We start from the raw sequence: 121896 nt of genomic DNA, 5'->3' as shown, positions 1-121896 counted from the left end.
AGGCTGCTCAGGGGAACAGGAAGGGCTGTGGGGGACCTCCTGAGGACGTCCTAGGCGCTGACGGCTGTCCTCAGGCCACCAGTCTGTCCCACTGTGCCAGGGCTGAGGACCGTGCACTGTGCCCCCGAGTGGTGCCAGAGCGGGCGGGCAGGCGGGCGGGTGGCAGGGGACCGAACCGCTGTCCACACGACATGGTGTTAGCCCAATGACAGATGACGAGCAGTAAAAACTCAGAAGCCACACAAGGAGGAAACTGGTCACAGTGGCTAGCTAGAAAAGGTGTTTTCCTCTCATTTTATTTGATAATACATTTCACAGAAACATGATATTATTTACAAATATACAGGTAAGAGACTGCTGGTCAAAAATCTTAAGCTGAAAATGTCATCTAAAATTAATTTACAAAAACCACCAATTGTCCAAGGACGTCCCAGGGGAGACTCTGGACGGCGCCCTGTGGGGGTCCCTGCAGAGCCAAGCTCCTCGGCCTGCCGGGGCCCGGGCCGCACGCCCGCAGACGCTGGCTGCCGCGTCTCAGGAGGCACTGGTCTGCATGTTTTTGGAAGCTGCGAGCATCGCTCTGACTTTGGCCATGAGGTCCTGTGCAAGGACAGATACAGGTTTCCATGAGCTCCCGCTGAGATGTGGGGCAGCACGTGTGTGGCACAGGGTTCCGTTCCAGACCTCCCCATGCTGGGCCCGCGATACGCTCCCTGGTTCCAGGACCAGCTGACCCAGGGCGGCGCCGACACCCCTGGCCCTCTGGGTGACCAGCCCAGGACACCCGTCAGTACTCATGAGGTGACACAGGATGTGGAAACTGGCCCTTTATAAAAAGAGGGAGAGACCCCATCTTACCTGGGTTATCTTGCTCTGGACAGAAGAGACGATTGCTGAGGAGATCTGACCGTCTTTTTCCTGAGAAACTCCCCTAAGACACAGAGAGAGTTCAGGGGCCTAAAAATACTTCAAAACATTACAACCAAGAGTGACCCCACACGACACTCCTGACCCCAGCCAGGCCTGGGTGGTCCATGAGGGGGGAACGGTCTGGCATGTGCGTCCTGACAACCACTGGCGGCCAGTCGATGCAGAGCCACCCTCGTAAAAGTGGGGACACCTGCGTCTATCGGCTGAACAGGCCGACCGTGTGACAATCAGGGTGGCCACGGACACCGCCGCCGCTTGTTCAGTCAGAAAGTTTGACAGTCCAGCCACTGCTTTTTGAGGCTTGGATTGAGTGATGGGTCACAGTGGACCCTGTGTTTGCCCCCCAGCTGGGGGCCCCTCCCCCCCCGGGGCATCGTCGGGGGCTGAGAACTGCTGTCACACTGGTGAACATGAACAGAGGGGGCACGCCCCCACTACTCAGCCTCTGTGGGTCCCAGGCCATCCTGCCTGCCTTTGCTGGGGGTACGGAGGAGGCCTGTTTCCAGTCGGGGCTCCCAGGCCTGGCTGCGCCCCAGGCACCCCACCGTCTGCCCTCTGCCTCCTGACGCCCGAGTCACTGAGGAGGAGGATGTGGGGAGCAGGCCCCGCGGGCAGGAGGGTTACCTGGAGCGCTCCTGGCTGGAGCCCCGACTCTCCATGGGCGAGATGCTGGCCGAGTGCCGGTGTGTGGCCTGCTTGCTCGGGGACACAGACCGCGACGCGGCCTTGGGCTTGGTTCGCGACCGGGAGCGTCTCTTCTTCTTCTTCTCATGTGGGCTCCTGGGAGAAAAGCGGGTTCAGGCAGAGGCGCGGCGCCAGCCGGGGGCCTGGGCCCTCCCCACAGCCCGCACGGCCGCCGCAGGCTCCGCGTGCTTCCCTCCTCACCAAAGCTGCACACACTTTATTTAACTCGCAACTGATGAACGTGGCAAGCGAGAGTCACGCATCGTCAGTGGACACGGGCTTCTCTGCAGGACGGCTCTAAGCCAAGGCTTCCAACACAACCAGCACTTTGTACTTAAAATGCCCAAGAAAAGCACCACGTGCTGCCCACTCCTGTGGACTCCGAGTGCCGGCACGTCACCCTGGCTGGGGCCTGCTCTCCCACCCGCCTCCACGGCCACCTCACGGAGCCACCCACTCTGCCTGCTGCCTGCGCCTCCCCCGGACACGTCACCAAGGCCTGACAAGTCCCCACCAGAAGTGTCTCCAGCCCCTCCTGCCCTGACAGTCCCTCTCCTGCCTGGGCCACCCAAGCCTCAGCTTCTCCATCCCACACACTGAACTCCGTCTCACCCCTGCCCTCGGCCCTCCCTCCACTCCCCTGGCAAACACCAAACAGGAAGGAGACTGGTGGGCATAAACGCTGCCTGTGGCCCAGGCGGCACCGAGCTCTCCGGCTCTCGGCCCCTCCAAGCTCCGCTGACAGTGGACAACTTCCTCCTTGCCTTTCAGGGATGCCGCCCAGAGCCCTCCGCCCGCCACGGGCCGCGGCTGCCGGTGTCGGAGGCTACGTCCTCGTTAACTAGTCCTGGCTTCTCAGCTTTGCTGCTCTCTCCCTCAGGCTGCGTCATGCTGCAGGATGGCCCCCCTGGACGTGTCCCCTGAGCCAGGGGACAGGAAGTGCACTCTGGAAGACACCGTCAGACCCCTCCCTGGTTTGCCCACACCTCCGATGTGTTGATGTGAAGGCGTGTGACAGATCTCGCTAACTGCTCCTGCCTTGCTGTTCCTGCTCTACACACAGACATCCTGGGTCACCACCTGCATGGCTCAGAGTCCCCAGCCCTGTCCATGTGCCCACTGACCCCCAGGCCAGCGCAGCTGTCACCTGGGTGTGGCTCCTGCTCCGCACCCCTCTGGGCAGCTCCTGTGTCTTCCCTGCAGGGCACCGCACCCACTGCCCCTCTCCAGCACCCCGTCAGTGCCCGAGGCCCGGGGTGGACGCCTCTCACAAGGTCCACTAGCCACCCTCTGGCAGGGACGGTCCTGGGTAGCTGACGCGGCCCTGGCGTTTCAGTGCAGCTCCCTGGCAGTGCTCCCGGGCAGACTGCTGGCACCAGTACAGCACTCTGGCACTCCGGCACGCCAGGCACGGGGCTTTCCAGCTCTGCCCGACTAACAAGAGGATCTGGCCGAGGTGACGGCGGCTTGGCAACTGAAATACAGCTGCGGGAAGTGGAGCCCCTGGTGAGCTGAGGCTGCAAGCAGGTGGCCTGCCACGTAACCCATAAACCCCGGATCCGAGGGTGTGGGAGCTGCATGCAACAGGCTTGGGCCCTGAACCGCAAAAGCTCTGTGCAATTTCCATGTCTGGGAACATGCATTAGGATTTCAAAGAGAGCAGCAAATAAATTATTTAGTAGCATGTGACGTCCGAAATGACCCAAGCCCTAAACGTGTTTCTGTGGCTGCCTACGTGAATTAATCAAAGGCAGATTACATCCTTAACTGTAAATCAGGCTCAATTTTAGTACAAGTTGATCTCATGTGACAAAACTTTCTAAGCATGTGACTAAAATGCGTAGCAATGCTACTTAGAAATGCTGAGCACGCTAAGTGACTAACGGGCGGGAGCGTCTGCAGCCAGGAGACGAGGGACAATGGCACGATTCTCGTCTCAGGCGGGATGGCGCGCGATGCCATCACGGGACTGCAATGTCACTGAACTTCAAACCTCACACAGCAACGGCCCATCACCCCGGCATCGAGCCGCGTCCCCACCCTCACAGGTGGCTGAGCACTGCTCTGACTGCTACGACGGAGCTCCGTCAAAATGCAGCCGCGCACGATCACTCTCTGTGTCTGGCTTCTCTGCTCAGCGCAGCGTCTCTGAGACTCTTCCACGGCGCTGGCAGAATCATCATTTGTTTCTTTTTGCTGCTGGGCCATGTCCCCCTGTATGAATCTAGCCTGTCTGTTCACACTTTCTCCTGTCAGCAGACAGGTTGTGTCCAGCTCGTGGCAATTAGAGTAAGCGGCTTCTCTGGCTAAATGTTTCTGTGGTTAGTCCCCAGGACTGTCAGAGCTGGGTCACGGGCAGCACGAGTTTGCCTGGACGGTCCCCCATGGCCCAACCGTTTTGCATCCCGCCAGCCACGTTTCTGTGGTTCAGCCAACACTCAGCAACGTCCGCCATGTTTGTTTTCAGCCCTTCTCGTCAGAATAACGTGGCACCTCCTGTGGCTTTACCTGCATCTCCCTGGAAGTGACTGATGCTGCCAGCACCTTTTCATTCACTGGTTTCACTGGCCAATCAGATACATTCTTTCATAAAGTCTCTTTCCAGCCACCTGCCCCCTTTTAATCAGATTATTGCACAATGTTCCGCCCAAGCTGGGGCAGGTGTGTTCACTTTCTTAACTGCCTTTTGAGTGAAGTTTTGCATTTAAATGGAATCAAATTTGTTCTTTTTTCCTTCTATGGTGGGGTTTTCTACGTCCTCAAGAATCTCTGCCACCTGAGGTCAGAACACATTCTCCTTGTTTTCTGCGAAGCTGAAAGCTTCCCGTCCCCACACTGAGGTCTTTGATCCGTCTTGAGTTCACTCTGTGACGGGCGCAGGCCACTGCCTGCGTGCTGACATCCAGCTGCTCGGGGAGCCGTGCTCAACACAACACTTTCCTCACTGAGCTGCTCTGGCACCTTTGCCATTTGAAGGCACACGACGCAGCCTTCTTACTGCGGCTTTCCAGGAAGCCTGCACTCGGTAGTGAAAGCCCTTCCACGTCAATCTTTCTCAGGGCTGTTCAGCCCGTCTGGGTGCTTAGCATTTGCACACAGGTGACAGAGGCCAGCTTGCCAATTTCTATGAGGAGCCCGTGGGGATGGAGCCCGTGGGGACCGGTCTGCAGGCCAAAGCCTTCCTTCCAATCCACGAACAGGGACGTGCTCTCCATTTATTTCAGTTTCTGAAAACTTTCTCAGAAGCCTTGTGTGGTTTTCAGTGCACACAGGTCTTGCACATAGTTCTTTACATTTACCCCTGAATCATTTGTTTTCTTTGATACTGGTTATGGATGGTATTGCTTTTTAACTTCATTTTTTTTCAGTTGTTTTTAGTACAGAAAAATAAACGTAGAGATTCCTTAAGATTTTATATTACTATGTAAAAAGACAGTTTACTTTTTCCTTTCCAATTTTATGCTTTTTCTTTCTTTTTTGCCTTACTGTCTTAGCTGTGAATTCTGCCTTGTTTCTGATCTCAGGGGAAAGCATTCAGTCTTTCACCCAGGAGTGTGGTGTGAGCTGTAGGATTTTCAAACACGCCCTTCATTAGATGGAGGGAGTTTCCCTCTAGTCCCTTTGCCAAGCGAGTCCCCCCTTTCTCCTTTTAATGAACGAGCGATGAATTGTTTTCCTGTATCTATTGAGGTGTCACGTGATTTTCTCCACGTACTCTGTGAAGACAGTGAATTACAGTGACTGGTTTTTGATGACCAAAGAACCTTGCATTCTGAGGTAAATCCCACTTGGTCATGACGTACTGTCCTTTTAATAAATTGCTGGACTCAAACCAGCTTATGTTTCATTAAGGATTTTTGCATCTATGTTCTTGAGAGAATCAGTCTGTGGAAGTACACGTGTGTACATGCATGTAGATGCCACCACACCCACACACGTTGCCCATCTGCTTCAGGAGTCGGTTATGACGGTCTCACGGGCTGAGCTGGGAAGTGTTCTCTCCTGTTTTCTTCCAAGTGTCTATAAAAGACTGGTGTCCCGTCTTTCTTGAATGGTGTTAGAATTTACAGATGAAAGCCATCTGTGCCCGGAGTTCTGTGGGAAGCTTTTACATTATAAATAAATCCAATTTCTTTAGCAGGTATGAAGCTACGCAGAGTTCTTTTGCTCTCAGTTTGCTGCTTCTTTCAAGGAATTTGTCCATTTCACCTAAGTTGTCAAGTTAACGAATACGATTTATTTCCATCAGCCTTTTAATGTCTGTAGGGCGCTTCATTCTTGGTCAATCTAAATAAAGACTTATCAACTTTTTGATCATTTTCAAAGAACCATGTCTTGGTTTTACCATTTTCCTCTGTTAGTCTGTTTTCTCTTGATTTCTGATCTGATCTTTATTGTTTCCTCGCTTCTACTTACTTTGGGTTTAATTCGTTCTCTTTGTAGCTTCTTAAGATAGAAGAGTAGGTCATTGTTTCCAGACCTTTCTTCTTTTCTAGTATAAACATTTAAAGCCACTAAGTTCCTTCTAAGTACAGCCTCCCACAGATTTGAAGATGTTACATTTTCATTATCATTAATTTCAAAATATTTTCCATGTTATCGTGATTCCTTCTTTGACCCACGGGTGATTTGAGACGTGCTGACTTTCAAACACTTGGGGGTTTTCCAGGTATCTTTTCCTAGACTGCTACCCTCTGCCTCGTGGTGAGGGAACACGCCCTGTACCACCTGAGCCTTCTGGAACTCACCGAGACATTGACTGGCTCAGGGCTCGCTCTGGCTTGGGGACAGGTGCCCGCGCACCTGATGACCATGCATTCTTCAGCTGTAGGTGGTGGGTTCAGCTGGTTCGCAGCTGCTCACGTTTTCGGTATCCACGCTGTTCTGTTGTACCTGTTCCCTTAGTGCTTTGCCTCTGTGCTTCAAATACGTTCAAGCTCTTTCCCCCCACGTGCACATTTAGAAACCACGTCCTCATGAAGAAGGGACCTCTCTGTCAGCATGAGCTGGCCCTCCTTTTCTCTAGCTCACCGAGTCTGCATGGCTCGTTAGGGGAGCCCTGCCTTCTAACAAGGACTGCATGGCAGTCGCGCATTTACATTTACAGTGTCTCTCCTGAGCAGCAGTTCCAGGTTTTGCTGTTGGCCGCAGTCTAGAAGCGCTGCCTTCTAACGTGGCTACGTGTACGGGCAGCATGAGGTCCACTGTTCTCCAGCTGCCCGAGTGTTCTTTTCCTCCCCTCCCCCTTTTCTGCCCTCTTTTGAATTATAAAGCATTTTTACGGTTCTATTCTACATCCAACGTTGGCTTCTTAGCTATTTCTTTCGTGGTTACTCTGGGGAACCCTGACATGCATCCTTCCGCGATCAAAGTCGGCTGTGAACTAACAGTTCACGAGAAGGTAAGAGCTGTGAGACAATTGCGTGTTGCCATCTGTCACTCAGCAAACACCGCGTGATGAGCTGAGCGCAGGGCTGAGTGCAGGGCCTGGGTGGCCACCGCGACACATCACCTATTTTCACTGTGATGGAATAAGCAGTACACCTGCTGACATGTGCTGTCCTACGGTTTGGCCCCACAGTCTTACGAATTTCACTCTTCAAAAATACTCAATATGCCCAGATCTTGATTTGCAAACACTCACTGAGGGAGCCGGGTTTGCTGGAGAAAAGGCTGATCCAGGGGCGGGGGTGGGGAAGGACCAGCTGAGCCTGGAACGTCTTGTGCCCAAAGAACAACGGGACCCAATGTGACACCATGTCACCATCAGACACGATAATAACGGCGATGATTATTGCACAACAAATAAAAATACTCCCCACATCACAGTCCACAGTGAAGCTAAAACAAAGGGTGTCGTCCTCTTTAGACAAGGAAGGGCAGGATGACAAAGCCACAACCAGGCCAGCTGACACAGACATCAGGGATGCTAAGATGACAAGAGGAAGCTGCTGGCAGCAGGACGGTCACACTGGCTCAGGGCACCGACCCACGTCACATGTTAGTCGACGTGGAACAGGCAGTACTGCGCACGGATGCAGCCTGAACCAAACAGCCAGACTCAGCACCACTGGTGATGGACAAACGGACATCATGCGTCTCAAGCTCCCCTAACGTCCTTCCTGCCCCAAACAGTCACTATCAACCTGGCCACAGTGGAGGACACAGTGAGACGAATCCAGACTGCTGGACCCTCTATAAAACAGCCGGCCCGATTTGTCGAGGTCACGAAATACACACAGGGGCAGGGGGCAGGCGGGAGGAACACAGAGAAAAGCAAACAGTTAAACTGTTGAATCGCGCTGGAGGTCACATGCACACTGGCATTCACTGTATTGCTTTTCAATAGTTAAGTTAGAAAAATCTCAAAATAAGTCAGTGAAAGCAGCACTCAGTGATCCGCTCGCAGAAACGATCCTTCAGGCTTGGCAGGAGGTGCCTCCCCTTGGTCTGGGTGGTCGGAGGGGAATAAAGGGACGGGTGGAGGAACATGCCACCCGCCCCACCGTAAAGCAGAGACCCGCGGCTCGCTGACTGCTGCTGGACACAGGCCGGTTGTGACCAGAACATTCTGGCCTACACAGCTCCAGGTCTGTCATCTAGATCACAAACGAGGCAGCCGTGGCTGCACGTGTGTTCCCAGCACTGGGTCCCCAACCAACCAGCAGCTCCCAGCCCAGCACGTCTCCCAGCCGTGACCCACCCGTCAGAACAGGCAGCTTGGCTGTAAGAAACACACCTTCACTGCTTTTGCGTGACTTTTTAAAGTTCCAGGCAAGACAGGTCTTGACAATTCCTAACGTAATCACGTCTCCTCCCACGATGTCTCTTTTAACACAAAGGTGCATTTGAGGGCAAAGCAAGAACTCTTGTCAGAAGAGGTCTTTTGCTTCAAGGAATTAATTTTAGACCATGCCCTTTACATATACAAGGTGATGATGAATTTCAAATGTTATACATGACTTGTTTCAGGAATAAAATTTAAAAAGGACTTCACTTTTCCCATTATGCTGGAATGGTCACATATGCTTAGTGGAGAATCACTAAGGCCCAGAATATAATTCATATACAGACAGTGAGTTTGCACACGAAGCCTTTGCTGAGACCACTCAGCTTTACAGCTTCTTTGCTGATTTTTCTGTTTTAAGAAAAAGATATCACATTTTACCAATTATTGGAGCTACCACGCGACCAGCCAGACTGCGGGAACATTTTGCATCAGACACGCCTGTCAGAGCTGCTCCTGCTCAAATGACAGAGGGCAGCTCTGAGGCTGTTCCACTCGCGTCGCCGTGGATGTGCAGTGATGTTTACACCGGCAATTCAGGACCTGTCCTCCGGAAGGAGCTGGAACCAAGGGCCCTCACCCTCCGTGTTAGGAAACCGAGACTGCGGTGCATGGCTGCACCTGCCCGTCATGGCACCTCGGTTACCAGCGCCATGACGCTCCCTGTCCACCAGCAGAGCCGGCGGCTGCATCCACTCCCGTGTGGGGACACAAAAACAAGAACCCCTCATTTTGGGGATAATGACAACACGCAAGCCAAGTGATGGAAAGCATTCAGGTGTCACCACCCACACTGGACAGGACGGGTCCCAAACAGCACCCCTCGGCCTCGATGGCACCAACAGAAGCCACTGTCCAACGCCACGCTTCCTCCCCGATTCGGGGTCCTGACAGGCCCGAGAGAGGCACAGGTGGCCCGACATGTCTGCTCACGTTTGCGATGCTGCCCGGGTTCCAGGGAGTGGTCAGCCCCTGCCGTACCCTAGGGTCCAGCCCCTGGGATGGAGAGCTGGAGACCCTGCTCGCTGGGTGTCAGAGGCCCGGGCCAGACGCAACAGCTGTGGCTTCTACACATCAGACACATGGGCCTACCTCCCTCGCTCTCGTCACCTAAGACAGAGCTCTCCTCGTGGCCAGGGAGTCGGGGGACAGACACTCTCCCTGCTCTCAGGCTCCACAGGACTCTGTGGCCCAGCCTGGGAGCTGCAGCCACGGCCTGGTCAGCCACCCACTGCGATTTCCTCAGACTCGAATTTCTCATTTTCCTTGTCACTGTCCCCACACCTCCTTCCGTGTCCATGGGTAAAGGGTAAGTGTCTGGGTCCAGAGGGGCAGCTGGGACTTGGGGACAAGAGCCTAGTGGGACTGGCCCATGGCACCGACCTCGGGGCGGGAGAGTCCGAGTCGGGCCCTGCGGTGATGGAGAGGCACGAAGGGTGCCCAGCATCTGCCAGCACAGCAGTTTCCCTGACGACCTGCACGCGGCCTGTTTTAGAAGCGCAGGCCAAGCTCCAAGATGCCCACCTGGAGCGGGTCCGCTTCCTGCTGACGCCAGGGCTGCCGCTCATCCGGTAGGCGGTGGGGACACTTCTTTCCTCCCTCCGTCTCTCGGGAGAGTGAGCTCTTCTTCGAGGGGACCGTGACCTGGGCAGAGGAAGATATGCCTTTCAGTCCTGCTGGCTGGCTGGTGTGACAGCAGCTTTGCCACCGACACAGCGACCAGACCCAGGCTCGGTGTGCAGGTGACGGCCACCCTGTCTGTGCTTTGGGGGGCCCGCGCCCTGGCCTCACCACTCTGTCCACAGCACTGAGTCCGGCTCAGAGGCAGACACTTCTCGCTCCCATCCCAGAGCACCTGCCGCACGCACCAACGCTGAACTTGAACCCATGCACAGCTCGTTTTGAGCCCGAGCGGTGCTGCTGGTCCGAACGGTCAGAGCAGCCACATCTCCCCGCCCCCGGCTCTGCTCACGAGCTGACAGCTGACTCAGACCTGCTGCTTCTCCCTGCCTCTTGCCTTTGACCTTTTTATGACCCTGAAGAATCTTCAAGTCACAGATATTTCTATCAAAATCAGGTAAGGAAAGGCAATAAAACCCAAGTGAGTGGTTTCTACGTGTTCTGATACTGGCTCCGGAAGACACTGAAACGTGGTGAAGCCAGAGGCCCATCTCTCCTCCTCACATGAACCTCTGGCCTCGGAGCAGAAATCAGTGCAAACAGGCTGCAGACTCTCGACACGAAGCCCAAAGCTCCGTGCAGCTCAGTCGTGCCGCTCTCAGGATGGTCTGGGCTAAGTACCTGAAGCTGATGACACTTCTTGAATGCAAAGCATCCATTCACATTTCATTCTTTCTTCCCACGTGCCTGGGGAAAGACTCCTCCTGGTCCTGCAGTGACACAACCCACACGACGACCAAGCCCAGGGACTGCCAGTACCCAGTCGCCAAACCCGAGACCCACACCCACTGGGGGTGGAGGTGCTCAGCAGGGGGTCCCTTAACGATGGCTTTAGGACTCTTATTTCAGTTTTTTGTTCATTCAGTGAAATTACTGTTTTGGGAAGACCTGCAATAAGAAGAAATCTGGGGGAAAAACCCTTCTTTTTGTTATGTTTCTATGACAACCCATTCAAAAACAACATAAAGAGCAGTTTGATTTTGCCATTAAAAAAATTCTATACTGAATCATTTTAATTATAATAAAACACAAAAAACACACATACTGTTGTTCCAAAGATGGCTTATAATCACATTCCACCCTGTGTCACACAGAAAACCCGGAAAAATGTCACAGCAGTGGAACGCACCTGCCCCAGGGCAGACTGTCACCAGCCTTAGGTGACACAGAGGGTCTTCTCTGTTCTCCAGCACAAACGCGCTTCAGCTTGTCAAATGGTTTGCATCCCCCACCCCCACCCGTCCTAGGATTTACACAGCAGGTTACAAAGGTGAGGTCAGCCAGACACCTTGACATTTTACCAGGTTTTCCCTCAAACGCGCTCCAGGACTCGACTCTGTCCCTGGCTGAAGCTGCCAGTAGCGGTCTGGCTCTACTGCTGTGCCACTGACCAGCTGCTCTGACAGGGTTCCGGGCTCAGTGTCCCTGGGGAAGCTGTGGGGCTGTGATACAGACACACACACTTCACATTCAGAATAAAATGTGCCGGGCTGGGTGAGACTAGATAGAACCCTGAAAAAAGCTCTGCTTCCTCAGAGCTACAGCACCTATGGAATGCTTCAGCGCAGAATTCTACAATAAATCAATAATCAGGAAAAATAACTTAGTTTTTAATACCTGCAAATTCGTAACTCTGAAATATACCATTTGCAGCGGCTATTCCTGATTTCCTCTTATTTGGGGAGAAGCCCACCTCCGAACTGGGGGCAGTAAGCTCCGTCAGGTAATACTTAGGTTCTGTTTTATTAAAGAAGCTCTATGGCTTTCATTTTGTCAGCCAGGCTCGCACGACAGCCACCGTGACAGCGCAGGAAACGGGACCCCACGAGGTGTGGAAACGCCCTGCACAATGGGAACAGAGGCCTTCCCCAAAAGACGGCGAATCACCTGAATTACACCTTCTCGAGCATTAAGCAACTCAGATATTTTATTCTTGAATTATCACAACGGTTTACTTTCAAATAAAGGCAGACTCAGACTTTTATCTGAATGACTGTGCCACTTATAAAAGCCTCTTCACCCACACACAACCCCTTCACCTCCCGCACTGGCTCACGACTCAAAGGTCTTTTCATAACAAAACAAAGGGAAGAGGTGACCCGGGGAACCAACTAGTCTGAGCAGCCAAGAGCCCCCCGGTTTCAGTTCTGCTCAAGTTCAGGCTGTGGACCAAACCTGACCTACAAATCACCTGAACTTCCTAAGGGGCCAGCTGTCTCCTGCGTGCTGTCAGTGCAGACGGCCTGGGTTTTCACAGACCAGAGAACAGCCGGCCACACCAGCAGGCTGAACGTCACCCCATGGGACCAGCAAGTACCCCAATCCCTCTTGAAAGGAACAGGACCAGGAGATTAAATCACTCACCTTCAGTGGATTGCTATACAGTTTATCACAGGGAAAAACGTAAGGAGTCACAAGTTTCACACTAAAATATGGCTCCCAGTTTGCGTGCCTGTGTCCTTTGTGAATGCTAAATAACTGTTAGAAAAGTCACACTAACACCCCCGACCGCCCACTAGGGAGCTTCTGGGGGAGCTAACTCGTAGGAAGCAGCATTCGTGACCATGTCAACCCCCCAAACCTTAAACGGGGGGATGCAAATTCTCCCTAGAACCTCCCCCCACTCAGACACTTCCAACCAATGAAACAACCCCCCCCCGAGTGGGATTATCAAGTCTTAAAAACAGAGTTCATTTCAAGCTTTAGTCTTATAAGTTTAGTTAAAAATACCTAACCCATTAGAACTGAATTTCAATTTTAGGCAGTAAATAAACTGCATGAGTATTTCTTCAATCCATTGTGGTCAAGAGCCCGATGTGACATAAAAATAGAAAACGACAGCGGGAACAAGTCTTATGCTTTAGTCAGTGTTGGCTCATAAGACACGGAACCCTCCCCGCGTAATCCCTACGCTTTCTGAGGAGCAGCCGCTGACTTCGGAGTCAGGCTCTTTCTACGGCGATTACACCACGTTATAGGTGCACACCCAGTTGCCTCTAATTGACACACACGGGACCCCAACCGCAGCACATTCCACAGTAACACGACAGTTACGAAGTGCATGGGCTTTCTAATCCTGCCTACACTTTATATAGGATTTTAGTAATTTAATATATAAAAGAAATACATTTCAACAGTAGTACCCTACCACAAGCAGCAATCTTAACAAGTGTGCGTTTTACTTGGAGCTGGCAGGGATCTTTTTAAAACAGGGGTGTCCAAACTTTTTTCAACGTTTTTTACCAAGGGCCATATGCGGTAAAATACACAAACAGCTGGGCCACTCACTCAAGGTGAAGTATGTATTGCCTCACCTGGTTTATTTAAGTAAACTAAATATGTTTTTGGAATTTGCTGTGGGCCAATTAACAATGGATTGAGGGCCGCAGTTGGCCCGTAGGCCGCAGTTTTGACACCCCTGTTTTAAAACAATCTGTTAAAACAATCTATTAAGGCCGAGAATCAAGTCTGATCAGCCCTGTGTAGACACTACGTCTGTAATGGGTTATTCTATCAGAAACCATATAGTTGAAGAAAAAACTACGACAGTAGTGTCATCATCAATGTCATGGCTTTGGTTAACATGTAACCATCGTGACACTTCAACAATTCACACCACTGAGCGCACCGAGTTCTTGCATCCTGTGACCTGCATTCTAACCCCATGTGGACTCCTGGACACCACCAGTGCTGGCGGGGCTCAGATTGAAGGGGCAGGTGGGCGACCAGCTTAGAAAACACGCAGGAAAATTAGCAAGTAAAGCAGACTCGTGCTTTTCAGAAACAGAGCCCAGGCAGGAACCACTCTGTCACCTGACTGATGTCCCCAGGGCCCCAAGACCCCAGGACAGCTGGTCTCTCGTCCCCCTCGCCCTGACCTCCACCCGCCTCAGGCCCTGAGCCCAGACTGGTCTGCTTTCAAGGAGCACTGTCCTCACACTTTCAAGGCAAAACTTCCCAGACAACTAACGCTTTGAAGGTTTTGTTTCATAATATTATTTTTAAAATTTTATAAAGTTCTATTTTGCCTTGACATTTTATCTAAACTGTGAAATCAGACACCAAAGATACGACTTATTTAGCAAACTTAAAAGTCAGCCAATGTAACTAAATTCAACTGAAAGTATCACATAGGTGCGACCTCAGCTAGTGAGATAAAAAGATTGTTTTGAGAGTTAGAAAAATACTCAGCTCTGTTGAAGGTACAATATTTTAACTGTAGATCACACTGAGGTCAAATTGGTAGTCTGCCCGCAGAATTCATCTGTCTCAGAAAAGTTTTAATGTTTTCTTTTAACTAAAAGTTATAAAGTAGCATTAGGATTTTGCTTCTGCTACTTGGCAACACTGAATATATAAAGATAACAGAAAATAATACTGAGAACAAACTGATGGGTCACCAGATGGGAGGGGGATTGGGGGAATGGGTGAACAAGGTGAAGGGATTAAGTACAAATTGGCAGTTACAAAATAGTCATGGGGTGTAAAGTACAGCACAGGGAATATAGTTAGTAATATTGTAATAACCATGTATGGTGCCAGGTGGGTGCTCGACTTATTGGGGGAATCACTGTAAATTATATAATCGTCTGTCTAACCCCTACGCTGTCCTCCTGAAACTGATGTAAAACCATACCGAATGTCAACTGTTAACTGAAAACCTTAAAAAAGGGGAGAAGGCGAAGGGGAATGAGAGGTTCAAATTTCCAGTTATAAAATAAAAAAGTCATGGGGACGTAAAGTATAGCATAGGGAATATATTCCACAATATTGTAATAACGTATGGTGTCAGATGGTTACTAGGCTCATGGTGGTCACTTCTTTAGGTCTCCAGTTGAATAACTATGGCATACACCCGAAACTAACAATGTTGTATGTTAGCTATATCGTCATAAAATTTTTTTTAAGGGAAAAAAAAATGATCAAAATGGAAAAAAATACTGTGATTCTTTTGCATGGTGACAGATGATGACTAGAATTAGTGGAGTGATCACATTTTAAGGTATAAAAATGTTGAATCACTATATTGTACACCTGAGACTAATATAACTAACGTAACATTGTACACTATGTTTAAGCAGAAAATAAAATACAGTTGAAAAAATATAAAATACATCTGTATATAAAACATGTAATTCTAAACCTATTCTAAACTAAAAAGTAATTTAAAAGTATTACAATAATACATACGATGACTTGCTCTGTTCTAGACTGGCAGTAGAAAGCCCATAAAACCTGGAAACTTCAGACTCCAGTGTGACAGGAACAATCCCAGTTCCGGATGGAGCCACCTGGGAAGTGTGAGACCATGACATCACTGTTTCTCACAGCTGAACAGATGGGACACATTTCGGCATCCACTGTGTTTGCCAAACACTCCGCATTAAAGCGAAACCCATTTTTCACACTAAAGAGATGGTAGGAGTGGCCTTTCCAGTTACAGGCCCCCAGACCGGGTTTAGGAATGACTCACACTTTGTCTTGTCTGAGCCCCGTGATAAAGGAAGAATTACTAGTATGTTATTCCCAGAGGGCCTGTACAGTCCTCTATTACCTCTTTCCACCGTGTAATGCCATAAGAAAGTTTTCCAATGAGAAACTTTACTCACAGAGGCAGATGTGACCAAGTACAATCTAAACATAAAAAGGAGAGAACCACACCAGCTACAGAAGAAAAGCGAGGTTGGGAAGACACGGGTGCTGTGTGAGAAACCAAGACCCAATCCACACGCGTGAGGGAACCTCAAAAGCATAATGCAAGCCTTGGAACTAGAAATGTGCTTTTCTGACCCTCCTGCAAGCCAGTTACTTAAACAACAAAGACCTGCTTTACTAAGTAGTGAATTCTGCGGCCCTTGAAGACTTTCCTGTTTATGATTTCTATTGCTGGAAATGTTAAGCTGCTTTCTCAAAAACTGGCTCCTCGAAACATGGCTTTTGGCTACACGCTGACTCTGAGCGGGCCGTCTGGAGGCAAATCAGCTGAGAAAGCAGGTTTGCATTGCCATTTCCTTCCTTCCGTGCACTTGCATTAGGTTGGTGCAAAAGTAACTGGTTTCTGCAATTAATTTTCAACCTTTTAAACCGCAACTACTTGTGGACTAACCTAACAGGTGCGGAAGTGCCGAGTGGCAAAGGTGTCTGCTGTTCTGACATTTACACACACAGAAGGAACTGGGATGGGAACGTCCCCTCATTCCAACAACAGAGCAGCCCCCAGCGCGAGACTTTTCCACATTCAGTGAATGTGCCAGGCTTGCTCCCAAGACCTGCTAAAATTTAAACAAACCTGTCTTTAGAAAACCTGGTAGTGCTTCATAAGCTGTAAAGTGTAGGACGCACGCACGCACGCCCACCTGCCAGCCCCCACGCACGCACGCACGCCCACCCACCTGCCAGCCCCCACGCACGCACGCACGCACGCCCACCTGCCAGCCCCCACGCACGCACGCCCACCTGCCAGCCCCCACGCACGCACGCACGCCCACCTGCCAGCCCCCACGCACGCACGCACGCCCACCTGCCAGCCCCCACGCACGCACGCACGCCCACCTGCCAGCCCCCACGCACGCACGCACGCCCACCTGCCAGCCCCCACGCACGCACGCCCACCTGCCAGCCCCCACGCACGCACGCCCACCTGCCAGCCCCCCACGCACGCCCACCTGCCAGCCCCCACGCACGCACGCACGCCCACCTGCCAGCCCCCACGCACGCACGCCCACCTGCCAGCCCCCACGCACGCACGCCCACCTGCCAGCCCCCACGCACGCCCACCTGCCAGCCCCCACGCACGCCCGCCCACCTGCCAGCCCCCACGCACGCACGCACGCCCACCTGCCAGCCCCCACGCACGCACGCACGCCCACCTGCCAGCCCCCACGCACGCACGCACGCCCACCTGCCAGCCCCCACGCACGCACGCCCACCTGCCAGCCCCCACGCACGCACGCACGCCCACCTGCCAGCCCCCACGCACGCACGCCCACCTGCCAGCCCCCACGCACGCACGCCCGCGGCTACTGGCCGGCCCAGTGAGCCCCGCCTGCGGCCGCTGCCGGGAGGCGCCCTGCACACGCACCTGGAGCGCCGCGCGGTCCGATAGGCAGTGGGGAGACAGTGCTTTGCCTTCGAGTGGGATCGCGACCTCGACTTGGACGAAGAATGATACTTGGGAGAGCGCGACCTTGTCCGAGACCGTTTTTTGTGCTTCTTCTTCTTCTTCTCCTTCTCCTCTTCTCTGGGCGGGTCTCTGCTTCTGCTCGAGGGCCCTTCCGGGGGCTTCAGGTCCAAAGTCGGCAGAGGTCGGCCCCCACTCCGTAGGGGAGAGGCCACGGCACCGCTTTCCTGGGAACAGAGCCAAACGTGGCTGTTAACACGGAAAACAGGACATTGAAACGTGTACAGGTGTCAGACTTCAGCGCTGGGGCCTGCACACCAGCCGTGCACCCGCCTCTCTAGAGGGGACCGCGGCTCTATGTGGCTGACGACATCGCCCTGGCATCTCACGGGAACAACGCGCTCTCCCTGCGGGGCCTGGATTCCACGAAAGGCCACTGTGTTAGGAAAAGAGCCACGCTTGCTCTTTCATAAATAATTGTGCCTGTCCATCCCTCTTTCTCAGAGAGGGAAATATGTAAGAACTTCTTAACCACGCAACATTTTTAAATTTGACTTTCGGCATTTCAACATTTAGGTGAAATGGACAGGATGTAAGTCACGGTGCAGCTGTTCTGCATTTATAATGGACATGTAGATTATCTGGAAGGGCAGAATACAAGATTTAACCACATTTGACATCTTTTAACGAAGTCAGTGAAACAAAGTTCAGTTTATATTTCACTTACTGATTTTGAGAGAAATACAGCAAGCTAATTAGCAATATTAAATAATCAAATCATGAAAACTAGGCTTAAAACAACTTAGGTATGAACGAAGTTAACCAACTAATTTGAACGATCTGGCCTCGCTTGTAATAATTTTTAGTACTGACTGGACACCACTTCTTCAATAAAGCAAGCACGATGCTAGAAAAGTACATTGGCTTTGTTAAGATTGAAGTTCATTACCTATAACATAGTCATTCCTCCTGTTACTAATGTCAGATTAGAACTACTAGAGACCCAATCTGGTAATAGAAAGTGAAAATCTAAACATTATGTTCACTTGAAAACTCCTCCTTTAATATTATTTAAAAATGCCAAATAATGTTCTTTCTAGAAAAATATTTATTTTTGTTTCTGTTGTACAGCTTTTAATTGCATTTCAGACAAGTGTGACTTTGGGTAGATACTATATTTCTGAAATGTTTACTACACTGAAACAAAGATTTAAATGGTGATGATTGGCTTTACAGAAATTTCAGAGAAATTAACCATTAACCAGAAAACCATTAACCATTTAAAAGTTTTTTGTTTTGTTTTCTGACATACTCTGTTTGACTAAGAGCAGCAAACCACTGCTGTGTGGCATTCTTGGAGTGTGCTATGAACATGGTTTTTAATAAATTAAAAAGATAAAAAAAATAAAATTGTGCCTTTCTACTGAAAAAGAAATTCCTCAAACCTCCAGCATATGGTTTTTATGACTGTATCACTCTAAAAACAATTTTTAAAGAAGGCCTAAACTAAAAGGTTTCTTTTTGACCTTAAAAAAACTCTGTCACAAGGAAAAAAGCCTCCGTCCCTCCCTCCCTCCCTCCCTCTACATGAGATGACGGATGTTAACGAAACTTATTGTGGGGATCATCTTACAAGTAAGTCACGTCATTATGCTGTACGCCTTAGACATAAACGGTGCTCCATGTTGACTCAATAAAACCAAAGGAAAAAAGAAAGTCGATAACTAATCGTAAACAAGACAGTGCCATCAGCACAAGTCCCTCGTATTCTGCACATATTAATGCACGTAATACATTACCCTTCATCATAAAAAACCTCCTTATCAAGACAGCAGACACACACAGGAAATGCATCGCCTGTTGTTTTCACAGCAGGAACATGAGCACCTCGACAGAGGACATCTCCCAGAGCAATCCCATTTCTAGGAACTTACCCTAAGACATTCACCGAAGAGTGCAAGACGCACACCTAAGGACCCACATCACATCACCTTAAGGTGACCGGGAATTCAAACAACGCGCATGACCACAACGGGTACGGTACATCCAGACAGTGAAATAGTATTCAGCGTTTTAACGTGATGTTGTGATCCTACTTTCATCAACATTGCATCTGTCCACGTCACACTGTAAAATAAAGTCTCCAAAGCAAACCCCACAGAACACACCACCACCATTGCACAGCGGAGCCACCCAGCTTCGGCCCTTCCCCTCGTGATTCCTCAGCTCACTTTAAGTGAACTTTACTTACAGGTGGCAAACACCACACAGCTTGAGACCCACCAAGAAACCCACCATTTATCACTTTGTGCCGTAGAGGGTCCAGCTGTAGGGTCTGTGGGACCGAGTGAGCCTGGCCTCCCCGTGGGCTGTGGGCCGCGGGCTGGGTCAGTGTAATTTTGCAACTGTCCCGGGCTCCCTGCTGTCCTCTCCTGGGTGCACGTGGACCAGGCCGAGGGATGAAGGAAACGAGCACTTCGTGCCAACGCTTGTTCCTTCTGGAGCTGTGTTCTTGCTTTGGCTCTGAGAGGAGCAGCACCAGTGCTGGGGCGGGTGGGGGATCGCTGTGACCTGCGGTGACTTCTCCATCTTCTGTTCATCGGGGGCAGGGACGCAACCACACGCCCGTTCCAAAAGCAGTTTCTTCCCACCTCAAGTGACCAAGGGACCGGCGCCGCTGCGGAAGGAGGTGGCGGCTGCCTGGGTCCCTCATCCGGTCCCCACTGCCCCTCATCTTTGCCGCCCAGGTCACTTTCAAGGCTCTGCCTAAACTGTCTCGCAGGACAGTTCTTAGAACCAGTCTTTCTAACTCAAATTCTCTCAGTGTAATTACAATTTCCAGGTTAAATTTATAAATAATTTGTTGTTTGTTAAAACAATTCTAACATGTAAATGCTCCATTAAAAAACTGACCTCTGTATCTAAGAATACCTGTTTCCACTCGGGCTGTAGTCAGGGCTTGTCTAGAAGCATACACACTAGGTGATACTTTAAGAATAAAAGAAATAAGATGTAGCAAGTTTTCGAACAGCAGAGGCTGGAGGGAGAGAAATGCTGGCCGAGCGGTGGCTGCCCCGCCACCCAGCAGGCACAGACCAGGCAGCAGCACGCACCCTTTGGACGAGTCACATGAGCCCCGAGTGGCCCGGCGTGACCTCGTGGTCGGTGTATGGCACAGTCAGGTGTGCAGGCCGAGGAGAGCTCTGTGGCGGCTCGGCCAGAAAAACCAGCTCGCGATGCATTTAAAAATCCCATCACCACGGGCTCGAAGTGAGGGATACACATAGCATGCAAAACGAGATGGGAGTCGGGAATACCAGCCACCACCCAGAACTCCCACGAGGGCACGAGGCCTCCTGAATGCCCGTCAGTGGGCACGGCCTGCTCACTGCTGCATGTGCTTTCTGGGAGCAGGCTCGGGGGCGAGGGGGACCCCAGAGGAACTGAGCCCATCTCAAGGAGGACAGACAGGTACAGTCCCACAGGTGGGCTGCTCCGGGAGGAGGGACAGAAACCCAGTGCTGCCGTCACTGCCGCAGGACAGAACTCCACTTTTGCTATCGTGACAGTGCTGTCACACTGACGGAGAGGAGATGCGGCCCGGGGGACACACCACGACGGGGTGAACCCAAGTCCAAGGAGGACTGGCGGCTCCTCAGCTAAGCGTGGAGTCCTGCGTTACTGCCAGCCCGGGCGTGTGAGGGTCTGATCCCCGCCGCGCCCGCCTGCCCCTAGCGCCACAGCCTCACCACCCGGTGAAAATTTAGCCCTCCACCTTGAAGCGGCGGAGAACTGAATCAATATTTTCAAAACCTCACTTGTAATCAAGCCATGGACCTATTTATTCGAATAAAGTGATTACCTTCCCCACTGAAGTGAAACCGGCAACCTTGGTGCCCTTTGCCACGGTGAATTACGATGATTTACTGCGTGGGCCTCGCTGCTTTTTTTCAGCTTCAAAGTACTCAAAGAATATTAAAAACCCAGCAATTAGATCCGAGAACAAAAGCAGAAAGCTAACAGACAGCAGTGCGGAGCTGCGGGCTGTCTGCACCGCAGTCCCAGGACCTGACAAGCCTCGCTCCCCACATGCCCCATGTGACACTGAGCCGCGTGCACCTGGGGTCGGCCGTGCTTCTGTTTGTCAGCAATACAGCGGTCTCCCCACCCCCAGTGTGTCAACCACAGTCTGAAATCAGAGTAAATGGAAAGCGACTTAAGTAAACAATCTCTAAGTTTTAAACCACATGCGTTTAAACCACAGAGAACCTCTGCCACCTGGTCATGTGGGCATCGCATCGTCCCACAGGTCGCAGGGGTGAGTGCAGCGCCAGCAGCGGCCTTTAGGGAGACCCCATTCTCGTGCTTCTTGTTACAGCACACTGGTGGAACTGTCCTGTTTTACTGTTGCCGGTAACCTCTGCCTGCACCGACTTGCAAATCAAACTTTATCACTGGTCTGTATGTACAGGAGCAAACACAGTGCATGGTGGGTTCAGTGCATCCGCACCCGTGGTTTCAGGCACCCCTGGGGGCGCTTGGATAAAGCGGTAGGGCCTACTCAGGACACATCCCCACCCCCAGGGTACCAGGACAACCCACATTTGTAGGGGAGGACGCTGGCTCGGGTCACTGGCATGCTGCCCAGACGGGTGGTGGTGGAGCTGGGCTGCGGGAGCTCTGGGCTGGGGCTGGGAGCTCTCACCAAACCCAAGCGGAGGGAGGGCACTCACTCAGGCTCCCAGTGCCACTGGTCTCGGGCACCAAGGACAGCAGCGCACCACTAGCCTCCCAACAGCACTCCGTGCGCTGCGTGAACAGCCAGAGAACGCCGAGGAACAAGCTGAACCGTGGGAAGTGGCTGTCACACTCCTCGTGACGTGACGCGAGCCATGAGCTGTTCCATGAGAGACCAGCAGGGCTGTCTGCAGAGTATGCCGGCACCCACACCCCTACTGTGCAAACGCTGTCTGGTGGGCACAGCCCTTTGTGCATCCACGACTTCTGGCGGAACTCAGGTCACGAGGACCAGGAGACGGGCCAGAACCGTCCACCCCCTCGAGGCCCTCTCCTACGTGGACTGAGAATGGGCGCAGCAGGAGACCCGTTGGGGGCAGTGAGGCCGGTCTGTCACATGTGCAATCAAAACCCCGACAGATACAGCAGTCAGATGGGGCCAAGAAGGAAGAATGCACAGCCAGCAGCTGTGTGGGCCTGAGCTCGCCGCACTGACCTCATTCTGGGTCTGAGCGGCCCAGAGCCGTCAGCTCTGAGCCACGAGGCGACTGTGCACTTGAAATGTGGCCAGTGTGCTCAAGGGCCTGAGCTGTGGATTTTGTTTAATTTTAATTAAGTTAAATTTAAACTGCCACGCGTAGCTATGGCTACCATATTATTAGTGCAAAACTCGACAGAAAGTAACTTTCGACATAAATGCCACTTGCGGCTTAACCAGGAAGAGTGTCAACTGCCCATTAATTTAAAGGGACGTATGAATAACCCAGAAGACAAACAAGTCACTGCTGAGTCAAGCCAAGCCCTCCCTCCCGTGCAAATGGTTTCTGGAGGTGCCCGGCTGAGCCCTCTGCACAGACTGGGCAGGCAGGTCAGGAAGTGGCCTGCAGGAGGCATGGCGCCAGCTCCCGCATCGGGCAGGGCTGCCTTTCGGGATGGGAGGTTCATGTCCAGCAGAAGTGATGGAAGCACAAGTCGGCACAGTGGAGGGGAGGGCACAGGTTGGTTTTCACTGAGTTTGCAAGACATCAAGGGGGGACTTTTGAAAAATGAGTCATTTTATTGGAGTAAAAAGTCACTGCCCCCCATGTTAGTAACACTGGAAAACAATACTGATCAGTCCTTCAATCACAACAAAGCATCTGCAGGCAAATTATAATCGCTCCCAAACCTGCAACTAGTATTTCCTGCTGTGGGAAAAAGAGCTGCCTGAGAGCAAACTAACAAGTATTTCAAAATAAAATCTTATTTGTGAAGTAACGCAACAGTGAGTAGGAAATGGGATAATTATACACAACACCGAAGGCTTCAGACTAAAATGCGTCCTCTGAAATGGCATTTTCAAATCTCTGTCTGGTGCCCGCCATTCACAGGCCTCGACCTCCTGAGGGGATCCCACTGCCAAGACCGGCTGACGCTTTACAAGGCGCCTCCACGTGTCTGTTCTGCAGGCACCACTCCCTGACCTGACCAGCGTGTACCCGTCGGGAGTGCGCTCACTGCCTTGTCGCCTCTGCTCCCATCTGCCCGACACACAGCCATGGCCATATTCTTCTGGCAAATGCTGCTTTTATTTTGTCACTGTCCCACTCTTAGGCCCAAGGTCAGGCTCTCCCAAATCCACCTTGCTTCCCATTCCAGCTTTGTTTTCCGCTCTGCAGACCCTCTCACTGATCACGCTGCCTGACCAGGCTCCCCCACACCTACCACCTGGGGTTCTCTGGCCCAGCATCAGTCATGTCTCCAGGTCTAGGGGGCTCCGAGGCCCTGCCCGAGCCCCAGGCCCACTACAAACCCCTCTGTCTGGGGGTGGGGGGGCTGCAGGCCACATGCCTCCTCTGCCCCTAGAGACCCAGGCAGTCCCCCACACGCTATCTAGAGCTGCTGTGTGCCCGCAGCTGTCCTGGTGGAAATGCTCACATGACGTCAACTACACAAATGCGATTTTATGGTCACTGGGTGAGAACCAGGCTGCTAATCCACACGGCAGCGTGCCTTGGTGCCTTGAACGTACAGGCCCAACAAACACAGGCTGCTTTTTGTTCCCATTTCCTGCTCTAACTCGTGTTGGACCTGTAAACTTGGCAGGATCGTGAACCTGGAAAAATTATTGTTACCTACAAAACGTCCCAAAGCCTGTTGTTACGTAAACGATCGCAGGGTAACTCAAAAGGGTGTGAGCCAAGGTTTCTGGTTTCTCTTCATTTTCAACACACACACACACACACACTGCAAAATTGGAAAGTATGGTGTATGCACGGGTTACTTACACATACGCTTTTATATATTTTAAACACTGTTAATGCCTGCCCGTGTTGGTAAACACACTTTAAGACATCATTTAAAGCTACACCTGATGCCAACCCCCGAGTCCTAACAAATATCCATCAGTGGTGCCAGACAGTCATGCAGAAGCAGAGCCAGTGGGAGAGGGAACCTGGGGATTCATACAGGAGGCCCCTTATGTTAGTGGGAAAAGGTGGGCAATTCTGTGATTCGGGCCACGTATCTAGCTACACGCTCCTTAGACTGAAATAAATTCCAGGTGGGTAGATTAAAACGGACAGAGAGGAAAAAGGTTTGCAATGCTGGTGACAAAAAGTCAACACAAAGCAGCAGAGATGAAGACAGAGAGCCAGGAGGAAATGAGTGGAGGTTCAGGGACGGTTTGTGTGCGTGCGTGCGTGCGTGCGCAAGAATGCCATGACACCTCCGAAAGGTTACTCAGTATCACTCAGAATTAGAATAGGTAAGTTAGACCACAGATACCATTTCCCACCGACCAGACTGATGGGAATTAAAAGCTGATGGTGACCAATGCTGGCAGGGGCGTGAAGACACACTGATTTTCACACCCCGTGGAGATGAACAAAAAGCGACAGTCGTGTTTGGGCTAAATTAGCGGCACCTGAAATGAAGAGGCCCTCCCAGGCCAGCGGCCTGACGACACGCTCCCAGACGTGTGCACACAGGCCCAGGACGCAGCATTGTGGAGAGCGGCACGTTACCATAGCGACCCGGAACCTCACACTGCCACCTGCAGGGGACGGTGGCCATGCAGACCGGCTCCTTCAAAGGGACTGAGAGCCACTCACCCAATAAGTGTTTTTCAAGTGTCTGCACCACGCGGAGCGTGACTCTGACGCTGGCATGGGAAGAGCTCTGCTGTGACGGCATCAAGATGCCAGAGTAACGCACAGGTGCGCCCACTGAGGGAGGATTGTGAACCGACACATGGAGTGTTATTCGCCTTAAAAAGGAAGGACAGTCTGCAAAGTGCAATGAAGGACAAACGCTGCTGCATGGCCGCGTGTGCAGGAGGGCCTTACGGCGGTCATTCCTGGAGCAGAAGGGTGCCGGGGAGGGCTGGGCAGCGACGGTCCACGGGCAGGTGTCCACCCGGGAAGGTGGTGCCGACGGCTGCCCACGGTGTGAACGTGTCTAACGCCCCTGAGCCGTGCGCTTAAAAAGGGTTACATGGCAAAGTGTACGGATGTCCATTTTACACAATCAGAAAATAAATAATTGGTGTTTCCCTAGGAATGAAAAGAAAAGCATACAGAGAAGGACAAGACCTCTGCTCTCCACTTTATGCCTTTCTCCAGAGTCTGGCTTAAAACCACACACATACACGGGTCTCACACAAGGCAGGCAAGACAGCAAGCCCCTCCCCTCAGGCAGACACGCTTCAGGACCATGCCAGGTTTCCAGCCACGCCTTCTCAACGGTGTCCCCAGGCCACCTGCACATGTCTGCTCAGATGGGTCTGGGGTGCCACCCGCTCACCCTGGGTACCAGGGGGCCGACCCACCAAGTGTCCATCCCTCCGGACACTAAGATTCTGCAGCTGTGCGGCAGGGCTGACCTGCCCCGTTTGCAAGCTCGGTGCACGTGGAGCCGTCAGCAAGGTCAGGCTAAGCTGTCTCCAGAAGCCGCTATTGGCTGAAAATACTTGTGAGTGTGGGTCTCATTTATGACATTTGCCAACTTAACTCAACTATTTTTGTTTCAAAGCAATTAAAGACATTTATCACCATCTGCTGCTACCATTACGCTTTTGCTGAAATTGTTTAGTACCTACAATCTCTCCCACTAGACACCCAGGAAGAGTGACCCAGTGATTTAAACAAGAAGCATAAACACTCATTTCTACGTATTACAGATTCAAAACACATGCTTGAAACAAGGAAGGTGGAGACGCCGCGCACAAAGGTAACAGGAGAACAGCAGTCCAGTGTGTGCTCCCGAGGAAATAATTCTGTGGCTGTGACGAACCAACCCGGCAGACTGGGACACGGGATTAATGACGAGTGACTGCCGCTGTGACGGGGTTTTCATTAAAACACAATTACATTAGAAAATAGAGATGTGACTATATAATATAATCGGTTAAAATATCTCCATATGCAGATGTATTTTAATTAAGCCCTTTACTCACCGCACAAATGACATCAAAACAATAAAGGAAATTAAAACAGCCCAGCCGCCCCTCCCACCGCGGCAGCAGCCCCCAGCTTTCTTAGGTTCCCCATGCTGCTTCCTAAGGGCGTAATTTTTAAAGCTGCCACCATAAAGGTGGAAATATTTTACACTCTCCCTCTCCCGCTCTTATATCAAAAGCACTTTCTCTGCCGTAGTGTCAGTGACCAGTTTTAGCTGCTGCAGATTTAATTTCTGCAGTGGTGCAGGTCTCTCCTAAGCTAGCGAGTGACCGCAGGTGGCTTTTCCGGGACAGGCTGCCCTGGGGACGCTCGCTGCCGGGAGCGCAGAGGTGGAGCGTCCGGGTGGTGGGTGCTAAGCGGGGGCCCAGAGCAGCAGTTAGGGCACCAGGCCACAGCCCACAGCTGACACGAGCTCACGAGACGGACACTCACTGCTCCTCCCACCTAGTCCAGCTATTATTTTTGAGGCCTCCTGCCAGATTCGAGAGCGTTTCGGATTGATTCTTGAGGCGAGAAAGCTGATTTGACCTTCAGCAGAACGCTGAAAATCTGATCTCCACGGAAAACCAACCAACAGGCTCCGTGCAGCAAAAATCAGTTTTGAATAACGGCCCAGACTCTTAGAAATGTCAACGTAATTAAAGTCAAAATGTGCAGGGCCCGTTCACTGTGAGGGGAAGGCAGCCACACAGGCACATTGGGGACACTCAGAGACGTGGCGTGGGCTCTGCTGTGAGCAGCCCCGCAGGGCAGCCGGCTCTGACCCAGCTGAAGGAAGGAAACGGCCAGAGGGGCGAAGTTGGGTCACACAGCTTAGGACGAGCCATGGGCATCTGACCCTCTCAAGAAATGATGGCAGTAATACCTCTCACCTTTCTTTCTAGTTAAACCACCGACACTGACACATGCCCCCGCGGAAGAATCTCTGCCGTGGGTGTAAGCTGCCGTCAGGTGCAGACAGACCCCCGCAGGCCCTGAGACACAAAGCAGAGCCTGCCGCCTGGGTGGGCTCCCTGACCAGTGGACCAGTGACAGAGGGCACTCCCGGGCTCTCAGCCACCACGTGTGCCCACGGGGCTGCCACGGTCCTTTGTGAACCTACCTCTACGCTGAAGGGATTCTCCTCGACCTTCCCGACGTCTGCTTCGGGCAGAGGGTTCTTTAAGGTTTGTAAAAACAGAGCTGCTTTCCTCTTACGTTCTGCTTGAAGCTGCTTCTCCTTCGACTCCTTGGACGCCTGGGCCAGCTTTTCCCGGGCAGCAGCTGCCAGGCGGTCCTCCAGCTTTTGCTTTGCTTAAGGAATAAACAGAAGGAGTGACGTTCAGAGCAAGCAATATTATATAAGGCAGGAAAGGGAGCAGGAACTACAATGCAGTCATGTTAAAGCACGAACAAGACAAATTTCAGGACACATTAAAAAATCAGACAAATCGGATTTTGAGAGTTAGTTTATAATGCTTATTATTACTGGTATTTTCAAATTTCACTTTCAAAATCAAAGGCAGAGACTGATGGGCCCCCACCCCAGTGAGAACTGGGGTGGCTTTCAGAATGGTGTCCGGACACCCCCAGCAGGGGGTGGGCACCCTGAAAGGGTTTCTTCCGGATGAGCTGGCACACGGCCCGGTCCACACACAGCGAGTGCAGGTCCAGGCACAGGCGTGAGCACAAACCTGCTTTGGGAGACCAACTACAGCACAGGGCGTGTCCGTGACAGGGAGGCTTCCTGTGGGTAACAACTACCTTTTATAAACGCTGCTTCATCTGTCTGTGCATATGCAGAAAAAGCACGTTGTGGGAGCCAGTTAGAATAAAGAAAAGCTGGAAACGCAATCGTTAACACACTACTCTGGAGCAGAGCGGAATCTGTTTTGGAGTCGGGGTAGGAGGCTGTGAGATGGTCCACGTGGTACAGGCAGGCAGTGGCCGTGCCGTGACCCGTGAAGACGGCTGCAGCCTGGAAACCGGCCTGGGCATCGTCAAGGTGGGCGATGGCCACACAAAGGGCAGGGGTGGCTCCTAGTTGGACGCTGGGCCCACGGCCACCACCCAGGTGCCAAGCGCTCTCCATTAAAGTGCCAGGGCAATGCGGCTCCCTCCCACCCACCGTGGCACTGCCTCTCAGGCTGAGGGGAGCAGTGCTGCCTCTGACATGTCACAAGCCCCACACAGCTCCCACGGGGGCTGGTGCCTGCAGGCTGAGACTCTGGCTGGCAAGCTCGGCAGTTCTGGCTAAGTGGGTTAATCTTGTATTTAGGCACTTTTTTCTTTCAAAGGGTTTAACACACAGACAGGGCCGGCCCGATGGCTCAGGTGGTTGGAGCGCCGTGCTCTTAATGCCAAGGTCGCCAGTTCGATTCCAACACGGGCCAGTGAACTGCGCCCTAAGATTGTGAACAGCTCTCCCTGGGGCTGGGCTGCCATGATCAGCTGGAGGTTGGCATGAACTGCCACGTGCTGCCATGTGCTGTTAGGAGCGGCCAGTGGCCAGTATGAGTGGCTGGCAGCCGGCGAGAGCTGCTATGAGCTTCTGTGAGCGGCCGACCGACGACTGGCGACCGCAATCGGATGCCTCAGCCGGGGGGAGCGCAAGGCTCCTAACACCAGCATGGGCCAGGGAGCTGCGTCCCACACGACTAGACTGAGAGACAACGGCTTGAATGGGAGTAGGGGGGAGAGGGGAGGTGAAAAGGGGGGGGGAATAAATAAATAAATAAAACACGGACAAACCTTGCTTTGCTTCTAGCTCCTCCTGGGTCAGTGGGGGCCGCTTCTCCTCAACCACCACACAAGGTGGGGCCACTGCCGGGTGAGTGTTTGGGGCGCTGCTGGAACTTTCTTGGCCTTCTTTGCTTTCTTCATCATCATCACTGTCGTCATCTAGCTTAACACGGTTTTTTTCCAGGGGAAGCAGATCATTTTCTTTGGCCTTGATTGCAAAGCTTATTGGAGCAAATGAAGCTGTTGAGAAAAGGTGAGAATGGTTAACACATTTTCAGGTAACTGGAAACACAGCAGAAATCCTCGTGGCCCCGCCGTCCCCATGAGCACCAGCGGTGCAGGGGACATCTACGTGGAGCCACAGCTTATGCAGAGGACACGAGGGGCAGTGAGGCAGGGCAGCCCCACGTGAGGCCCCACGCAAGCCAAGCCTGTCAGGGGATACCGACAGGCTTGGTGCCGGCTCCATCTTGGGCCACGTCAGGGAGGCATGACCGAGTGCAGGTGGGGTCAGTGGTCAGTTTTCTGGGCTCAGCAACAGCTGAGTTTGCCCAAGTTGGCATGCGATGCGACCCCACTGAAAAAAGGTACAACAATCCCAACTCTATAAAATGGCCTTTCTTACAAAGAAACAGTTACAGAATCCCCTTCATGTGGCAAACTTTCTGCTGGGCATTGTTGGACTATTCTTACACCGTAAGATTTTAAACTGGGAAAAACAGAAGGTTAGGTGGTTCAACTGTCTCCCCTAGAATATCTGGAAATTTTAATGGACGGGAAGTGCAAAGGCTGCAGAGGAAGCATCTTCTTTTCCACCCCCATCCACATGACTCTCACGCACCGAGCCCCTTTCTCCTTCAGATACTCTGGCAACTGGCTATTAACCACACCTATTAATGAGATGCTTTATTTTTAAAAACCGCAAGTTATTATTTATGGAGGATATTCAAGTAAAGCACGATAAAGGGAGATTTTAGTACAAACCAGCCAACTCTGGGAGGGAAAAGGATTCTGGGTCCACAAAGGCAGGTTCTAGAAGGGGCTGTGATCTTCAGTGACCCCACTTGAGCCCCAGGTTCTCCCAAAGCCACGTGGGACCTGACGCGTGTAACTATCCCAGATCTGTGATATAATCCCCTCAAGCTCCACAGCGCACCCAGGGTGCTCGACGCTGGGAGAGTGACAAGCCAGAATGAACAGGAGCCACGGCCGAGGCTGGCACTGCAGGTGCACGCCCCCAAGCACCCCGAAAACCGGCAGCATGCCGGGCGTCAAAGTTGTGCCTTGTTGGGGAGCAAGTGCCACGCAGGTCACTGTGCTCATGTGATGACCGGTCCTAACACCTGGGGACACATGTGAAACATTTATGGATAAAAGGCTACGCATGTGCCGGGGACTTGCTCCAGAATGCTCTGGGGGCGGGGGCAGAGCTGGACCGAGCCTACAAAATGAGGCCGTCCCTGGGCTGCTGGAGGGGCTGGCGAGGCCACCACGCCACGCTCTGTTGTTGTGCACGCTTGAAATTTTCCTTAAGAAAAAAAAGTTTAACAATACCAACCCTTTATTGCCTATTGTAACATGGTCTCGTTAATAAACAGAGTCAGGAAACCTTAAAAGGAGAGAAAGCCTCACTTATATGTTAAACAAAATTACTAGACTTAACTGGGGACTAAAATCATGAAATAATTTGTAAACAATGACTCCCAAACTGTTTCCTCCTGCAAAGTGGAACAGTAGACCGGCTGCAAACATGGCTCTGCAGGGGAGCTGCACAGGGTGGGGGCGGGGGGAGGCTCCCGCCTGCCCATGCAGGGCCCAAGAGCGCAGGGACTCAGCACTGTTGGGTGACTTACCCAAAGCGCAGTCTGCGCCGTGCTTCCCGCAACACACACAGGCTCCCCGTCTGCACACGAGGACGAGGCCACCAGGACAGGTAACTTCCCCTAGGCTCAGCTCGAGAGCAGGGAGCAGGGTCGGGGCCTCCCACCGGGCCTCTGCCTGCGGCTGTCACACAGGTGCCCGAGTCTCAGCTCACACGACCCCTCCTCAGACAGGCCCCCCGACTCTCCTTCACTCCCCTCTGCAGTCTGTGCTGTGCGTTCGTGGTCTGCTCACCCCCGAGCCTGGAGAGGGCGGGCTGCAGGGCTGAGGTGGCGGGTCTGTGCGCCCACGTGCTGCGAGCCAGGCCCAGAGCCGCAGATGCTCAGGGGACACTCGTGCATGAGCCCACACAGCCCCTCGTCCTCCATCTCCCACATAAATACGCGTCCATTTGTAGGTAACGTGTTTTCCCCCCAGCTTCTAACTTCAAGTGATACACATTCTCCATGGGAAATGTTACAAACACAGGGAACAAACGAGAGACGGCCGCCACTCCGACGGAGCCACCTGAGCAGAACCGTGGGCGGGCCCAGGCAGGTGCGCATGACACTACGTGCGCACGAAGGTGGGGTCCCGCATGGGCGTCAGCCTGCTGCTTCCAGCAGTGTCTCCCCATATCAACAGTGCAGACACGCTTCCACTTGAAAGCGGCAAGCTTCTCAGTATGGACAAGCCACTTCATTTCACAGCCGCCCATCACTATTCCCAGTTTTTGGATTTTAAAAGCTAACAAGCCCTGCTGGACCGGACATCCTGGTGAACCAGATGTTTCCAGGAGCAGTCGGCACTTACGTTTAGAATCTGGTCCACGTCATGGGTTTTTCACACTGTCACTGTACTGGGTAATTTTTTGACAAGAAACGTTTTCACTGCCCTCACTTTCCGTGACTAATTACGTGGAACACTCACACGTCTGCTCCAGAATTCAGAACACTCTCCAGTCGGAGTGTCCGACGCCTTAATTACATGGCATTAGTACTACAGACCCTAGTCTCACAGGCCGGCCCACTCCCCCCAGGAGGACGACCTGCCTGCGTTCGCCTGGATGCCTTTCTTCCTTCCACCTGACCTTCACTCGCTGTGGAGATCTGGGGGGACGTGGGCCTGTGACCTCAGGCTCCCCGACTTCAGTGCTGTCACAGCTGCCTGCCTAAGCCGTCCTTTCCTGGCTGCAGTTTATCACACCTGCCACTTCGTGAGTACACAGGAGACTGGAAAGCTCCCCGCCACTCAGGAACTATTGAAGCTGCTGTATGCCCTGCACTCCCGCATCTTGGTGGCAGAGGCAGGCCTGTCCGGTACGGATTCTCAGGCTCAGAGGGCAGCAGGGAAGTGCCATTCACCTGCCATTAGAGGACATCACGGCATGTGGGCAGCAGCCCTGGGAGCGTAGGCCTGCTGCCCTGGCCTGTCGCCCGCCCCCTCCTTGGTCGGCAGTGGGCTGCCCTGGGGTCACTTCCACCCAGTCTCAAAGTGTCCCTGTCTTCCCTATGAGCTGAATTCCCAGTGGGATGGCTTGTGCTTCTGAGACATGGACGGGACCACCCGTTTCTTCCCTACTGACACTATTCCTTCGGTTACTCCAGTGAGAATCAGAGGGGGCGGGAGACGGGACACGTGTGTTCAGGGGGTGCTCAGGGGGCTCCCGGGATAAGAGGCTCAAAGGTATTTCTCTGCTCGTCTAAGTCACTGCGTGCTCTGCGTCCGTGAGGTCAGTGGTGACCCCCGATCACAGGCCTGTCAGGAAAGGCACCTCTGCAGAGAAAGGCCTTGTGCAACTGCAGGCCACCTCCTTCCAGCTGCATGGCTGTGCCTCTCCTGTGACTCAGCAGCTGTCACTGTCAGGTGTCCCCGCACCCCTGACACACGCCCTCTTCTACTTCAGTTACAGTTCTATTTCAGGCCATCGTGCCACCAAAACCCTCCAACCTGGCTTTTCTGCCTCACCGCTTCACAAAGTCACCCAAGTGAATAAAGTCAGTCCCCTGATCTAAACCCTGCACAGTGTGCCATGGTCCCACGGGAAGTCCCTGGACCTGCTGTGGAGTGCAGAGCCCCCCCGAGCTGGCAAAGGCGGCCTTTCCAGGTGGCACCCTCCTCACCACCCAGTCGGTGGCACGGCCCTCTCGTCACCTCTGAACACGCCCTGCGCTTGGCTGCGTGGCTGGGACACCAGCTTAAACACCCCTTCCTCGTTCCCGCCAGGTGGGACGCGCTGCTCCCACGCAATTCTTTTCTACCGTGCCTGCGTGAGCTTTCCTCTTTTCTTATTATACTGGCCGTAGCGGTGCCTGTGTGTCTAGGCCGACCCACACCCTTCCAAGAACACAAGGTAACCAGACGGGCGAGGGGAGTTCCGTCTGGTCCAGAGCCGCAAGGGACTCGCTAACAAATAAAGAAAACTGATGACAGTGGCACCACCGTCTGCACGGCGAGTTTCAGAAGTCTGAGGGTCCGGAATGTTCCTGAAGTATTCTACGCATCCCCACCAAGCTGCGTGAACAGGCTGCCCAACAAAGGCACAGCTAAGACGAGTGGACACCCGGTGACCAAGTCCGAGCCAGGACAGTACGAGCAAACGTGCAGGTCTACCGAGCAGCGTGCCAGACGCAGGGCTCCCTTGTCCCCGCGCCCGTGCCCACCCCTCAGGTGACCCAGCTCTTCCCACCGCGGAGCAGCATCTGGAAGGCGGGGGTCGCAACGTACCTTTCACGAGCTTCCCATCCAGGACGGCTTTACTGGACGACACCTCCTTCTTCGGCCCTGAGCCGCCTCTTCCCCCCGCGTCAGCCGTGTCCTCAGACACTGCACCCCCTACGTCACTCGGCTTCTCAGGAACAGCTTCTGCAGGGGCCTCTTCTGGTGCTGACACAGCCTACGGAGATTAAAGCTGGCTGTAAACTGCTCCGTAAGGAAACACGTAGGGTTTGTCAAACATGAAGCCTATACAGACATTTCCCTGGACAAAGGCATTTCTACGTTCCTGCCGAAGTAACGCCAAGCACCATCCTTCCAAATTCCAACCTGCTGTTTTCTGATGCAGAGGCGCCTGCCCTCTGGACGGCCATCAAGCTCCTTCCAGCCCGGCACTGTCTTGGGGACCCACGCTCACTCCCTTCTCTTTGGAGACCGATGACAGAATACTTTCAGGACACCACACTGTGACATCGCCTACAGACCAGTCAGTTTTCTTCAGTTTGAGCAATCAGAGATAAGAGTGTGAAGGAACCCGCTGACAAACAAGGCCTCTCTCTACCTGCTCTCTCTTTACCAAAACAGGTTTAAAATGGGTCAGGGTGTCCACACATCTGAGAAGAGGAGGGCGGAGGCAGGAGGAAGGATGCCAAAGACAAGAAGCAACGCTCCTGGGGCGCACAAGAGCCCCGGGAGGGGACATGTGCGGGAAGCAGGCAGCGAGCGCCCTCCGTGGACACTGCCCACGTCAGCCGTGAGCGAGCACGGTCACACTTCACACACACGTATGTGTTGTTAGTACAACAGTGCAGCACACAGCTTCCACGAGAAGCAGCTGAAAGAGCCGACCAAGACATCGACTGGTTCAAGAAACCGGATTTTTTCTAAAACACGCCGGACTGAGGGTCATCAACGAACTACGAACATGGGTGAAATTTCAACAGATCGACAGGTTTCATTCCACTCTGAGGTGGAAAAGTTGGACAGCACACCGTGTGCATTAGGCCTGCCATCAGGGCCAAACCCACAGCCCCCACAGCCGAGAACAGGCACTGCTGTGTGTGTCATGAGCCGGCCAGAGGAGCCGCGGCCGTACCTGTGCGCTGTCGCCCCCTTCCTTCTGGAGGAAGAACTGCTTCTTAAACTCGTAGTAGGCATTATACTGGTGCCAGGGCTGCAGGAACTCAAATCTGTGACAGAAAGGGGACGGGCCATCAGCAGACACACACGCTGCCAGGGTGCCACCACGCGACCACTGCTGCTTGTGCGCCCACCGCGCTGGTGCCGTTCTAAACGCTCTGCAGTGACTGAGTGAGCAACTCCACCAGCTGCAATGAACCCCACCCACTTTACAGACGAGGGAGACTGAGGCACAGAGGTCACAGCCCATGTCCCTGTCACACAGACCACACTGCAATGCAGCCCACGTTCTGTTTTACTGCCCGAGGCACAAAACAAACAACAAAATCCCCCCTAGATGCGTGTCTGAATTCCCACAGCACATTCCCGAAAAGGATGAATTGCAGCCTCTTATTTTAGGGAGTGTCAACATTTATTATTTAAAAAACAAAGCAAACTAAAAACAGCTAACACAATAAGAAAACACCCCCCACCTCTAGTAGTTTAACAGGGGAATCAGAAGATGTATTTATCTAAACACATAAGCAAAAGATTAAAAACATTAGAACCAGTGAGCGACAGGAACCCCCCCGCCCTCTGCCCGCACCACGCACAGCCGCCGGCTCACCTGGGATCGTTCTTGGCACGGACGCTGCTCTCAAACTTAAGGCCGTTCCTGGCCACATACTCGGCCAGCTTGTCGATCACGGGCTGAATGTCGGGGGGCGGGGGGATGATGGCAGCCACGGGAGCAAGGGCACTGCAGACAAGATGACAATCACGTCACAGGTAAACCACCTCGGGGACACTGGCGTCCGTCCCAAACACACAAAGGGAGGAGCTGCTCAAGAGGTGACTTGTCAAACAGCACAGTCAAGTGGATCCCTTCACAATGGGGATGGAAATGTCACTGCCAACGGTGGAAAGGAGGCTAAAGGAGACTAAAGTCACAAAAACAGGTGAATTTTTTTCTCCTAACACTTTCCTCCATTATAAGCCAATTTTCAGACACAGCCAGGAATATATCACACGTTGGCTTTTGTTACACTAAAACAAACTGGCTGCATTTCATGTCTGACTTTCTCAATTAGCAGGATCAGAAAGTGGGTCATTTCGTAGAAATATTCAAGTGTTTCGTCAAGTTTGCGGAGAGGCTCTTTTCAACCAGAGACATTCCAGTGCCCCCTAGAGAGCCCGGGACAGGTGGACGCGCTTGGCCCACGAACACGGAAAGCTCTGCGTGCCGCGGGTGACAGGTGCGGGGGTCCGGCAGCTGCCCGCAGTCATTACTCATTGGGCAGCGGTGTGCTGGCCGGACCCCCACCTGACAACAGCTACACTGGTCTCTTCCACTGACAGCACGGACCCGCAGCTTCCCTTCCTCCCCACTGGCGTCACCTCGTCCTGCCCAACCGGGCGAGGACAGGTGTGGGGCCACGGGCGCGTGGGGCGCACCTGGGATCCACCTTCTCCGAGCTCGGCCCGCACTGCCCCAGTGTCGGCCCTGACAATTTCCGCTGCCCTGTGGACTCTGGAACGTCGGGCTTTGGATAATAGATGCTCAGGTAACAGAGACCCTCTGGTAACCCAGATGAAAAGGACCCCCCACCCAAGAACACAAACGCGAGCTGCGGGGGTGGGTGTGGGACGCACCTTGTGGTGATGGTGGTGGAGGTCACCCCACTGCTCGTGTCCGCGGTGGTTGGGGGTGGGGGGGGCGTGGTCCCGGGAGGCGGAGGGGCGGTGGTGCTGGGCACGGCCACCCCGGCGGGCAGGCTGCTGTAGTACGCAGCTACGTCGGCCCCTGGCGGGGGCGGCGCCAGGCAGTAGGTGCCATCAGGCAGCACGTAGTAGCTGTAGTACACGGCGGCCACTGTCGCTGTGGAAACACACACATTTGGGGAGTGAAGGCGGGAAGGGTGGGCCCACGAGGTGGTAAGAAAGGGACAGCTGGTAAATACAGCGTGTCTTCTGCCCACTTTCCACATCGTTTTCTGTATTTCCTGATACAAGAAAGGCTGCCCGCGGAACGCGCGTCTGGAAGAACCAGGCAGGCAATCAAGACACACATGTAGGGACGAGGGAAAGGGGATGGCGGGGACGAAGCAGCCGGACGTGAGCCTTCCTAGACAAGTTGTGGGCTTCCTGACTTCAGAGTCTGTGGCCTGCCAAGACGGATACGCTGCCGAAGTGACGTGACCGAGCCCTTGCGGCTGCCGCACTGACACCGACCCCATCCTCTGGGCACCGCACTTCCTCACGCGGCCCCCGCCCAGGGCTGACACTGTGCGGCTCTGTGGTCGCAGCCCTCCAGGACGTGCTGTAACTTCTTCGGGAGGTCCTGATGGTCACCGAGGCCACTGCAGGCTCCGCTGCTATAAACAGGGACGGACAATAGCTTCCTATGCATTTTGGGCACGTGTGCAAGCAGCCCGTTGTCTTAACAATGGAAACTCCTGTAGGCTTAATCACCTTTTTTTCCGGGGGAGTAGGGTTCCGGGGCAGATACTAAAACTCCAGTAAAATCAAAGAAAATTCAGTGATCTGATTAAGAATTTTAACTTCTAATCCTGTTGTAGATACACGACTGGTTCTGATTACAGAAATTTAATTTCCTCTTCATTAGAGGATGCGGAAAAGATTTTTCTGATTAAGGAATTTTGATTTTCAGTTAATTCACTTTAGAACAAAAACACTTGCAAACAGTGAAAGCGTCACCAGCAATGTGTGCTCCCCAGGAAATGTCTCAGCGTCTGACAACCTGAAATTCTCAGAACAGTCGGATTGCAGCCCCCCACAGACCCCCCCCCAAGTCGGAGGCCTGCAGAGCCTGCGTGCTGCTGGCTCCACAGCTGCTGGCGACCTGGTGCTCACTGACCACCTGTGGACGGGCCCCCAAGCTGTTCTTTTCTAGCTGATGGTGCACACTGACCACTGTTACACACGGACAGTATTCCACACTTTCAGACTAAGAAACGTGGCCCCAATATCCTGTCCACATGACTTTCACCACAGAAACACTCAAATATGTTTGAAGGAAGCGGGGGAAGGGGAGATGAGCTGTCTGATGTGGGTGGGAGCAGGGCGCTCACACCGTCACCACAGATCTGCTGATGGACAGACTGACAGGACAGCTCAAATACCATCTTCTCCTAACCAAACGCGGCCTTCGGATGTAAACACATGCTATCCCTGAAAAAACGAAACTGTCACCCCCCCCCCCCTTCGGGTCACCAAGCTACTGAGGTCCTTCCTTTCACCTGCGGGGCAGAGCCACCACTGAGGAGGAAACGACAAGGCACCAGTGAGAGCAGGGTAATCCCACCGCCCACGGAGATCATCCCAGGGGACCCGTGTCTGGGCAGCAAGATGGCTGCTGCCCGGTCCAAAGCGTCACATTTCAACGAAGGCCAGGCACCGTGTCCTGTCCTGGACAGCCAACCTCTTGTCTAGGAAAAGCCAAAATACATTTTAAATAGCCACAACCAATAAGACGTGTGAATTCATAAAAACAAAACAGGTTACAATGAAGTTCCAACTATCGGGTATATCACACAATTGCAACTCAATGTAATCTTTACGTAACACAAGTGAACTGTTTCCAAAACTGAGTACCACTCCCTTCAAAGTCCTAACACGCACACTGACCACTGGCCTAAATGACTGTCCTCAGTGGCCCATCCCGTTAAGTTAAAACTGGTAAAAGTCATAGTGCTGGCAACACGGCAGATGAATGTACCTCAGCGGCTCGCCCACTGCAAACCTTAAAATGCGGCTACGAGACGATGAAAAACTTATACCCACAGCTGAACTCACAGAAAGAAAAGGCTGTGTCCAGGTGTAAAAAGAAACCCAAAGCCCAAACCTGAGAGCCCCGAGCCACAGCTCAGCCCACGCTGGAGCCCTGGGGACACCGGGACTCAGCCCAGGGAACCGTGCAGCAAAGCAGCGGTGGGAACACGACTCCTGGAGCCCGTCTCTCACTTCTCACCTGCACACTGACTGACTCCCTTCCAACACGATTGTAATTACACTTTACAGGGCAAACAGGAACTCGCCATGTACGTGTCAGAAGGAGCCGGCAGCAGTGAGACCCCGCACACAGGCTGGTGACGTGAGGATGGGCCTCAGGTGCTGGCACTCGAGACCCTGGAACCCACTGCTGCGGGGGCTTTAGAATCCTTTCGTTTCTCCCAGGTTCTCATTTCACGGATGCCAGGGATGAAAAGATTTCAGGGAGAATATCATTTCTGTGCTTTCCTCACACACTGAAGCTGGGGAGGCTGTGACAGAGACAAGGGAAGTGCAGCCTGAGACCTGTCCCCATCCTGCCACGGCGGGCGGCGCACCCCCACTTCTGACCACGGCACCTCCATGGACTGTTTTCTGCCTGCCGTGCAGCCCCTTTCAGGTTTTCCCTCCGGTGCTGCCCCACCCCCAGGCCAGCTCACGAGCCCCCACCCAACCTCAGGCCGGGGTGCCGACGCCCCGAGATCAAGGTCTCAGCACTGTCCGGGCACACAGCGGACACCTGACGTGCATTCCTGAGTGGGGCCGGATGACAGCAGGGCCCACGCTGAGCTGAGATGTCCGCATGCACAAGGGGCCTGCACGCCAACACCTCCCTGTCACAGAGGCTCTCTGACGACACGCACGCCCGCCACCACCGGGGCACAAGCTCTTGAAATCCTTGAACTGAAAACCCTTCAAAATGACCACCAACTAGAGCGCATGTGTTTTTTGTATTCAACCCCCAACTCAGAAATTCTCACGAATGCTAAGCCTGGACCAGACCACGGAAAGGACACGCAGGTCGGGGTGCTCTGAAGCCACAGCCCCCTGAGCTCCAAAGGGCTCGCTGGTCCCTTAGCACCGGCCGCCACCACTCAGCACACCTTGCTGGGTCTGTCGTTTAGGACTTGAAACTGCATTTGCTGGGGGTGGGGCGGGGGCGGTTTTACAGAAAGTTAAATGCTGATGTGATTTACGAATAAACAAACGTCAGGAGCACCACGAACACCTACTCCGAAGAAGCCCAGGTGAGGAATTTCAACAGGCACCACGTTTTCTAAGGGCAGGTGAGTCGCATGGAAAAATCCAGCTGCTTAAAAGCCTCGGGCACATTCTCCAGCACCCGATAGTGCGACACCGCGTGCGCTGAGAGATGCAGCGCTCCCCCACCCGGGCAGGTAAATCTGTCTCATTATCTTCCAGAGCTTCCTCTCCACTGGCGTCTCGCAAAAACCAGAGCCAATTTACTGATCTCAATCTCCTATAAATGTAGCTCCGAGAAGCGAATCTTCCCACTGAAAAGGTTCCTGGGGCTCAGGGCTGGTGCACAGCCTCTGCGTGAGGACTTCAGGGAAGAGACACACCACGTGTGTGTCTTCATGAAAACAGACTCACTGAGTCTATGGAGAAAAAGGAGTGCCTCCTGAAAAACCCCGACAGACTTCATTCTTGCAAGAATGTTCAGACCACACTGTCTGCCCAGCGCCACGATGTGGGTGCAGCTGAGAGGCTCTCAGGGCCCCAGCTGCCGCGCCCCACCTGTCTACCCCGGGCACTTCTCCGAGTCCGGGGCTTTGAACCCGCTCTGCGCTTGGCTGCTCTCCCACGGCCACCCTACTCCCTGCACTGAGCCAGGACTCCATTTGCTCACTGTGTCGGATGGATGGGATTTTGTTCACAGGAGCCCCCGGCATGGCACGGCCATGATGCCGATGAAAGTACGAATCACAGGTGAGGGAATGAGCACCGAAATGGCCTGAGGCTTCACGGCAGCAGCAAAGGCTACTGGGGTCAGCAGCTCAGAACCTTCCAACCCACCATGCTAGACCCTCCAAACTACCTACCAAACGGGACAGCATAATTAGGGCATTTTCAGACACCCAAGAATTAAAAAAAACTGTCTTCCTGGGTACCCTTTTCTCGGCAAGCTACTGGAGGACGTGCACCAGAAAAATACAGGAGCAAACAAACCAACCAGCCAACCAGCCAACCAGCCAGCCAGCCAACCAACCCACCCACCCACCCACCCACAGGGAGGCGATGAAAAGAAGTCACGGGGAAACACAGCCACTCCACGGGGGGGCAGGCAGCTCAAGACATACAGCTGCGGCCACCACACACAGCCTGAGCGTCACCAGTGACAAGCGGAGAAGCCGCCTGCCGTCCCCACAGGAGTAAACACGAGGCCGCCCAAACCCAGGCTGGCTTAGAGACGGCAGCGTTACAGGGGCCCACACGGGCCACGCTCTCCTGTGACTGCCTGGGGGCCTGACAGCTGGCACTGTCACACAGGCACTGTCACACAGGTTGTAGTTTGTCCACCTGTCCACGCGTCCAGACTACAAAGGACCGGCACAGCTTGATGAATTAGCTATTTGTGTTGTTTATTTCCTCTTGACTTTTGATTACAAAATAGAGGCTTAAGTGTATTAGGTAAGGTTACAAAGTAACCAAAACGAACTAAACATGTAACGTGGGTAAATAAGCTGAATTGTCATTTGTCGTAACAGGAAGACGTCAGAGTGAATGTGAAGTTGATAACTCCAGAAACAATGGTATTTAGAGGGATGAAGGTAATCATCAAAAACTCAAAGACAAGACAGTTAAAAATAAACACTTAAAGTAACATCTGTGTATTACTTTGATCAAAATAACATTTTAAAGTGTCCTCATTATAATGGAACGAGGATGACTACCCTATTTATCGTATTTGGCTCAGGGCAGAGTTGAGACAAACATTATTCATGCTCCTTTTCAACGTACTCCTTGATGGTTCGTCTGTCCACCCGGCCAGTGTTTACTGAACACGCACGTGTGTCAGGGGCCCTTGGGCTGGGGATCCAGCAGAGCCAGCGACAGACAAACCCGCCCCCTGCAGCTTCTGCCCAGCAGGTGTCCAGCAGAGCAGAGCAGGCCGGAAGCTCACACACTGAAAGCGTCCATAAAGCAAGAGGGTGCATCAGAGGAAAGATGGGGGGGGGGCAGGGCGGACCGGGGGGCAGGGCCCGGGCGGCTGATAATGCCCTAAGTACTTCCAAAAGGATGGAGTAGTTGTAAGAGGCCGTCATCCTTTGTCCCTGTGTCCCCGGATTTCTCAGGCCTAAGTGGATTCTACTGAGAGGCTGGGACGCACCAGCCCTAACACACGTGGGGTGCAGGCTCCCCCTCAGGTTCCTGGCAGCCCCCCGACATCCTCCTGTGCAGCGCCTGCCCAGAACTGCAGAAAGTTCCCCAAACCACAGCGTGTCCGTGGACTCGACTTCACAGTCAAGCCGGACTCTTGGAGAACTGAGAGCCGACAGCGTTGGGACCAGCCGGGCCCCTGCCAGGAGGTGTCCCCGGTGCCACACCACGACCCTGTACTGACTTGGCTGGGAGCCCAATGTCAGAGCAAATACCTTTCATGGTGACCCCCCCGTTGAATGTGAGGCTCTGCACCACCACCTCTGCAGCTGGACTAACCACACTAAGGGTGTTCACTCCTGGCCCCCACCTCGCGGTTACCCTTCCAGGGCCCCCAGGCAAAGTGGGCCGCCTAGTGATTAGAGACTTTTTTCTACCACAGTTGAAGCTGTGCTTTCTTCACACAGGAGAGGTCACAATGATATGTCTATTTAAACACCGACAGCGCAATTCTGTAACAAACACTGTTACTACTGAATCCCGCATTTCTGAGGGTGAACAAGTGCCCGAGGGACCCAGGGCCTTCGAGGGACCCCGAGGGACCCATTAAAGCCTTCAAGGTCCCTCAGAAGTAGCATCGGAGAAGACAGGCTGAAAACCCTCTCCCTTCACTGAGGTTCTCTTATCCATCCAACTGTCACCTCGTCTCCATTCTCAAGACTGGCTTCACCTCCTGGCCCCAGATAATTTTCAAGAATTCCTGCAAGATCCGTCTCGCTGTGTTGGCTGCAGGCTGCAGGCGGGCCAGTCATCTCTTAGCTCTAATCATATGCAGCCTTGAAGTGCAAGGAAAGAACCACAGTGAAACGAACCCAGAACTCCTTAAAATGCTAACCCGCAGTCTTTAAGTAAAAGAATACTATTGCTCTTTGCATCCCGCCCAAATCCTCAGATGCACTGACCGTCTGGCCCATCACATGTGGTCTCAATGTGCTCCAACAGAGAGAAGCTTTGAGACCACCCGCCGCCGTGGACAATGGGGACCCACTGCCCTGCTCATTTGATCGACTTCCTGTGCCCTCCCGACAACTCAGTGTCACAGGAAGTCCCCACACCAACAGAGGCTTGCTTGGCTGTCAGAGCCCTGGAATCCGATGAGCTGCCGGCCCTGCAGTGACACAGGACAGCAGTCTGTGCAGCCATCAGTGAGCAGTCTTGGACAGGAATGTACTGCTTGGCGGTTGCAGCCCAGTGTTTAAAAGGGATCTGTCTCTCTTTTTAGTGAATGAACTTCTAGAAAAGCCTGCCTGTAACCTCTACGTAAAGTCACCAGTGACCTCCAAGGACAGTTCTGTGTTTCTAATCCTGGACTGAGGTTCTGGAGGCCTGTTCCATAAGAAGTTTCTAGAGCGCTCTGGGTGAACAAGGAAGGGCCTAAGCCTGTGACCTGCAGCGCACATCCAGAGAAGCAGAGGCAAGCGCAGGTCACTGGAACCTGGGAGGGAAGACAAGGGCCTCAGAGCAGACGCACAGTGTGGGGACAACCAGGCAGCACAGAGCTGCCAGCATGGGCGGGGACATGGGGATGGCAGGGCAAATGCAGGCCCAGCCAGCAAGACAGACAGACTGACCAGAAAGGCACATCGCAACTTACGGCCCAGGCCTCGGTCAGGATGGAAACAGCCCAGGTGGCCACTGAGTGTCCTGAGCCACAGGCAGTCAGGTGGGACAGGAGTTCAATTGAGCTCAAAGAGGAGATAAACTAGCAGTGAGGTGGTGGGTCCTGCCCCCGCCAGGTGGTGACTGCGCTGGGTGGTGGGTCCTGCCCCCCCCCACCCCCCCCCCGTGGAGACTGGGCTGGGTGTTGACTGCGCTGGGTGGTGGGTCCTGCCCCCCCCCCCCCCCGTGGAGACTGGGCTGGGCGGTGACTGCACTGGGTGGTGGGTCCTGCCCCCCCAGGTGGTGACTGCGCTGGGTGGTGGGTCCTGCCCCCCATCCCCCCCATCCCCCGGGCACTGAGTGGTCTCGCAAGCGTCTGTGCAGCCTGGCAGAGCTCAGACAGTTCTCACATTTTTACACGCTTGGCAACGACACAGAACGACATCTCACGACGTAACATTCTATGAAATTCAATCTTTGGTCCCCATAAATTCAGCCGTTGGTGCTCCCCTCTGCCTTGTTGAGGACGGGCGTGCAGCTTTCTTCCCGCCCCAGCAGAGGTGTGTAGTCTGTCCCAGGAAAACGGGAGCATGCCAGCTGATTACATTACTAAATGTAAAGGTGCAGGAAGATGTCCTCAGGCGTCCAGTCAGGCAAGCAGCCGCCTCAGTGGGGGTTACACTGTCCTGCCTTTCACAGAACAGTCCGTCCAGAAGACACTCAGCAAGGCCCCTCAGTCCTGGGTGAGTGTGACTCAGTGTATTACTCTCCACCAAATTGTTTGTGTCAAAAGACAACAGACGGACATTTTCAAGCACGAGAGGTCACACAGGACAGCACCCAGGAGCAACGACTGAAAACCAGCCACCAACAGAGCCACACAACGTCAGTGGCTGATGTCAGCCAGCCCAGGCTGCTCTGTGATCACAGGGAACGAAAACGCTACCTAAGAACTTTACACCCAGACAGCTTTTACCGTTTACGCCTTTTCCAAGTGTGCAAGAATTCGTGAAACAGAACTCTTGTAAAAACTTGTTTATGACATTCAAACCCCAAGAGACGAAGCAGGTAAGAACTTGAATAGGGGGCTGTGGTGGGGAAACAGACCCACTGGACCACAGCACTGAGACTCGCAGCGACACGACACGATTGTCACTGCAGATGGGAAGCCGACATGACACCACACAAGACAGGAGGGAAGGGGGGCGAAGCAGGGGTCTGGAAGCCTGCCTTTCCTCCCGTGTCACGTCATTTCTAACATCTCAGACAAAAACACGGCTTAAAAAAACCCTACAATTCCAACCTCTTTAATCTTCTCCTAATCTTTAGACTGAATTCTTGTTACGGAAGAAACTGTTATCTGTGGCTCAGCAATTACTTCACTTTGATTTTTGAATATAGGTTCTTCTGTTAAATTCAAGTAAAATTAGAAAACTTATTTCCACTTTAAGACAAGTATTTCTATCTACACAGCCCTATCTTCGTGTAAAGATTATCTACATTCTAGAGATGCGAGCTTCTCACTTTTCCTCTTTATTTACCACCATGACCTCAGTTTTCTCCACTGTGTCAATGATGCTCGCCTCATGTTGAAAATGGCTCTTTCTGGAGGTGATGCAACAGCCACCTCTGCCAAGATCCCGATGGGGGTTTACGTGGACCCAAGCGGAGCAGCAGGCAGCACGTCAGGCAATGGTGACATCGTTACTGCGGACGGTGAGCGTGTCGCCGCTGGATGGACACAAAAGGGAGGTCGGCTTGCAGAGCAGCTTGTCATTTCACCCAGACCTTCGACCTGGTGAAGAAACTGAACGCAGTCCAGAAACCTCCATGCCCAGCGTCCTCAGCCGAAGGAAACAAATCTGTGAAGATCGGCGGCGGTGGCTTCGTTAAGAACAACCTTCCTCCAGGAGACAACAGAGGTGGGTTTCCACGAGCTCGGCCCAATCACCTTCCGGAACAGTCTTCCTCGGCACAAAAGAGTAGCTCCAGTTCAACCCAGATTCTGAAACGGTGTGTGTGACCAGCACCACTGACAACCGCAGTCTACCGCCGAGCACAGGATGCGTTTGTGTAGGAAAACAACACTCCATAAAAAGCAACTCCGACGAAAGAGCTTGATGTAACCACCCTTGTGAAGATGCTGATGGTCGGTGAACCAAAACAAAAGGCAGACTTCACAGGCACCACATTGACTCAGGCACCAGGCTGACGCTTGGTGACTCAGCGCCTAGTGAAATGCTTTGCAGGCCTCCAGCTGGACCACCAGTAGACACTATACTGGGAAGGGGGACGGCCGCTGCTCTACTTCCAGGGAGACTGAAGTGGACAAACTCATGCTGTGGGAGGTGGCTTTTCAGGAAGAACCAAGACTGTCTGAAAGGAATTTAGGCACTGAAGCTCGCAATGTCCCTTTAATGCTACAGAATCCAAACTGTAAGAAGTTCGAACTTCAAGTGTATGCAAGCTTTCTTGAGATTTACACTGGGAAGGGGTCTGCCTTGCTGAACAAGAGAGCAAAATGAAGACGCCGGAGAGGGGAAGCAGCAGGCTCACAGGGTGGGTGACAGGATGGGGGTCAGATGTGCTGACGTTGCGCTGGAGTCGCTGACACGGCCAAATGTGTGAGCGTGCACAGCCAGCTCAGAGCCACGCGGCCTGTCGGTCATTCTTGGGAGGACAGGGAGCCGTGTGGCCCGTTTCCTCCCAGTGGTTTGGCTGGGAATGAAGGAGGAGCCGACACTTCCAGTGCAGACAGGCAAACTGGGCCTGGAGGTGTGAAATTAATAAAAGCCTTCACACTTGGAGTGTGTCGGAGCTTCAGGGAGAAAAAAGGCCTCGTCCTCCCTCTGAGCAGGTAAACGCACTCAGGTGTCGAGATCCATTTGGAGGTGAAAACTCTCATCCCTGCACGGTGTCCACCGTCTCCCCAGCAACGGCGTCCTGTGAAAACACTCTCAACACTTTAAGATGAGCAAACAGGGTGAAGGCCGCCTGGATCCAGCTGTGCCAGTGACATCCAAGTGCCCATGCACCAGACCTGACGGGTGACATGGTGACAGGCGTGGTGGCATGTGGGGCTACCTCAGAGGTGACAAAATGAAGAGGCTCCTGCACACCTGTCTACTTAGCACGAAGCCGTGTCACAACGGTAGGAGTGGAAGAACAGGGAAGGTGCCATAGGCCTGTCCCGGGATCTGCTCCACAGGCGGAGAGGAGACTCTCGGGCAGACCCAGGCAGAGGCCCCGACACCGACTCACGTACACGCAGCTTGAAGCTGCTGGAGCAAGACACAGGCATTGGGACTGAGCTGCAGGATGGAGGGGGGGCTTCTCGTGCAGTCCCATGGAAACAACAGGCCAGCAAGCGCACCAACCCCCAGGAGCCCCGGGCCCCCGAGGTAGGCATTGCTGCTGAAGGACCCAGAGGCCTCGTGACGGCAACACACCGTGGTACAGCTGGAAGGGCCATTTCAAAGTTTCAGATTTTAAGTGTGTGTGGAAAAGGTCTTCTCCCTTCACCTGAATGACCTTTCAATTTTGTGAAACATAACTTTGTCTACAAAATGCTTCTAGTCCAGGAGGCACAACTAAGCTCTGCGAGTAGTGAAGCCTTTTGTTTCATTTACCCAAATGGCGGTTTACTTCTGGAGCTCCTTGCTGTTGCTGCGTCCCACACGAAGTACGACCCAACCCACAGGTGAGCAGCAGGAAGCCACGGCACTTCCTTTACACTTGGTTCAGCTCTTGTAGCACGACTGCGCAATTAGTCCTGGCATGCAGGCACACAGATCAGGTGAGCAGACACACCCATCAGGTGGGAAGACACACCCATTGAGCGGGCAGACACACCCATCGGGTGAGCAGACACACCCATTGGGCGAGCAGACACACCCATCATCAAGCAAACACACCCAGACACACCCATCAGTGAGCAGACACACCCATCGGGTGAGCAGACACACCCATCAGGCGGGAAGACACACCCATCAGTGAGCGTGCAAACCTGGCCAGGCTTGCCCTGCATGGCTGTGCCCGCCTCTCCCTGCTCTGTGCCCTGACTACAGCCATGGACCCTAATTTCTGCATTGCAGCCAAGGAAGTTACACTCCTTCCTTGTCACTCTAAGTCACCTCTATTGTGCGTACATTTTTACTGTATTTGAAACACATTTTGAGTGTGTCTGTGACTTTTGCAGGATGTGCCGTATCGCTGAATGGTACAAGTCTGTGACAATGGACAGCTGGCGGACCCTCCATCTTATATGTAAATAAATTGGAATTAGGATTTTAAAACCATGTAACATGCGGATGTAACTTTCTTAATTTTCTTTGTAAAGAACTAAAAGATCAACTAGTTGGTACATGATTAAAAGTAATGAAATTCTGGGGAAAGGCTATTTCGGGATGGTGGGGTCTTAGGTTATACTTTCTTTTACTTCTCTTGACTGACGATAAGGCCATTTTGAAAAACGGTTTAGAAGGTAAATAAAGCACTTCAAGGTCATGGTTTTGCAAAAAAATAGAAAATGCCATAAACAACAGCCAATCCACATTTAAAAAATGGATAGAAGCAAGAACATAGCTAGTCTAGCCACATGATGTGGCTTAATTTCATTTAAACTATTCTTAGAATGAAACAGTTTTTAAAAAGCGAGTTGTCATTCTGTTTTTCAAAAACAGCATGGTATAATATTGGGCAGTATTTCAGTATTATTACTTCTTGCATAATTAGTTTTATTAGGCTCTTCTGCAAGGATTTATAGCTAAACAGCAGAAGACAACTGAATAATAACAGAAAATAAAAAGCATGAAAATAGTTCACTGTCAGGCTAACAAACGAAAGAAATTGTTAGCTTTACGTATCTATATTTAAGCAGCTCCTAGAAAAATTCTTTCAAAATAAAAATAGATGCTTTTCTTCCCAGGCTGCCAAAATCTAGGAAAACCTCTGGTCAGTAGAAAGTAAGTAACAAGGAACAACTGTGTATATCCTAAGGTGACAGTAAATTCCTAGTAACATAAAAGGATGGAAAGCTTACTGATTCCAACCACCTGTGATGGCCCCAGCAGGAGGGGAGCCAGCCTTTGCGGGGAAATGCTGCTCAGGATGGCTCAAGCTGTCCCCGTGACAAAAGGGCCTGAGACTACGGACTAAAATCACAGAGCTGCAAAGGATTAACTCCAGATACTAGTTTAGTTTCAAAGCAAGCATCACACAAAAGCTGTTTTTCTGAGGGTGAATACGGTTCAACGGCACTCTCCTCACTTGCGAATTGAACACGGGAGTCTCCTGCTAGCCCTACTCTCCCGCATCCTGTGTCGACGCGCCGTGGGCAGCGTGTTCCTGGAGCACACGCCTTGCTCTCACTCTAGCTCCCATGGTCCTGTGAGCAAGTGCACCCTAACCTAACACTTATCCCACGGGTGCTCGTCTGAAGGACGCAGAGGGCATCTCCACCCAGCTGCCCCCGTTGTGTCCCTTAGAGGGCACACTGTGGCTATCCTGACAGGCCTGTGCACGCTACGCAGAACTCCGGGCCAAGGCCTGCCTTCTCTGCCAGCTCGCCCTTCTCCCGGGCGCACAAGCGAGCTCTCCTGCCTGCGGTTGTGAGCGCCCGTCCTTTCCTCCTTCGCTGCTGCGACAGCTAGAAGATGGCATGTCGCTGCAGTAGCATCTCGATTTCTTCTATTTAATCTCTATAATTGTTAAGAAATTAAAACTTGTACATGTGGAATAACATTCCCACAGCCCAGAAACCTCGACTTGACCCTAAGGACTATGATTCCAAACTGTCCTGTGTGCCTGCGAGTATGTGCCTTCCTGCTGAGTCTCGCGTCCCCACCACGTTCGCCGTGGTCCGGGTAACGGGACAGTGCATTTCAGTTCCGACGAACACTAGGTCCTAAATCAGCACACACGATGCCATTTGAGTGGGGAGCAAGGGCAGACCTTAAAAAAAACGGATGGCCATTTTACCTTCATGAGTTATTCACTCTGTGGTTCATTTTCCTACTGCACTATTAGTTTTCCCCTATTTGACTGTAAAAGCTGTTTTTCTACTGGACAATTTTTGTTTTGTTTTGTTTCTTCCGATCTGACTGCAAAAGCTATTTGTATGTTAAGATAGTTTTTTCTGCTTTCTTGAAGATTTTATTTTTTTCATTACTTGAACATAATCTCTGTTGACTTAAAATAACTGACTCTTTATCTGGTGAAGTACCCTCATTTCCTGAGGATTCTCACATCTGCACTTACACCTGGAAGTGATTCTGCTGTTGGATGAAAGGCGAGGCTCTAATGAGATGTTTCCCAAACAGCTTTCCGCCGACACCACTCTTTTCCCCAGATGTTGGCGCCTTTCCTCTTCTAGGCTCTCACGCTGACAGGACTGTCTGTGGGGTCTCACTCATTCTTGCCTCTGGGTCCCTGGTTTTGATGCTGGGCCCCCAGCGCCCTGACCGACCCACACACAGGGCAGAGCGTGGCCCTGAGGACAGCTGGGCCTGTTTGTTCTTACCAGCAGTTTTTTCTTAAAACATTTTTTCCAGTTAACCTTCCTGTAACTATGCATTTAGCTTAAATTTATGGCAACAGATGAAATTTGAGAAAAGAGAATTACTGTACTGTGAAAACGAAACTGGATGCTTTGGAAAGACTGGCCAACTGCTTAAAAAGTACGTGCAGAACTAGAGGAGGGAGACGTGACCATAAAAGCCTTGCAGCCATACAGCCGGCCTGGAGCTCCGCTCAGGGCGCCTGGTGCTCACCTCACCCCCGTGGCTGAGCCGAGGGCGCTGCTCCGTGGGAAGGCCGCAGCCCCAGAGCGCAGGACGTGCCGACAGCTCACTGCCATGTTTCAAGTTCAAAGATGTTTCATGCCAGTAGCAGCGTTCTGAGACCTGTTCTCATCGCACATTTCAGTTAGACAGCCAGCTATCTAGGCCCCGGGAGGTCTTCTACCGTAACGCCTCACCTTACAGTCGGCAGGGTACGCCTCTCCTTCACGTGCCTCTTTCCCACATTTCCATGCTCTCGCTGGCTATTTTCCAGATGACCATCCATCTACCCACAGATAAAAACCAACGCCTTTGCGCGCCTGAGAGCAGGTGCTTGCATTTACGCCCGGTGGGCGTTCCTCTAGCTCACGGCTGCTCCTGGAAACTGGACAGTCCAGCCAACTGTCCAGGCCACCTCCCACCCTGACCCCTGGGTCTTGGACAGGTGGTGTCGTGGCGACCCTCTGGGCCCCTGCTCAGAGGGGGCGCTCCCGGGGCTGCTCATTCTCCAAGCACTGCCCCTTCCCCTCCTCGCAGCCCAGTGTCACAAGGGCCATGCCCAGGTCCCCGTCCCCACACCACCCACTCGCTCCCCTCCGCCTAGGGTCCCGCTACGGAACTCCCCGCCCCCAGCCTGAGCAGTGCTGACCACTGCTGAGCCGGGACCACGCAGAAGCCCCGTCCCACTGCCTTACACCCGTGACCCCTCCCACCTCCACAGCGGAGGCTGGGCGCGGCGGGCACCTCTGAGCAGCACCTTCCTTGCCGTGTGTTGCTGGACTGCCTCGTAGTTTTACAAAATATGAATTTTGGCTGACAGTTCTAAACTGAGACATTCTTGCTTAGTCCCTGCCCTCTGGCACTGCTAATCGTGTCTGATCAACCACGGTTCTGTCCGCAGACTGTGTCCACTGGGCTAGACCGGTTAGACTGAGGCTGGCCTCAGTGCAGGGCATGTGTCTGAAACTAAACCATAACAGGAGGTGCGATCCCCAAACGCCCTGTCGTTCTCCCAAATGTGTTGGGGAGGAGACAGCTGTGAAAACGACCGCTTTACTGAGGGAAGAGGTGGTCACTAACTGGTGTCCCTGCTGGACCACTGCCCAGGGGGAGCAGAGGTCAGGCGGGAGCCAGACGTCACAGCTGTGGGAAGGCCTGCAGGGTGTGCAGATACCTAACACAGGACTCTCGCACAGCCCATCCCGGCCTTTGGGGCCCCTGGGGCACAGGAGGGACCGCAGTGAGCCCCGTGGAGCCCGCCCACACTTCTGATCACCACACCATTATTCAGCCCAGGCCACCGTCACCAATCAGACCACAGGATCTCGCAGAAACAGCGGGTGTCACGCAGCAGCCACTTCGGCCTGCCCCACCATCGGCTTCTGTCCCACTACCCAGCCCTGCGGGTCTGCAGACACGCCGCACCATTCCCGACCCCGGCGCTTAGCGGTGTGCACACCAGGGATAAGCAGAGCAGATGACCAGGTGAGGTCACCGCCCTGCATTGCGCTTCCTTCCCCGTGCAACTGAGTTTAACAGCCGAGGGAGCCAGCGGAAGGAAGTCAGGGAACGGCAGGGGAACTGCCTTTAACTTGTGGAACTTCAGACGGGTTTGCAACAGGAAAGTGAGGAAGCCGGAGAGATGTTCGAGCCTGTGAACTTCTGCCAGGACTGATGGGAGATAGGAGCAGAGTGGCCGGGTCACTGCTGAGCCTCACTCACGTGTACAGGCTGCTGGACAAAACCCCACCGGGCGCAGGCCGCAGGGAGGGGCCTGTGGACGCCTCAGGGAGCGCCCATCTCCGACAGGGACAGGAGCCGGCACCTGCGACATCAGCTCTGTGCCCGACACGGACAAAAAAATGCAAGCTGACTCAACTCAATCATCGAAAGAAACCATCTATGTTCTTTAAGAGGTTTTTAAAGGACACAAGCATCAAGGTCACTCAAGTAACTGATTTTTAAAGTCTAAAAATGTTAATTTCTCACATCAAAATGACACATTCCTGAGGCCGGTGCTCGAAGGGATGTGAGGAAGGACACGGCTACCCTTTGACACCAGCTTGGTCCCAACAACGAGCAGCTGGCAGCTACGTGAGCGAGAACTGCTCTCAGGCTGCTGTCAGTCTCTCACTGAAAGCGACCAGCTTTCCAGATGGGCTCATCGGACCCGCTTTCCACATGAAGTGGATTGCTGACGCTTTGCTAAAGGTTCTTCTCTCCTTCAGTATTTAACTCCTGAAGGAAATAATTTTAAAAAGACCTGACAGCGAGACCAAGGTCAAATATTTCCAAATGATTTCCTGAAAGAGCTTCAAGATCTGCCGCCATGAATAATCTGCAGTCACTGGAAAGGTCGGGGTCGTGAGCGGGACCTGGCACGAGGTGAGGCATGTGCACGGTCGCTGGGGCAGACAACACTGCACGCCCACTCGTGTCCGTCCTCCCTGCTCTTATCAGAACCTGCTTTTGTAGAGCGCAGCAATGCGTCTGACTGAAAGCCCACTTCCCAGCCTCTGCCGTGGGACGGGAAGACCAGGGGCACCGTCCTGGTCCATGAGAGTGAAAGGATGTCACCGGGCATGGCTTCTAGGGAGGTCCCTGCAGAGGCCTGAGTCCCCCAGGACCTGCTTTCTGCCCTTCCCTTCCTCCTCGTTCTTCCTGGAATGCAGAGCCGATGCTGGAGATGGTGACAAGCAGAAGGATGAGGCCGCGTGCTAAGGACGCTGAACAGAAAGACCTGGAGGACCTGAGCGCCTCATGCGCCGCTGCCCCCACTCCTCTCGGGAAACCCCGCTGGGGAAGCCCTGCAGCGGGGGCGGCCGGAGCGGCAGAGCCAGGTACTCACAGTCAGCGGTGTACTCCGCCTGGGCGGGCTGCACGGCGGCGCCGTCGGCCGCGGGTGGGGTGGGGGCGGGACTGTCAGCCTGGGCTTTGCGGACCAGCATGGCCAGGGGGTGGTCCGGGTCCACCACCTTCAAAGGCTGCAGACAGAGAGAGCACAGTCACACACCACTGTCTGTGGCAAGAAGGCTCAGCTCCAGCCCAGCACACAGTGCACACGCTGCAGGACCCGGAGCACACGTGCACACACGGCTAGCTGGCTGTGCGTCCCGGAGGAGCCGAGCACACGGGCGGCTCCCACCTTCCTCGTAGCCGCTAAGGAAAGGAAGGAGGAGTGAGCAGGACTAGGCTGCTACCGACAGCGTGAGCGTCCAAGTTCACTCACAACCCTCAGCTGTGCCCTTCCTCACACGATGTCTGCCTGTTAATCACCAGCAGCTCTTTGAGTCCCATCGATGGGCTGGCAGCCCCCACAGGGTCAGTCACACTGGACGCCGTGTGCCAACGTCCCAGGGACTCCTGCGTTCACATCACAAACGGCAGAGTGAGTGTGAACTGCCCACATAACACTGGGCGACGCCTTTACAACAGGGAGGACGGGACAATCAGAAGAAAAATTTATGTTTCTGGTACCATATGATGGTGCTGTGAAGCTAACAGACGATTTCTAGCAGCACATACTCTGGAAACCTATAAAATCCAATCTCATCACAATGGAACAACTTCCAAGTCTTAACTGACATTCTTCTTACTCTAAATATCCCAAATGGTACAATTGTAATAAACTGAAAATAACTTGTGAATTTTACAAAATGGGATACATAAGAAATAAAGGAAGCAAAAAACAAAAACGCAAAACAGACCTCAACGATGATAAAAATAAGACACAGCTAATAGACAATAGAAATGCTCCCTTTATCATTTCCTGAAATTAAATTAGCAGACGTTTTGTTGGCACAAGAAGTAAGATTCAACAGCAAGATAAGAACCTTCATGAGCTCTTCCAGACGGTTACACTTCTTGGAAGCAAAGAGCGATGGGTGCAGGTAATTCCCATCATCTTCGTCCTCGTCATCCTCATTGTCAGAGCTCACCCCGGACTCTGAAAGCGAAAGCACATTTCAAGGTTCTGGCGTTGGTGAGAGGAAAGGTACAAGTCAGCTACATAAAAACTCAGAAGCAGACAAGAGCAGAGCTGTATGCAGTCGTGTCTTGGTTATCTGCCCCAAAACACCTCTGGAAATATTCCACTACTCCTGCCGCCCGAGTGGTTCGGCAGGAAGCCAGCTGGCAACCTCCCTCCAGCATTTACTAGTCCACACCTATTACGTATCTCAATTAAAAGAAAAAAAAAGACAAAAGTCTTACTGGTATATGAAATGTAAAATAATAGTAACGGATATTTTTAAAAACTACAATACACAGAGAGACAAGATCTGCCGTAAGATTTATACAACAGATTTTGAAAATCAAGTTTCAGCTGAAGAGAAAATTCAGTGGCAGACATACAGACACTGATGTCTCTGAATATTATTCAAAACAGAGTGAAGTGGCCTTTGTAGGCAGAACCCCCAATTTAGATGCTGTTATAAGAACACCAGCTTAAGGCAGAGATGGGTGAAAGCATCGCTGTCACCCTGTGGACACGTGTCACCTCAGCTGCTGCCTCACAGCCGGGGGCGGGGCTGCCAGGACGGGCACGATGCAGGCTGCTTTCTAAGGGACGTCACACAGCCAAACGGAGGGCAAACCCCCAGCCCTGAGGGTTACGCCCCCACAGCACCCGTCCTTGGTTAGGCTCCATCTGGCCATAAAAGTGCTGATTAACAATCCATTCTCTCCAAGGAGCGAGAAGAGCCGCCACACGATGGGGCGGCTGCAGGTGCAGCCCCGGGCGTCAGCGGCAGGACCTCGCCGGCCCTGCAGAAGCGCCCACGGGCTTCCCCAGCCCCCGAGCCCCCCAGCCCCCGAGCCCCCGAGCCCCCCCAGCCCACGCACTCTGCTTCTCGTCGCCCGTGCCCCCAGCCGGCAGCGGGTAGCGCCCGTCCTTCATGGCCTTCTGGATGAACTTGTAGTAGGGGTTGAGGTAGTGGTCGAAGCGCAGGAAGTCAAACTGGGAGTTGCGGGCCTGCTTGGCCTTCAGCATGATCTCGAACTGCGCCCCCTGCTTGCACACGAAGTTGGCCGTCCGCTCGATGATGGCGTGCATCTTGGCGGTGGGCGGCTAGGACAGACACACGCTCGTTACCGGCTGCCCCCTTGCCACTGGCCATGTGACTTACACAGAAAACCACCCTGGCTTTTCTGCCGATTGGAAGAAATAAAGGGACATTTCAACTGGAAGGGCCCAGTTTGCAGACTGGACTGTCCTGGTTATAAGACACTCCGTCTAGTTCTGAATTTCTTAATACTCTGTGGGGCAAAAACTCACCCAGCGAGGCAGGACTGACGGAAGGCCATCCTGTTTTTGTACCAAATCAACATCTTTCCACCTAACAGGGGTCCTTAACCTGGTCCCTATGGTGGGGCTGGGGGTAGTGAGTCCTCAGAAGTCGCACAAAAAGACGCGCTTTCCTACAGGTTTCTCACGGGTCCAAGAATCACTCCCCCTTCCTTCTGTTAGCTCGGAAAACAGCCCCTTTGAACATCCAAAGAAAGCCACGTGCTCACGCGAGATCCTTCCTTCCGCACCTGACTCCTCAGCACGTACTCCTCCCTGTGCCCATGAGACACGGCTCGTGGCTCCAGGGGCCGACACCCCCATCTGACGGACAGAGTCCACGCTGAAGCCCACGTGGGTGTGGCCAGGCCAGAACCCGGGGGGCTGTGCCCACATGAGCTGGGGGACTCCTGTGCCTTCCTCAGGCGACTCCACCTCTGGGCCAGGCCCGGCCCGCCCCTGGGCGCAGCTCCCTACGCCCTCTCCACCGCTCTTCACCCCGTGCCCTCAGCACTTCCTACCCACACGGGGCTCGTCAGACCGGAAGCTGGAAGCCAAGAAGCTAACCACTTTTATCCTCAACGAGGGGACTGACACCAGGAAATTGCACACCAATAAAGTGGGAAATCGTCTCATTAAAAGTGAGCGGTGGAGAATTCAAGCCGCTTACTGCAGTTTCAGGGCAGCACCCTGCATTAATGCAAACGACTTAACTCTCAAATTCAATTCCTAAACTAGGAATGCCCTTCACACCTCAGGAGGAAATATGCCCGTAATCAAAGTTATTTCCTGATCTCCAAAGTAGCTGGGTTCCATCCACCTCGCACGGAAGCATGGCTACTGACACATTTTCACTGCTTCTGGCTGAACAGGAAGATTAATTTTTGAAACAGTGCTTCTATACACGTGGCAATTATTAATGACCGCTTCAGAATATGATCCTTATCTAATGAAAACACTTCCCCCCACCTCCACAGAGGGTACTCAGCTGACCAAACCAACCCGTTGGTCTACAATTTTTTACAAGTAGCCCCCTCACGATATAAGAGCATGGCTGCAGACGTCCAGATATCTGTACAAAGCAACCATGACTGCAGGAAAACACTCTATAAACCTCCTTTGAGATCTGCTGCCGGAGCAGGTGGCTGTGAGATAAAAACGCCTGGTTTGGAAGTCACTCTGCTCCCTTTGTCTATCGTGTAAGTTTCAGACAAATCGCTTTTTAAGAATATCCCGCTTACTCCTGCTAGAATGTGAGATGGGGTGCTAAGGGTACCGCTGGTCTCAGGAGGTGCCCCCATGAGCCTCCCAGGGTGCCGTCACTTCTAACTACTACTTACATTTCACACAAAACCTCAGCGATCCTGCCACCTCTAGGCTCTAATCCAAAGCCCAGTTTAAAAACCGAGAACCTCCCCCACCCCCGAAACACTGCTTTCTTTACCAAGCGCCCTGCCTGCCATGGCCGGCGGGTGAGAGCAACCTCTGCTCACCGAGGCGGACACCGTCCATCTAAACACAAGCGGCAATTTCACCGTTGTCACCACACGGAACCAACAAAGCGACACCCGTGTCTTCTCCACCCTCTCCACACCCAGCACCCTGTGCACTCTGCACAAGGACCCGGCCCCCATCACGACCATGAAGCACGACATGCTGGGTGCACCCCAGAGGGGGAGCCACAACCAGCAACCCCGCAAGCACCCAGGTCCACAGAAGCAAAACCGTTTCCCACAGACATTCTGGGAACAGCACACGGAGCTCCCCACCCGAGACAGCAAGTCCGAGCGCACTGAGCGTCCTCTGCCCTCCTCGGGCAGCAGGCATTTCCACTGTCCCACACCACTCAGGAATCAGCTGGTGACACGTACTTTGGCTGAGAACGTACAGGCGTTAGATATTTAACTAGGAATAAAACAAGGCAACAAAATCTATGATGCCTCTCCACTCAATATTTACATAAAAGTTTAAAAATTCTTCCACAGCAAAAATAAAGTAAAATTCCATCTAGTCAAGCTTAAATAAAAGCTTTCAGCATGACACGTAGGTAAGGGAGCAGCCCGTTTTTAATGGGTCTCTTATATAGGACAGTTTATTCTGAAATAACCAGGAATACACACAGAACAATACGTAGAAAACATGTTAGCACGAGTCTTAGGAGAGCAAACCTTCAGATAACATTTCAAGCTTTAACTATAGCAGCTGACCAATGGTAGAAACAGGGGGAAGCAACCATAGGCCCTAATTTCACTCGGAAAAATCCAAATAAATTTGTACTCATGTTTGTAGGAAAAAGGGAGAGGAGAGGATGTACAAGTAAGTGGAGGAAGGGATGGGGCCGAGGCAGGAATTCAAAGGTGATTTCTGGGGGCCGGCCTGGTGGCTCAGGCGGTTGGAGCTCTGTGCTCCTAACTCCGAAGGCTGCCGGTTCGATTCCCACATGGGCCAGCAGGCTCTCAACCACAAGGTTGCCAATTCAATTCCTCGAGTCCCGCAAGGGATGGTGGGCAGCGCCCACTGCAACTAAAATTGAACACGGCACCTTGGCTGAGCTGCCTCCCAGACAGCTCAATTGGTTGGAGCGCGTCCTCTCAACCACAGGGTTGCCGGTTCGACTCCCGCAAGGGATGGTGGGCTGTGCCCCCAGCAACTAGCAACAACAACTGGACCTGGAGCTGAGCTGCGCCCTCCACAACTAAGATTGAAAGGACAACAACTTGACTTGGAAAAAAGTCCTGGAAGTACACACTGTTGCCCAATAAAGTCCTGTTCCCCTTCCCCCCAGTTAAAAAAAAAAAAAACAAAACAAAACAAAACAAAAAAACAACAACAACAACAAAAAAAAAACAAAAAAACAAAACAAAAAAAAAAAAAAAGGTGATTTCTGTATCCACCTTCATCTCACCTAGGACGCAGGGTGAGGGGAAAACGCAGGCGAGCTCCACCCCGTCACGCTGAGCTAACCCAGGCTGGCGGCAGCGAGGCGGGGACAGAGAGGCTGTTGCGCGAGCGGTTCTCAGCGCCCAGCGTTCTGCACATGACAGGTGAGAGCCTAGGACGCCTGCACCCGGGTGCTGCAATGCAGTCAGGGACACAGCGCAGACAGACCTGACGCTGCACGCACCTCCCTCCCGCTATGGACAAGCAACAAAACCATCTTAAACACCCCACCTACACCCATGCAGCGCAGAGACTCGCGGGGACATGACGTGACAGTTAACCCACGGGTCTGAGGTCCTGCCTGTTCCTCACGAGCCCGACCCTCAGTCCCCAACCTCTGTGGGGGACAGGGTACCAGTGGCCGTCTTACGGGGCTATTCGCATTAAATAACGTGAGGAAAGCTGGACAAAGCCCTCAACGAGGCCCGTTCACTGTAACCTTAACGTAAGAGAATGCAGCTGAAGCAGTGGGGCGTCCGCGCCCATGAGACCCAGCGGTGCCCCAGCGGTGCCCTCGCCAGCTGCAGAGCACCCAGGCCCAGGGCGGTCCCACCCAGGTTCCTCCTGGGCGCAAGAGCAGCCTGGAGCCGCCGCACGAGGGAGATAGAACTGGGTAGAAGGTGAGCACGTAGGTTTCCTTTAGAGGAAATAGGGGCGCGGGTTTTTCTCCGTTAACTCAGCTGACTGTGAGGCAGCGGATACCTGTGAAGCAGGTGTGATGAGCCCTGGGCTCCCACACAGGTGGTGATACACCGTGATGGTCATAGGACCGTAAAGCAGAAACACATACCAGCTCCACGTCCGGCGGTACATTCAGTCCCACGGGGGCGATGAAAGGCTCCTCATTTTCCTCTACATTTTCAGTCTCACTTTTTTCTGTATAAAAAGAAAACGAAACGTCAGGAAAAGGAGCAAGGCCACCACCCGCAGTCAGCGGTACCGGGGAGCAGGGCCCAGCCTGCGCTGGGTCTTGGGCTCTTTTCTATCACTGATCTGGAGACACTTTCCAGTTTTCTGTTCCATTGCACCACGTGTCAGCAAGCCCCGAGCGGTGGGGCTGGCGCAGCGGCAGGCGCACGGGCCCAGGGCCCTGGGCAGGTGCTGACTCAGTTTCCCTGTCCGTACCAATGCAGTGGCAGCGTCCTGTCAAAGCCAGGGAGGTTTCAGGGAGCCGCACGTGAGAACGCCGCTGCAGCACTCACACTTAGCAGGTGCTCAGCACACACTCAGCTCTCCTTCCCGGCCTCTCTGACCTGTGTGTGTAACCGCCATGGTGAAGGCCCCCTGCCACACTGCTGCCGTGTGAGTTCCCCAGGAATACAGGCGCAGGGAGCTCCATGCTGAGAACTGGGCTTCACCACTGAACCATCAAGTTCTACCCTGAGCGTAACTGCGAGACCTCCCCACCCAGGCAAACGACCTTTCACAAATAACCAGATGTATCGTGCCCATTGCCATTTATTCGTTAACGGCTCATTTAACAAACCTTTGTCTCTGTGTTAGACAAGGCATTGCGCACCATAACTTTTTGAATTATAAGGTACCTACATACAGCTCAGTCACTCAATGGTCGCCAATTTAAAAGGATCTAGAGAAAAGGACAAAAATACAGAAACCCCACAAAAGGAACACTGCTAAGATTGCAAACCTACCTAGGCTCTTCTTTCAAAAATAAAAAAATGACATTAACTGAGCAAACACTAACCCACGGAAACAAGTGTTCCCTCATACAGAACAGCCTCTGGAAGACGAGTGACTTCAAAGGTCTCCTACGAAACCGCATTCTTTGGGAAGGCAAGGGGGTTGTAAGCAGGTGTCCTACATGACAACAGGGCGTTCTAACCTGAGGCGCCGCAGGTCGGTTATAAATTCCTACTACGAGGTGTGATGTGAGAATACAGTGACTGCTGCGGCCGAGTGCCATCCGATGGGAAGCTGATGCTACCTGTGATTTTTGACCTTGATGGAATCGTGCAGCTGAGTTTGTACCCAGAAACACTACGGTGAACTCTAATGTTACAAGGGCTTATCAGAGCATTTAAGAAACGACACGCATAGAAAACAGCCCAAGAAATGGGCTGACGGTTTCATCCTCCATCATGACAATGCTCTGTCACACATCGCGTCTGGTACAGCAATTTCTGTCAAATAAAAACATCACGGTGTGCCCTCACCCACCTTATTCACTGGATCTGGCACCGTGCGACTTCTGGCTCTTTCCCAAATCAAAATGACCATGAAAGGTAAACGTTTTGAATGGATTCAGGACATCGAGGCAGCCACGACAGCACAACTAAAGACACTTACGAAAGAGGACTTCCAGAGCTGCTTCAGAAAGTGGCAAGAGTGATGGGATAAGTGTGTTCAAAGCGCGGGGGAGTATTTTGAGGGGTACTAATGGCACTGTGTTTCTTACTGCAATAACTTGATTTATTTAAACGTGCACCGCAGTTTATCATCACATCTCGTAAGTGAGAGTCCTTACAACTGCCTTCTGCTCCAGCACCTTGTTCTCTCCTAAGAATGGAGATTTACTACCTGAAACTCGCCATCAGCCCCCGTGTCCAGCTCCGGCAAGAACCGCACGGTGGGGCTGGGCGGACGAACCACGGATGGAACCTTTGCTTCAACACTGCCTTAGTGTTAAGTGATGCACAGAATACAGGTGCTCAGATCCCATCGGCCGTTTGGCACAGGTGGGTGCGGACCCATTATACCTGAGCTTACACGCTTCCATATCTGCAGAAAAACGGCAGCAGCAACAGAGTAAACGCCCACCACGCAACCCTAACTCGGGGGCAAATCAATCCAAATACGCGTCCTCACTAACGACGAAAACTATGAAAGTCTAAACAACAGGAACCAGGCTAAACACAGTGTGCGACAGAAGGGGAGAAAAGTTAACTCACACAGAAATAAAGGCGCCATCATAACACTTCTGGTTACTACCACGAGGTTTTAAAATACTCAAAAACACCAGGAAGGAAAATATAGCAATTTTGAAAATCAAGGAATATTTAGACATGTTGATGGCACAAGGAAACAAAAAAGTATATATATATTTTTTATTTAAAAATAATACGACATTAAAATCGGTTGTTAGTAGCATTAGGTCCCAAATGATTTCTACCAAACGTGTGTGTAGGTATACATGCATGTATCTATGTGTGTGTGGTGTTTTATTTATATTAGTGTTAAGTTAAACAAAAAAAGTCAAGCTGTAAGTTTTACATAGGCCCAACTTCCATTAAAATATGAATCAGCAGAGCAAGAAAATACACTTTTCTTCTATTTCGTTCATTCTTTCCCTCAATCATTTACATATTCAGTATTTTTATCCAACAAAACTAAAAAACATCAGCATGTAGAGTCAAGTTCTAAGAATGTGATTATAGAAGAAAAATGTATGAAGCACTTAAGGGAATGTTGTTAAACAGAAAATACAGTATGAGGTGGCAGAGAAACTAAGTCATACTTTTGTTCTTATAATTCAATCATCATCACCAAGTTTACCAGCACCCAGCCCGACAACTAACTAATCATATGAGACAACACTCCCACCCCTAGAGCAGGGCTGGCACCTCTCTGTAACGCCAATGGTAAGAATTCCCGCCCCCCAGGCCACACCGCCTCCGTCTCCAGCACTGGCTCTGCCGTGGGCACGCACGAGCCGCAGAAAGTGTGAGCAGACAGTGAGCAGCCGGGCGTGGCTGTGTCCCAATAAAACGGCAGGAACACGCCGGCTAGGCTTTGGACCAGGGTCGCTGACCCCTAACCTAGAATGTCAAGGAACTAATAGTACGCAGACATTGGGCTTTATACATGGCAGTTCTTCACTTGTGAAATGGTGATAACGTGCATTCCTTCCCCCTGATCCAAAACACTACGTGTTGAAAGCAGGTATAATGTGGAGGGGTCAGAGACGAGACAAAATCTAAAGTACCCAGAACCCTAAAGTGCGTAACTTATCTGGACTAAGAAACGGGCGTTCACTTTTTAAACTCACACATTTCAGTGTGCCGTAACTTCTGAGGTCCAGTTAGTTCCCAAGTCAATGCAAAAGGTGTAAAATTCCTTCCCTTAGGAGGTTTTAACCCAACACTGTTAAAAACACGTTTGAAAACCTCTTTAGAAGCTCCCAGAACAGGGCTGCGTGGCAGTGGTGCTTCTGCCCACAGGGGAGGACGACGAGGAGGGGCCCACATCTGCCAGTCTGTCCCCACAGCTGCTCTCTGCGACCACGCCCCTCACTGAGGGGCGGGAAAAGCCTAGGCCCGCTGCACCACCGGCAGACAGCACTCTGTCTCAGCTTAGACTGCTGCTGTGACTTCACTTGTTAGGTTTGGTGCTAAGGGGAAACCCATGAAGTTCCAAACAGACTCGGCGCTAAAATGGAGGTCCTGTATGATGTGATCCCAATCGATTACTCTAAATACTTGAATGGGTTTCTAAACTTCCCTTCTCTTTGCCAGAATATCCAGAACATAATGACCCGTCCTTCACGCTCCAGGTCACTGCTCTTTAGTGACTGATACGAAACAGTCTGTATAATGGCGCTCGCGGGGCTTACCAAAGCAAGGAAGGCTATCTGTTCCTCTCCTCGAGCCCAGATTTTTCAGGAGCACTGTTGTTTTTTAATTAAAAGTTCCCAAAGTGGATCCAGAAAAGCATAAATTTGGGATCTTTAATCTTATGTGAATATTATTTCCAAACACTGTGGTAAGTGTACGTCTAGGCCCTCCCAAGCCCAACTGGAAGGTCTCGTGCTATTTTCTCTTTAGCAGTAACTGACCCCACAGGTGTCCTTCCCCTGGGCATCCGACATGACTGCAGAAACGGGTTAGCATGAGGGGAGTCACTGCCTCCTCGCTCGGTGCCCCAAGAACGAATCGCAGAGAATATCGACACACATATTGTCAATTCAGAAATGAAGACTCCAGAGTGAGTTTCTAGAATCCAGGCAATTTCCTGTTAGCTCAACCGAAGTGGAATGAAGACTAGAGCCAATGCCGATGGCGAGAGTCTGACTTTACCTTCCATGACGATGAGCAGGTCATTTTCTAGTTTCCCCTAAGGAGCCCTGCCAGCGCCAGGGTCACAGTGATGTTACTGGCTGTGGAAGGAACACTCTGCCATCACGCACGCAGCTCAGCACCTGCTCACCTCTCTGTCTGGAGGGTTCCTCCTCCTCCGTTGGCTCGGACGGGTCATAATAGTCACTGCCGTACGTGAAGCCCACTGCGTTATAGCTCCCATCCTCGGCCAGGGCCTCGCTCAGCCGCTTGTATTCTTCCTCTTGAATAAAAATGAGAATTCTATTAGCAAAAATGGAAATTTACTGGGAAAAGTGTGACACAGTTCTAAAGTTGTAGCTATCAGTAAAGCATATAACACACTTTTTTCGACCTCTTTTTGAGGTTTTTAAAAATTCACACTTCACATCTACTCATATGTACTTCTGCCTGTAATGTTTACCACAGACGGCAGAATACACATCTTTTGTGGAAAATTTCTTCCTGCTGAGAAATTTGGGGATTAAGAACTGCATTAAAGATTGTTATGGCAAAGACAAGAACATCGATTTTAGTTTATACGATACTGTTAAAGAAGAACAGTTAAAGAGTTTGCTTTTTGTTTTTTCAAATCCCAGTCTGCCCTCAAAAGCTGGGAAAACTCTTTGCAGCTCTATATAAACTATCCTGAGGTCCTCTCAGAACGCAAAGACTCCTGTTTTTCCAATCCACTGGGTACTGTCAAGATAATATCAGAAAGAGTGAGTATAAAAAAATGAATGGGAGTAAATTTTTAAATACTTAAAAAATTTTAAAGCGTTTGTTGCTGAAGTAAGTTTTTCTTGAGCAGTACCTTGCCTTGCCTCGTCCTCAAGCAAGTCCGTATGCAAGGCTAAATACCTCTCTTCATCACACAGGGTCTCTATTCGCGCCTCCTCCTCAGAGAGCTGGTAATCTCGGTTCCAGGTGGAGTACTCAGCATCGTACTCAGACAGGTCATGCAGATGACCGCGCCCATCGTATCTGCAATGTGAACGCGCTGGTCAATGGAAGGGAGTTAACGTCCAGGTTGGGGTGTGTGACGTTTGACGTGCATACTTACCGATTGAAACAAAGAAATAAAAAGAGTAAAACAAACACAAAAACTCTTCAGACTTATATTTAATATTTGGCTAGCCACAGCTCACCTACTTTTAAACTCCAATTATTTTAACAAAGTCTAAATTCTTGTCTACAATATGATCAAACTTATCATTAAAGGCAAACAATCCTTTAATAGCATAAATGGTAGTATCCACCTCACTGGCAGTTCTTACCGTTTATGGTTTGGTCAACTATTCAGTGCCATTTGCAAAAAAAAAAATTCTTTCTGAAAAGTCAAATATCATAGCTTACATTCACACAAACCGAATACATAAATACCTATCCGTAAGAACCAAACGGTCGAAATTTCCTCGCTTCTTTCTGCTAGTCCCGAACTCTCAGGAGAGATCTTCACCAAAGCAACTTGCGTCCATTGGAGGTAAAATCTTGGCTAGGCTCGCCCCTAGCCACTTGGCTGAGGAAATAAGTGCTGGGTTATGTGACAGAGAGACACACACAGAGGAACAGTGTCATATACATGCAGTTTAAGGAGGTTTACGGGAAACAGCAAAACTCTGAGAAGGTGCAGTGTTTCTTCTAAGCTGTAGCCCCAGGACAGAACACACATGAAGACACCTCCAAGGGCCCTGCACGGACCAGTAGGTACTTTAGCTAAGTTAAGAAGGAGGAGAGCACTTATTGTGCTTTTAACATCAACGACTCATTGAAAATGCTGTCGATGTGCAACTGTCACATAATAAACGAGTCAGTGGATTGTACTTAGAACACTCACATTCAGGATTGCAAAAACGAATGCAGAGAGACAAAAGTCTGCCTAATTGTTTAATGCGGACTTTTGTAATGAGGACAGGAAAAAAAAGACATTTACAAGAAAAAAGGCCAAAAATTCCAGGGTAGCGAAGTCATTGCATTTTATTAGATTGCAAAATTATTTTTACTTTGATGCAAACCTCCTTAATTTACAAACCTCCATATTTAAAATATTACACATGTACATGTGCAGCGTTTGCTCCCCACTAGTTTTGGAAGACCTAACTCAAAGCAGGTACAGAGTGACATGGGAAACTGCATAAAAATCTCAGACTTCATCGCTTACCAAACTTTAATAATAAATATCACAAGTAACACTTTGGAAAAGCAAGCTGCCTGACAACGCAGGCAACGGCGAGTGGATAGAAACCCGGTGTAAAGGCACGGCATGCTGGAGCAGAGCGTGGCCATCAGGCCCAGGCCTGACCTGGCAACCCTCCCTTCCCGAGTCCTTGACGGCTAGAGCTAACTCCAAACGGAAACGTCAGGGATGGGAAAGGCCACGTGGTCATTAACGTGTCCATTCTGGCCAGCTCAGAGGTCATCCCTAGTCATGTTCCAAGGCTTTGTAGAATCCAGTTTTAATGGTCTCACACGATGGGCTTCCTTCACTCGGAGAGACTATTCCAGTTTAATGGTTGGTCCCGGTTAGCTTTTCAGTCCGGGCCCCAGACAGAGGTGGAGTTGCCAAACCGGCAGGAAACCAAACCAACAAACACAAAAACCCCAGGAGGGGAGAAGAGGGGGCCTGACAACATGAGCGGGGTGGGGAGCAAACAACCTACATCATGTCACCTCATCCTTTTCAAATCAAACGCCTTTAGAAATCCCCATCCCAGGGTCCCTCCGCCCAAGCGGCGCACGCCCTCCGGGGTGATTCCTAAAGCAGGTCTGATTTGAAAAGAAGCACATCTGCCCCCCGTCCACCCTCCAGGCGGCGAAACCCGCCTTAAGACCACTGCCTGGCGGCGAGCCCGTCTGTCGCACAAGCCCTCTGGCCTCCGGTCCCCCGGCAACGACTCTCCGCCCGAATCCGTCACTCAGTCAGATCGCACCGAGGGGAGGCGGGGAGGAGGGACGCAAAGGTCCCGCCGGCCAAACACGCGCGCTCCGCGGAGCCGGGCGCCGGGGCACGGGCGGGTCCAGGCTCACTCGCCGGGTCCCGGGGCTGGAACCGCGGCCGCGACGCGGCGTCGCGCCGCCTCCCACACCCCGAGCGGCGGCCCCGCGGGCCCCGCGAACCCGCAGCTTCCGCCGCGCGCCGCGGCCAACGGGAACCCGGCGACGGGCCGAGGGACCGCGAGGAGCCGCGGGACAGACGGTCCCTCCGGCGACAGACGCGGCGCGCGGCTCCAGCCAGTGCCTTAGGGCAGGTTTCACCGCCCCCTCCTCCCAGAAGCAGGGGATGTGGGGACAGGGCAGTGGGGTCCCCCGGGTCCCCGCTGGCTCCGGAAAGCCCTGTCCAGTCCTGGCCATCAAGTCAACATCAGATGAAATCAAGCGGGCGCGGGAAGGGGTGGACCGGCGGGGGGGAGGAACCGACCTGTCGATGAGGATCTTGTGGTCCCCCATCCAGGGGATGAGGTGCTGTCCCTGCTCCAAGGCCAGGGCCCGCTCGTCGTCCCGGAACAGCTTGCAGGCATAGCCGAACACCAGCAGTTCCACTCGGGTCCCCCCACCGCCGGCTCCGCCGGGCCCGGCCTCTTCCTTCGCGCCACTTTTCCTCTCGGTTTTGGCGCGGCCTCCGCTCGCGCCGTACATGACAGCGTCCCCGGCGTCCAGGCTGGTCCTGTCGTGCGCCGCGCGGATGTCCTCGATGCTTCCGCCTGGCCTACCCCCTCAGTCAAAAGCGCCGCATCCTGCCCCCAACCTCGACACCGCCGCCATAGCGGGCAACAAAATGGAGGAAACGCGACTTCCGGCGAGGGCAGCCCCACTTCCGGCGGCGAGCTCCCGCAGATTCGCTACCCCTCGGAGCCATTTGCGCCGCTGGCAAGTATCTGGGCTCCAGCCTTTGGCGTTCGGAGACGCCGCCACGACAGGAGCTTTCGCGTTCGGGGGACGGCGCGTTTTTCGTGTCGGTTTTCTCGGGCGGCTGGCGGAGCGGTGGCGAAAGCGCGCCGCCGAATCGCACGCCGCCGCCGGCACCGGGCTGGGCAGGCGCCGGGCGGAAGGAGGGAGGGCGTTGCGTGGGCTGCGGGCGCGGCTGGGCAGGGTTAGGCGCTGGCGGGTCGCGGCTGCGGGGCCGGAGGGCCGGGCAGCGCGGGCCCTGGGGGGCGCTGGGGCTGGGGCGCCCGTGGGCCGCTGCCACCGGGGGCGACGTGCCGTGTCGTTGTCCCTGTCGGTTACCTGATACTCCCGTGTTGGTCCCTCCAGGCGTGTGCGGTCTGTTGGGCGGCTGGGCTCGGCTTGACCTGGCCGTCGGGTTCGGGGAGCACGTGATTACGGCCCAGCGCCCCTTTCACCTCGGTTCTGGAAGAACAGCCTTCACGCGCCGTGCAGGTGGCTTCTTCCACCTGGTTTGGGACTTGGAAGCCCTGGGTCACACACACCCCTAACTGATTGCAGTGCCGGCGGAGCTCGGGGCTGGGCCTGTGCGCTGTCTGAGCCTCGGTTTCCCCGCCTGTGCAATGGCCGCAGGACCGTACATGCTGTCTCCTTCAGAAAGCCGCTGGATAAGCGGGGGTGGGCAGTACTCTGCCCTGAGCGTGGTTTTACACCAAAGCCATGGGAGGGTAGAGGAAGGCGTAAGCTGGGTCTGAGGACAGTGGATGGGCGACTGACCGACAGTCACACGGTGCCAGAGCAGCTGGGCAGCGGGTGGGAGAGGCCAGGCCACAGGCCGGCGAGGCTCCAGGCGGAGGCCCCAGGGGAGATGAGGGAGAGTAGCTTCAAGGAGCAGTGAGTGCACCGCCGTGTGGCCGGCAGAATGGGAGCGTGAGGGAGGGTGGCGGGAAGCACGTGGTGCAGGCCTCCCGGGCTCGTGCAGTCAGTTTCGAGGCTGGTAAGAGCAGGACAACATGAAAGGAAGAGAAAATACCCCAGGTGCCTCTTTGCATTTCCAGGTGAATTTTGGAGTCAAGTTCTTCCCAAAAGCTTTCACGTCTTTCGACGGGGACTGCTTGGGGACAGTTGACATCTTAACATTTGCTCTTCCAGTCTACTAGGCGTACATCTGTTTGAGAGCCTCAAAGTTTTCTAATTTTCTCCATAAAGATCTCACACGTGTTGTTAGGTTTATTCCTAGAGACTTAGTTGGGTTTTTTTAATTTTAATTTTCTTGGTGCCCTTATTAATCCTGTTTTAAAAGCCACTTGCAAATTTTTGTTGCTAGGAATGCAGTTTCTAAAACCTGATTTTTGTATTCGCCTGTGTTGCTCAGCTTTGTTATTTATAGTTGTTTATCTGTAGATTGGTGTGGATTTTAAGCATATACGCTCAGTGGCCTGTAAATAATGCCCAGCTTACTTCTTGCTTCCTAATCCTTACACCATCTCTCTTTCCGGTCACTCTTCCCTTGCTCGCTTTCCCCTCTTACTGCACTGTTCACACCTCTGGTCCAGTGGAGAAGACGCACAGTGGTTGTGGGACCCTTGCCTGTTCCTGGCCTCGTGGAAGGTTTCCCACCACGGAGTGTGGCATGAGGCAGTTTCTTAGGGAGCATTCTTGATCAAAAAGGACATTCCCGTGTCGTCCTCGTTTGCGACTTTTTTTAAGTTATGAAAGGAAGTTGAATGTTACCAAATGTCCTTTTGCATTAACTGAGATGATTGACTTTTCTCTTTTAATCTATTAGGTGAATTACATTATTTTTCCAATGTTAAAATAACCTTGAATTTTTCAGATAACCCCAACTTAACCATGATAGTTCGTTTTTCATATATTAGGTTGGTGCAAAAGTAATTGCGATTTGAAAGGTTAAAAATAATTGCAAAAACCGCAATTACTTTTGCACCAACCTAATACATTATTGGACTTAGTTTACTAACAGTTTGGTTTGCTTTTTTTTTTTTTTTTCCCTGTTCCCCAGTATACTCCATAGCCAAGAGTGAAAAAGAAAGCTACAGCATGGGGGAAGATACACACAATTGACAAGAGTCCACTGTCCAGAATATGTAAGGAACTCAGGGAAAAGATTAAAAGAATGTGTAAACATTTCCTTTTTATAAAAAAAGAAATGTGACGATAAGCATATGAAAAGGAGCTTAATCTTATTAGTTACCAGGGAAATGAAAATTAAAACTGCAATGGGATACCATTTTGACACCAGAAAAATGGGGCACAAACGGAAGTCCAGCAGAAAGAGTGGGTTAGGATATGGGCAGTGTGCTCTCTCAAGCTGTTGGTGGGGTGTGAATTGGTTCGACCATTTCTTCTCCCCTTCTTCTACCCCCCCCACTCCGGTTTAAGCCATTGTTAGGTCCCCCCTGAGGAGCAAGGTCCCAGCCCTACACCAGGCTCCCCAACCCAGGGTTCCAGTATCGGAGAGAGAAGTCCCCATAACTTCTGGCTGTGAAAGCCAGTGGAGAGTGGAACAGGGCAGCTGGAGTCCCAGGCGCTCCTCTTAAGGGGCCCATGCATGGACTTACTCGCTGACAAACTCACTCACTCTGAGTTCCAGCGCTAGGGCAGCTGGTCAAAAGGTGCCAGGGACACGGAGGAACTGAGTTGCCTAGCGGCAGGGTGAGGGCTAGAGGGGCAGCTTTTTCCAGGGCAGAGGAGCTGGTAGATGCCATCGTTTCTTTGTTCAGCCCTCCCCCTCCTTGCATGCAGATGGGCGTCATATCTGAGTCTCCATCAACCTGGCTAACACTTCACCCCGCCTTGGTGATTTCCTGAGACCCCAACTTCATTCAACTTGTGGGCCCATCCAAGCTGTTTCCAGTGGCTTTTCCCTACGAATGGCCTGTTTTCATGCTGCAGACTTTCCTGAAATCTTTCAACCCCAGATAAACAGCATCTGGCCTTGGCATGCCCCGTACCTCTTCCCAAGCAGCCTCAGGCCTGGCACTAGCAGCATTTGGCCTTAGTTTGCAGCATAGCCTCTCCCAGGCACCTGCAAGCCCAGCCAAGTGGCAGCTATCTGCAGATCACTTTGTAGTTCATTCCAAGTGGTCCTGGGCAGGGCACAGGCAGCGGTTGACTTTGTCTTGCCCCAGAGACCCTCCCAAGAGGCTCCAGAACCAACACACCTGGTAGCCAGCTTCAGACGACACCAGAGCGCCAACCAACCACATCCACAAACATCACACCCAAAGGGCAGGCACCAGAGCCCTGCTAAAGTGAACCCAGCTCTGTAGGGTCAGCCCCTGCACAGCAGCTCCTCCACTGCAGTCACAGCCAGTCCTCTCAACCAATCAGCCTGAGGGTCATTCCCTCCCTTTGACATGCAAACAGCAACCAAGGCTCAATTACAACAGGAGGGGACACACACAACCCACACAAGGGACACACTTGGAACACCTGGCTCAGGTGACCAGGGAGAATGCACCACTGGGCCCCACAGGACACCTACTATATAAGGCCACTCTACTAAGACTGGGTGATATAGCAGCTCTACCTGATACACAGAAACAAACACAGGCAGGCAGCCAAAATGGGGAGACAAAGAAATACATCCCAAATAAAAGAACAGAACAAAGCTTCAGAAAAAGAAGCAAACAAAATGGGGACTAGCAATCTATCAGATGGAGAGGTCCAAACACTGGTTATAAGGATGCACAATGATCTCAGGGAGAACTTCAACAAAGAGATCAGAAACATAAAAATGGAGATAGAAAACATAAAAAGAACCAGACAGAAATGAAGAATACATTAGAGGGAATCAACAGTACATTAAATGAAGCCTAGGATCAAATCAATGATTTGGAAAATAAGGTAGCAGAAAACACCCAACCAGATCAGCAAAAAGAAAAAAGAATCCCCAAAAATGAGAATTTAACGGACCTCTGGGACAACATCAAGCATACCAACATTCACATCATAGAGGTACCAGAAGGAGAAGAGAGAGAGCAAGGAATTGAAAACCTATTTGAAGAAATAATGATGGAAAACTTCCCTAACCTGGTGAAGGAAATAGACATGAAAGCCCAGGAAGCACATAGAGTCCCAAACAAAATTAACCCAAAGTCGCCCACACCAAGACACATCATAGTTAAAATGGCAAAGGTTAAAGACAGAATCCTAAAAGCAGCAAGAAAAAAGCAGTTGGTTATTTGCAAGGGAGCTCCCATAAGATTGTCTGCTGATTTCTCAACAGAAACTGCAGGCTAGAAGAGATTGGCAGGAAATATTCCAAGTGATGAAAAACAAGGACCTACAGCCAAGATTACCCAGCAAGGCTGTCATTTAGAATCAAAGGACAGATAAAGAGCTTCCCAGAGAAGAAAAAGCTAAAGGAGTTCATCACCATCAAACCAGCATTACAAGGAATTGTAGAGGGACTCTTTAAGAAGAAGGAAAAAAGATAAAAAATATGAATAATAAAACGGCAATTACTACATGTCTATCAACAATTACATATAAATGGATTAAATGCTCCAATCAAAAGACTGAATGGGTAAGAAAGCAGGACCTGATATATGGTGCCTCCAGCAGTACTATTTTTTTAAGTTCGGAAACAACCACAAAAATAAAGTAAGCAGCACAATCTTGTTTCCCCCCTTTTTCTGGCATATTCCGTATGCACTGTTTTTCTTTATCTAGCCTTTCTCCTAAATTTCTCTGAAATCTAGTTGACATTTCTCTCCCACCTGGTCCAAGTGTTGAGTCACGAGCCATCCCTATTTCTGATCGCCGTGCTGTAGACAGATGGACCTTTGGGCCTTGTTGTGGAACTCAGCCATGTCACACCTGAGGCTGTGGTCACCGTCACTTACCAGCTGCACAAATTCACCATTTAAAAATAGGAGACTATACATTTTACTCGCTGCCAAACTGTCCCCTGTCACCATCTCGCATAACACTGGCGTCATCTTCTGATGCCACTCATGACCTGTTTCCTTTGGGTGGGGCCATTGAAACACTCCTGGGATTGATGTTGCCTGAGCCCAAGGTGCTGGGGGAGCCGAGAAAAGGAAAGTGGTTCCATCTGTACAGTCCGTCGCCGACACATCACAGGCTGTCCTGTCATCTGTCTTCACTGAACGTGGCCGTGTGTGGCCACAGGGACTCTGCAGCTGTGATGAAGAGTCCTGACAAGGGAAGATGATCTTTGCAACTGAGTTATCAACTCGTTGACCTCTCCTGCATTAAATGTCCCTTTCTAAGCCTCCAATGCTGACATCCTCTTAAACACAACCTGATTCTTTGAGCCCCCAAATAGTGTTTTCCTCTAAAGCAGGAGTATTGAACTCAGTTGGCTACAAGGGCCAGGCATGTCATACTAAGAGGACAGATGCCACCGAGATGAAGGGATGGGGAGTGGGGGCTCCCTCCTCTAGAAGGGGACACTCCTGCACCTGGCAGGGACCCCAGCTCAGGGGCTCTGAGAAGCTGGAAGTCTGGATTTTTATGTGAACCTTCCTCACTTTTTAAAAGTCAGAATAAGCAGGGCAAACACCCCACTTTCCCTCTGGCCCACTTTGCCATCTCTGTACTAAATGCTTTCAAACAATGTGAGTCAGCAGAATTATGTTTCCAGGCAGGAGCTCTGACAGGGGCCCCCTGGGGACCCTGTGCACTTCTCAGACCCAGGGGAACTCTGAGCACTTTCTTTACATTGTCCCTGGGCATGGGGGGGGGGGAGGAAGGCGCCCCCACCGCCGGGGCTCCTCTGAGAGCCGTGCAGTTACACATCAGGAGAACACAGAGGACAGTGCTGGAAGTGACCCAACAGGTGCATCCATCCACAGAAGCTAATGGGACAGCCACGTGTGGGGACAACCTCCCCAGTTCCTCCAGGTCCACAGACAGCTGAACCCTGCCTCCTGCTTCCCACTGCCCAGGGCCGGGGTCAGGGACGTCCTCCTGTTTAAGAGATGGGGAGCCAGGCATGCGCCAGCAGCCCTCAGCCAGGCTGACCTCCAGTGGGAAAGAGTAGGGAGAGGGGCTGTGTCTAACATCTGGCCCTGGAGACTTCCAGTAACTGGAACGTGAGCAGAGGTGCAGGGTGCAGTCCTGGCAGGGCCATCCCTGTTGGAAGGCCTGGTTAGCATATAGTTGTTAGCATGCACTGGGTAGCATGAAGTGGGCTGCATACAGTGGTTAGCGTATCGTGACTAGCATAGGCCGTGCTTCCTCCAAAATAAGACCTAACTGGAAAATAAGCCGTAGCATGATTTTTCAGGATACTCGTAATATAAAATAAGCCCTAATGCGTCTTTTGGAGCAAAAATTAATATAGGACCTGGTCTTATTTTCAGGGAAATATGGTAGTGACTAGCATATAGTGATTAGCATATAGTACTTAGCATAGAGTAACTAGCATAGAGTGTTTAGCATATAGCGGTTAGCATATAGTGATTAGCATATAGTAGTTAGCATAGAGTGGTTAGCACATAGTGGCTAGCAGACTGGTTAGCATATAATAGCATATAGTGATTAGCATAGAGTGATTAGCACATAATGTTTAGCATAGAGTGATTAGCATAGCGTGATTAGCATATAATGTTTAGCATAGAGTGATTAGCATAGAGCGGTTAGCATAGCGAGACTAGAATGTAAATGAAGCCAGTGAGTGGTGTTTCCTTGCGCACAGGGAAACGCTTTTTCTTCCTGGAGACTGAAAGTCACCATGATCACATTTATTCTATCAAGTTCTCGAAAAACGTGTCTCTGGGAGCCGGCAGATCATCTGAGGGAGCTGGGATTTCCTGGCACAAAACTCCCCAGAGTGTCTCTGGTTAATGTCCCCCGGTGCCTCCAGGTCACCAGCTTCCTCCTTGTAAAGAAATGAAAAGTAATGGACCCCGGGGGCCTGGGAAACCTCTGAGAAAGGTTCCTGGAACTGTGGGCATGGACATGGCTGGCTTTTGGAGTAGAAATGTCTCCCTGTGGCCTTTTAAAAAATCTGAAGCAATATTCAAATATTTGGAAATTTCTCTCAAAGAATTGGAATATCTGGACCTTTGGGCCACAACTCCAGCAGGTGGGGGGACAGTGTTGACAGAGGGGCTGCTGTCCCTGTGCACTCAGCATGTCTCTCCCTGTCCTCCCTGGTCCCTTCCCCCACTCAGCCTTGCCAGGTGTTAACCCCTTAGTCACGGTGTCCTGAAGGGCCTGGGGGGAGCCCAGGAGAGGGCCAGGTGCAGGTCCTCGTGGGGCTGGGAAGCACCTGTTTACCGACGTTAGAGACACATTTCCAGTATTCCACACGTACAGCGGTTACAGCTCAAAGCCACCCGTGGGGAGGGTGGTGGCAGCTGACTGGGTCCTGAGCCCCCCCACAGCTCTGGCCTGTCTGGGTCCTGATACCATCCCAGACATGCCCTTGGAAGCAGTGCTCATGTCATTGGAACACATGCCCTTCCTTCTCCGCCCTCTTGCATCTCTTTGGCTTTGGTTCCAGGTCTGTTTGCAGAGGAAGGGAGTAGGACAAAGCCACATCACCCACTGTGCAGACTCACCTCTCAGGACTGGGGGGGGGGGTCCTGCCAGTCCCCCCTGAGCCCCCAGGCTTGAGCTATTCTCTCACCCCCTCCTTCCCTGTCTCTCTCCCTCCTCATCTCTGTCTCTCAGCCCCCTCCCCCCATCCTCCCCCCATCTCTCTCTCTCTCTCTTTTCCTCTCCCTCCCCCCACTCTGTCTCTCTCTCCCTTTCTCTCTGATTTAGTCATTGAACTAACAAGGCCAAGGGTGATCATTAAAAGCCCATAATCTCAAAAGAGACACTTCATACCCAAGCAGGGATTTGAAATTGCACAAGGTCAGTGCATTAAGTCCCCGAGCAGAGCACTGAAAGCCCCCACGCCCCCACTGCTGGCTCCAAGTGACAATGGCTGACTCTGGTGCCCAGCTCCTCCAGGGCCATTTCCGTTTCAATTGGGCTGACCGCTGTCTTGGAGCATTGTCACCGCAGACCATTACTCCAAGCTCTTTTCTCTCCACTCAGATTGCTCTATCGATCTGAGGTGACTATTGTCATTTATTGTGGGCAGAGGCTGTCACTTTGCCAGGACTGCACAATGAAGCATGATCGTGAAAACCTCGGGGCGGGGGACTCAGCCACGACACCCCTCACCCTGCCAAGGCAGAGGCGCTGGCAGCCCTGGCCTAACCAGGAGGAGAGATCTCTGCACAAGCCTGGTCCTGCCTCCTGGACCAAGTTTTCACAGGGACACAGCCGGGCGGTGACTTCCTGCCTCTGAGCTGAGACGCTCCTTCTCTGCCTGCTCTGGACTTAGGGGGGCAGCCATGGGCTGGCTCATTGGGAGCCCCAGGCCGGTCCATCCAACCCCCTTGTCAGGTGCAGGGACCTTCTCATCTGTCCCCAGCACCATCCCTCAGGCCGTCTGGGCCCCCACCCTCCATTCTGAGGCTCTCAGGGCCATGGGACATGGATGGTCCACGAGGGGTAATTGATGGGGGCGTCACTCCCTGGTGACCTGTGAGGGACTTGGAGTCTGCTGTTGGTGGATGGTCCAGGGGATGGTGACAGAAGGAAGACTGCGCTGCCCCCACCCTGGGCGATGCTCCGGGTCACCTGAATGAGGCAGAATAGTTGCTGGAGCTACACCCAATCCCTGGCACTCTGGTGCCCGAGGTGTGTGGTCTCTCTCAGGGGCCTCCTCTGACCTCAGATTCTTCCTCTGATAGCTCCACCAGGGTCCTGCTAGCACATAGTCTGCCTTTGTGCAGATTAGAAAAGGCACCTATTCCAGGGGACACCGAGATTCCTGGGCAGTGGACCCTGGGCCCTTCCTGCCTGCCTGCCCCCTGCACCCCCTTTAGTTCCCCCCTCCGGCCCCTCCTGCACCCTTGCTCCCCCTACCCCCACCCTTCCGGTTCCTCTTTCCCCCCCCTCCCCCCCTCCCCCCCTCCCCCCCACCCCTTCCGCCCTCCCTGACCCCCTGCCCTCCCTGCCCACCCTGAGCAGGCACAATCTTTCCACCATGTGGGGCAACCCTGACTGGGCCCAGAGAAGACAGTTTTCAGGTTAAAATGTGTTTATGCAACACTTGCTTCCAGGAATTCACCCCAGGGAAGTAATCCAAGGTGCGCGCTGAGATTTACGGTCACAGCAGTGTTGTTTATAATGGCAGAAATTGGGAGACATTAAATAATTGGGCATTATTCTCACAGCATTCCAAAAGTGCATTAAAAATAATGCTTTGTGTGCATGAGGCCGTCTCTACAAGGGTGCCCATCGCAGGTTTATTCATGGTAACCAAAGACTGAACTAAATGTCTGCTGATCAGAGCCGCTTAAATCAATTGTGGCATCTGTGCAATGAGGGACGGGAGATTTGTTCACCCAGAAAAGGAAGGTGGTATAAAATAAAAAATGTACGTAGCGTGCTACCGTGTGTGGAAGGATGGTAGGTAGATAGATGGATGATAGGTAGGTAGGTAGGTAGATAGATGTATAAACTTGTGCGTCTCCAGACTACCTCTGGAAAAACCCACAGAAACGGGGTCAGGCCACCAGGAGACTTTGTGGCCAAAGTAACAAAGAAGAAACACTTTTTCCTTCCACTGGATCCCATTTTATACTCTATGCTTCTAACCATTGTATGAGTCTTAATTTGGGAAGGAAGTGAACAAAGCATAACCTAACACACAAATGATATGACAATGGGTGAGAGCATCTGTTTTTAAATAATAACAATTACTAATCCTTCTCTGCCTCCAGAATCTTCTGTCACTCTCCATAGCCTGCCAAGTTTTGTTGTGTTTCTGTTTTCTTTCTTTTTTCATAAAGGGCCCCAGAATTCAGAATTCTCTACAACATTGCAAACTCATATTTCTAGCCTTATTTCCCAGGGTCCTGTTGTACAGCAAAAATTTTTAATTGCCATCCTTTTGCATATTAACGATTCATTTAAGTTCCATTATCTGAGCTATAACAGGATTTTAAAAAAATTATTTCATTTTTTGTGCTAGGCTGAGTGGGCAGTTCTGTGGAAGTGAAGAGAGAAAATCTGGTTATTCTCCAACCTCTCAATATGTGCTTATAAAATCAAACTAGAAAAATACACCCATCAGGGAATAAGTAAGTACAAAAAGTATTGCATTTTAAGCCAATCAGGCTGCCTTGAAAACTTTAAAATTAGATGCATTCTGTATAAAACTTGTGGGAGAACCTGACCTTCAGAAGGCTTGAACAGTGGGTTGCCTGGCGGAGCCATTCTTTTCCCCCTTAGATTTTATTTTTATTTTCTTAAAATGACTTGGATTTTAAAAATTTTCTCCCATTTTATACTCTGTGCTTTTTAACTGTTGCATGATTCTTGGGGGAGGAAGTGAACAAAATGTAACGTAACATGCAAATAGATGCGAATGGGTGAGAGCATCTTGGCCACCTCGAGACTGGCCAGTGCTGCCCACCCTGGGGGTCCCCGGTCACAGTGGCACCCAGCTTCACACTGGGAATGAAACGCGGGGTTACAGTCTGCATTTCCAATCCCACAACCCACCCTGTGTACATTCGCAGCATTTTCATAAGCTTGTTATTAGAATAGTTTCAGATTTACAGAATTATTGCAAAGAAAATACTATTGGCTCCCATATACTCCAAACCCAGCTTCTGCACCTATGACGTCTTGCGTGTGTCACCATGATGCACCTACAGTGGTACATGCCTGCTCACTAGAGATTTCCCATCTTTCCCTAAGGACCCCAGCTAGGGACCACTCTACATGCAGTCTTCGTGTCTCCTTGGGTTATTTTGGCTCTGACAGTTTCTCAGACCTTCCTTGTTTGATGACCTTGACCTTGGGAGGAGCCCAGTCAGGTGTTTGCAGGGTGTCCCTCTGCTGGGATGTGCCTGAGTTTTTCTCTCGGTCACAGTGGGGTGATGGGTTTGCAAAGGTGAAGCGTCCTTCTCATCCCATCTTGTCCAGGGACCTGCTGTCAACACGACTCGTCACTGTTGGTGTTGACCTTGGTCACCTGGCCGAGGCCTGTCTGTCGGGTTCTCCGCTGCACAGATACCAGCTCCCCCTTTCCACGCCATCCTCTTCGGAAGGAAGTCCCTGCACAGCCCACATGTGCTGAGTGGGCGTCCTGCTCCAGCTGTGGAGGGCGGCGTGGGGGACTGCGCACAGAAGTGGGACCCTTCTGCGAGGGAGCTTGAATACCCTGCACCGTTTATTTAGCTGTTCGATGTCACCGTAAATTCACTCTGATTTATAAGCCAGCACGATCTGGTTTACTTTTTGCTCGACTTGTCCCATTGGGCCACGGGCGCTCCGTCGGTCCTGCCTTGTCACCGTGTGTGTGTGGCCACGCTTCCTTGATCTCTGGCAACACCAGATGCTCCTGCTCAGCTGTGTGTTTTCGCCCCAGCCCTGGAATAAGCCACTTCCGTCCCACAGGGGACAGGACGCTTGGTAAGCCACAGCTCCTAGTGGCAGCCGATCAGTAGATCGCTTCCGTTCAGCTGTTCCTGTCTGATACGCTAAAACACGCCGTTGCATTACTACTGTTTTTGTTGCTATCATTACGTTACTACCGTTTTTGTGGGGTCTCACGAGCAATTTTTTGGTAAGTAGCAAAGTGTCAAAGTCTGGGAATTTTTTAGTTCTTAACAAATAAAGGGGTTTGCAAAGTATTAATAATAGACATTTGGTAACCCCATTCTCCTGTGCTGTCTCGTGGGGGGTGGTGGTGAGGTGGGTACATCCAGGTGACAAATCCTCACCATCCTTAGGTTATTAATCCACAGTTAGTGCAAAGTGCGCGGGCCAGTGCAGTTTCTGCGGAAAGTGTCAGAAACCCCGCCTCTAATCAGCATGTAAAGGGAATTTGTTGGCTCACGTAATAAAGGAGTCTACATACGAGGTGTGATCAACAAACATGGTGAATGTTTAAGTTAAGAAAATTTATTACAGTAAAAGACACATTGCCATTCGTCCCCCTCAACATACCCCCCCCTGGCTTCCAACTCACGTGTCCCGTCATTCTCGCCGCTTTCTGAAGCAGCTCTGGGCGTCCTCTTTCGTGTCGTTACTTCATCCTCCATCATGACGACGCTCCATGTCACACGTCGCTTCTGGTACCGCAATTTCCTGTCAAATTAAAGCGTTGCAGTGTGTCCGCAGGCACCTCATTCACCGGATCTGGCACCGTGAGACTAATGGCTCTTCCCCAAAGTCAAAATGATTCAGGACGTCGAGGCAGCCACGAGGACGCAACGAAAGACACTCATGAAAGAGGACGCCCAGAGCTGCTTCAGAAAGTGGCGAGAATGACGGGATACGTGAGTTGGAAGCCAGGGGGGGTATGTTGAGGGGGACGAATGGCAATGTGTCTTCTACTGTAGTAAATTTATTTTTATTTAAACATTCACCGTATTGTCTGACCACACCTCGCATGTTAGCTGTACTTAGTGTGGCCTCATTCAGGCCCTGAGGGAACCACCAGGAACTTTGCTCCCTCTCCCTCTTAGCTCTGCCCTCCTCTGTGCGCATCAACCTCAGGCCCCACACGGTGTCCCCTGACAGCCCCAGAGCCCCTCCCGCTGTGACATCATCAGTGTTGCAGGACGTCTATCACATGTTCCCAAGAAGGAGCACATGACTTCCCCAAAAGCTCCTGCACCAGCCCTGAGAGGACTCTGATTGGTCCAGATTAGGTCACATGCCCAAACCCCAATCATGATGTGGCTGGTGGCACTGTGCATTTATTATGTGGACCCAGGTCACGTGATTCTCATGTAGGAAAAGGCAAGGGCCCCACCTACGCCAGGGACAGTGGTCTGACGGTAGGGAGGGGCCAGCAGCCCCCAGTGAAAAGCCACCACTGAAAGAAGGGGAGAAGTGCTGGGGAAAACAGCCTCACACGTCCACTGTGGAGAGTAACCTTTGCGGCAGGTCGCTGGGGGCTCGGGGGCTGCCGATTCTACTGACCCCTGCAAACCGTCCTGGGTGTGTCGGATTGCAGATGAGCCCAGGAGAGCATCTGTTGCGTATGTGAGCATCTCTCCTGTGCAGGCTGTGGGAAAAGGGCGGAAAGCCTGGTCTGTTTCATGAGTGACAAATTAAGTCTTTTCGTCCACAGGACTTCAGCTGTGGACTGATGGCTCAGCGAGTGGGCTCCTGAAAAAGCTTCCGCCTGCTCTATCACTCAGGACCTAAATTCCCGAGCTTCAGAGGTGGCAGGTCATTATTTTTCCTGTAGTGTGCTTGCTTGTTGGAATTTATCGTCCCAGCCTCAGTGCTGAAGCTGTTCCCTTCCCGTGATTTAGAGCATGCAGAGGGCCTGAGTCACAAAGGCTCATGGGTGTCCTCCCCGGCGGTTCTGTGCCCCGTCATCAACTGCTGCACCTGGTCTGTGTGTGTGTGTGTGTGGGGGGGAACGGGGCTGCGGAAGAGCCCAGATCGCTGCTGGGCCAGTGGGCAGGTCTGGGCGTGGGGGAAGCTCTCCACATGCCTGGAGTTCCAGGAGAGGCGGCAGGACACCCTCTCTGGGCAGGAGCAGGGGAAGAGCACAGCCTCACCTGAGCTGGAATTCAGTCCTTGCAGCCATGTGACTTGGGGCAATGATGTCACGACTCAGACCCAGCTTCCCCACCTGTGAAGTGGAGACAAGTGTCACGCTGACATCACTGAGTTGTAGTAAATGGTGACCTGCTCGCTACAGCAGCGTGGACACATCACAGCCTCCGTGTGCTGCCTGAACTTGTCCTCTCACCCTGAGAGCTCTGCTCCTCCCAGGAGCCCTCCTTCCGGCTCGTTCCTCAGCTCCGGCTTCTCCATCCGGACCCTCAGCTCATTCTGGGACCTGCTGTCAGCGAGTCGTGACTGTTAATGTTGATCTTGACCGACAAAGCTGAAGCCGCTCCTGCACAGTCGTCTGGTCAACCCAGGGTCAGGCCTTAGACCCACCCCAGCTGGGCCGCCCACTTCCCAGGCAGAGAGAGCCTCAGTCCATGTGCCCACAGCACGTGTTTCCTAAGCATGTGCTACATGCCAGCACTCAGCAGTGGGAGGTCACCAGTGAAGAGGGTGAGGGTGCACTCACGGGCTCGGGGCCACATGTTCCTGCAGGCTTTGTGACAGAGAGAGCAGACAGGGTGGTGATCGTCCTCCCTCTGCCTCTGACCCACTCAGGCCACAAGGCAGGGGCACAGATGGAGGGGCACAGACCCTGTCACAACCCGCTTCCCTCTGGAGCAGCCTGACTGCCTGTCTGAAGGTTCTTCCCACAGAGCAGAGCAGCTCTCAGAGGTATTGGCCGCCCAGCCCGGTGGGAGTGTGTCCGCGGCCCCTTCTGAGGCCCAGCAGCCGGCTTCTCCTGCCCCCTGCCCATCTGTGGGCCAGGGCCCTGCACACCTGTGCGCCCAGAGAGCCTGGCTGGACATGTGCAGGTTCTGTGTCCCCGTGGGGCCTGTCGCAGGTCAGCCATGAGACAGGCAGGGCCTCCGTCTCTATGTCATTCTCTGGGGTGCTATTCTTCTGATAAAACCCTGCCAAAGATTGTGCACATGTGACTGTGAGCGTGGGAGTGTGTGTGTGCTCACATGCAGCTTTCTATAGAATCATCCAACTCAAGTGTTCACATTGGTCCCACAATGAGTAATAACAACGACACACACTTATGTGGCTCTTACTGTCTGCCAGGCACTGTACTAAGCATAGGTAGGTAGGAAGATGGATGGATGGATGGATGGTGGCTGGTGGATGGATGGATGGACGGGTGGGCAGTGGATAGACATTACGGACATTCATTTAATCATCTCAGCACCCACAGTGTCACAGAAGTACCGTTCACAGAATGAACAAACAAGTGTGTAGAACAGGTCGCGATCCAATCAGTAATAAATGGTTGTATATATGAATTGTGCACATTTCACAGCAGTGAAAATGCACATTAACATTCTCTAACACAGATGGCTCTCAAAAGCGTGAGCTGGACAAAACGAATCACAGATCACGGGCTGGACAGTCTCCTCATACAAATGTGCAGAGTGACAGCAATTGATTGTGTGTTAAGGACGCATTTATGGGGGTAGAGCACAGATAAAGGCATGGGACAGAGCGGGATACAAGACTGGGGTGATGGCTGCCTCAGAGGGAGGGGACGGAGTTTGGGTGGGACTCAGGAGGGGCAGCCATGGTGCTGATGACGCACCCGATCTGAAGGACCTCAGGGCACCGGCACATGGGACCTTCCGCCCAGTCCCTCTGGTGTCTCTTCCCTGCCTGTTGCCGTGCAGGTGACTGTGGTGACAGACCGGAGTGTGGGGCTCGGGTGGCGGCTCCTTTCTGAGCCCTGCCTCCCCTCTGTTCTCTCATAAGCCATCCTCGATGGTCAGGCCCTGCTTCTCCAGGGCGATTACGTTACTGAATTACCCTAAACTCTTGTGGAGACTTCCGTGTGGGGTTGCTATGGCACCTGTCACCATGGTAGCAGCGCCCAGTAGCTGAAACCCGATGTGTGTCTGTGGAGGGGACTGAGCTGCGTCAGTGTCAGAAGTGCAGATGCCTGCGGAATGTGACCCTCACGGCAGTTTTGTCCCTGGTCCCCCTTCCTGGGGACATCCAGGGCTCCTAACCTCCACCTGCGCCCAGGGCCAAGGGGCTACATGTGCTCTGCAGGGTCTTCCTCGCCCCACCTCCCTGGGCCCCTGCCTGGCGCGTCACATCTCTGTCCACACAGGCAACCTGCCTGCGTCCCCCTCCTCACTCCAAGGGGACAGCTACGGGTGGCAGAGAAAGCAGGGGGCCCCTCATGTGTCTTCCCACGCCAGCCCTCCTGAGCCTTGCTCACCTGAGGCCAGCCTGGCCCAGCTGGTGTGCAGGGCACCAGGCTCTGCCCGCCTGAGGTCCGTCCTCCTGCCCCTCCCCGGCCCTCTGGACAGGAAGCGTGAGGTGACCCTTCTCAGGTGGGAGGCAGAGCAGGTGGATGTGGGTCTAGAAAGGTCTGCAGGGCTATGTTCCCACGCCAGGTCCTGTGGTTGGCGAGAACGCCTGCCCCCACCTGTCCTGGCTCCCGGCCCTCACCTGGGCTGCAGGCTGCAGGAAGTCAGACCTGGTTAGAGCCCACCTGGCCCCTCACTCACTCACCTGCTCAGCTGGTGCCTGAGGTTCCACATCCAGGGTTCTTTCTGCTCCTTCTGGGATGGACACGTGTGTTACGCGTTTGTGTGTGCATGCGCGCGCGCACGTGTGTACATACATGTGCAGGTATCTGTACACAGGTGTGCATGTATGTGCATATACACATGTGTGCATGTAGGTGTGTGTGTGCCCCAGCCCCACCTCTCAGGAACCACATTCCCGCTTTAGTCTCTTCATTAGAGGGGTCAGACCCCACCTCCCGGCGCTCGTGGTTGGCATGTGAGCCCACTGGTCACTGGGACGCTCTGTCCCCCTGGCCACAGCGAAGGCTCAGTAATGAGCTTGAGCTGGACCATTGGGGTCACCTCCCCGGCTGGAGCTCCCAGGAAAACTGCTCTCCAAATCCTGGGCCCTGAGGGCTGAGAGCATGGGGTGCCGGCGCCCCCTGGTGCCACCACCTGGTAGTGTCAGGAGAGAGCAGCCTGATGCCGCGTCAGGCTCAGGACCCAGCGTCAGGCTCAGGACCCAGCGTCAGGCTCAGGACCCAGCGTCAGGCTCAGGACCCAGCGTCAGGCTCAGGACCCAGCGTTGCCCCAGGCCTGCACCCCGTGAATTGCCCTTCCGTGCCAGCCCACAGATCCCTTTGCCCTCTTGATTTAAACTGTATGAAACTGGATTTCTTGCTTTTAATACCTAGGAAGTTCTTTCTCACTCAATTCCAAGCCTTATCACATAAATCACACGAGAGGCTAGTGAGTTTTGCCGTTGGAGGACGGCCGTGGGCCGGGTGACTGGTGAGAATACCCTTCATCTTACCTGCCCTGCCCCCACTGCTGGGGCCCAGATTCCATCTCATTTTCTGTGATTGCCAAGAGCCGCTGGCTGAGGCGGGGAGGCTGGAAGGGAGCGGACGTGGCTGTAAGCCATCCTGCCCATCAAACGCTCCTTTCCTGCCATCTCCTCTTATTCTGCCGATGTTTCCATCATCTTTTTAAGGAGCGCCCGCGGTTCACTTGCTGACGTGGCCCTGCCCCCGGGCATGAACGGCGACTAACAGTAAGGCTGATGGGGGCTCCCCTGTGTGGGGTGTGCTTTCGTGCCCCGTGTTCCATGCAGTATCTCCCATGCCAGGCAGGGTCCACCCCCTCAGAATCTGCCTCCACTTGCTAAGTTTGCACATTTAGAAGGTTGACCTATGGTGCCCTCAGGGAAGCAGGAGGGTCTGACTGCAGGGCCATCAGAGGCTGATGGGAGAGGAGGGCTCTGGAAGAGGGACCTTTCCTGTGTGTCCTGCCCCTGCCGCCACCTGCAGGCTGAGTGACACCAGGGTGGGGTGCGTTCCCTCCTCTGTTGGCCTCAGCGGCTCTCTCCTAGGCTCCGGTGCCACTTATTCTTGTTGTTTTTGCTTAATGTTAAAAGTGGTGAAGTGTCAGGGGTTTTTGGTTACGAGTCACAGAATCGCATTTCAAACCAGCTTAGTCAGAAAAGAGCGTGTGTAGCCTCCCGTAACCAATGAGCTCACAGGCCTGTGTCCGTGCTCACAGCTGGCTCCCAGAGGAGGCTGAGCTGGCGCCCCGGCAGCTTCCAGGCCAGCAGAAGGCGGGGCCTCTGACAGGAGTTCCAGCGGGGGTCCAGCCCTGAACCCAAGACGGGGGCCAGGCCAGGGCTGTGTCCACTCTGCCCTGAGAGTGCATGGCGGCCAGCGTCCCTGAGCCTGTGGTCCATGTGCCCTAGGAGCCCAGACAGAGCGTCCCCTCTGGGGAGGGCTGTGCCCAAGACCTTGAAGCCCTTTCCTGAGAGCTGGAGCCCTGCTGTCCCTGCCCCTCACACCTCTCGGGGGCCATTCATGGAGCATCTGTGCAGGTGTGGCCGAGCCGCAGGGCCACCCCTGAGTGACAGTGACGGGCCCGTGGCACCTGCAGCTGGTGCTTGCCCGCAGCCTCCCTTTTGGAATTGCACACACTCATCTTACTGCTCTGTGTACAGTCTTGGTTTCCAAATGACTCTGTGGGATCTCCCCACGCCATTGTTTCCTACCCTGCTGTCCTGTTTCCCATCACCCACGAGGACAGTGCCGCGATGGAGTCCAGTCACAGAGCCAGATGAGCTGTGAGCCGGGCCTGGGTGAGCCCAGGGCTACTTGATGTGTGGCCTCATGTCAGCGAACAGCTCTCCGTACCTGGTGTCTCCTTTTCTGGGGTGGGGTGTGGGTGTCAGCCGGGCTGCTGGATGCACCATTTCTGCAACTTAGATTCCCATGAACGTCCCCCGGGGCCTCTTCAAGGATGGTGCTGGATGTGAGGGCCTTCCCAGCCCCGCCACCCAGCTGGCCCACCTCCTCTCTGCACTCCCAGATGGACTGTGAGTCCCCAGGCGTCCCCACAGCTCCTGGCACCCAGCCCAGCTCATGGCAGGCAAAGCTCCAGCTGGTGTCACTGGCCTGACCCAGAGCTCTGCTGACTCGCAGAGTTGGGCCCTCACAAGCATGGCTGGAGGGAAGGGTCTGGGCCAGGAGTCATAAAGGACAACAGTGAGCCTGCAGCAGGTGCCGAGCTGCCGAGGGACGGCCTGAGAAGCACAGCAACAGCAGGGATCAGAGCTGCATGGAACCCCATGAACAAACAGATGCATAGTTGTTCGCCACAGGGGGTAGAAATGGGTGGGGGACTGGAGGGGCTGAGGGCAGGGCCTGGTGTCCACAGAGGGTCCAGAAGAGCCGTCTGAGGGACACTGGTGATGCCTGGAAGAAGTGGAGACCAGGAGAGCGGCCTTCCCCCCAGAGGGCAGCCAGGGGAAAGGCCTGAGGGGGGACAGGTGGAGCCCGGCTGGGGAGGAGGGTGGGGTGGGGAAGAAAATCTGGCCACCGGAGGGGCTTTGTCCGCCTTTGAAGACCAGGCTCCTCTCTGGATTTTGTTCCGAGGATGCAGGGAACCATCGGAGGGCTAGGAGCAGGGATGACACGATCTGTTTCATCTTCTAAACCGTCCCCTTGCCTGCCCACCACTTCTCACTTCAAAGCCAGTACCCGGGGACTCGGGCACTTCCGCCTGCATCCCAGCTCCGGGAGACTGGGTGGGAGGACAGCTGACATGTATTTCATCACACCTGAGCCCCCGGCTCCCTCCAGCTAGCCCTGCACTTGGGGTGGCCTTGGCAGTGCTTTGTCTGATTAGTAGCTGATAATTCATTGAAATGAAATTCCCTGGCAGGCATGTTCATTACGGCTGCTGCAGAGAAGGGTGGGCTCCCGGCCCCTCACTGGTTCCAGCACGGTCTTCGTGGGGGCCCGATTGCCTGGTCAGCCTCTGACGCAGCCTCTTGTTCAGACAGGAGGGGACCTCAGGGTCCGGCGAGGCCAGGTGTCCTGGCGGAGCTGCAAACCTCTCTCCAACACTGCCTCGTTGGATCGCATACGTTTTGGTGTGGGCTGTGAACTTCCATTTGTCGCAAGGTATTTTCTAATTTCCCTCGTGATTTCCTTTTTGACCCATTGATGGATCAAGAGTGTGTTGTTTAATTTCCACGTATTTGTGAATTCCTGGTGTTTCTTGGCTACTGATTTCCAGTTTTGTTCTATTTTCGTGGGAAAATACTTGGTATGAGTTCAGTCTTCCTGTTATAAATTTGTTGACACTTGTTTTATGGTCTAAGTGTGGCGTCTTCTGGAGAACGCCGCCTGCGTGCCTGACAAAACTCGGCAGAGTGCTGTGTGTCTGGTAGGCCAGCGGGTCACCAAGGTGTGACCTTCAGCCGACTGGTCTGCTCTGTGTTGAAAGGATTCCTGCATCTCCTCCCGTGACTGTGTCACCGTCTTGTTCTCCCTTCAATCTCTCCGCGCTCGCTTCCTACCCGTAAGAGTGTTGTGTTAGGTACTTATTCACAATTGTCACATCTTTCAGGTGGCTTTTTACCCTTCTGTGACATTCCTCTTTGTATCTCATGACAGTTTTTGACCTGAAGTGTATTTTGTGGGACATAAGTACACTTATCCCTGAGCTCTGCGTGGAGCGTCCCCACCCCTGGCATCAGCCTGTGTGTGTCCTCACGTCTCAAGTGAGGGTCCCGTGGGCCACATACAGTTGGGTCTTGTTGTCACCCACCCACCGCTCTGTCCCTTGACTAGGAGGTCACTCTGTTTGCACTTAACGTAACTACTGATAGCGAATGGTTTTCTGCTGCCGTTTTGCTTGTTGTTTTCTGTGTGTCTTTAGTTAGTCCCCGTTTTTCTCACTTGCTGCCTTTCTTTGTGTTGCATTGAATTTCTTTTGTGACATGTTTGATCCCTTCTCATTTTCTTTTGTGCAGCCTCCACAGTTGTGTTCTTTGTGGCTACCAAAGGGATTACATAAAACACCTTACAGCTGTAACAACCTGTTTTAAATGGATGGCAACTTAACTTCAATCGCATGTAAAACCCTACTCGTTTACCCACCCAACACTTTGTATTATTGATGGCACAGTTCCATCTTTTTGTATTTTGCATCCATTCACACAGTATAGTTGCCTCATGAAGCTTTGTGGACCACATCTGTTGTCAAGGTGATTCTTCTGTGGGGAGCGAAGTCGGGGGCTCCCCATTCTGCCATCTTGCTTTCTAACGGGCAGCCAAGATCACCTCACGTCACAGCCCCTGGACGCCCTGGACGTCTGTCCTGCTGCCTGAGCAGCCCCTGAGAAAGCGTGCAGAAAAGAGCTGGCCTGAACCACCATCCTGAGAAGGGCTGCCGGCAGGGCTGTCCCTGGTCAGTCTGGAGACTGGGCTGCAGACAGTTGTTACGTTGATAGAAATCTTTCCCTTGGTGGTGAGATGGGCTGTGCACTGTCCGCTGTCACGAGGTGAGCCCGTCGGCTGTGGTCACTGGTTCCTGCGCTGCCCAGCTAGACTCAGGGGCCTGGGGCTTGGTCTGGGGAAGACCCTCAAGCGGGCTTGGGGTCTGGTTCCTCTGTTCACAGCAGCTGGCCTGGGCACAGCTGTCACGCCATCAGCTAAGTGGAGCTGTGAGAGAATGAGCCGATTAGGTTTTCCCGTGGGTGTTTGAGCCACTGCCCAGGGCTGTGTCTGAACTGCCTGTGCAAGCAACAGACACCTGCTTTCCTCCCGGAGTCTGGAATTCGGGCATGTGCCAGGCAGAGGGTGCCTACCTGGCCAGCCCCCAGTGAAACCTCTGGGCACCGAGTCTCTGCTGAGCTTCCTTGGTGACAGGTGTGTGTGACTCTGCAGGGAGAGGGTTCCGGAAGCTGGAGCATCGTGTCCCCTGCACTTGAGGGTCACCCAGCCCCTGGCTGCGCTCACCCCGCCTGGCCCCTCCAGCCTAGGGAGACAGCAGCTTCCTGTGTGCCCCCACCCTGCTCTCAGCCACTTCACATCTTTATAATCAGGGTCTTCGCTGAATTTCTGTCACTGAACTCCCTGCCGTGCTCCCACCTCCCTCACTGGCTCCACACCAGTCAGTCAGTAGCTGTCACTTCCCTGCCATAAAAATGTCCCCTTGGAGCCTTGTACCTGGGGGTAGGGGCGGAGAGGAGGCCCAGCTGGAGCCACCGGCCTAGGCGGCAGGCCTGCCCTGACCCATGCACTGCGTGTCCGTTTTGCCCTGCGGCGTGATGTCCTGTCATTGCCTCTGAGGAGCAGACGGCCTAGCTCCTCCTGCGTCTGCTTCACCTCACACAGAATGCTGATGTGACTTCTTACCTCCAACTCAGTGAGCAGGACACATGTTCAGGTGTGAAGCGGCTGTTACATGCGCAGCCTGGAGTAAGATCAGGGCCGCAGACCGACGACAGGTAGGCAGGCAGGCAGCCCTGGCGACCAGACTCCACGTCCTGTCCTGTCCGGAGCCCTGCTGGCTCACCTGGGAGCTGGGTGGAGCTGGCGTCTCCTAATTTGCTAACCACCCTCCACTCCCACTGTAACTGAGGGAGGTTCCCCCTTCCCCCCCTTGGACCGTGGGGACCAGAGGTTTGGCACCACACTCTCACGCCTGCTGCCAGGCTCTCGCCATCTGCTGGTCACAGGGTTTGGCTTGGATGGGGCCGTGACCTCCGTTGGGCACGTCTGATGGAATTTCAGGCCCGCAGAGAGCATAAGAGCCTGCGCCGTGAGCTGTGAGTGGACATGTGCCCCTGGATGAAGAGAGGCCCCGTGTCTGAGTCAGAGACAGACAACCCTTAATGACGTCCTTTGAACCCGGGGGTCCTCCAGACGTGAGGCTGGGCCTCCACCGGCCCGGCAGCTGGCAGTCACGTGAGCAGCACTGCTTCAGGGCCACGTCAGCGCGGCTTTCACTGTTGCCCACGACTGACTGAGCCCTGGTGAACGCAGTAGTTAATGTCACCATGTTGTGTGTGTGAAACCCTGAGAATAAACCTGGGGAGGAGGTGACAGGTCCCGTGCTCAGTGACTCTCTCCTGGGGCGGGGGCGCGGGACAGAAGTGGGAGGCTTTATGGTTATTGAAACAAGTAAGATAAGCTGCTGCTGCTTCAGGAGGCTGCTGCCATCATCCCGTCGAGTGGTGGCAGTGAGCTGATCAGGACCCCGTCCCCAGAGGTGGCCTGGAGGTCACGCACTGCCACCACCTGAGGAAGAAGCAGCCTCTCCGGCCTCCGACAGTGCGCGGACATGTACTCTTCAACGCAAAACATTCAATTTGACAGAACTCAGAAACTTCTTTCAAAGCTTGAATTTTAACCAGCTGTCCCGGTGCCTGGGCAGTGGGTTGAGCTTTCACAGGAAAACCTAATCGGCTCATTCTGTCACAGCTTCACTTAACAGCCTAGCTGACCGCGTGGCAGCTGTGCCAGCCAGCTTCTGTGAACAGAGGACCCAAAGCCCGCTTGAGGGTCTCCCCCAGACCAAGCCCCAGACCCCTGAGTCTAGCTGGGCAGCACAGAAACCAGTGACCACAGCCTCAGGCTCCCCTCGTGACAGCGGACGGTGCACAGGAGAAGGCAGGAAGGAGAAAGCGCCCCTTCGGTCAGCCATTCACTTACCCGACATGTATTTCTCGATCCTGCTTTGTGCCGGGCTCTGTGTTACGCACTGAAATACAACTTTGAGTAGAACAGCCCCTCCACCCCCTATGGGGCTTATACTACAGGGTGAGACGGGCATTTATTAAAAAACAGCCTGTGAACTGGTGATTGGAGCTCTGAGGGGGTGGGGCAGAGGTCTGCCGGGGACAGTCGTGCAGGTTGGGCACTGCCCAACTCGGGCAGACAGTTCACAGCCCAGTCGTCCTAGAGTCACTGGGATGGTGTCCCAACAGATGGCAGTAAAGTGTCCAGGGAAGGCTCCATTTCTCATTGACCCAAAGTCGTCTCCTGGGCTCACAGCCCTGGGAGGAGGGGGTCCTGCCAGGATGGTACGGAGCCTGGGACCCTCACTTCCAGGGAGCCCTCTCCCCAACCCCACTCCTAACCAGGGCACCACTAGTCTTGGCCCCACCCACAGATTCAGGAGGGGACCCCGAGCTCAAATGTCCTCAGGTCCAGACGGGAACGGTGCGAGTGCAGGTGCCTGGAGGTGAGTACTAGGGAGGGGTGGGGCCTGTGGAGAACTGGGTAGGCCTCCCTCCCCAGGGCAGTGACCTTCACGGCACACAGACAAGTCTGAGCAGCCAAGCTCCCCTCTCCAGGGGCTTTTGCAGCCCAGATCTTGGGGGGTGCAGGGGCGGCCGAGCCTGGACATTTGCTCTGGGGGAGGGGGCTCGGCTTCAAAAACGTCCTGCTGAGAAACGCAGGGCTGGCTGGGCTCACGGTGTGTGTCTGAAGGGCTGGCGTGTGGGAAGCCCTGTCAGGAGCAGACGCCGTCCCGTGCAGCAGTCAGACTGGTGCTGGAACTGACACTGGGCGCCCAGTGGGAAAGGCCCCCCACATGTCAGTCGTGGGCTAGTCAGAGGCACTGAGGGCGGCAGGGAGACACAGCCTTGGAGAGCTGATGGGGTGTCAGACTGGCTGTGTGCCAGGGCAGGCTTCCCTGCCCAGCTCTGGCACGGGGGTGAGCAGGCGACAAGGACTGGTTGTCACGAGTACCGTGTCTCCACGAGGCTGGTGTCTCAGAACCCCTGTGCGTCTCAGGTCCTGCGAGCTCAGCTCTGGCTGAATTAAAGTAGCTGCTCAGGCCTGGGGGGTGGCGTGGGTGGCAGAGTGACTCCAGCTATGACGGGCACATCCCTCTCCTGCTCAGCCCTTCTGGAGCTGTCTTGCAAATGCAATTTATGAAAGGACAGGTGGCTGCCACATCCGATTTCTCTGGCTTTGCTTAAAGGCAAATTCAGTTCGATGCACTTTGAAAATGAACATCCCACGTTTGTGACATGTTATAAACATCAATTAAGATAGTCCTTCTGAATTGATGGTGCAAACCATCAATAAGTTTATGGGTGAACACTCCTCCCCTGCCATCCTGGTGTTCAAGACAGGTGAGGGGCTGCGTCCCTGACGTTTCTCCACAATCACCTTGAATGTGGCTCACGTACATTCACTTAACAAGCACTGGTGACAACACCTACTATGTGCCAAGCTCTGTTCTAGGCTTGCGGATCCATCGGGAAACAAAACAGACCCAAACCCCTGCCGTCCTGGAGCTCCCGTCCTAGGAGAGGTGGACAGACGACATGTGAGGTAAATCTACGGTGTTAGGGGCTAGGAAGGGACTAAAACGGGCACTATGCTGGTGGGTGACCGCAGGGGGCACGGAGAGGGGCTTCACCCTCAGACCCGAGAACTGCACAGTGAGGAGGAGCCAGCTGACCACAGGCAGGAAGAGCGCTCCCGGAAGAGGAAGCAGCATGTGCAAAGGCCCTGCGGCAGGGGGACGCCCGGCCCGGGAGCCAGTGTGGCGGGGCCGGGTGGGGGGAGGGAGATTGAGTGGGCGGGAGGGGCGGCGTGTCACGAGTCGCAGGTCACAGGGAGGAGTTCGGACGTGATTCTCCCCGCATTTGGAAACTACAGGTAGGAAGTTAATCCCGCGCGAGAGCCTCTGCGGGCACCGGGGGAGACCCCGGCCATCTGACCCAGGTCTTGAGGGTCCAGTACCGAGGCGCCGCTCCCCGGGGTGCGCGGGGTCTGACTGACCTCCTGCCCTTGCCAGGAAGACGGGGCTCCCGTTCCTGCTTTGCTGAGGCGGATGTGCCTCCCGAGAGACTGAGCGGACTGAGCAGACTTCTTAAGTGATTGTCCGTGTGTCCGTCCAGACACTTCTCTGTAAATGAGGGAGTTTGTTTAATAGTATGGCGTTCCAGCCAGCCCCAGCACGAGTGTCCCCACGGTCTGCAGCTGGGGGTCACGCAGTTTCACAGGGTGGAGCTGGCGGGGAGGGGTCTCCTGTGCCAGGAGGTGGGGATATTGCCGCAGCCCGGGGAGCAGAGAGCGCGCCTGAAACCAGCAGCTTCTTCCTCCAAAAATTCTCCTCTAAAAATTTATGAGCCTGAGCAACACATTGATTTTTGTGACACAGAATGAAGTAAGGCATGAATGTTTCAAGTGTCTTTAATTCGTTGGGCACCATGTGCCTAGCTCCTCGGCTTGTCACAACGTTTTAATTCATGAATTTGTTTTTAAAAAGTGTGATTTCAGGAAACGGGGAGGGTGTCCCTCCTGAGGATAATGTAGGCCTTGAGTGTCCACCATGGGACGGGGGAGCCCCACCCCAGGACGGAGGGTGGGGCAGGGAGGTGCCACCCGGGCTGGGAGGCCCCCAGCTCCTCTGCTCACCTGTGTTCACACACCTGGGCTCAGCGCTGCCCTTGGCTCAAAGGTCCCTCAGGGAGCGGGGTGTCTCTGGTGGGGGTGGGTCAAACTGGTCAGAGGCCCCCAAGGGCCTCCCCAACCTCCTGCAGGAACTCCCATCCAGGGGTCTGCAGTCATGGGGCTCCACGGGGGCCTCAGCATAGGGGGCTGGGGGCTGGAGGGGCCCCGTGTTCCAAGAGCCCCCAGTCACCCCCTCCTCAGGCCCCTCTACCTCCCTGGGTCACGTCAGCCCCAAATAGCAGAGCTTTGTCCCAACAACCTGGAGGAGCCCGCCCCCTCCCAGCAGCCAACAGAGAAGTGGGTTCTCCAGGAACGGACCCCCCCCCCCCACCAGGGAGTCCAGCACAGCCTTGGGTGGGACAGGAACATGAGACACACGGGGATGCTCAGGCCGGGATCCGGGGGTGTGATTTGTGGGGCCCAGAGCAGAGCCCCTGTTCGTACATGGGGAAACTGCTTGTTTAGGCGCTGATCTGTGCGAGCTGCTTCCCTCGTGGCCTCTCTAGAGGGGCCATGGGCTTCTTTATTTGCTATTTAACATTCTAGGTAAATAAAACCAAGTTTTTAAGTTATTAGCATGAATGTTACCGTTTGTTTTTATATTTATGACAGCATTTAAGTGCAAACATGAACGTTTAACTCCTGTGGGAAGTCACCAGAATGCACAGGTCACATTTTGGGCTTCCCGGGAGTGTGTCTGGAGGTGGCCAGCCCCAGGGACGGGGAGGCAGGAGGGGGTCTCCAGGCAGGGCTCCATGAGGGCTCACAGACACAGGGACGAATACAGCGCTCACAGGGGACAGCACGCTGGCTCTGATGGCCACAGGCTCTCATCCTGTCAATGGGTGACTCCTGCCCCTGCACCCACAGGCGCCTGGCTGCTCAGGGTTTGTCATGAGCAAGTGGGGAGCCCCCACCCCCAGGTCAGGACATGTGCTCTGCCTTTACTGTTTATCCCAGGGTTAGAGGGACATGCCATTCATGTGACAAGAACAGTGGCCCAGGCAGGAGTGGGGGAAAGGCTGCTGCCTTCCCCATTACTTAGGAGCGACCCAGAACCTTGAGACCCTCTCCCCCCAAGATCACACTTGTCCACTGGCTGTTCCACCCAGACCTGGACCGACAGAGGGGACTGGGAGGTGGGGCAGCTCAGAGCTGAGAGGCCACTGCCCAGAAAACAGCTCCAGCCTGCAGGGTTCCCTCTCTCACCTTCACCGCAGGCTGCTGCACTCTGTGGGGTCTTCAAAGATCCCCCAGGCAGCCCCCCACCCTTTCATCCATCCTGGGAAGAGCTCCCCTGACCCCACAGGATGGAGTCCCCCCGACCTCTGTGCACAGATGCCTGCAGCTTGAGTCAGTCTCTGGGGAGATGTGTTAAAATGGACACTCTGCCAGAACAAGTGTTTTACTTGGAACCGCTTTGTCCCGGTGCGGGTTTGGTTCCACAAAACGTTGCCCTGAACTAATTTAGTCAAGAATTTCCACTGGAGGCTGCAGAGAGCAGAGTGGAGGTTTCGGTGAGAAAACAAGCTTCAGAGAACCCGTTGGTAGGCGTCTGTGTGAGACGGCCGGCTCCGCACACGCGTGAGTGGGCAAGGCACAGATGGCGGGTGACGCCCGCCTGCTGGTGGTACACAAAGGTTTGCTGTGTATCTTCTGAGGAGCCTCCACAAGTTGATATAAGCAGAGAAATGGTGACAGGCATTAGGACCACTCACAGAAATGGATGGCAAAATCCAATACACACAGGAAGAGACGCCCCACCCCACTAGTGATGGGCCAGGCCTTGACTGCAGCGGGTGTGATGCATCTGTCCCCAGCCCACGCTAATGTGCTCTGCAGTGTGGACACAGCCTGGGGACGCCAGCCCCTCCTCCCTTGCAGTGGCAGATCCATTGCCTCCTGTGTTACGTCCCTAGGAGGTGGGCACATCTGCACTTCACAGAAGAGGGACACACAGCCTGCCCTCTGATGTCCCTCAAGTCCCCAGGTACAATGTGAAGCTTCAATGGAGGCGCCACTGCAGGAAACAGGGTTCGTTATGTTAATGAGCCCTCCATGGGCTCATTCAGGGGAGTGAGCTCAGCACAGCTGCAGGAGGGCCCCACAGAGGGGGCTCTGTGCTGGCGGGGCGGCCCACCCTGTGGCTGGGGGACCCAGGGTGATTCCACCACGGCGGGTGCAGAGCTTGGAGGGGACACGTGAAGGCTGAGGTTCCTCCCAGATGTTCACAGGGCAGTTCCACCTGGAGGGGCAGGTGGGGTCCAGGATTTAGCAGATCAACATGTAGGACATCCACTAAATTTACATTTCAGTTAAACACCAGTGATGTTTAGTACAACTGCCCCAAATGTTGCGTGGAGCGTACTTATACAAAAATTATTTGTGTTTATCTAATACAAAATTTTACTGGGCATCCTGTATTTTATATGATAACCCACTATGGAGAGGCTATAAGGTGAGAAGGACAGACCCGGAGGTGGAGCGCCAAGGAATTCCAGGAACGTGGGACCAGTGATGACAGTCCACCCACCCCGGTAGGGCGGCTCCCCCACCGTCTCCACCGGGAGGGAGCCCTGGGTAGGTTTCCTGTGGGTGCAGTACCATGTCCTGGCACACGGGGCAGCAGTGTGCCACGCAGGACTGCGTTTAAGGGTGTAGGGGGGCTGTTCTCAGTGAAATGACACACACGGTGGAAGGGGAGGGTGGCTCAGTTCTAAATCTCCTTGTTTTATTTCACTTCTGGACATCACGGTGCATCTAATAACTTAATGTCGCAGCATACCTGTTTTATTTATCAAAGAAAGCTGGTGCTAAAGGGATGTGTCCTTGGTGAGAGGAGAGATGAAGCGAACGCAGGGCTGGTTGGATCGGGAGGCCTTTCTCTGGCCCTGTTGTCCCCAGGCCCCTTCCAGGCTCCTGGAGAAGGTTCTGACCTGGTGTCCTGGACAAAGCTGGATCCTGGGGGGGTCCTGGAGCAGATCCTGGCTCCATCACTAGGGGGTGAAGGGGCTCAGTGCCCAGGATGGGGGCACACCCCACTGATGGGATCAGGGGAGACTCTCCCAGGACAGCACCCGGCCCAGAGCAAGGCTCCAGGGATTGTGATGTGAGGAAGCCCAGCCAGCTGCCACTTTGGGACCCGGGATCCCAGAAGCAGTCTCCCTGCACGCTCACACGCCCGCACCCCCTCCCTGGGGACAGAGGCGAAGAAGAGGCAGGAGCAGGTGGGTCTCCAGCTGCAGGGCTCCTTTCTACTCTCAACAAGCCTTTAGGGTGTGCTGGGTCCCAGATTGTGTGAGACCTGGTGAAGAATGGGGAGAGATGGAAAAGGCCTGAGGGGCTGTCCTGAGCTACAGGATAAAGAGCTGGGGGAAGCAGAAGGGAGGAGAGGGGTCTGGGAGCACCAGGCAGGGAGGGGACGGGAGGGGAAGGCTCGGGAGCTGGCGCTGAGAGCAGCGGGGTGGAGAAGTACCCTCCATGATGAATGCACACTTTGTTGGTGCTTTCAGAGGAATCTCAGTAAATATTCATGTGATCTTATTAGCGGTTGTGATTCTGGAGGGTGGATTCTAAGGTGGGTTTGCTGGGCTCCCTGAACAGATGTCCTCTGTGTGCCTGGGCACCGGGCTTCTGCAGGGTCAGCCCCCAGACAGGGTCCCCACCCCATGGGGCTTGGAGATGGGGGCATCGGTGAAGGTCTAGTCTAGTGAAATTCGGCAGGGGACTAACCTCCCCACCCTGAGTTCCCTTAGGTGCACTGTCCTGGGGGGATGGGGATGAAGGCTGGGCATGCCCCACTGTGGCAGCAAACTCCTGCATCAGGAGGGCTTCAGAAATGCTTCCATCCATTCCCTTAAAGTGGCAGTTTTCCTTTAAACAACTTAGTAGTTATAAAGTTTGATATATTAAAGACATAAATATGTATCATGCATATATTATGTATCAGTGTTTGTCTGATGCCTCATAAAAACATAGCTATGTTATGTACTTATATAAACAATTTATATTTACATACGATACAAACATACACGTTATATAAATAGTTAATCTACGTTGTTTAGAAGAAATGTCTGCTACTAAAATGCAATTATAATTCAAACCAGAAGAATATCTTAACACCTGAAGCTTTTTAGACACCAGATTTATTTAAACTTCAAATATGTATACTTTCTTCTCCTTGTTATGGAAAAGTATAATCGAGCAATCAGTAACAGGCTTTGAAGTATCCGAAAGCTCCGTGGAGAAATGTGAACTGGAGGAGGACGAAGAGAGAGTTCACCCCCCATCACTTTAAGTAGATGATGTAACTAAAATGGGTGGCACATCACATGGTCCCACGTCTCACTGGGGACCAGAGAAGAGTGATGTAGCAGTTTTATTTTAAAATGCCAATATTTGCAATAGATGGGGAATTACATTTTTCCCACAGTGTGTTTCCATTTTAATGAGACTATTAGTAATGTGTGAGGAGAAAGTGTGTGAAGAGGTAGGTAGTTTTAAAAAACGGTGAGAAGGGCACGCTAGCTTGAAGGTCGTCAGAGGAGGGCTCTAAGCAAAGGTGGCAGTTCTGTCCCCAAGACCTGAGGCACCAGTAGACGGGATTGTTTCAGGCAAAGCGGGAGGAAGGGCCAGTGGGAGGAAGGGGTTACCCTGGGGCTGAGGCTCAGGCGCATGGATGGTCAGCATTAGTACCCCCAAAACACCAAGTCCCTATTTTGTCTAATTCTCGTGCTCGGGGTTCCTGCAAACACGTCTTTAGCCTGTCTTTGGGGAATCTTCAAAGCACGTTGACTATGTGGAAATTTATCGGAAGGGCCGAAGGAGACACGCGAGCTGCAGAAACAGGAAGGTGGCGATTCATCACCAGGTCATTTTGTGACGGATACCAGGACCGGAAAGAACCCAAGCAGCACTCAGAGAGTTAGGAAGATCAGCTTTATTACGCAGGTGGGCTCAGCGAGATCCTTCCCAAAAGACGGAGCCCCTAGCAAGGTTTTGAGCAGGTTTTCATGGGATGGGGACTTCCTTGAGTCAGGGAAGGGGTAGGTGTCGTCTGGTGATTGGCTCGGGGTGTGGCTTGGAGGGGGTTATGCAGAAGTGGGCTGGGGCTTAGGCTGGGACTTCTCTCTCCGCTCGGGCCACCATTTTAGGTCAGTTCCAAGTGGCAGGGAACCATTTTAGGTCAGTTTCTCCATCAATTTCTGGTGCCATTTCCGAGGTACAGGGTATGCCAGCCGTGCCGTCACATGCTCCGAGGGCTTTCTCTCCTGGAATCTCCACACAGAAGCGCTGTCCTCAGCCCCATTCCCCTGACCAGGAAACTGAGACTTGGACCTGCCCAGGCCATGCGGCCAGTGTCCTAGTTGGGCCCTGGCCCTGAGCAGGCCCGGCTGCCACCCCCACGTCGCTGAACGGGTGCTGTGGAACCTCTCGGCCCCTCTCCCCGAAATGCTCCCATGTCGGAGCTCCTGGCAGCACTCGGAGGCGACAGACGAACTTCATCTTGCACAGACCGTGAACTGCGTTATTTCTGGGTTCCTCGTAAAGTTGAACCACTTCCACCCAATTACTTAGCAGAGCAGAAACGAATCAGAAAACCTCTGGGACTCCAAAGCCTTCGTTACTCTGAACACACTTAACCCTTTTCCTCCTCCCAAGTTAGAAGCCCCACCCACAGCCCCATGCATTGCCCGTGTTCTAGAGAAACCCCAGGCCAATGGCATCACCGCCATGACCGCAAACCTGACCTAACTGCCGGGTCAGCCTCTCCCAGAAACATAATCAGCCAGCCTGGAGTGTTCTGGCCAACACCACGGAGTCACCTGTCCCTCGGGGCCTCTCCATCCCCTAGAAGGAAGCTGCAGTCTGCATGGTAAAACCCTTCCCATTCGCTTCCCCCCACAGGTGTCCTGGCCTAAAAAGCATCCTTTCTTCTGTGAGTAGCTCCCTTCCCACGCTGCTCCCTGTGAACACCTCCCCGAGCTCACCCCCTCGGAGGCCCCGCTGGATGAGATGCTGCCTGGGTCACGAATCGCTTCATACGGCCAATTAGATCTGCAAACTTAGTTGAATTTCGTTCTGTTAAATAGCTAATTACAGCTGAGCCTCATTAATCAGGAAGGGTCCTGTCCTTGGAGCTATGCCTCTTCTCCTGGCTCGTGGGGAGAGGGACAGTCACTCAGAAAACAATCCAGGGCAACCAGTGACAGAAATGGGCAGGCAGCCCAGGGCTGGGGGGACAGCGTCAGTGCAGTGAATTGAGGGGCACTCTGGCCTCCGCCATCCGGCACAGCCTGTTTCTGGTATCGTTTTCTTTGGAACCCGCATGCTCACGAGGACAGAGACTGATGGGTCTCATGGGCGCTGGCAGGTGGCAGCCACCTCTGCTGCAGGAAGAACTTATAAACCCACATGACAGCGTGACCGCTCCATGGGACCCTGGAGAGGCCTCTAAGTGAGGGAGTCCCTTCTACAAGCAACAGCACCTGGTTTCCCATCCATGTGGCCTGAGAAGGGTCCCCCGTCCAGCCCCAGGTGTGGTCCTATGACTCTGGTCCCTGCAAACTAGAGCATTCCATTCCCATGGCCAGGGCACTTGGTCCAGGGGTGCCTGTTGGCAGGACCTGCTTGGAAAAGAGACTCCGCTTCAGTGGGTGTCAGTCTGAAGGGACCTGGATATGGAGAGCGCGAGCCCCGAGTTAGAGCGGTGAGGCCCTACAGCCAGTGTTTGAGCTGCTGGGTCACACGTGCCTGAAGCTGGTCTTCCTGGGTTTTCATGGCATTTTCCTCGGTGCCTTGGCCTGTTTGGGTTTCTTCTCACCCTGCTGGCACATTAGCCCACCTGTGTGACATCAGGAGTGCTCCCCACCGGAGACCTTGTCCCCAAAAGGAGGGTCTCTCAAGGCCCAGTAATTCAGTCCTGCTGCTCTGAGCCAACTCTGCCACTGCCCCTGAAGGTGGTCACTCTGCCCCAACCCCCGTGGGGGCATCTGAGCCCACGACCGTCCCTGCCCCCTGCTGCTGCCCTACGGCGAGGCCTCCTCACCACTGGTCACGTCCCCCAGGGAGAGGCCCCGCCAGCACGTCCTCAATTCTGTCCCCTGTGAGAAGCGGCCCTTGGCAACTGTGTTGGACCCAGAGGTTCCTGTCCAGGGCCTGACTCAGGGGCCTCCTGGCCCCAGGCGAACTGGGGACTCAGACAGCTGCTGGGAACAGGCTGCAGGTGGAGATGGCCGGGAGGAGGGGCCCGCCCTGGTAAGAGCGTCTGTGTGAACTCCAGCCCCCAGAGGAGGCAGCACTCTGGGGTCACGTCTGCCTGAGTCGTCACTCGTCACTCATCACTTGTGGGGCTGCTCCGTACCCCTCCTTCTGCCTGCCCACCAGCTTTGTGAGCACCAGTTCCCTGCATTGCCCCCCTGCAGTTTTGGGGGGTGGCACAGCTGACGGCAGTGTTTTCAGTGGGGCACCGGGGGCTGCCGCCTCCTGTATGTCAGCCCTGAGGTCCCTTGCGTGGCACCTGGGGTGGGGGGGACGCGGAGCCAGAGCTGGCTGACGCCCCTGGGGTGTCCACAGCACCGAGCTTTCCCGCAGCACAGCTCAGCCTCTGAAGCCGCAGACGTCGGCGGCCTGTGCACGCTGGGTCCCGGCTCCCTTCTCCTTGTGAGCACGTAGAGGAGGCACCTGGGCCGTTATTTTTAATCCATAGGGGAGTGTAGACTTCAAGGCGATGTTTTCCCTGTACTTTCCCTTTATGACCCGAGACCATCTGCTCCCTGCGAGGAGAAGGGGAGTGATGTTATTATTTCTGACCCTGCAGGGAAGCTGGGTACCTGTCATGCAGGGCGGCCTGCGGGGTCTCCTGTCCCGCTCCCCACATAAGAACGCAGGACATGGTGAGGCCACAAAGGAACACCCACGGAGCCATAGATGGGGGAGTCACATTACTATATTCTCGCTGGTGACTGGGTTGGAGAAACAGGAAGCAGGAGCCACACTGTTTGCAACCCTCACTGCACCACTAGCAGGCTCAGCCACCATCTTCTTGCTAGCCCCCATTTTCTTGTTAGCGTAGCCACGGCAGTTATATTAGTGGCCAATGGCTCACTGGTTACAGCTGACGGCCAACTAGCCACAGCTGACGGCCATCCAATCACAGTTGATGGCCATTTACTACCTGAGCCAGCATTGTTCTATGTGAGGCCGAGAGCCTGGAAACTGCTTTTTGGGGTTCTGTCCCCACAGTACCACATGGTGCTTGTTGTGCCAGGTGGGGTCCAGGAAGGTGGGGGCCTTGGGTGAGGAGGAAGTGGGGGGCCCATGACGGCTGTGGGGGGGTCATTCTGCCCCAGTGTCCTCAGGGAGTCTCTTGGCGCTGCTGAGGTCTCAGCCACATCCCCCCTTGTAGCTGGGCCCCTGAGCCCCACCCACACTGAGGTCTGTCACCTCTGCCCTTAGGAGGCACAGCTGCAGGCGGGCAGGATGTGTCATGCTGTAAATAGTTCCACTCAGCGCCCGGTGGCCATGGCTGTGGCTGTGGGGCCAGAGGCTGGGGCTAGAAATAGACCTACAGTGACCCCACACGGTGTGGCCATCTGACCACAGGTCCCAGGGTCACCCTTCCTGCTCACGTGGGAGGCAACCCCCAGCTTGGGAAGGCTGTTCCCCAGACAAGGCTGCCTTGTGTGGCTCTCTGAGGGCCTTTCATAATGGCTCCCCTCCCCCGGAGGCCGAGCTGTGACCCATCCTCACAAGAACCCCTGGTCCCTCCACCGAGTGCTGGGCCAGGACGGGGAGCAGACAGTGTGGGGTGAGGAGGGGCCTGTGAATGAGCCAGAGCCCCAGGGTCCCACAGCTGCACCCAACCCCTCCCCCCAGATGCAGTGGTGGTGACTCAGTTAGGGTTTAGCATAGCAAAGCCCGGCCTTAGGGGGGGAGGGAAGCAGATGGAGAGACAGAGAACAGACACTTGCCATCGATGGAGGCATGTGGGGGACCAGCGTGTCCCAAGGACATGTTGTGATACTTGGGGTTGGTGCCCTTGCCCCCAGGAGCCGCACCTCTGGAGGTTTGCATTTCAGGCAGATGGCACACGCAGAGCAGAGGGGCCTCACCCACCCAGGAGGAGCCCTGTGAGTCAGTGGGCTCGGGCCCCAGGACTTCCTAACCTCCTGTGGACACTGTGGGCAGCGCCCTCCCTCCTGCGTGCTCGCCACCAGCCCCGGGCTGCAGGCTGGCAGTCAGTGCACTGACTCACTGGCTCCTTCCACCATCGATCATGGGTGGGCACAGGCGGCCGCACTGCTGGTTGCTCTGAGCATGGCCCCATTTTCAAGGATGAGTGAATTTGGGCACAACGTGTAAGACTGCCCACGTGTCCCAAAGCTTCTTTAGGTCATTGCGACGTTCCTCTCACAGCCGTCCAGGCTCCGGGCCGGCACCAGCAGCTCCCACTTCCTCCTCACAGAAAGTTCTGAAACATTCCGAGACCCCTCGGTCTTCTGAAGTGAATGGGGACGTGTCCTATGGCTGCAAATCTCCTGGTTTAGGGAAAAGCAGGCTCCTGAACGTCTTGAGGATGTGACTTAATGGCCGCAGGCGTCCCCAGTGAGCCCTCCCCCAGTGGCAGGACAGCCACATTCCGGGGCAGTGAGCTCCCCAGCATGCCCAGCTGTCTGACTGCTGCTTCCTACAGAAGAACCAGAAGCTGTGACCCCCCGACTGGCTGCTCCCAGGTTTGCAGGATGTGACCAAAGCGGAACAAGTCGGGGCGGGAAACGTGTTTTCAAATAAATGGAGCAGGTGGCCTGGTGGTGATGGTGTTTCCAGCAGCGTGTGTGCATGTCTCTGTATGTGTATGTGCACGTGTGTATACGTGCATGTGTGTGTCTCGAGTGCTGCACCAGCTCTGTGCACCCCTGAGGGTGGAGCGAGCAGGCACAGGGCTGGCTTCTGGCGAACGCTGTTCTCTTTTGCACCTGCTCCAGCCTCCCCAGCCCAGCTCACCCCCACTTTGTGTGGGGCTTTCCAACCAGCCCCTCCTGGTCCCCAGAACCCCACCATCTCCTCCCTCCCCCAGGGAGGGAGCACACCCGGCCTGCTCTAAAATGAGCTGTGAGCAAAGGGGAGCCAAAGGGCCACCACCCCACGTGCCTGTGTTCATACCTGCAGGCTGACCCTCCTGACACAGGGCCCCACGTGGCGGAGAAATGGCCTCTGCCTGCAGGTCTGCTCCTGCTGACCATTGCCAAGCCCTCTTTCTGGTGGATGTTTACATGTTCTCACACGCTCTCCAAAGTCGTCATTGTGGAGGAGAACCCACAGGGGTCCCAGGGGAAGAGACAGGAGCTGTGTCCTCATCCGGGTCCTCTAGGGATCGCGGGATGGCACAGCCTGGGGAGTGCGGTGGGAACAGCTCGTGCGTTCTGGAATCCACGGAGAGAGCCGTTTATCAGGAGGCAGACGGGAACACTGCTCCCCGCTTCGCACACTGTTCTCTTGGAAGAACGCTTTCCTACCAGAAGCTGACTTCATGGGGCCTCGCCTGATGTCAGACTAGAAGCCTCTAGAAGGCTTTGCCTGCACTGCAACCTCCTGGGCCCCACCTCAGGCTCCCGGAATGCCGTCGTCCACTCACTCATTCATTCACTCACTCATTAGTTCACTCCTTCCTTTGTTCCTTTGTTTGTTGGCACTGGGGACACAGCAGTGAATCAGCCAGACCAGGGTTTTCTGTGCTCACAGCACTCACATTCCCGTGGGGCAGACACATGTGTCCATGTGGGCCCCACAGGAAGCCGGAGGGACACACAGGGGACCTGGAGAGGCCGGAATGAATGCTGAGGCAGGCCCTAGGTGGTCATGCCAGCACGGTCAAGCTCAGGCGGCCTGTGCATGGCCCCCACAGTTTCCAAAACACCCCTGAGAGCAGCACTGAATTGCTTTTCAGGCCACTGGCCATGGAGCGTGCACCCCAAAGGCCTTTCCACCCTCGACGGGCGGCTGTTTGGGCCGGAGGCCGTTGCAAAGGCCCAGTGCTGCTGCATTGTGCACACACATCAGCCCTTATTAATTATCGATGCTTCTTTGAATCTCTCCTGCACCACCAGAACCATCAAATATTCATAGCAGCACAAATGGCCCAGCAAATCAGAGGCAGTGCGGGGAGAGGCCGCCCTTCCCACGAGGGGTGCACAGGAACAAGGCAGGGGCTCGAAGCCCATCTTCGTCCCCGTGACTCTCTCAGAACTGAAGCCCGGGCCCTCCCTGTGGGGTCAAATCCCAGTGGGTCACGAATCTCCTGGAAATGCTCACTGAGCACGCTGTGTGCATGGGCCAGGCCACGCGTGGAGGAGCGGCGTGAGCTAGTGGCCTGGCCCGTGTGTGCACACGCCAAGGACCCACGTCCCGCGTCTCACATCCAGTGCTGGGAGGCAGGTCGCCCACTGGGACCCCTAGGAGTTTGCTGGGAGCAGCCGAATGGATGTGGTGGCCCCTTCCTGACGGGGAGGACGAGGACAGTGTTTGGGGGAATCTCATGTGGGTTTGGGTAGATTCATTGATGGGAGCTGCAGTTATTGGTCCCGAGGCAGGTTTAGATGACCCCAGGGCCCCAGCAGGGCTGTGTCCTCTGGAACGGAGCTGCTCACGACGCCATGTGCCCCCAGGACAGCTGTTGGGAGGCAGGGGACGGAGCCCACAGGATGCAAGTTCGAACCATTCGTGTCACATCCCGTCACAGCGTGCGTTACGGGGGAGAGGCGTGTGCAGCTCGCGGTGCCATCCGTCACGATGCCGGTGACAAAGCGGCCTGAGCACAGCCTTCCTCCTGCAGCAGCTTTGGAGCCAGCGCTGGGCAGGCAGGGTGCCATTTGTCTCCTGACTCTCGGGCGCAGGTTGTGGTCGTAGCTACCAAGGAAAGGACTAGTGCTGAGAGGGTTATTCTGTCAGTGGCTTCACTCATTTTCCAGGAAGGTGTGGCTAAGGAACTCAGAAGTCACACCTTTCTCTCTGTCTCTCTGCTATTGGTAAGTTTGGTTTCCAATGTTCCCTGGGGGTGGTCCCCACATCAGACTTGCTTGACACATCACTCCAGCAAAGTGGCTGTGAGCCCAGGCTTGGGGCAGAGTATGTGCCCCCAAGTGCTGCCTTACCCTCGGTGACTGTAGCACGTTAGGCAAGAATCTCTATTCCTTCCAGCCTCAGTTTCCTCATCTGTAACATGGGACAACAATGGAACCCACTTCGTGTTTGTGGGTGCAGTGAGACCTAAGGGCGTGCAGTAGGGATCAGCAGTGTGATTCTCTCCTCACATCATCTGTACAGAAGAAAGTACATGGAGAACATCAATGTTTGTTTGCGTCATCTAGGGCTCTCTTTGTCACAGCAACGGAATCTGGTGGAAACTGGCAGAAGCCCAGAAGACAGAGTGTGGACTCGCATACCTGGAAAGCTCTGAGCAGGACTTGGTGCAGCTGGCGGGACCCCCATGACTGCGGTCCCTGCACTTCTTGGCGGGAGGACACGAGGCAGGGAGGGGAAGGATCCCTCAGCTCCATGTGGGAGCCGGACCTGTCCTTATACAGATTTGGGGGCCACCCCGGGACGTCTGGCTTCCAGTCAGGAAGAGAGAGGTGGCCTTGCCTCTGCTTGTCCCACTGGAGAGACTCAGAGGCAAGGCCACCTCTGATGGGTTGTCATTTGTTGTCTGCCCGCAGGTTATGTTCCCAAAGAGCAGGGCAGGGGACATCGGCTCCCCCATAGGAGATTCATGGTCTCAGCTTTGCAGCTGCTCAGGCACCACCCTGCACCTGGGTCCGGTCTCCTCCCGGAACGTGGCTGGGGCAGTGTCAGCTCCACACCTTTCCTGGAATCCCGAGCCCTTCCCTGACCACCAAGCTGGGGAGCTTATTTATTTAGATTTTTATTAATGGTCTCCTGAGACCCGGTGGCATCAGTCATTGAACTGATAGGTGCTTATTAATCACGCTGTTATCGAAACACTGTAACATTGAAACTGCTTTTGTTAAGCAGATGGCTCAGCGGCCAAATGTTTGTAAAATAGGATTGCCACTGTCAAATACATGTACACTGAAAACAAAGTACTGAGAGGCCACACGCAGAATACACACTGCCTTGTGTCATGGTGTCAGTGTTTCGGACAGTTTCACCTCCCTTCCCCAGACTTCCTATATTGTAGCCGTGCACTTAAAGCAACGCAAGTGCGGTTCAGCGTCAGGACAGCCCTCCCGGTGCTGATGAAATCTGACACCCAGGAGGGTCTGGGGACTGCCTGCCACCAGGGGCCCTGGAGAGCCCAGCTTTGAGGGGCTCAGGCCCTTCCTTCCGCCCCCAACCCTGTAGGAGCCAAGCTGAGATTTGCCCTGTGGGAGGTGGAAGCCGGGGCCACTGAAGGTACAGAGCCCAAGTACTTATAGTAGTGGGTTTCTTTGGTCTCGTTCCTCATCCCAGGGAGCCGAGAAAAGCAGCTTCCTGGTCTGGAGCTGGTTCTTGTGGACGCCCTCCCCAGGACAGGGTCATGGCTGGAATAAGGGACTGGGTCCTTTGCTGTCTTTCCTCCTCGCCCCCACCCTTCACGGCAGGGGAGCAGAGGGAGAGGCTGTGCGCAGGGCAGCAGAGCAGACACGGGCCCTGAGGACACAGGCTTCCTGAGCATCTGGACGCGGGTCGTCCACAGGTCAGGGTCTCTGCCAGGGATGGACAGTTGTGGTCCCCTGGGCCCAAGCTGCAGACCTAGACTCTGGCCAGTGCCAGGCATCAGGAGACTTGGAAACATAGAGGATTTTTACCCAGGGCTTGCGAGTTCATCCCCCCCCCCGCCCCCCGTCCCATTCTCATAGTCTGTGCACAGCCTGTGAAGGGAAGGGGTGGTAAGGAGGGGGGCAGGGTGGCTTCACAGACAAACTTCTGGGAGGTAGCACCCTGCCCCGTCCTGGGTGACAGCTCCCCCAGGAACACCTGGCAGGTGACACCACCTCCCAGGGACAGCTTCCTCCATCAGCCCCACCTTGTCCCAATTTCAGGGGCACTAAGCACAGCAGGGACAGCATTCCCAGGTGACTTTAAAGGTGTGGCAGAGCCATGTCAGCGTCACTCTCCATGGTTTCAGTGACAACGTCCCCCTGAGGGTCCCTGGCCTGGTCTTTCCTCTGAGCTGTCAGGAGTGGATGCAGAACGTTCCCTCATCCCACGCCAGCCTGTGTGGTTCCTGGACGTGCCCTGGGCCTCCTAGGACCCGGCTTCTCCACATCACAGCTCAGTGGCTACAGTGCATCCAGTGAGCCTCACTTCCCGTAACCGAAGGGCGCTTGTATAGACCCTGGCAGCAGGATGTGACCTGGGAAGATTTACGCAGCAAGTGAAGGAGGAATTCCGTGCAAGCTCCTTTTTTAAAACCTAAGAGATAAAAGCTTCGCTGCAAAATATTTACTGCACCATTGAAGCTGGAGATGAAACAGACTCGTGAGGTTATTTCATTTAAACATCTAGATGTTCTTCTCTGTGGAAGAGTGAAGGATAATGACCTAGGATTTTGAGACTCTGCAAAGAGGGCTCGGACCAGCGCGATAACGCCTGGTCTCCGTCTCAGGGCCAGGCACTGGACCCGAGCTGCCCGCCCTTCCCGACCTCCCACCCTGCTCTCCAAGCTGTGTCTCTCAGAGCGCCGGACTCGGCTTAGAAGGACTGTGGGGCCCCTAACAGGTCCTTCCCCAGTCCTATGCCTGAGTCGGGGGCTGGAGTCCATCTGTGTGTGTGGCACAGGTGTGCTGCCGTGGCTCACCTGTGAGTGTGTCTCCTGGGGGTGGTGTCTGTGTCACCTGCCTGAGCCTTACCTGCCCAGTTCCCGTGTGAATTTCCGTGGCCTGTGTATGCTCTGGGTGGTAAGTTTCACATGCTCCTGTGTGAGCTCGAGAGAGCTGTCTGCGGGTCATGCACAACCACCCCAGGACAGGTGCCACTGTCACAGATGAGGAAACTGAGGCCAGGGCTGCACAGCTGGGAAGAAGCATAATCCCGATTCCAGGCTGTGATCTGTCCGACTGTACTAATGAGGACTCCTCATGTTGAAAGCAACAGGAACCCACCCCAGATTTGCTCAAGAACAACTGGGGAGGGATTGATTGGCTCCTAACCTGAAAACTGCATCATGCAGGCTCGGCTTCAGGCACGGTGGGATCCAGGGTCTCAGGACCAATCACTGCAGTCTGCGTACACCAGTGAAAGGTGAGAACCTTTCCTGTTGACCCTGGACAATCCCTGATGCTCACTCTGATTGGGCATGTGGAGGTCACGTGACTGTCCCTTAGGCCTTCACTTGACCTGACCTGGGTCACGGTCCCGTATGGAGTGAATGGAGCCCCACCCAGATCACAGGTGTGAGTGAGGGGCAGATTCCCCAGAGAACTTGGGTGCTCCTAGCATGAGAGGTGGATGCTGAGCCCACAGGTATCTTCCTCAGAATCCGGATCAGCGCCCCTGAAGCCCCCAGCTGCCCCCAGTGAGGACACTGATGGGCGGAGAGGAGAGAACGTGTCCTGGGGCCTTTCTTCCTTACTCTGGTCTTGGACACACGTCTTTGAGACCTGCTGACCTCCGCCAGACCTGGGACTCGCCGGGACTCAGGCCTCCTGGCCGGTGCTCAGCCATTGCAACCTTGTTCTGCCCCTTCTCTGGCCCGGCGATTCCCTGCCAGCCTCCCTGGGTGCTGTGCCTCTGCAAGACCCCTGGACGCGCTCCTGACACGGTCCTTTTGTAGCTGCAAAGCTTAGTCCTGAGTGTATCAGCATGAAGATTCTGGGCTGTGTGCACGGCTGAATATGAGACATACTGAGCTGGGGAAGGCTGAGGCTCTAAACGTATCTGCATTTATAACCTGATTCATGAACTCGGAAGCTGAAGAATCATCCAGACGTTCCATGATATCAGAGAGCTGCAGACTGCCAATGTGTGTGTGCTGGAGCAGAACCCTGTCCTGGGATTTTCCACTCCATTTGAAAACAAAAACACTGCCTAATGAATGCAAAGCTCTAGTATCTCCCAGGGGACAAGGTGAGAGACTGGGCGACCCTGCCCTACAGTAAGGCCTGCTTGAACACGCCCAGTGACGGGCAGCTCACCTCCTGAAGCAGCTCTTCCCTGGGATGAGGAACAGCGCCCCTGCTGGCCCAGGCCACCGCTCAGTTGTCACCCCCCAGCTCTGCGGATGGCGGCTGACCCCCAGGGTCCCTGCCCTCCTGTCTCTTGTCTTCTCCAGCTGAGACGGTGATTGTTCCGCAGTGTGGGGGCTCGGTGTTCGGGAGAGGCTGGACCTGCCCAGGGTCCCCCTCTGGGTCCCTGATGATAAGTGTTTGAAATGGTATCTGGGACGACTTAACGTTTCAGGGCTGGGCTTTCCCTGCAGAGTCAGGCCCCTGGCATCTGCAGCTGCTCCAGGTCTGAGAGCCTGGGCCTGGGCCTGGCGGGGGACCCTGGTCCGTGCAGGCGGGGCTCCAGGATGCGGGGTCCCCCGCCTGGTTCCCCATGGACCCCGTGCCCAGAACAGCTCTGGCCCCAGGCCGATTCCCACGCAGTGTGTTGACCTCTCGCACAGACAGGTCAGGCCCCTCCGCTCCCCGGCCCTGGGCTCTGAGACAAGTCCCTAGTCCTGAGGACGTTGAGCGTCCAGCCTGTGGACATGAGTCCTGGACGGTGATGCCGCAGTGCAGGAAGCCTCTGAAGGAGGCAGCGTTCGGACGAGTCTGGCCCCAGCCCGTGGTGGCATCCCTCAGGAGGGGGTCTTCCCGCTGTGACAGCTGAGCCACTGTCACAGGGGCTGATGAGTCACCCCCTCCCTGGGCAGTTGGCACATGGTCAGTGTTGAAATCCAGCTGGAGTTCGCAGCAGCCGTCAGCCTTGGGGGCTGTGTGTGAGGGACTGATTGTCAGGCCAAAGATTTTTCCAACTCAGGTCCCCATGTCAGCCCCGAGCTGCCTGGGCCCTCTGTGCACACGTGGGGGGCGGGGAGAGGAGGAAGCCAGGGCACCCTGTGCACGTGCCGCCTTCTTAGCTCACCCTCCATCTGGATGGGGACCTGGGGAGGGCGTTGGCAGGACAGGGGCTCAGATTGGAGCTCACCCCCCCGCCCCCCGGAAGCTGATGCTGCTCCTGAGCTGGGGGGGGGGTGAGAAGCAAAGATGGGCTGACCTATTGCAGCCTCATGAGAGGGTCCCCAGCCTGACCCTAAGGCTGCACTGGGGACAGAACCAGCTCTGTCTGGGACAGTCCATCCTCCCCAGGTGGGAAACTGCTGGAGGCCACCTTAAGAAAGGACCCCCCAGATCCCCACAGGAAGTGACCCTGGAGCCGCTCCCACGGGTCATGGTGATCAGCACAGACACAGAGCGGGGATGAGTGTGGCTCTGTTGCCCAGGCCAGGCTTTCTCGTGCTTGTGGTGAGTCGCATCAGCTGGGGGAGCGTTCTGTGGAGGAGAGAACCCCAGAACAGCCCTGGGCGCCCGAGGAGCCCCAGGGGGGCGATGGGTGACCTGGAACCTCGAGGCGCCCTGAGCTGATGGCCCAGGACCTGACTCTCCCAGGGGTGACCAGCCGTTTGCCACCTGCCCTGCCCAGTGCCGCCCAGGAGGGCCTCTGCCCGGGGAGGGGGAGGCGCTGCATGTGCCATCTGCAGAGGGGACCCCAGGGTGGCTGCTCCAGCCCTACTAGGAACCCAGGATTCAGCCCCAAAGACCCCTGTGGTGTGTCCGCCAAACTCCCAGGGCAGAGACCCACGGAGACCCCACCGCCTCTGTCAGACTTTGCTGAATCATCAGACTTACTTATAGGTTTGATTTTCCTAAAATTCAGTGAACTTTCTGCAGGGTGCTCAATTTATGTGTTTTGTATAAATTTTAAAATTAATAAAAAAGGATGTTAGGAATTCCTGCTGTAAGGACAACACATTAAAGAGTTACAGTTTATTTATTCCTTTAATTTCCCCTCAAATGCAATCATAAATCCATATTATTAGATTTAAAACGAATGTTAATTTTTAAGAGGAAACACGTGGTTCTGACGTCCTAATGAAAAGCTGAGACGGCATCTCTCAGGCTCCAAAGGCTTGACCGGGGGTGGCAGGTCCCAGACGTTCAGAGTCCGTGGGGCCGAGAACCTGCGGTGGCAGCATCTGGGGATCGTTAGAGCCGGGAGCACCCACCCCTCCCCCTGGGAGGCAGAGATGTGTCCCTATCAGGTGTGGTTCCCGGGAGCAGGTTTGCTTAGGCAGAGAGCTCAGGTCTGAGGCCTGAGGGGTACCTCCATTTTCTCTCAGCAAACACGCTGTGTTTTCAGGATTCAAGTCTTTTGCCTCCTTGGTTAAGTTTATTCCTAAATATTTTATTCTTTTAGATGCATTTTAGATGGAATTCTTTTCTTAACTTCCTTGTTTGATTGCTTCTCGTTAGGGTGTTGAAACACAAGTCATTTCTGCATGTTGGTTTTGTGTCCTGACATTGTGCTGAGTTGGTTTAGCAGCTCTGGCAGCTGATTTTGGTTTGGGAGACTTTAGAATTTTCTACATGCGAGATCAGGTTGTCTGTGAACAGAGGTAACCCTACGTCTTTTTTTTTTCTCCCCAATTTCCAGGCCTATTATTTCCTTTTTTTCTCTAATTGCTATGGCGAGAAACTGGAATAATATATTGAATAGAAGCAGTTAAAGCAGGCAGCCGGTCTTGTTCCCGGTCTCAGAAGACGGCAGTCACTCCTTTACCAGCGAGCACGATGTTAATTGTGGGTTTCCCACACATGGTCTTTGTTACCTTAAGGGTTTCCTTCCACTCCAAGTTTGTCAAGTGCTTTTATCATGAAAAGGTGTTGCGTTTTGTCAAAAGTATTTTCTGTAGCAATTGGGCTGATCATTGGGTTGGGTGTTTTTTTTGTCCCCTCATTCTGTTAATGTGATAAATTACACTGATTTTTGTATATTGAACCACTTTTGCATTCCCTTTACTGAGTCCTCCCCTTCGAGGACCCCCAGCGGCCTCTGATAAAGGTTACAGGGGGTTCCTGTCCCCAGAACCCACTGACATGTCTTAGCTAACCCCCTTGGATATGCCATCAGCTCCCTCTGGAAGGCGGAGGGCGCTAGTGATTGTCCTGTTAATGCCACTCTAGTATAAAACTTCAAACAGCATGGTCCAGTTTTGTAATTTCCAAAGAAATGACAGTCTCTTTTAATGCAGAATCCACACCGCGTGACCTCGAGTCTCCCGTACCTGTCCCATTACAGGCACGACCACACACGGGAAGCTGTCTCCAGGTCTGCTTTTCCTTACCTGAGCCTCTCAGAATCCAGGCCCCGTGATGGCCATGCCGTCTGATCTCCCGCAGTCACAAGAAACCAGCATAACTGCTCCTTCCCTGGCCACTTGCGCTGCCCATACTGAGCCGGGAGGCCCCGGACGGCCGTCCCCAGGACCCCACAGTTGGCGCCCCTATGCTCACAGTTACCCGTCCTGACGCCAGCTCCCACTTTCGGTGGCATCAGAGTGCGAGCGGCATGCCAGAGGCCTGGATTAGCACGGTCACCCTGCTCAAAGCAGAGCTCACGGTTTGCATTTCACTGCCCAGGCTCCCTGGTCACGAGCTGTCTGAGCTCACCTCTGCCCACTGGAGCATGGCTTTTCCTGCTGGTTGGACAAGAATTTGTTCAGACCCTGAACTCCCCTGGAGACAGGCCACTGAAACAAGTCTGTTCCTGTTCACCGCAAAGATACAAAACCAAGCACCAGAGGAATTCTGAGACACCCTGTTTTGTCCCCCGCAAAGATTTAGAGCAGCCGTCCCCAAGGCCACACTTGTGCTTACCCACCATGCAGCCCGCCTTAAAATGCTGCTGCATGCGACCGCACATGCCACACACCAGAGACGAACCTTGCTGAAGGAGTATTTGGATAGAAGTGGACGTGCCAGGGCTGGGAATAAAAGGACATAAACCCCAGAGTGGGCTGCAGCAGCCATAAACACTGCAGGTTTCCATAGAAACAACCAAATCTGACTGAGGGACTGAATGCTGAATGTAAAGTATTTGTTCAATTTTAACGTGAGTAGATTTTAAGCTGTTTAGTCCCAATGCTATTTAAGTGTTCTCATGGTAACAGTAAGTGCCTTTCATCTTTTTTGGTTTTTAATTGTTTCTTTCTGGTAGACTGATTCTCTGTGAGTACAGGGAGGGCACGAAGCGCCATAAACAAAGCCAGAATCATAAACAACGAAAGGGCACCTGGAAACCGATCAGTGGGCTTGGAAATGAGAGCCGAGCCGTCTCAGGCCCAGGCCAGGCTGTCCTCCTGCTCCAGAAACAGAGCCGTACTGACGAAGGCCCTGCAGCATCTAACCCGTCGCTTTTCATCCTACCTCAGACCATTTAACAGCAGTTTCTCTGTGCACACTTGCCATCTACTGGATTTCAGGGACAAGCCAGTCTCAGGTGGCAGGGCCAGGAGGGTCTCCTGGTCTGCTGACAAGGCTGAGAGCAGGTGGGTCCGGTTTGTTCACCTTGTGAAAATCTACTGGGCTTGCACTCAGGATGTAAAGTCACCTTCAATAAAAGGGAAAAAGTAGGTCATCCCTGAGCTCATCAAGGACATTCTCCTTTAAGAAGGAGACTGTGGGGGACCCTGTGGCAGGATTGGGCACTGCCACCCTGCCCACCTGCCCAGTGCTCAGGCTGACTGGCTCTGGCCAGATAAACGTGGGCGGGACTTACGGGTACCTCTTCTGACCAGAAGCTGTCAGAGTCCCACTCTCTCCTCCATTTCTCTCCCTCTCCTCACCGCCCAACCCCTCTCTCCATCCCCCCTGCCAGGCCTTTGGTTAGTGGTGCCTTTTATCTGTGCCATTGGATGGCATCTGTGGAGAAGGGGCAAAGGGAAAAGCGTTCAGGGGGACAGATGACAGCAACGGGGGGGTGCGTTCAGGTGGTCCTGGACTGGCGGGGCCGGAGGTGGTGGTGGGGGGGCAGTGAGGTGATGAGCCAGTCATGGAGGTGTGGGCCTGTGGATGCACCCAGCACCCTTGACAAGGGCTGGGGTCGCAGGGAGAAGATCACGGGTCACCTTCACCCTCAAAGTCAGGCCAGCCCTCACACTGTGCCTCCGTGACTGCCTTTGCTAATATTTCTCTTTTCACTTTTCATAAAAATGACTCACTTTTAACAAGTGGCATTTGAAACACAATAGTATTTATATTAGCAACTGAAAAATTAAGTACTTGGTGTAAATCTAACAAAATAGGGACAAGATCTATAGGAGGAAAATGACAAAACTCCGATGAACAAAATCAAAGTGGAAATAAAGAAACGGAGAGACATTCCATGGTCGTGAATACGGAGACTCAACAGGGCCAAGATGTTCTTCCCTAATTGATGTACAGATTCAATGTCATCCCAGCCAAACTCCCAGCAAGTTATTCTGTGACTACTGACAAATGGATTCTAAAGTTTATGTGGGGGCAAAAGACCCAAAACAGCCAGGACTGAAGAGAACAGAGCCGGAGGATGGACGTGAGACAACATCAAGACTTACTGTGAAGGATCAAGACAGTGTGGTATTGGTGAAAGGACAGACAAATGGATCAATGGAAGAGTAGCGAGCCCAGCAACAGGCCCATAAACACAGTCAACCGGTCATGACACAGAAGCTCAGGCAGCACCACGGAGCAGAGGTCATCTTCTCAACAAGCGCTGGAACTGCACAGCCACGTGGGAGAAAAACCCTGAATCTAGACACAAACCTTACACATTTCACAACAATTAACTCAAAATAGATCATAAGCCTAAATATAAAATGCAAAATTCTAAAACTGCGAGAAGATAAGTTAGGAAAAAACCAAGATGACCTTGGGTTTGGGACGACTTTTTACATCATTATCAAATGGGACTCATTCCTGAGATGCAAGTTTGGTTCAATACCTGCAATCGATTAACATGATCCACCACATAAACAAAATGAAAAACAAAAATCATATGGTCACATCAATAGATGTAGAAAAAGCATTTGACAAAACCCAGCATCCGTTTATGATTAAAAAAAACAACACTCAGCAAAATGGAAATAGCTGGAACATATCTCAACAGAATAAAGGCCATATATGACAAACCCACAGCTAATGTTATACTCAGTGGGGAAAAGCTACAAGCATCCCCTTAAGGTCAGAAACAAGACAAGGAGGCCCATTTTCACCTCTTTTACTCAACATAGCATTGGGGTAATCGGACAAGATTACTAGCTGAATGCAATCAGACAAGCAATAATGAGCACCCAAATTGGAAAAGAAGTAAAACTGTCTTTATTTGCAGATGACATGATACTATATATAGAGAACCCCAAAGAACCCACCAAAAGCTATTAAAACTGATAAATGAATTCAGTAAAGTAGCAGGATACAAAATTAATATTCAGAAATCATTTGCATTTTATACACCAATAACAAACTTGCAGAAAGAGAAATTAAGAAAACAATCCCATTTACAATTACATCAAAAAATAAAATACCGAGGAATAAAGTTAATCAAGGAGGTAAAAGACCTGGATTTGGAAAATTACAAGACATTGAAAACAGAAACAAATAATTGGAAGCATATACCCTGCTCATAGATAAGAAGAATTAACACTGTTAAAATGTCAGTACTACCCAAAGTAATCTATAGATTCAATGCAATCCCTATCAAAATACCAATGACATTTTTCACAGAAATAGAAACAATCTTAAAATTTATATGGAACCACAAAAGATCCCGAATAGCCAAAGCCATCCTGAGAAAACAGCAAAGGTGGAGGCATCACACTTCCTGATTTAAAAATATAATACAAAGCTACAGTAATCAAAACAGCTTGGTACTGTCATAAAATTAAATACCCTAACCAATGAAACAGAATCAAGAGCCTAATAATAAACCTTTGCATCTAGAGTCAACCAATATTCAACAAGGGAGCCAAGAATACTCAGTAAGGAAAGAAGCCTGCTCAGTAAATGTGTTGGGAAAGCTGGATAACCACATGCAGAGGAGTGAAATCAGACCGCTGTCTTATCCCACTCAAAAAAATCAACTTGAAATCGATTATAGACTTAAACATACTCTCAGAAACCATAAAACTCCTGGAAGAAAACAGAGAACATGCTCTTTCACTGGTCTTGGCAATGATGGTTTGGATATGACACCACATCTCAAGCAACAAAAGCAAAAATTAAGAAGCGGGGCCACGTCAAATGAAGGAGCTTCTGCACAGCAACAGGAAAAAATAATGAAATGAAAAGGCAACCTACAGAATGGGAGAAAGTCCTTACAAACCATACATTTGGTAACAGGTTAACACACAAAATACATAAAGAACGCACACAATTCAATAGCAATATAACAAAGCAAAGCAAAAACAATCCAATTAAAAAATGGGCAGAGGACCTAAACAGACATTTCTCCCAAGACGACATACAGATGGCTGGGCCAATAGACATGTGAAAAAATGTTCATGTCACTACTCCTCAAGGAAACGCAAATTAAAACCACAATGAGATATCACCTCACTCCTGTCAGAACGGCCATCATCAATAAATCAACAAACAAGTGTTGGTCAGGATGTGGAGAAAAGGGAACCATCATGCCCTGTTGGTGGGATTGCAGACTGGTGCAGCCACTATGGAAAACAGTATGGAGGTTCCTCAAAAAATTAAAAATAAAGCAAACATATGACCCAGCAATCCCACTTCTGGGTATTTATCCAAAGGAAATGAAAACAGGGTCTCAAAGAGACATCTGCTCGCCCATGTTCCTTGCAGCATTATGCACAGTAGCCAAGATGTGGACACAGCCTTAGTGTGTGTCGATGGACAGATAGATAAAGAAGCTGGGGCGGACAGACTGGAATATTATTCAGGCACGAGAAAGGAGGCAATCCTCCATTTGCGACAACATGGATGGACCTGGAGGGTGTCATGCTAAGTGGGATAAGTCAGAAGAACAGAAATACCATATGATCTCACTTATACGTGGAATCTGAAAAACAAATGGGACTCACAGAAACAGAGAGTAGAAGGTGGGTGCCAGGGGCTGGGGGAGGGGGAAATGGGGAGACGTTGGTCAGAGTTATGAGTAAGTTCTGGGGATGGAATGCACAGCATGGTGACTGGAGTTAATAATATTATATACTTGAAAGACTCACCAAGGGAGATCTTAAATGTCCTCACCACAAAAAAGAAATGGTAATTACGTGATGTGATGAAGGTGTCAGCTTTTGCAACATATTGTTTCAAATTAGCACTTGTATACCTTATAACTCAGGTAAATTTGTGCAATTTATCTCAACAAAGCAGGGGGAGAAAAGAAATGAGCTCTCAAGCCACGAGGAGACGTGGCGGAAACTTAGACGCATGTGACTGAGTGAGAGGAGCCAGTCGGAGAAGGCTGCACACTGTGTGACCCCAACGCTGTGGCATTCTGGGAAAGGCAGGACTGTGGGGACAGTGACAAGATCAGGGATTGGGGTGGGGGGTGAACAGGCGGAGCACAGAGGGCGTTTAGGGCAGAGGAACGACCCTGTGTGACACATAATGACATACGCGTCATGACACATTCGTGCAAACCCCCAGAATGTGCAGCACCAAGAGTGAGCCCTGATGTCAGCTGTGGGCTTCAGGTAACAATGACGCGTCTGTGTAGGTAGGTTCCTCAATTGTGACAAAGGTGGGACAGAGAGGTAAGCTGTGGGGAGCGGCAGGGGGTGCATGGGAAATCTCTACCACCCCCTCAGTTTTGCTCTAAAACTGCTCTAAAAATAGTGTTTTAATATGACTCATTTTTTACTTAAATTCAAGCAAATGCCCCCAAATGGCCCTGTTACTAAAAGCAAAATACAGCAGCCAGCCAGAGGCTCTGACATGCAGGCCGCTCTCCTTGTTTAAAATTTGTTTAAAGCGCACATGTTGCCTGCCGTTCTGGGCGGCACTGGGCAGGGCAGGTGGGAAACGGCTGGTCACCCCTGGGAGAGTCAGGTCCTGGACCATCAGCTCACGGCGCCTCGAGGTTCCAGGTCACCCATCGCCCCCCTGGGGCTCCTCGGGCGCCCAGGGCTGTTCTGGGGTTCTCTCCTCCACAGAACGCTCCCCCAGGCGCCTGCTCCCCAGCCGGTGCGACTCACCACAAGCAGGAGAAAGCCTGGCCTGGGCAGCACAGCCAGACACCACGGCCTCCACTCACCCTCCCCCAGAGGCTCCAGGCTCATCACCCAGCAGCCTCAGCAAAGCCTGTTTCCCGGGTTGCCCAGGGCTGCACTGAGGGTCTCAAAGAAGATTCTGGATGGGACTGTGACCCGTCCCATGCCACAGGCCGTCCTGGGAAAGGCTGTGGGTGGTTTTCCTGGCTGAAAATAAGGAACCATAGGCAAGGGACCGTCACTATTAGCAATAGAAAACAGGAGACATCCACCTGTCACCGAGCACACACTGTGTCCTAGCAGCTGTAAACTGGAAAGAGGAAATAAACATTTCTACAAAGTGAGCTCCAGAACCTTCTGTTACATAATCTCATATTGTTACTACATTGACTTTGTCACCAAGGAGAGATTGGGCAACACTAGTAACAAGAGGGAGCGCGGAGAGGACAGCTGCTCCTACTGGACTCTGGGTACCACTCTGTAATGGGTGGTATTTCATGTCGTAAAACATCAAAGTCAGTCTGTGCAGCATGGATGACGAAAGCGAGCGGAGAGCCGGGTGAGGCTGCACCCACTCACCCAGGGGTGACAGCCAGCATTTTACTCCAGGTTTTGATTGGCCATCTCTAGGGGATGTTTATAAAAACAGAAAGACAAACACACTAAACTGCACTCAGTGCTCTTGTGTGTAAAATCTAGACCTGGATACAGATTTCTCTAGAAACCAGCATTGTCAGAGGAAGTGGCCGCACCTCCTGGAACACTCCAACCACAGAGAGTTGATTCCATGAGACTGAGCCCTGTCCTGTCAACGCCACCCCCAGGTCCCCATCCAGATGGAGGGTGAGCTAAGAAGGCGGCACGTGCACAGGGCGCCCTGGCTTCCTCCTCTCCCCGCCCCCCACGTGTGCACAGAGGGCCCAGGCATGTGCCAACTGCCCAGGGAGGGGTGACTCATCAGCCCGTCCTCAGCTGTCACAGCGGGAAGACCCCCTCCTGAGGGATGCCACCACGGGCTGGGGCCAGACTCGTCCGAACGCTGCCTCCTTCAGGGGCTTCCTGCACTGCGGCATCACCGTCCAGGACTCATGTCCACAGGCTGGACGCTCAACGTCCTCAGGACCAGGGACTTGTCTCAGAGCCCAGGGCCGGGGAGCAGAGGGGCCAGACCTGTCTGTGCGAGAGGTCAACACACTGCGTGGGAATCGGCCTGGAGCCAGAGCTGTTCTGGGCACGGGGTCCATGGGGAACCAGGCGGGGGACCCCGCATCCTGGAGCCCCGCCTGCACGGACCAGGGTCCCCCGCCAGGCCCAGGCCCAGGCTCTCAGACCTGGGCACAGCTGCAGATGCCAGGGGCCTGACTCTGCAGGGAAAGCCCAGCCCTGAAACGTTAAGTCGTCCCAGATGGCATTTCAAACACTTATCATCAGGGACCCTGAGGGGGACCCTGGGCAGGTCCAACCTCTCCCGAGCACCGAGCCCCCACACTGCGGAACAATCACTGTCTCTGCTTGAACACGCCCAGTGACAGGCAGCTCACCCCCTGAAGCAGCTCTTCCCTGGGATGAGGAACAGCGCCCCTGCTGGCCCAGGCCACCGCTCAGTTGTCACCCCCCAGCTCTGCGGATGGCGGCTCTGCTCCATCCTCCCCCCCCCCCAGGGTCCCTGCCCTCCTGTCTCTTGTCTTCTCCAGCCGAGCCCCTCCCACCCCAGCCGCCTGCTCCCAGCAGCCCCTCTGGCCCAGAGCAGGTGGGGGTCCCAGGACACCTGTCCTGTGGCGGCCTCTCCCCCAAGCACCCCGTGCCTCCTGCAGCCTCCAGAGCAGAGCAAACACCCCTCCGCCACTCAGACCAGGCGTCAGGGCCCCACCTGAGGCTCAGATGGAACCATCAGAGGTGAGAGCTGCTTTTGCTCTCTGCTCGCTGACAGCCTCACCTCCGCAGGCTCACTCACCTGCAGGGAAAAGCCCGCTGCTCCCCTCCGGGCTGGGCTCTGCTGCTCCGCAACGTGGAGCCCACCAGGCTGGGTCCAGGAGCCAGGCAGGCACCTTGGTTCCGCCCTCAGGCTGGGCTCTGAGGCCGGGCCTGCCTGGCTCCTAGAAACGTGTGGGCCTCACTCTACAGGGACTCATCTCTCACACCTGCATTTACACCCCAGGGCAGAGGAAACACTTGCCCTTCATCCGTGGGTGAGCCCCAGGTGACACGCATGGGGGGTGTGGACCGGCCCCGGGAGGGCGCAGACGCACACGCAGGCTGCACGCCCTGCAAAGCCACTCAGCTGGTGCTGGGTGCAGGTGTGAACAATGGATGAAACGTGCTCCTGCCCCACAGCCAACCTGAGTTCACCAGGGGACTCAGGCAGCCTGTGTTGGTGCCAGAGCAGGGCCCGAGCCCCCTCTCTGGGGAGCAGAGAAATAGTCTGAGGGAGGGAGCAGTGACACATCAGCCTCTCCCCCAGCTGGTCCCGTGGGCCCTGAGGGCAGCTCATCAGGGCCCTCGCCTGGGGATTCCTCTCCTGGGGTCCTGATTTGGGGGTCCTCACATCAGGGTCTTCAGCCAGGGGTCCTCACCTCAGGTCCTCAGAGGCCTTGGCTGTGGGAAAGTGCCTGAACCCTCCTGGCTGCGGCCTGAGAGGCAGGGAGGGGGCGTCTGAGGCTAGCATGTCACATGCCCCTGACCCCACTCCCTGCTCTTGGCTGGGTGGCCGCAGACGCCCTCTGGCCATGGGCACTGAGGTCCTTGTGGGAGGCTGGTTCTCAGGTCCCGGGGAGGGGCGCTGGGTCTCCCTCCCCTCAGCGAGCTCCAGCCCTGGCTCTCATGCTTATTCCACGAACTCATCTGAGGACAGTTGGTCACACCTGCTCGAGGGGCCTGTGGAGGCGGGGGTTACTCAGGGGTGATGTTGCCAGGTGCACACGTGGGTCTACATGCATCAGACTGCACACGGCACTTGTGTGAGGTTACTTGTGGCGACTGAACCTCAGTAAAGGTGTTTTCAGGAAACCCCAGGGCTTCTCTCGGGAATTAGAACAGAAGCCCAGCTTGGACTCCAGCCTGTGGCTGCCACTGCCCAGCCGCCCGCCTGGCCTCCTGAGCGTCCTGTGCGTGAGGCAGGGGGCGCTGAGGCCCCTGTGATGACAGACAGATTAACACAAGGGGAAAGACAAACAGAAGTTATTAACGTGTGTGCCTCAGGTACACATGGAGACACCCAGGAAATGAGCAGCTCCAACACGGCTTAGAATTCAGATGTAAACACCCTCAG

The 121896-nt window shown here is 53.4% G+C and overlaps 1 protein-coding gene across 2 annotated transcripts; it reads right to left on the bottom strand.

Moving 5' to 3' along the window:
- Positions 1–267: 267 nt before the first annotated feature.
- Positions 268–67427, bottom strand: SFSWAP (splicing factor SWAP). Of its 2 annotated transcripts, none has more exons than XM_074321711.2 (18): positions 67058–67427; positions 64501–64623; positions 63752–63883; positions 59379–59464; positions 55207–55432; positions 54198–54310; positions 53213–53348; positions 36446–36671; positions 35421–35552; positions 34770–34863; positions 33686–33854; positions 29108–29338; positions 27480–27670; positions 17163–17428; positions 9926–10045; positions 1555–1710; positions 859–931; positions 268–600 (listed from the first exon to the last, which is right to left on the bottom strand). In XM_074321711.2, exons 2-18 carry the CDS (start codon positions 64508–64510, stop codon positions 535–537), a joined length of 2427 nt encoding a protein of 808 aa, XP_074177812.1. In that variant the 5' UTR covers positions 64511–64623; positions 67058–67427; the 3' UTR covers positions 268–534. The 2 variants fall into 2 exon arrangements, with proteins under 2 accessions (XP_074177812.1, XP_074177811.1); XM_074321710.2 differs by having other exon boundaries at positions 64454–64623; positions 67058–67423.
- Between the last annotated feature and the right edge of the window lie 54469 nt (positions 67428–121896).

Source organism: Rhinolophus sinicus, chromosome 9, assembly GCF_057876585.1.
Source record: "Rhinolophus sinicus isolate RSI-liver-muscle chromosome 9, RSI-T2T, whole genome shotgun sequence".
NCBI lineage: Eukaryota > Metazoa > Chordata > Mammalia > Chiroptera > Rhinolophidae > Rhinolophus > Rhinolophus sinicus.
This window is presented reverse-complemented; position numbering and strand designations above follow the sequence as displayed.

Coding starts and splice junctions, on each gene's coding strand:
- SFSWAP (XM_074321710.2), bottom strand. CDS start 67,275: ATGTACGGCGCGAGCGGAGGCCGCGCCAAAACCGAGAGGAAAAGTGGC. Junction 27,671..29,107: donor GGAGCTAGAAGCAAAGCAAG/GTTTGTCCGTGT, acceptor TTATTCCTTAAG/CAAAGCAAAAGCTGGAGGAC. Junction 1,711..9,925: donor AGGAAGCGGACCCGCTCCAG/GTGGGCATCTTG, acceptor CTTTTCTCCCAG/GAGCCCACATGAGAAGAAGA.